This window comes from Mytilus edulis, chromosome 1 (genome assembly GCF_963676685.1).
Source record: "Mytilus edulis chromosome 1, xbMytEdul2.2, whole genome shotgun sequence".
Classification (NCBI taxonomy): Eukaryota; Metazoa; Mollusca; class Bivalvia; order Mytilida; family Mytilidae; genus Mytilus; species Mytilus edulis.
Window position 1 is genome coordinate 100,180,895 of NC_092344.1, and position 144,179 is coordinate 100,325,073.

General features: G+C 32.8%; 6 protein-coding genes and 1 long non-coding RNA gene across 8 annotated transcripts in view; 1 reads left to right on the forward strand and 6 right to left on the reverse strand.

The window, feature by feature from the left end:
• The window catches only part of LOC139498086 (uncharacterized), a 21,214-nt gene extending 17,913 nt beyond the window's left edge, over positions 1-3,301 (reverse strand). Inside the window, exons 1-4 of the mRNA XM_071286427.1 lie at positions 3,024-3,301; positions 1,694-1,913; positions 1,114-1,193; positions 487-591 (exon numbers count right to left, since the gene is read on the reverse strand). Of these exons, the coding sequence (XP_071142528.1) occupies positions 487-591; positions 1,114-1,193; positions 1,694-1,913; positions 3,024-3,090 (472 nt within the window). The 5' untranslated portion in view covers positions 3,091-3,301. The remainder of the gene's footprint in view (positions 1-486; positions 592-1,113; positions 1,194-1,693; positions 1,914-3,023) is intronic.
• A 13,263-nt stretch (positions 3,302-16,564) lies between these two features.
• On the reverse strand, positions 16,565-27,981 carry LOC139497835 (uncharacterized). Its single transcript, XM_071286075.1, has 2 exons — positions 26,969-27,981; positions 16,565-21,849 (listed from the first exon to the last, which is right to left on the reverse strand). Exons 1-2 carry the CDS (start codon positions 27,894-27,896, stop codon positions 16,736-16,738), a joined length of 6,042 nt encoding a protein of 2,013 aa, XP_071142176.1. The 5' UTR covers positions 27,897-27,981; the 3' UTR covers positions 16,565-16,735.
• A 4,101-nt stretch (positions 27,982-32,082) lies between these two features.
• LOC139498110 (protein SREK1IP1-like) lies at positions 32,083-43,087 on the reverse strand. The gene is made up of 5 exons (XM_071286449.1): positions 42,998-43,087; positions 41,522-41,587; positions 38,935-39,069; positions 36,269-36,332; positions 32,083-35,077 (listed from the first exon to the last, which is right to left on the reverse strand). Exons 1-5 carry the CDS (start codon positions 43,002-43,004, stop codon positions 34,663-34,665), a joined length of 687 nt encoding a protein of 228 aa, XP_071142550.1. The 5' UTR covers positions 43,005-43,087; the 3' UTR covers positions 32,083-34,662.
• A 147-nt stretch (positions 43,088-43,234) lies between these two features.
• LOC139498094 (spliceosome-associated protein CWC27 homolog) lies at positions 43,235-98,426 on the forward strand. Of its 2 annotated transcripts, XR_011657814.1 has the most exons (12): positions 43,235-43,363; positions 46,239-46,448; positions 47,132-47,275; positions 48,161-48,259; positions 49,160-49,257; positions 50,632-50,701; positions 52,439-52,537; positions 54,746-54,867; positions 55,388-55,476; positions 56,167-56,440; positions 57,521-57,994; positions 98,207-98,426. XR_011657814.1 is itself a non-coding variant. In XM_071286438.1 (11 exons), the coding sequence occupies exons 1-11, from the start codon at positions 43,322-43,324 to the stop codon at positions 57,678-57,680; spliced, it is 1,407 nt and encodes a 468-aa protein (XP_071142539.1). In that variant the 5' UTR covers positions 43,235-43,321; the 3' UTR covers positions 57,681-58,077. The 2 variants fall into 2 exon arrangements, 1 of the variants encoding a protein (XP_071142539.1); XM_071286438.1 differs by lacking the exon at positions 98,207-98,426 and having other exon boundaries at positions 57,521-58,077.
• Positions 70,329-72,193, reverse strand: LOC139493819 (mucin-2-like). The gene is made up of 2 exons (XM_071282050.1): positions 72,025-72,193; positions 70,329-71,671 (listed from the first exon to the last, which is right to left on the reverse strand). Exons 1-2 carry the CDS (start codon positions 72,191-72,193, stop codon positions 70,329-70,331), a joined length of 1,512 nt encoding a protein of 503 aa, XP_071138151.1.
• Positions 88,403-89,697, reverse strand: LOC139493942 (uncharacterized; the record flags this gene model as incomplete). Its single annotated transcript, XM_071282139.1, has 1 exon — positions 88,403-89,697. A coding segment is annotated over one exon (1,068 nt), but the record flags the coding sequence as incomplete, so codon positions are not given.
• A 5,612-nt stretch (positions 98,427-104,038) lies between the features above and the next one.
• On the reverse strand, positions 104,039-107,484 carry LOC139498120 (uncharacterized). Its single transcript, XR_011657820.1, has 2 exons — positions 107,308-107,484; positions 104,039-104,841 (listed from the first exon to the last, which is right to left on the reverse strand). It is a non-coding gene; the product is annotated as an uncharacterized lncRNA (long non-coding RNA).
• Between the last annotated feature and the right edge of the window lie 36,695 nt (positions 107,485-144,179).

Here is a 144,179-nt window from a genome sequence, read left to right on the forward strand (position 1 = left end):
TTGTGTAAAAAATGATAAATTCGTGCACAGAGGACTAAGTTTATGATATATACATGCATTGGTTCAAGAATTGGATAAACATTATTTTTCACCACTCACTCATTTCATATGACATTAATATTAACTTCTAAAAAAATAAATGGGGAATGTGTCCAAAGGGACACAGATGATGCCTCCGCTAGCATATAACATAATAAAGAGACATAACTCAAGAACTGTACAGGTGAAGCTGCCAAAAATTGAACTTAAACTGAGTTTAGAGGTAATAAGCATTATATACACATTTCATTAAATTTAGTTGAGACAAACTTAAGTTAAGCGAACAGATACTAAAAAATTCTTCAATTTTCCATTTGTAAAAAACAGCATTCTTTCCTCAAAATTTGACAAAACTCCCATATTTCATGTATTTACTTAAAAGGTGGTGTGAACAACATAAATGAAATAAATCAATCTGAAGTTTGTCTAAGATGAACAAGTACTTACGAAACATAGTGATAGCATTGTCCATAGTAGGTAAGCCCTCTGTTATACCCCTGCATGATTTATCAATAGTTATAGGTTTTCCTGAATTTAATCTAATACAATCCTCTGAAAATTGAAAAATTAAATAACAAATTCAATAATATGTTTAAAATGAAAACAAATGCAGAGCTTTGATTTCCTTGGCTCTATTAATGTGAAAAAAATAAAGATACCTATCTTAAATGATAAAGACAACATATTTGACTCTAGATATCTTTTTTAATATTTTTAATAAAATAATATCACATGCACAAAGTTAATACAATAAATAAAAGTTAAATGATATTTTGTTCCAGTTATGACTACAGCTAACCCCCACTATCTACTTGACTGAATTTGATCCATTTAAATATTTCTCCAATCAGATCTGCACCAAAAAGAGGTGTTTTGTGTACAACAAAACTATCTCAACAAGTATCTTTAATGAATCTCCAAGTTTAAACCTTAACTCAAGGGCTTATCTTCACCCCAAAGAAAATGCATGCTGCTACGTATTCCATCCTCTTCCTGAATATTTTAAAATATGTCTAGTCTGTGGCTGTTTTATTTGTCATTATGGGTGGTTAAATGACTCTTTAGTTAACTTACGTCTTTTGTACTGTATAATGTTTGGGGTCCTGTACAGTACATCTATACAGTAATAACATTTGTTTACATCAGTTTCTCCACTGAAATGAAAAATTATTGTCAGCTTTCTATTATTAGTATCTCAAAGTTTTTTGTGTGCACATTGATTGCATGTAAATAATTACACTGGAGAAGTGTTTCTATAAGTGGCTGAACACTTTACAAGTAACATGTATGACTGGTACACAAATTACATTTTTTGTACTTTATTAGTTAAAATAAATAAACATAAAAAATATTATTGTGTTGTTGTTTTTTGGAATAGAGTACAATAAACATTCAATTATGAATTAATTTTGAGAATGCACAACTTAACATAAACAGTTTTGCAAAGCATTTATATTTTCATATGTTAAAAAGTTTCATTTATGTTGTGCTTGTCTTGAAAATATCATGGGTTTTGCTCATCATTGCAGGCAGCATACCATGACCTGTATACATTTGTATGTTCACATCCTAGTTTTATAGGTGAATATTTTTCTCATTGGCAATGCAACCATATCTTATTTTCCTATATACAATGATGAATGTAGATACATACAATATACCCATGAGCATTGTAGTGTTAACCATGGAACTATTCATCCCACCAATGATCGAGCTTTGTTGTGGGTGGGTATATATTGATATGCATTCTAATTGTTCCTGTGGCACAGAATCACGTCTCCATTTGTCGAAGGCAACATTTGTCTTTACATCAACCCCAGCTTCTTGTGAATACCAATCTCCATGATATATGCTTGGTATGTTACAGACGGCCACTAGAAATAAAGTTTAAGAAATATGAAATACATGGCATATATCCCTTTTAAAGAGTTAGAAAGTTACCCAGTTCATTGAACAATCTATAAACAAAGATATTGAATAGGCCTACCTTCTAACAGGTTGGGAACAAACCCCCTATATGGTGATTATACCTGTATAGAGGAATAATCCTTCTTTAGAGGGTAAAAATTATCCCTCTATAGAGGGGTATTTTTGTTTGCACTGGATTTAAAGCAAATTAGGGCAGAATGGCATTCTCTTCTTATTATGGCAGTAACCTGGAACAGTTGATGCACCAATTGATGTACTTAATTCAATATGCACATGCCCAGTTTGATGCTCATCTAACTAAATATAAAATCTATTGTTAACCATGATTGAAAGATGTGATGATCAGGTAAAATCTACTCACTTATGCCTCACTGAACAGAATTTCTATTGTTAGATTTAACAAGAAAATTAAAGGTCAACTATTCCTTTTGTTGTTGATCAGGTGTTCAGATAGGTATACAATAGATTGCAAGTTTTGTCACTTTAGCAGAAAACTGGTTATCCCAATTTTTAGTAAAGTGCATATGTTGATGCATATAATGCTAGAGATTATAGCCAATATAACTAGAAAATGCCATTCTGCCCTAATTTGCTTTAAATCCAGTGCAAACAAATATATACCCCTCTATAGAGGAATAATTTTTACCCTCTAAAGAAGGATTATCCCTCTATACAGGTATAATCACCATCCAGGGGGTTTGTTCCCAACCTGTCTAAAACATCACATACATGTATTAATGTCTTCTATACAAATCCTTGTTTATAGTTATACAACACTTTTATGAAAACAAACTATATATATTATGATTTTGTAATATTACCTATAATTAATCTACACTTAACCCTACAAGAATGTCGTTTCATTAAATATCTAAAAGAAGGGAATATCATTCTCTGTGATTGTTTTTTGTGTAAGATATTTAAAGGTAAACAAATTATTATACCAGTCCGGAAATGAATCAGGTGTTGAATCAACACTATGATGTCATAAACATAATGTTTCCATTTACATATAATATAAGTCTTATCTTTGTTTGTCAATATTTTGTTCATACCTGCAAGTCTAAAATTCAACGATAAGCACAAGATACAAACAGAAAATGGGATCATTTTGATCGCCATTCTGTTTTGATTCCAACTATGGCGGCACAGGTAAATCAGAAAACTGGTTCCTATCCAATAAAAGGTAGATGCTAGGCCGACGATAAGAAAATAGTAAACCAGTCGTCATCCAGGTGCGAATGATGACAGTGGCCGCTTTCGGAGCCTCGCTTTCGAGCCTTTTCGGACATATACCTTGGCAGACTACGTGAAATAAATATACCTTTGATTTCGTGATCCTCATTATATGGCAAAGGAGCGCACGAGTAGCGATAGATCTAAGTTTTTTTAATCAGATTGCCTTATTTATATCTTGATATCTGTCATATTTGGTTTTCGTTTATTGCTTTAATAAACGAAAAAAAATTAATATGAGATATCAACCAACGACAAAGTTGACTTGTGTGCTGCATGGTAATGAATCAGAAGGCAACCGGTACAGAAAGTCACAGACAGGCCTGATAGTCAGGATGTCACAGTAAAGTCACAATTCATTTTTGGATTATTTTTCTGTGAATGAGAAAACTTTTTATTTTTAAAAACATATCTATATTTTCTTGAATTATTATACATGTTTATATATTATTTTAATATGTGTTAAAACAATACCAATCTTTCCACTACATAAAAACAATTGACCCCCCTATTTTCTGATTATAATTGAAAGGTTTCAAATGTTTCAATCTGCATGATTTGCTGCGAATATTCCTTTTAACCACAGGCACTTGTCACTCAGAAAAAAACCAATATACCTTTATATAACACAGGCACTTGTCTCAGAAAAATTTCTTTCCTTTATATACCTTAATATGATCTAATATATAACAATCGTATGTGGAAACAGAATGTCTCCTATCACTATAGCTCGTTCATCTCGCAAAATTCCAGTTTTTCATTCTTTTTGATTTTTCCAAGACCATGTTTTCCTATTGTTCGCTGCCTGTCCTTGTTTTCTTTTCCAATTTTCACATTTATATCACATAAAGTGACCTATTACTGTTTTGGTGTCTCCGTTTGGAAGATAATGTCGTTGGTTGGAAGAAGATTTATTCCAAATGGACTAATACCAAGACATAACATTTTTACATTCAACAAACTGTTTAATTCAAAAAAACCAAAGACACTAAGAAACCTCTGCAATTTTATAAGATGTATTAATAGTAAGCTCACTCCTTCTTAACAACCATAATTTATTTAACATACTTATAGAAAGTATTTCTTTATACAATTTTAGCTTTTACATTTGACTATACAAGTCTATATATATATTCTTTTATATGTTATCTCATCCGAAATTTTGAATTTTATGCATTTTTAATGCATTTTTTATTTTTATGTATACTATTTTTTTTTTTAACTTCTCTGTAACCTTTGTACTTGCATGGTTTTATGAGAATAAACTATCTATCTAACCTTCACATTATTCTGTCATTTGTTGGTTCCCATTCAAGCAGGTTTTTCTTTGATATTTTAGAAAACATTACTACCACTCCTTTTGGTGTGATAAACATTTCATTGGCATTTCCCTGAGTGTAGAATTTTCTCACCTGTTTAAAAGTGTTAAAACACCACTTTGGTTCCATCTTGCTTCCTTTAGGCCAAGTGTGTTGACGTCATAGTTACTCATCTTCTTTGCTATCTAAGCATATTTTTTTCGCATTCATACATGGTGCGTACATTGTATTGTGACTTTTGAGTCTTTTTTGGGGGAAAACAGAGGTATCGGTTTGCTACACCTCATTGTCTGCCTCGCTTAGTGGTCATTAGTTAGATTTGAACAATTTCTGATTCACTGTTGCCTTATTATTCATCCATAGAAGGGATAACATTTTAAACTATTGTATTAGCTTTGGAAATCAGCTATTTTATACAGGGCAATGTGATTAGTCTGGCGCTGAACTCCGTATCAGGAGCACGGGGAATTTGCTTATAAAGGTTTCCTTCCTCTAGCTGAGCTGCTATCCAAAGCTTACCACTCCTTTTTAGTCATTAATTCTCTATAAAGTTGTCTTATTTTTAGATGAACTGCTTAATGAGAGTTGTGATCTTACTGATCAACCATTACCAACAGCTGGGGCAAGGTTGATGAGTGCATGGGAATGTCCACATGACAATGGGCCTGCACACTGCATCTCTGGGGCCCTTACTGCTCCGAGATCTTCTACAAATATGCCTAAGATGCCGGACCCTAGTTACCATGTGTAATCGCCAGGAGGCATTGCAGAAGACTCATATAGTTCAGAGACTTTATACTGGAAAAAAGAATTACACAGTCGGTTTTCTTTTTACCTGCAAAATAGACTAGTGAGCGGCGGTAAAAAGCATATGGCGCTTACAAGCTTTAATTGATCAAATCACAAAACTTTGCATTGGTACAGTACTGTAGATGAGGTCTTTTCACATAAAATTGAATACTGGTTAACCGATTAATCGATCCAATTAACCAATTAGTCAAAACTATTCAATTTGACGACACTATTATAAATTACAACACTACGAACATTTTTTAAGATTTTAAGACACACTATGATAGAAGAAGGAGAAAGATACGAGAAGGACAACCAAACTCAAACAAGCTCAAATACCTAAAGGAACACTATTATGAAATAGGAAGAACACACATTTACCATAGAAATCAGAGGCCAATGACTAACTAAATTGAAATCAACTCTGGAAATTAAATATTTGAATTGAGTTTGTGAATAGAATATATAACTATGCTATCCGACCACAGCGACATGTGCCCATTATTGAGAGGGAGTTCATAGGCGTAGCATATAACAATCCATGCTAGAAAATCCGTGACAAGTCTTTGCTGTGCCATTATTCACCAATCGTAAGGTACAAATCATCAAACACCATGGCATACCTCGCTACATTTCTATCTGCCTCTGAAAAATACGAGACAGCAGCAGTATCGTGCTCAAATTGACTTTATGTATACAGTACATATTATTCCATTCAGTTGAACGACAAAATTATTAATTAAAATTGCACCGAGTACCCAAATTGCACCTATTTAGAAAAAATAGCAACGGAAATCTTACAAGATTTCCTAGAGACTAAACAATTGTAGTTTTATGATTTGATACTATGCACGTCTTTCAACATAGGTTAACATATTTAGATATACACAAAACGTGCACAGTATTTATCAACAGATGGACTGTTTACTGAAAAAGCAAAATGTACGAAAAGGTCACCATGCGACGTCATCAAAACGTCATCTTTTTAAAATTAGCAAATACAATATATTATAAGTATCCATTTCGTAAAATATGAAGAGTAAGCATGGACTAATATCCAATTGTTCAAAATATTTGAAGAAATTAAACAAAAGCTCGGTTATTAGACTTTTGACGATGTGAATTTAAGCATGGATGCAATTTGGGTACTCCTCATTACAGAATCATGGATAGTTTGGAGGTTGATTTAAACCCATTTTTGTATGACTCAATATGGATTCAAAATTAAATCGGTGTACCTATACAATAAAGAAGGGTAGGGCTACAAAGTAAACACAGTATGGACATTTTTTTCTTGATCATAAAAAAACGTAGGTGAAAAAACTGTCAAAATAGGTGCAATTTGGGTACCGTCACGTTACCTGTGTGACGTTTACATTCTGACGTCAAACACGCGATCCTACACATCCTACACCAGAGTTGACATTAATGTAGCCATTTGGTCACAGAACTTAAAATATTTCAATCCTTTATGGGTTGATTTAACATAATAAATAAATTAAAAAATAAGTAAGAAATGAACGTTGTTGTTTAATTTGATATATATATGCTTTTTGTGCTTCTTTGTTAAATATTTGTTTGTCTTTGTTCTGATTGAGATTGTGACACGGTGATGACGGCTGTACCCCTATTTTGACAATTTTATTATGTCTGTTTTGTTCAAGCATCGTTGTCAATATAATGGAACTTGAAGCAACTGTCATACAAGTGAGAGCTTTAGCGCTATAAAACCAGGTTTAATCCACCATTTTCTACATAAGAAAATGCCTGTTCCAAGTCAGGAATAATATGCCAGTTGTTGTCTATTCGTTTGATGTGTTTTATCTTTTGATTTTTGCCATAAGAGACTTTCTGTTTTGAATTTTCCTCGGAGTTCAGTATTTTTGTGATTTAAAATTTTACATCTATATACAAACAAGAGTGCACACGCTAAAATGTCTTGCCAACATGATCCAATAAAATGAGACCAATGTCAGATAATCCAAACGGGAAATACATGTACACTTTACAATCATTATCCTCACAACAAATATGCTTTAATAAAGTTGACCTATTGCACATCGAAGGAACAAACTTAACCAGGAAAACACTGAAAATGAGGCATAGGTCAGATAAACGCTGCCAGACAGAGATGTACACCTTAAAATAGAACTGTTTTGATATGGAACACAATGTTGAAGTTATTGCTGAGAACGTAGTAAGATCGCGCTATGAGCGTAGTATAATCGTGGTAAGAACGTGATATAATCGCAGTAGTAGCGTGGTAAGATCGTGTTAGAATCGGATAACTCATGGTATGGTCGTAGTGAGAACGTGATGAGCGTAGAAAGATCTTGATAAGCGTAGTGAGGTCGCAGAATAAGCGCGGTGAGAACGTGGTTAATCGTAACGGGATCGTTGTAGAAGCGTAATGAGGACGTAGTAGCATCGTGAAAGCAACGGAAATTTACATTTTCATGCCGCTCATACCGCGACTTCACCACGATCTGAATTTATTTTAGATCGCGGTGAGCGTGGTGCGATCGTGGTCTAGTGGGACTGGGGCTTAAGAAATAAACTTAGCTGACTATGCGGTATGGCCTTTGCTCATTGTTGAAGGCCGTACAGTGACCTATATTTGTTAATGTCTGTGTCATTTTGGTCCTTTGTTGATAGTTGTCTCATTGGCAATCATACCACATCTTCTTTTTTATATTAACTAGGAAACATAAGTTTAACCAATAAACCCTGAAAATGAGGTCATGGTCAGATAATACTTGCCAGACAGACATATACACCTTAGACAGACATATACACCTTACATTCATTCAAAGCATGGTATGACGTCTTTACACTAAACATTGCTAAATCCATTGGATGTTGGATGTGTACGGATTGATAGTTTAGTCTTAGATGCATGATTTTTTTATTAGTTGTTAGTGGCTTTGAACTAGCTGTCAGATAACTGCGAGTACTCTCAGATCTGTTCATTGTGACTTTTAGTGTCGGGATGTATAAGTACCCGGCCACGTCTACTTGTATTTTTGTCCATCTGATGAGTTAAGCCTTTTTCAACTGATTTTTATAGTTTGTTCTTATGTTGTTCTGTTATACCACTGTCCCAGGTTAGGGGAGGGTTGTGATCCCGCTAACATGTTTAACCCCGCCACATTATTTATGTATGTGCCTGTCCCAAGTCAGGAGCCTGTAATTCAGTGGTTGTCGTTTGTTTTTTGTTCATTTTTTTACATAAATAAGGCCGTTAGTTTTCTCGTTTGAATTGTTTTACATTGTCTTATCGGGGCCTATTATAGCTGACTATGCGGTATCGGCTTTGCTCATTGTTGAAGGCCGTACGATGACCTATAGTTGTTAATGTCTGTGTCATTTTGGTCTTTTGTGGATAGTTGTCTCATTGGCAATCATACCACATCTTCTTTTTTATATTGTAAGTTTTCTTTAGTGATTAGGATTATAGCACAATGTTGACTGCTGTATTATTGACAATTGTACATTTTATGTATGTTTGTTTTGTTGCATCGTTGTCAATATAATGTAATTTGATGCGACTGTCACACAAGTGAGAGGTTTAGCTAGCTATAAAACCAGGTTCAATCCACCGTTTTCTACATACGAAAATGTCTGTACCAAGTCAGTGATATGACAGTTGTTATTCATTCGTTTAATGTCTTTGAGCTTTTGTTTTCGCCATTTGATTCGGGACTTTCCGTTTTGAATTAACCTCGGTGTTCAGTATTTTTGTGATTTTACTTTTTCCATACACCAAATATAGGAGACCTATTGCTTATATATAGTATCTGAGATTTAACCACAAAAATTTAACCTTGTTCACTGATCCATGAAATGAGGTCGAGTTCAAGTGAAAACTATTTTTGGTAATACATTGTATACTTTATGGCTCGGTGTTCATACATCCCGCCCTTTTGTGCTATGGTTATTTTTTGTATTGTTGTCATTTTTACTTATATGTGCTTTGTCTATACATAATGTTTCTGTATGCCGTTTTTTTTCCTTTGTTGTAATTGTTTAATTTGTTTTTATGATGATAGAGATTATAATGTAATGTTGACTGTGGTACCTCAATTTTTGACAATTCTACCTACTTGTTTTATGTCTGTTTGTTTTGCTCACACATTGTTGTCAATGTAATGAAAATTATATGCGTCTGTCAAACAAGTGAGAAGTTTTGCTGGCTGTTAGACGGGTATTAACCCACAATTTTCTACACAAGGTGCATGTATCGGATCATGAATGAGGCAGTTGTTTTCTATGAGTTCCATGTGTTTGAGCTTTTGATTTGCCATATGATAAAGGACTTCCCGTTTTGAATGTTCTTTGAAGTTCGATGTTTTTTGCTATTTTACTTTTCACACATTTGTCCTGGTTTCTTTTTGCAATATATCATTTTGCGTTTAATTTGGCCAAAGCACAACCATACCGGTCTTGTTGAAACCCAGACTATGATACATTCGTCTCTGTCAATACGGTTCCTGATAAAACACTAAACGAACGAAAACATGGAATTTTGAAATCAAAACTCACTTGAATATCTTCTTTTTCGTTCCAAAAATATTTTAATAAATCAGGATGATTAGGTAAACTTAATACGTCTGATCAGAGCATTGACAAGGCTGAATCAGGTCTGTTTATGCATTTATAGCAGGTTATACTTACCCAGTCGACACACCTGGCCTTGCAGTCATAAAACTTTCGAGTCAATTTTTTTGTACTCGTACTCCAAAATCAAGCAATAAAAATTTATGGATTTCATGTTTCGAGCATGATTTTTTGTGCTCCAAGCACTGAGTAAAGTTTTATGACTACAATCCCTGGTCTTGTTTCCTATTGAGTTAATGCGTTGCCCTTTAGTGTTTTTTACCTTGACGTGTCTATTCATGATAAGGTTTCAAGATTTAAAAATAGGAAAACTACTGTTACCTTAATTCGTCAGATTGTAAAGACCCAAACATTCGGATTTCCCTAGAAGCAAAGAAGAACAACAGTCCTAGCTTTATAACATAAACAAACATTAAATGGTTTGATGAAACCCATTCTTTAAAGAGGCATCTGTTTCAAGAATTGCTTGACCTTAACGTAGATGACCTATTTGAGAGGCAACATTTCGACCCCTGTCCAACTACCTTCATTGCATACAGCAGTCGAAATTCTTGTCTTTTATCCGGGTATACAGAACTTATAATCGTACATATTTAAGCCATTATTCTTGTTCTTAATATATGCAAAAATCGAAAGCTAAAACACACTAAACGAATGGATAACAACTGTGATATTCCTGACTTGGAAAGCGTCTCCTGTCAGTCAAAATGTCACTTTCTGGAATATGATATAATTTATAATAATAAGTTTGAAGAATATTCTGGTACCATAAGAACCAAGACTATTAAAACATGTAGACAAGTGAGTTGAGACACAGATAGATATCGTTTCGGTATTTGAAAATGCCTGCACCAAGTCATGAATATGACAGTTCTTGTTCATTCGTGTTTGATGTGTTTTGTCATTTGATTTTGCCATGTGATTAGGGACTTTCCGACTTGATTTTCCTCCCGAGTCCAGCATTTTTGTGATTTTTGCTTTTTGATACGTGACGACGACAGTTAACCTTTTTTTGTAGTTTTGATTTTAGTAGTTCTGTCTAATAACTCTATTGGAGCACTTTTTATGTTTGAAATATACCACTGCTAATGAAACCGTATATCAAAAACATGCATAAGCGTGATGTATGAAATGAGATATGTCTATGTTGTAAGATGGAGCAAAGGGTATGTTACAACTGAAAAACTAGAATTTGACAACTGGAAATTTATCATTGATTCTAGTTAGAAGTCGTCAATTTGTGTCGATATTGAGGAAAATGCAACATAATTGAATTGAGAATTGAGAATAGAAATGAATGCAACCACTGAAATGTGGGTTATTGATTGACAGGATATTGTCATGTATGAAAGTGAAATTGAAGAGCTTTACAATATGTTTTTTCCTTCTGTCTTTGAAAAGGTGTTGTATGAATACTGCTTCATATGAATTTAACGGGGTTTTATTCTGTGTCTTTTGTGTAACTATTCATTTTTCAAATCTGTTTATCCGGGTTTGGTTACTCCATGTGTTGCCCATTGGTATCGGGAATCGGTAATGTTTCTCCGTAAGCTCACTAAGGTCTATAACTTAGTACATTTACTGTTCACATGTTTAATGTTTATAGATTTTCATATAACAGTACATGTATAATAAATATATAAAGTTTCACAATTATAATTTCCAATTAACATTCGTGCATACAACATGTTACTTGTAGCTCTTACTGACAACATAAAGTTTCTCACGTGCTCGCTTCTCACATTTATATGTTCTTAATTTAGACTTAACATTGCTTAATAGTCTGACAATATTTTCATAAACTTATCAATGTTATTGTAACACTTCCGAACAACCCATGTACCGGATAAACTATCGTTTTAATCAAGATTAAAGATTATTAAACTGATTAATTATTGACCATAAACTCTTTGATGTAATTGACATAAAACATACAAACATGTAACAAAGAAGCACAAAAATGGCATACAGACCAAGCATATTAGTAAAAATTAAAGACAAGAATATACAAATTTACCACAGTTCAATAACACAATGACGGAATGTATAAGTACAGAGCCACGTGATATATGTAACAAAGAATTATAAAAAAGCCATATATAGACAAAGCTCATAGCAAAAATAAAAGACGTGCAACAAACAAGTTTTCGAAGTAACACCAAAAGCTAGGCATATAGACAATGCACATTAGCATAATGAAAGACAAGAATATGAGAATATCATAAACAATAATGGCAAAATCTGCAAGTACAAGTATCTTAATACCAATAAATAATTAACAAAGAAGCATAAAAAGGCAAATATCAAATGTAACAACCACATTCATAAAAGCGTCAATTATAATCAACTTATCATTATCTCTGTGCAATCAAATTAATACTCAATTTACCAAGTAAATCAGAATCGCATTGCTTGAAATTATTACTTCGTTGTGACCTTATCACCATAGAATAACCAACACTGTCAATTATCTTAAAGGTCTCTCCCATGTAAATTCATAATAGTATAAGAAATCCTTGTTCTTAACTACACACAACACACTCACTCTCTTAATGACGAGATTTAAACTAGCTTTATAAAATATGTGAAAACTGTAATACAAAAAAAACCAAACAAAATAAAATGCAACAAAAAAATTATTATATATAATATAAAACTAAACCTGTGCATAATAATTACTAAATGAATAAAAATGATAACTTAGAAATTATTTACAAAAATCAAAATTATTGAATCAGTTGCACTATGAAAAAGATATTTAAAAAGGATTTTGTTATGCGTTTCTTTAACATTTTCCTGGCATTCTGGGGACAAGTCCTTAAAATCAACTCGAAAATTTTGAGCTGCATCAAATCATAACCATTTGATTCCGTGAGTCCAATTATTTCTAACTTTCTTCTTTCTAATAATTTTCTATTGAGAAAAATGTCATCATCTTTGGGATTTTTGATATTATTGTCAACAGGTTCATTTTTTGGGAACTTGATCGGGGTCAAGGTCCGGTTCCACTTGTTCAGTTCATTCAATTCAAAAACGGCTCTAGTTGATTGGTTGGCGGTTTCGGTTCGCGAGGTTTGGCAGTTAAAACCGGTATAAACATATATACAATGTCACCAACACAAAAGATAAATATTCATGTTTACTGCAATTTTTTAATAAAATGAGGTCGAATTTTCAGAAAATACTCAAAATTAGGATTTGTGGTCGTAATTTTCCTTTAGACAGAAATACATAACTTTTTTGTTTTAAAAGATAAACAGAAGCTGTTTTTTTCTAAATTATTTGTAATTTCTGTTTCATATTTATATATAAATGGCCTATAAATTTATGCATTTTATTATTATCATGGACCCCTCTTTGGTCGGGTTGTTGTCTCCTTGACACATTCGTCATTTCCATTCTAAATTTGATTTGCCCGTTAACATAGGTAGCAATACAGAGGGGGAGGACAGGGGTAAGGGAGACAGGGAGAAAGGGGGTGGGAGAAAGGAGAAATGGGGTAGGAGAAAGGAGAGGAAGGCTGGGAGAAAGGAGAAAAAGTTAAAGAAAAAAATAAAATATGAAAAAATAAAATATCTCTTTTTTTCCGGTAAATTAAAAAAAATAAAATAAGGAGAAGAAGAAAGGAGAAGGGTACCCCCTGTCCTCCCTCTCAATACACAGTTGGGAGTTTATAGTTTCGCATTTTGGCCACGTTGGATTTTTCAAATATGAAAGTTATTGTGTAATAAAACTCATTTTAGACAGCTGAGTACTAATTTAGCCTTCAAAGATGGCTTATAAGATCATCAAGATTATATGTCACATGTTTTATTGGCTATTTTCTGTTTGACTCTCCGTGTTTTCATAGCTAGACCAGCCATCGTTCCAGAAATTAATGTAATGTTTACAAACACTTTTTTTCTACATGAAGTTTTGGACGCAATTTTACAAAAAAATGAGACGAAAGACATATGATTTTCATTGGATTAACTGAAAGATATATGTAAACAGCTTCAGAAAAGGTATTACTTCAAGCGATTGAAATTCTACTTTTAGCCAAATTTTGGGGAAATATGTGACATTCCCCCCCTTTTGCAATATTTTATAGCAAATAAATGCAGATTGTTGCCATGGATACACCCAAAAGAAACTTTATTTTACCATTTTATATAATACAGTCTGGATATAAAATCTATGGAAGATTCTGATTACATACATACGCACATATATTACACAAATAGTAAGCTTAATAATGCAAGAAAGCAATGAAAAGGGGATGGTAAAATTTATGAGAGCAAATTTTGATATTTTTTCCTAACTGTTTATTTCCACCATAGGGAACCAGCTATATTGTAATTTTCTCTCCGTACGGTCAATACGATCTTTTACTAAGTATATATAATGTTAGTTAACATGTTTCATGTTTATAGATCTCCATATAACAGTACATGCATTATATACATAATGTTTCACCATAATAATTTCCAATAAACATTCGTGCATACAACTTTTACTTCTAGCTACTACTGATAATATAAATTTTCTCACAAGGTTTTGCTGTTATTATGTACGCTTAATTATGACTAAACATTGCTTTAATAATATAATCTTATAGTGAATATGTTCAAACTTATCAATGTTATTACCACCCCTTCTTTGCATCCCATGTACCGTATACACTGTCGCATTAAACAAGATGAAAGATCAGTTGCATCCCATGTACCGTATAAACTCGCATTAATCAAGATGAAAGATCATTAAACTGATTAAGTATAGACCATCAACTCTTTGATATTATTGACCACGACACATTAGTACAAAAAATTGTAGGTGTTCCGCGGAACCCAGTGTCTCGCCTACATTTGCTGTGAATCGCAGGCTCAACAAAAATGAGGAAACAAATCAATAAAAATATTCCTCTTAATATCATCTTTTGATTGTCCAAGTTTGGTAATAATGCAGGATAGTTTATGAATCTATTAAATGTTTTAAAAACTTTAACTGCACGCTGTATGTAATGTTAAAACTCCATTATAAGTAAAATACAGATACACAGGTACAAAATTTTAACAAGATTTTCTTCTAGATACTAGCTTTTGATCATAAACAAGCTTCTTTTCAAGTTAAGTACAAATTAAAAATAGCATAATAAAGTTATTAAAATGTTTAAACCTTTAACCACAGAGTAAAGGTGTTGTTGCCTGGCAGAAAATCTAAGTCCATTTAAAAGTAAAATACGGAAAAAATGGATTTATTTTTTTACAAAATTTACTTCTGGATACTATTTTATGATCATAAACAAGCTGCTGTCAAAGTTTGGTACACACCTAGGATAGTTGAAGAAAGTGATTAAAACTTTAAAAACTTTAACCACAGAGTGAATGTAATGTTTCCCCGTAGAAAAACTCGCTCCATTCATAAGTAAAAATACGGAAAAAAATGGAATTTTATTTTTACAAAATTTACTTCTGGATACTATCTTATGATGATGAACAAGCTTCTGTCCAAGTTTAGTAGAAATGCAGTATAGTTTAAGAAAGTAAATAAAATTTCAAAAACTTTAACCACAGAGTGAATATTTGTTGACGCCGCCGACGATGACACCGACACCGACGGAATGTAGGATTGCTATGTCTCGCTTTTTCGATAAAGTCGAAGGCTCGACATAAAATCAAGTCGGCCAGTAGGCATACATTAAGCATCCGGGAGAATACCGACTGTCTGCTGAAATATCAACTCACTTAACTTATATATATTGTCGATCAAGAAGTTTAACTTGAGGGTACCCAAATTGTACCTGATTTGACATTTTTTTCGCCTACGTTATTTTTCTGTTTCTGACAAAAGCTTCCATTATGTGTTGATTTTGAAGATGTGTCCTTATTTACTATATAGTCACACCAATTCAATTTTGAATCCATATTGAATCATAAAAAAATGGGTTTGAACCGACCTCCAAACGATCTTGGATTCCGTAATGAGGAGTACCAAAATTGCATCCATGCTAAAATTCACATCCTTTAGAAATGAATAACAGATATTTTGTTCCGTTTCTTCAAATGTGTAGAACAACTTGACACAAGTCCATATTATTATTTTTTTAAGAAATGGATTCTTGCAGCATATTTCATTTGCTCATTTTCAAAAGATGACTTTTAGATTTATCGTTTAAAGTGAAGTCTGCATCGGTTGATATTTACTGCGAACGCGTTGTGCATATTTAAATATATTCAGCTATGTTGAAAGACGTGTATTGTGTAAAATCATGAAAATACAAATTGGTTAGTCTCAAAGAAAACTTTTCCGAAGCTATTTCTGTTGAATAGGTGCAATTTAGGTACTGTGACGTTAGCAATCGATGATATCATGGTGAATTTGTTTTTTGGAATCAATGCGGTTCTTCAATTTATAGTAAGGATTTATATGACATAAAAAAGAAAGCTATCATCAGTTTTCAAAAAAAATATTAATAAAGGTAGTATACCGCTGTTCAAAACGCATAAATCGATTGAGAGAATAAAACACCCGGGTAAAAAACTAAAACCGAGGGAAACACATAAACTATAACAGGAAAACAACAAAACAACAAAAACACTGAAAAGCAACAAAAACCAAACGAAAATGCAACAAACATAGAAACGAACTATTAGATAACAACTATTAATTAAATAAAACAGATAGCACATTTTCCGTTTAACATGAAGATATTTATACTAAATTAGCGTTAGTACTAGTTAAATAAAGCTATGATATGATAACTAAATATTTCGGTATCTTATAATTTTGAAAGGATGAAGTATTTTATCCTACTATTTCATTGATTACAAATCCATTTTCTCAGCATATTCAGCTTGTAATACAATAAATCTCATGCACAGAGAAGATTTTCTGTAAGTTGGTATAAACTGCATGAAATACAATAACATGGACATATTTTTTTGGAAAAATTTTACCTTTGCCTTAAAATACGGATTTTTATTGGCTTCCTTTTCTAAATAGACAATTAAATTATATATGTTCATTTGAATCTCTGCAGTAGACATTTGCATAATGTTATTGTAATTCGTATATATCATTTCTTCGAAACAATCCATTTCTAACAAAAAAACATCCATAACACTACATATCTCAGGGAAATTTTCGATCATTGCACTTCTCATATTTTCACACTGGAGGCAATCCTCGTTCATGTTTTTTTCGTAGACTTCTAACATCGATTCATAATGTTTACGTTTTTCATCAAATTGAGGTTGAATTCCATGCAAAGATATATTTGAATTCATCCAAGAAACTAGATTATACTCAAACTTTGAGTATTCATTTGAACTTATTTTATGTTTGTCTTCCAGGTCTTTCGAGAAATATGCTAACCATTGAACATGAAGGAACTGTTTTTGTTTAAGTTGCTGTAAATATCGGAAACGAGGACTGACAATGGAGTTAAATGATAACCCTTTCAAATATTTCCGTTCCGTTTCATTGAATAAATGACGTAATGCACTTTGATACAAAAACATATGATCATGATCATCAAATTTCATCAATTTTCTTAAATGAGTATAAGCTTGTTTTTGTAGTGATTTTAAGTGACGAACAATTAAATTGTTCATGCCAACTACAGCGGAACAAATATGAATCATGTCATCATATTTACAAAAACCTATAACCGGTTCAATCTTAAAGTTCGTCATGAAATTTAAAATTAACTGAAATCCTTGTATATATGCGTTTCTATAGAAGTTTTTGTATATTATAAAGTTGTCTTGGTCTTTACCTCCATGTCTACATTTCGAGACTTGTGTTTGTATGAGACCATAATGTTTATAACTATAATGAAGGCGGCATGTCCAATCAAATAAATAGTGTCTGTTGTAATTGAAAAACCTATTATACATCAACAAACTTTCAACTTCTAATTTTGGTTTAGTTCCGGGAACACGAATGCTGGTCATCCATTTTATTACACTTTCCTGTTGGTAAATCTTTGCCAAATAAAAAGGTGTTATTTTGTTAAAATCACAGCAGTTCAAAATATCTGCCCCAAACAACAGAGTGCATTTTTTCAGAAAACCAATAAAACCTTTGGCTGCTGCCAAGTGAACCAGACTTAGATGACTTTTATTAGGTTTACACAAAAGTTTTGCGATTTTTTGTCGTCTCGATGGCCTAGATGTATATACATTTTCTAGTAAAAATATCGCTGTTTGGTCATATTGCAAAGTTATATCAAAATCGATTATCGTTTTGTCAGTTCTGTTTTCAGATATGTATTGCAGTACTTGAAATGGAAAGCTTTTACTATATCGAAAAGGTACGACATCATTCTCTAGAAAGGGAGCTTTGATTATTGAAATCTCTAAAGCCGATTTTTCATGACGAGACACATGTATAACATTCATTCCCTTTTTCACCAAGAATTGTGTTCCCAGCAAGTTTCCCCCCATGACGGCTCTATGGAGCAAATTATATCCATCCTTATCAAAACACTTGTCCAGTATTTTGCAAGAATAATCTTTCAAGTATTGGGTTAGAAACTTATGATTATAATGCATTGAATGGGTATTTCTTTCGTTCATAACAATCTCATGAAGAGGGCTGAAGCTGCCGTTACATTTCAGGGAATTATCCCTCGTTAAAAAGAATTCTGCAATATCTGGCCCATCATATTCTGTAATGAAGTGTAGTAAAGGCGGGTTGTTCTGAACAATATGTTGAAATTGTTCTTCAGCGTAGACCTTTAGCATCAAAATCGGATAAATCCTAGATTTCCGGATTGCTATTGATAGTAACTTAGTTGCATTGAATTTTGAAAATCCGTCCTTTTGATGAAGATACCACAGTGTTTTCAGTAAACACATCTCATGATTCGTTAATATATATTCAAATTTTGTTTGGCATTTTGTGTAGAAAACATCTTTGATCTCACATCCTGAAGGAATGAGTATAGGATCAAAGAACGAACGTTTTTCCAATGCCTGAAATATTTCGTCAACAGGTGTATTTTCACTTGTGTCCTTTTGGGTCAAAAGACTCATAACATCATGGTCAGACAAACTACGAAATACATTAATAAATCCAAAGTAATTTCCGTTTTTAGCAGCGTAGTGCAGAAAATTCTTTCCTTTATTATCAATATGGAGAAAGTTATGCTTAGCATTGAGACAAACCGCAAACATTGCCAATATGAGTCCACTCTCTTTATCCCCGGTATACAGATCATCACGAGTTTGCCTCATTGGAAGTAACATGCTATAATGTAAAATACTTCTATTTTTATAATCCAAACAATCAGGAATATTAAATTGATATCGGTCGTGTCTATAAAAGAGATACAATATAAATGACCGGCATGTTGCTGCAGAGTGATAAATACTGGAACCGTTTACAGTGATAGCAGAAAAATTTAAATTCAACTTCTTCAAATAATTGAAAACTATGAAAATATAGTTATAATTGCAAAACGCAAAGTGCAACGGAGTAGCTTCATCGGCGTCCCGTTGTTCCCAATCTACAAATCCATTTTTATACATGAATATCATCATCTCAAGATTACCATACATTGCTATAAAATGAACAACAGATGCTCCAGCGGGACATTGTTCAGTAGTCAGCAACGTTAATTCTAATAAATCTAATTTGGATCTAAGTGAATTAATATCAAAGGCATGAACACATTTTGTTGTTAAATTGGCACCCCTAAGATACAAATAATAAAAAATCTCTGTGCGGTTATATCTCACAGCTGTCATAAGTGGCGTTTTTCCATCATAAGTTTTACAGTTAATGGAACTGAATGTTTCGTTTAAAAGTAACTTAACAATTTCAAGATGTCCATGCCGTATAGCAATATTCAGAGCCGTTTCACACGCAATTAATCGCCAATCGTCATAAAAGAATGTTTTCAAATAAACATAATGATTGAATGAAAATTCTGCTCTAATCTTATAAAATTTTATTGTTTGTTGTTGTCTGTTGGATAGCAGTGGTAGCCAGTAAAGCGTACCATTACATGGTAAACATTCATCTTTTAATCCATTATCAATCAATAGCTTCACAATCTGTCTATGACCTTTCTCGCTCGCCTTATATAAAGAATGAGTGTCTGCAAAACTCTTGTCGTATTTTAGTAAAATATTTACTATATCCAAATGGCCGTGTTCTACCGCAAGATGGAAAGCATTTAAGTGCATATCATTTTCTGAATAGACAAGATTTTTGAATTGCCTTAGCAACATTTCAGTAACGTGTTTGTGTCCGTTTTGGACAGCAATATGAAAGACATTATAGCCGCAAAAATAAATATATTTGCATAACTTGATTATATCATGATTAGTGCTAAAATTTGAGTAGAACTGCATATTTTTCTCGTAACTTACATAAAATGTACTTTGTATCGACGAATATGCGTAATCGACGGATATTGAAGCGTTTGCCCCATTGTTAAATAAACATTTTAAAGTCTTCTCGTTGCCTTGGCTAGCTGCTATAAACGCTGGAGACTGATTCATTGCGTTTGGTATATTGATTGCAGCAACACCCATGTATTTAAGTACCAGTTCCGTTGTATGGTAATGATTATATTTCCAAACTACCTGATAAAGTAGCTCTAGCTTAAACTTTTTATCCTTTTTCATCAAATCTTTGACATAACCAGATAGCATATTTTCGTATTTGACATTTTTGTTCATTGCAACATGATGAATTAGCTCTATCAAATTGTGTTTTGAAATCGAGTTCATTTTTAATTTTCCAAGCAAATATTCTGCAAACAACTTGTGACCATTTTCTTTATGAACAAAAAACTGCAATTTGTTTCTCCTTTCATCAGTTAAAAAGTCAATAATTGATTTGTGTAAAAACGACATTTTCCCATCCTCAAATTTAAGAAAATGTCCCAATTCATTCCCAAGTAACGTTTCAAATTTTCTCTTTTTGCTGTTACCATGAATTTGTGATACCTCTAAAAGCTGATCTATACCTATAGGATTTTGAATAGTGCTTAATACTTCAAATACAGGCAAGAAATCGTTGAATAAGTTCTCCGAATCTTTGAAAACTCTGTCGAAATTTAATTGGTATAACTTAGCTAGAGAATTTGGTACATTCCTAAAATCAAATGTATCTGTTTTCTTACAGTAATGTAAATATAGTTTAACATGCAGAAAATTCCCATTAGCAGCTCTTGTCAAAGTTGAAATCTGAGGTTCGGTAAGCTGATTGGTTTGGCGGACGTAATTTTCTACATCATTTAAATTCAGTGAATCAGATGTATTCAAGAAAACATGCGTTATCTTTTCATCTAGGAACTGCATTTTTTTATGTATATTTTCAATGTTTCTTGAAGTGAAAATAAATTTGAAATTAGAGGGAAATCTTTGGATCCGAGTCAAAAGAAAATGAAATAAATTATTTCTATCGCCATTGTCACATTCATCTAAAGCATCGATAAGGATTATAAACTTCTGATTGGTCCAATGATCTCGCAATGGATTTAAAATAGACATTTCAAAACAAGATATTGGATCTTTATTGCATTTAGTCCCGTAGAAAAAGTCAGAAGCGACGACATCTGCTAGGATTGCATTTCCCATTTCAGGAACACGTTTTACGATTGCACTTGCAAGATTTCGAATGAATGTACCTGCACTGACGGACATGGCCATATCATATCTACAAAAATGGTAAGCTAAGATTTGTTTCCGCAAGACATACCATGCAGATGAACTATTAGCACACACTATATTTGATATAATGGACGATTTCCCATAGCCCATATTTGCTGTCAATAAGATTCCGTTTGCCTCGAGTAACTGTTCATGGACTATATCCTTAAGCCAGTATCTTTCTATGGAGCTTTCATTATTCAGGTTTTCGACATAGATGTCAAAATCCAAATCACTTTTCCAGTGCTCTAAGAATCGCATACTGAAACAACCTACATTTAAGAAAATGTTCGTTATTACTGTTTAGGTAAAAAATAATGTGTAGACACAAATTTACATAAAATGCAATGAGTTGTCGTATTTATACTATAAGTGTGTTTAACTTCAATTGAGAATTTCTTTCAAATCCACATTTTCTTCAATTTATAAACTTTATATGTAAATTAATATATAATATATTAGAACTGACTATTTATTTAATTGTTGTAGTCAATTAAAAAGATTACCCGTTAGATCTTTTATTTTTATTTTTTGAAGTTTCAATGTACAAAAAAAAAGAATACTTTATTTAACAAATAAACGCCTCATAGATACCAGGATTTGATTTTGTATTTACGCCACACGCGAGTTTCGTCTACAAAAGACACATCAGTGACGCTCGAATCCAAAATAGTTAAAAATTCCAAATAAAGTTTAAGAGCATTGAGGACCAAAATTCCTAAAGAAAAATTCCAAATACAGCTAAGGTTATACATTTCTGAAAGAAAAGCCTTCGACCTATAAAGGGCATGGTACATAGAATGATTATACGTAGACATAATTAAAAATATAGTTATGATTATGCTTATGATTATATGAATTTAATCATATATATATATATATATATATATATATATATATATATATATAGCTGTTTTTTCTAATTGTAAAAACACTTGTTTTTTTTTTTTAAATATTACAAATTTTTAAATCAGAATTTAACATAACTTGTCATTGTCGTTCGATTGCTGAATTTTCAATAAAAAAAAAAGAATTCATCTTCAATTGAATTCATAGAACAAAATTCATAAATTGTTTTATCTTATGACATTTTGTAATGCGACAAGATTATATGAGAGAATTCCATGTTTGCAATTCCAAGATCCAGCAAAATCGTTAGTAAGTTTGACCAAGAAGGTTATCTCATATCTCATATAACCTCCTTGGTTTGACCAAGGTTATTAAGGCATCTTACAATTTGCTGGAGAAAAGCTTAATCTTGTGACTCGCAGCTGATATTTTACGATATCAGTATTTCGATAACCTGATAATCCTGACATATGCGCTTATGGGAGATCGGAAAGCATATAATTCTAGCAAAAACGTTTGGTTGTTATTGTTGGTGGTCATTTCAAGAAATCGTAAAATCTTATATGTTCCTCCTACCCAATTTACCTCCTCACACATTTTGGTTATATGGACTTACAACAATGATACAACGTTGATGTTCCAAAAAGCAAAATAGTAATTTATTCTAATGGTAGACCACTACAAAATGGTATTCTTAAATATATAGATATTCAGTTCGATATAGTTGAAGAATTTACATATATTGGTGTGTAAGTTTAAAAAAACAGGAAGTTTTTTTTTTTAAAAGGCACAATTAAGCTGAGAAAGTAACAAGGGCTATGTACGATTACATAATTTAAACATTAAATATCAACTAGAATAATTTGACAAAGTAGTTTAGCCAATAATATTGTAGATGGGAAGTCTAGGGAATGGGGAACACTTCTTTTATAGTAAGTGTTTATCTTTAATTTTGTAAACTACTGTATAAACCGCTTAATCTTAATAAAATCCACTCCTGATTACATGATTAAGGGGAACGTGGCCGATTCCCACTGGATATTTTTTTATTGAATTACGTAATATTAATCATTGAGCAAAACTTGTAACTGTGGAAGACAAGAAAATTCCTGCTATTCTATACAAGCTTTTTTACTGATGGTAATAATGGAAATATAGCTTGATGTAAGAATGTAAAATGTGTGCTTGATAATTGGGTACTGTTAAATATATGGAACACTAAATATTTTAAAAACTGGTTGTATGATACTGTTAAATTCAGGTTAACTACCAGTTCAGACAGACATTGTATGCTACTATACAGAATTCTCCAAAAGCTCTAAATTGCAAATTATTCAAATATAGTATAAAACCTAAACCTCAGATACTTCACGAAATTATTGTTTCTTTTGTTGAGTTAGAACTTTTGAACACAAAACTTCCTATCGAAATTGGTAGGTGGTAAAATATTCAGAGACAAAACCCACCGTGTAGAACGCCACATGCGAGGTGTCGGCTATGTTTGACACGGGTGGCAATTTCGAAGAGAAGAAAAACTATAAACTATCAAAGTAAGTTCAAGTATCAAAAGTTCTTTTTTGTAGAATTCTTAGTACCATATAATATATTGCACGGAAGAAACTGAAACATCATCTATTTCCTGCAAGCAGAAGACTGTAAAGAGCTCGCCATACGCCAGAAATTAGGTCTTCAAAAGTATGAAGGAATAGCAGGTGACAATTTGCGTTAATCGAAATTTGTGAATGTAATCAGTGGATCACATGCCTCATTGTGTTAGCTACCGGAACTTCTGGGAAATGGTATTTCTTGTATCAACTCGGTTCTTTCTCGTGCAAGTGACATATTTGGAACACAATCACATTATGTTAATGAAAGCACAGTAGCTATCTCGTATCAAGGAAACCATGTCAGCCTCATGGAACATGATGAAATGTTTTAACGTTATAACCAAGATATCTAAAGCAGAGGTCAGACTTTAGAATATCAAGGGTCCATGGCGATGACGTCTGATAGTGTCTTTTGGCTTGGAACTGCAAAATTAATTCCTTGTCTTGGGGATCGGCTATACCGTGCTCACGCAAGTTTTCTGTTATATGTCCAATACCATTTGGTCCACCCATAAAATATAACAATTTAACCTGAAAAAGTCTGTATCAAGTTTTCTGATATCAGTCTCCAGGAAAAGAAGAAGAGAAAAATTGTCTAAAGGAAATTTCTTTTCTTTTCCCATTTGGAAAATCAGCAGCCAAATGAAGTTTTTTTTTAAGATTTTGAATCGCTGTTTTGAAATCATTACAAATAGCAGTGTCAGTGTCTTCATGCCTCCTTGAATCTGTATTGTCATTTGATGATAAAGATGCCGGTGAGTGTTTTATTGGAGAGAGTAATCGGATTCGTTTTAAAGGGAGTCCTCTTTGCGGCGTGAACCTGGTGAAGAACTTTGATGCCAATGATGGAGTTTGACTGTTGGTGGCTTTGGCCAAATCATATATGAGATCTGCTCTATGATTTTCCTCCATGTTTTTAGTGCATTGAGCCACATCCGTGACTTTTGTTTAACATGATAGTGACTGAAAAGGAAAATAAATCATTTTCCAGCTTTAAAACAAAATATTGTGAGTAATTTTTTACTATTTATGAAATCAAAAGCACATGTACTTTCAGTTTGTAATGTGTTATCATAATATTGTAGATGTGTTTGAATTAAAAAGTATCAGATAAAGACCGATTTACATGCAATCTATTCTTTTTTTTAATTTTTTATCAAAAGCCTCTACCCCTCGAGACACAAAATCTGACACCCCGAGCGACAATTTATATTTGGATGAACAACTAGTTTTAAAACCAACTAATTCTAAGTATGAAGCTGATATTTGATTAAATTCCATGATTGGAATTCAATTGTATATAAATGATACAGTTGGCAGTCGTCTAAAGTAGTTTTTATCCCGGAAAACTAGAGAGAGGTGTTTGAGAAAACGGAGCACTGAAAACGATTGCTTCTGCTTGCAGGAAATAGATTATGTTTCAGTTTCTTCCGTGCAATATAATATATGGTACTAAGAATTCTAAAAAAAGAAATTTTGATACTTGAACTTACTTTGATTATTTTTCTTCTCTTCGAAATTGCCAACCCGTGTCAAACATAACCGAAACCCCGCATGTGGCGTTCTACACGGTCTCAATAATATTGTACTTTGTGTTATTCCGATGATATTGGCAACGAGTTTCATTTTGTTTTAGAATGTTCGACAATAAACAAAGAAGACAAACGTACGCTACTGAAGCATAACTTTGTAAACAGACCAAATATTTTAAATTTCAAGTTCGAATGAATAGTAACAATTAACCCGTCTAAACTAAAAAATCTATGCAAGTTTATAATAATAATTATTAAATGCATAGTTTCTCCTGTGTAACCATTCAATGTCTCATACAAATGAGTAGGTCCGGTAAGACCCCTTTTTGGCCCAAAAATATAGGAGTTTTACCAAATTATTAAAATTTAATCTTTAGTAATTTATTGGAAAGTAGAATGCTTCTGCTACATGCATTTTAGTTAAATTTTAGACGGTTTCTGTCTTAAATGAAAGTGGCCGCATTTGTGTTCATTCTTAATATTGAATTGTAAGTTGTATTTGATGATAATACATAACATTATAAAGATTGAGGATGAACACGGATGCGGACACTTTCATTTTTGACAAAAACCATCTGAAAAGTGACATTTTTTTTAATATTTGAAAGATTTCTCATATTTAAGCTTGAATCGGAGCGTTTTTAATTAGTAACTCAGTTAAAATATTTCACTTAAATGAATCAACTGAAATAGACACTAAAGTGTTTAAAAAGTGTCCAAAATCTTTCGTCAGATGAACCTGAAATTTGAGGCCAAAATCGGTCCTTTTAGAAACTAATCCTTTACATTTGTATTTGAAATGTATACTATGTATGTTAATTATTTGTATATGACTGTATATCCTTTGTACTTAACTTTAGTTTACGATAATAAAGTTATGAATACAAATAAAAAATCGACGACATCCGCTTATTTTGTGTACATGTCTATGTCACGTTAACTCAGTAATCTTGATTTTAAATAACGAACAATGCCGCTGATAAATAGTTATATATGGATTATTCGGTGATCTCTTTATTAAATCACATTGTAACTTTTAAGATTGATATACATGTAAAACAAGAATTCTAAAGTTTAAAAAATATAGACATTTTAGAATCAGGTTATGTACTATTGTATTAAAAGGAATTTTAGTTTCACTATAAATTCCTTTCAAATGAACATAGATATGTTTCATACGCGATTTTTCACGTATATATTTGGTTTTGCCAATATAACATAATGACATATAATGTAATGTCGATATTCAGATAACCCAGGGTCTTTCAATTGGTATTATTGACAACATTTCTAATCATTGATTCGGTTGTGTTATATTATTTTTCGTCAAGCTTACTTCTGTTTATAGTTGTATTTATAGGAAAATAATATAATTATATGCTGACCCTGTTTAATATATATACCTTCATTCGATGGATCCAACTGCATTTGGAAGTTTGATAAAATATAAAGCATGCCAAACAAAGCTATAAGAATACATATACTTTTTAGGATAAACCTCACTGTTTGACCTTTTGGTAATCTCTGTTGCTTAATTGTGGATCCCAGTATTAAATTATCAATTCTTTCTTTGAAGGCATTTCTTGCCGACGCAAACGCCACAGTCTGTAATTCAGTACAATGTGCAAGTTGCTCAAAATTTTCTCTTACTAATGCGAGCGTTTCCCGTGCGGCTTGATGCTGTAAGAGACTGGTTGGAATTCCCTTTGTTGATAGAAGTTCTTCTATCAGTATAACAGCAACTTTTGCACTTTCTTTACAAAATATATCTGGGACTTTTAACATTCTAATTAAGCTCTGTAAGCATAGTTTTTTCTCCGTTTCGTCTACACTAACTAAATAATTATGGGCAAAACTATTGTTTCGGTGTCGTTGAACATCTGCCATTATTTGGTTATCTATTGAAAAGGTTTTCATATTCATAAATAAAGATATAACAGCACCAAGATCTTGATAAATTCCTTGTCTCAACTGATGAACATCTCGAACAAAAACTTTCGATATTGCTTCATATGAATCTGGTGTCGAGTGTGGAAAATCTATGGTATCTATCTCCTTCCAGTTGATTCTGTCCCGTTGTTTCTTATATCGACATAGTTTGCCAAGTTCGTCTTTCCATTGTCTGCAAATATTGCACCACTGACTGAGGAAATTTCCGTATTTTCTACTACAATTTTTATTACAAAAGCCTTTAGGTATTCGTTGTAAAATAGTTTGATGTGTTGTTTCCATAGTGTCTAGTATAAAGTCTTGTAATCCAGATACACAAAACCTTAAACCAAGGGCAAATGATATGAAATTATCTAATTTATTCAGATCAATGGGTGCCATTATGTTTGTTCTTAACTGTAATATCTTACAAACTCACGAAACTTCACCTGACGTTCGTGTAATATATTACTTCCTTGTTGTACATATTCAATAAGAGTGGATAGTGGAGATCAATAAGTATATTAGCTTTTGCAAAAAGCACGTCTGACTTCAGCATAGTACTCGATCCACAGAGATCATAGATAGATGACTGTCTATCGTCCAGTGGCTATTCAGGAAGAAAACTTGATAATGTTATGTTAGTATAAACCATATGTTATACTTGACCGACACGTTGGGTCAGGGTTTTAACGTGTTAATTCACAAGGTGACAGTCCGCAGGAGGACATGTCACCCTAAACGGACACAATATTCTCCAAGCCGACCATTTTTTGCACTTTTCCTAGAAGCCACGTGCTAGGCGGGGAAATAGCAGATACTAGTGTGGTAGAGTGTTTAACATTAATATTCATTTCTTTCAAAATAAATCATACTAATAAGTAGTTTATTATATGTATTTTAAGAGTTAATCAATTCTTCTACTATAGATAATTCTTGATTATTTAACAAAACAATATCATCATATGGTAACGCTAAGTGTTACGTTGAATTTTGGTGAAATTCTTTCAGGAAACAAACCACAACAAATTGAAATCCCTTTCTATTCAAAATCAAATTGTTCTATCCATTATTACAGGTCATAACATTTTCAATGTTTTTTTTTATCGTTAAGTACTATATGATCTGCAAAAGCATTATTGTTGTGAGAGAGGTCCAGGGACTTGGTATCAAATTATTTTGCAATTCAATTTGACTAAGATTTTTGAAACTATTTTTTTTAGTAGGTTCTTTCTCCATATACATGTATTGTTGTTATAACAAACTTTCGGGAAGTTTTTTTTAAAATTGGAATTGCATTTATGGACACTAATTTGTTCAGTAAATGATATTGGAACAATATTTTTATACAAATATATTGGATACATTCATTTCTAAAAACATTGTTGCCTTTTTTGTTGGTCAAACTTTTTCAAGAAGATTACCGATATAAGAATCATATCTTTTGAAATTCAATAGTACCATGTATAAGTGCAGGCTATGGTCACTTTTAATTGATTTTGAACATCTCATTAAAGGGTATTACCTTTAAGAGGCAATACGTTTTCTTTTAACCAGAATCACTAATAAAGATATTTTGCTTCTTTTCGATGTGGAAAAAGAGGCAGAAGAATCCAAGAGAGTACACAATGGACAAAAAGAAGCAAAGTGATGAAATTCACTCATGGGATGATTTAATGAGTAGTTTGATAAATTTCAAATCAAATTTAGGTAAGGTGTAGACAAAAAAAGCATCATTATAATTTTTTATAACTATTGCTGAAAATTACATTAACTGCATGTATTTAGAAGAATAAGTGCTTTTCACCAATCATGACTGGCAATAATTGCAGGTCCCTTAAATTGTACAACAATTTCATGTCTTAAATAAAGGCAACAGTAGTATACCGATGTTCAAAACTCATAAACTAGAAAAAAACAAATCCGGGTCACAAACCAAAATCGAGGGAAACGCATGAAATATAAGAGAATGATGACACAACATTAAAATGTAACACACACAGAAACGAACTAAGCATTGGACAAAATCCGATGAGAATAACAAATATAACATCAAAACTAAATACATGAATTTGGGATAGAAAAGTACCGTGACACGTCTTATAATAATGTGAATTCACACTCAAATATAATAGGAAACAAACGACACAAAAGAAACACAACGTTAAAATGTAACACACACAGAAACGAACTATAATATAACAATGACCATATTCCTGACTTGGTACAGGACATTTTTTAAAAGAAAAAAATGGTGGGTTGAACCTGGTTTTGTGGCATGCCAAACCTCCCTCTTTTAGCTTTACGCACACCAAAACCGGTCCTAAAAAACCTGCAAAAAGATATTAAACCACAAAATTACTTTATCTATACATAGCAATTATTCGGACGTTCTGGACCGCGCATAAAAAATATCATTTCGACAGCAAAATAGACCTTAATTTTAATTTCTATATGAATAAGTATCAATGTCTTGTATACAAAATTTAGTCCTGGTATCTATGATGAGTTTATTTACCTGAGTGTTGCAATAAAAAGCCTTTGGATACCCATGTCCTGGATAGAAAATTATAATAACAAACTGATATGTTTTACCAACTCTTGACTCAGCACAAGCGTGTGTTTTACTCAATGGCCATGTGTCGATCTGAAACCCACATGTTATATTTCAATAGGTTCCCAATCACGTGATACACATGAAAGGTCAGCTTGACTATATAGTCCGGTGTTCCCTGTTACATTTTACATATTTCTCCTTTTACGCGTTATCTTAAGAAACAGCAGCCATTGTGAAGAAAAAAGTTAAATCACAAAAATACTGAACTCAGAGGAAAATCAAATCGGAAAGTCCATAATCACATGGCAAAATCAAATGACAAAACACATAAAAAACGAATGGACAAGAACTGTCATATTCCTGACTTGGTACAGGCATTTTCAAATGTAGAAAATGGTGGATTAAACCTGGTTTTATAGCGCTCAACCTCTCACTTTGATGACAGACATAACATCAAAATAGTCAACAAAATAAAAACCAAAACAACTCACAAGACCAAGATGGCAGCCTACCAAAATGGTGTCCTTCACCTGTTCCTGACCGATGGCACAAAATTATTTAAACGCTCACCAAACGCCTTCGGGCACCGAGCCGACCGTGCGAGGGATGTATATCAAGTCAAGGTCGTTAAACACTTCCATCATCATCTTAAGAACAGAAGAAATGACCAAATACATATTCTTCAAATAAAGTTCATCAAATATCTTGTAGGACATGAGACCAACAAATAGACTTTCTGATAAATGATTAGGTCACACACAAATAACATAAAAGTTTTAAACGTTAACTAAATTCTTCCATAGATATAAAGATTTTGAAGTTTGGTTGTACCTGTAGAAAACTTATTTCAAACAGGATAACACATCCTCATTTATCCATCTGATTAGTTATACTATAATACTAGTAGTTCGTTCTCATGTTGTATTGCTGCACCACTGTCCAAGGTTATGGCGAGGGTTGGGATCCCCAGCACATTCTGTATTTCTGTGCCTGTCCCAATAAAAGCAACAGTAGTATACCACTGTTCAAAACTCGTAAATCCATGGACAAAAAACAAAATCGGGGTAACAAACTAAAACTGAAGTCAGTGTCGTTTGTTGCTGTCTTACATTTGTAGGTTCAGATTTGTTTTTTATAGCTGACTGAGCGGTATGGGCTTTGGTCATTGTTGAAGATGAAGGTGTAGGTGACATAAAGTTGTTAATTTCTGCGTCATTTTGGTATCTTGTAAAGAGTTTGTCTCATTGGCAATCACACCATGTCTTCTATTTTATATATAGTGAAACTTTAATCCTTTTTGTTTTGTGTTCATGCGTATCTACAATGAATGCATACAAGTATCATTGAGACCAGTTTAATATCATATATAAATTATTAAAGCTTATACAATATCCAATATTGAGAATTCATTTTTTGAATAAGAATAACAGATTCAGAGTGTACATCAACATGATCAATGAGACAACAACCAAACCACACAAAATTTCATAAAATGTTTAGCAACACCCTGTGTCTTGCCTGCACTTCTGTCAATATATACAGTCTTTTGGTAAACAAAAAGACATCTCAGTGTTTAAATTCAGTTTCCGAAAGTTACATCAAGCTTTGACATATCTTTTTATGTTTAACCATAGTTTGATTCCTGACCATTAATGATCCTGGCAATGTCAAGAAGAATCACTATATCTTGGTCCTGAACATAATATCACAAGCTAGACCAAAAACCAACATATAACAGCTCAAGAGAAAATACATACAAAAGACATTTACAGTTGATTATACTATCAAAGTTGTTGTTTTTATTGTATATCTAGGTCTAATTTGCTCAGATTCTAAAGAAGTTGTGAGAAAAAAATTAACATATACACATACCACAAAAGAATTGACATCAACACATCTTCCTTAAAAACATATTTTTAAGATGCAACTTAAGACAACCACTGATATGGTTATGACTTCAGTTTGACTAGGCTACAGACATGGAACAAATAAAACAAGAGACCGAGATAATATATTAATGAAATGCAAGGATCATGGTAAATGAATTTATTTATACAAAAATATCCATACATACTATTGATAAAACTAGAGGCTCTCTAGAGCCTGTGTCCCTCACCTGATTCTACTTGGGTTTTGGAATAATATTGAAAAATGGAAAAATTGTAACAGATACTTATAATGATGTTTGAGGCCAAATTTGGTTTAATATTGCTTTGTTTGCATTCATTCCATTCAGTAATTCTTCAAAAGAAGACATTTGCATGTATTTTCCATAGGGTTCTATGTTAAATTAAGTCCCCCGCTGGTGGCCATCTGGGATAATGGATCGGCTACAAAGTAACAACACTTGGTCAGCATCTCATAAAGAACATTTATGCCATGTTTGGTTTCATTCCATTCAGTAGTTCTCTAAAAGAAGACATTTGTATGTATTTTCCATAGGGTCCCATGTTAAACTCAGTCCCCGCTGGCAGTCATCTTGGATAATGGATCAGCTACAAAGTAACAACACTTGGTCAGCATCTCATAAGGAACATTAATGCTATGCTTGGTTTCATTCCATTTAGTGGTTCTCTAAAAGAAGACATATGTATGTATTTCCCATAGGTCCTATGTTAAACTAAGTCCCCCAATGGCGGCCATCTTGGATAATGGATCTGCTAAATAGTAACAACACTTGGATCAGCTACAAAGTAACAACACTTGATCAGCATCTCATAAGGAACATTCATGCTATGTTTGGTTTCATTCCATTCAGTGGTTCTCTAAAAGAAGACATTTGTATATACATGTATTTCCCATAGGGTCCTATGTTAAATTAAGTCCCCTGCTGGCGGCCATCTTGGATAATGGATCGGTTACAAAGTAACAATACTTGGTCAGCAATTCATAAGGAACATTCATGCTATTTTTGGTTTCATTCCATTTAGTGGTTCTTTAAAAGAAGACGTTTGTATGTATTTCCCATAGGGTCCTATGTTAAACTAAGTCCCCCGCTGGCGGCCATCTTGGATGATGGACCAGCTACAAAGTAACAACACTTGGTCAGCACCTCATAAGGAACATTCATGTCATATTTGGTTCCATTCCATTTAGTGGTTCTCTAGAAGAAGTTCAAAATGTGAAAAGTTAATGACGACGACAGACGATGACGATGGACGACGACGGACGTGATAAGAAAAGCTCACCTGGCCAGAAAAAATGAAATACTAATTTAATTGCTGTTCTTCATGAAACATACACCAGTTTATTGACCACACAACCCACCAATTTCAAGGTAGATAACTGTATACCGCCATCTTGGATTGTAAAATAGCAGTACACAATTGATCTAGTTCTTTGCTAAATTTGCAAAATTTGAGACAGATTGGTTATTGAGTGTAAGACTGTTATTTGATTAAAAAATTGTGACAAACAGAATTATTCAGAGGTTTTAACATAAACTGTTGACACAGATTCATGTCTCATCTGTCTAAAGAAAATTATAAAAAAAAGACAATTAGACAGACACCAAGAATGTAAAACAATTAAAAGCACTATGACCTAGGGGCAGGGCCTTTAAATAGTTGCTAAACTGATTTGTATTTATAGTGATGTAACTTTAAAGAAAAATTCATTGATCTATCAGAAGTACTCTCTATTAAACTGATTAAAGCAGAAAAGTTTAATTAAAAAATGCTTCAGTCACTGGACAATAAACTAGGGGGCAGGTCCCTTGAAAAAGTCTTCATACTGCTATGTACATGTAAATAGTTAAACAAATTTATATAGAAATGTTACAGAAATTTTCATTTTTTACTTGTAACAAGAACACAAATTCACAGATACCATTTTCCCTATTATTTTCTTAAAACCTATCCTCTCATATTTTACTTCAAAATTCTATTTCAAAGATTTCTATTTATTCACCAAAGTATTTTTTTCATACATAATGATTAACTCTTTGCAAAATTGGGTAATTTTGCTTGACTTGTAGATTGAAATATAGCAAGGTGACCCATAATTTTTAAGAATTTTTGAACAAAGAATGGTAAGATCTACATTTTGGCTTTGTATAAGAAAACTATCATCCATCTTAAATCTTCATCAAAGTAATAATAAAATTTAATTATAAAAATTTACCAAGAAAACAAATTCAGAGACACCATTTTTCTTATTATTTTCTTAAAACCCATCCTATATACAACATGTACAAAATGCTATCTGAAGGATTTCTATTTATTCACAATTGTATTTTTTTTCATGGATAATCTATGTAGAATTAGGTAATTTTGCTTGACTTTGTAGCTTGAAATTTAGCAAGGTGACCCATACTGTTTATGAATGTTTTGATAAAAGAATGGTAAAATCTACATTTTCACTTTGTAAAAGAAAATTCTTTCTGAGGAAAATATATACACATGATCGATCTTAAATCCTCATCAAAGAAATAATAAAATTCAATTATAAAAATGTACATTAAATATAATTTCTGATGGAAATAATGATCTCAATAAGCTCTGTATGGCAAATACATAGATACAAGTAAAACTGCACTACATAATACAGTTTTAAATAATGCTTGCTTATACCTTATTTGTCAATACAGATATGTTCCTACACTTCAAAACTTCAAGAATAAGTACCACTGTGGTGACGGTGATGATGCTTTCTCTTTTTACTCTTATGATGCTTTTTGTATTCTATCTCACTACTGTCACTATCAGATGAACCAGAGTCACTATCAGGGTCACTTTGATGCTTGTACTTCTTTTGCTTTTTATGTCTTCTCTTTCTTTTACTATAATCATCATCACTTGAACCAGTTAAGTCACTGTATTTATGTGAATGTTTCTTTTGACGGGAATATTCATCCTCGCTGTCAGATGATGAATCACTATAATGTTTATGCCTTTTGTGTTTTTTATGAGATGTTTTATGTTCATCACTATCTGATTCTTCAGAGTGTTCAAGGTGCTTTTTGTGTTTTTTTCTCTTCTTTACTTTATCCTTTGCCTTTTTCATGACAGGAGATCTTGATCTTGATCTGAAAATGGATATAACTGACAGCTACAGTTCACAAAAAACAAATATTAAAATTTGAAATATATAATATTTTGAGTGTGTTCCTGTGCAATCAAGGCCAACAATTGGTTTAAAATAGGTCAAATGATTCAGAGGCAAGGATCTTTGAAATAAAACTAAAACTTGTTAATGAACAGCCAATTGCCACTCACATAAAAGTATGTTATGCTTATTTAGGGGCCTTAATGGCAGAATGATTAAAGCAGTTTATCTACTGTCTTACTAGCTTTCCAACACTGAGGTTGTGAATTTAAGCTCAGCACTATGTATGGGGGTTTGACTCTAATCGTAAATTAATAACCAGGATGCTAGTTTTCATGCCAAAGGTAAGTGGAGCTTTCCAGAACTTGAGCTTTCCTCAACCATGAAATTTAGCTGCCAGTACATAGCAAATAGTGAAACAATCTACCTTTAGATTGATCTATTGAACAAAGCAACATATATAACATGTTTATCAGCAAATTAAAATGTATGTAGCAATTAGATTGAAAAATGTTGTCCTGCATTTTTTTAAGTTATAATCTCTGTCCTGCCTTTACTCTACCTGGTACTGCATTTTTCTTATTAGTTTATCTAGACTTTTTTTAACATAAAATGTCATTCTGCCTTTTTTTGCAAAGTGGCTCAATCTCCCTTTTTTTGCTCTAAACTCCTGTCCTGCCTTTTATCAAATTGTAGCTCCATAAAGCTTTATAATAAACCATGAAATTAAGCAAGAAACTCACTGATTTATACATTAACAGCTCCCAGAGGCATCACAAACCTCTTTATATCAACCTTCCATCAGTTGCAATTCTTTAAAGTATGCCAAACCAGAAAACAATTCGATATCAAAACACAATTTGGTCTCAGTAAAGCTTGAGAGAAAGAAGAGGAAAGAAAATATACAGCAGCAAAGCAGGCAACTTTCATGCATAATGCAACAGCATACAAAATATCAATAAGACTATTGAAAAATATGAAATACTACTTTAAAAAGAAACATCATCAGAACAATATTCATAATCGTATGATTTAAAAATTTCAAAGACACAGGAGAATAATTTGTGAACGGGACAATGTATGTGAGTTGCTTGGATACTAATGCAACAGTTTACTAAATATAAAATGTGAATCGTAAATTATGATTATGAAATAAATGTTTTATTCAAACCTTTTGTGTTTTTTCTTTTTCTTTTTCTCTATTTTCTTTTTCTTTTCTTCTACCTTATACTTTTCTAAAAAATACAATATGAAAATTTATTTCTGTATAATAATAAACTTTTAAACCAGGTGCTCCGCAGGGCGCAGCTTTATACGACCGCAGAGGTCGAACCCTGAACAGTTGGGGCAAGTATGGACAAAACATTCAAGCGTGATACAGCTCTGAATTTGGATTGTGATCAAATTTTTGACATTACATGGTTTTTTTTACACAAAACAAATGTCAAGATTTTACAAATCAATTAAAGATTTCTCCTTCAAACTTATTTAAATCTAAAATTAAATAGTTGACACAGCATAGGTTTCTGACACCGAATGAATGTGGTCTAATGAACTTAAAAATTTTTTTTTGCCTTTGAGCAATTCACTATGCTGTTGAATATTAATCCTCTAAAAAAAATGTTTGAAGAAATTTTCTTTTTATTTATGAAATCTGAAATGAGAAAATTTTAACCCCCCCCCCCCCCACCCCATTTTTTTCACATCCACGTTTCCCTTTTTCCAAAACTGATATCAATTCAAATTTCTAATGGAGTTTGCAACAATAACTACTCTTTTAAATACATCATAAAATATTAAAATGTAAAATAAAGTGCTTGTTATCACTGAATGGTAAAGATTGGTTGGTAGTAAAAGTGAATATACATTGTTTATTGTATAAAACAATAAAAAAAACTTCATCAGCAACATTTAATATTGGCAAATTTCCAATGAAGTTATTTACATAAAGTTATTGGCAAATAAAAATAGAAAATGACATCATAGTCATGTCTGGCAAATGTCCAACATACATTATCTAAAAACATTTTAGATAAGATAAGGAAAAAAAGCTTCATCAGCAACATTTTATATTGGCAAATTTCCAATGAAGTTATTTACATAAAGTTATTGGCAAATAAAAATAGAAAATGACATCATAGTCATGTCTGGCAAATTTCCAACATATATTATCAACTACTATTCTATACAAAAAAAGATAACTCCAATTGAAAATTAATTGCTATTGCACAATATTGTGCAATTAGATATTTCTTGCTATTGTGCAATACTGTGCAATTGAAAATTTCTTGCTATTGCACAATACTTGATATGGAATCCTGATTTGGACCAACTTGAAAACTGGGCCCATAATCAAAAATCAAAGTACATGTTTAGATAAAGCATATCAAATAAGCCCAAGAATTTAATTTTTGTTAAAATCAAACTTAGTTTAATTTTGGACCCTTTGGACCTTAATGTAGAACAATTTGAAAACTGGACCAAAAATTAAGAATCTACATACACAGTTAGATTTGGCATATCAAAGAACCCATTTATTCAATTTTTGATGAAATCAAACAAAGTTTAATTTTGGACCAACTTGAAAACTAGGCCAATAATTAAAAATCTAAGTACATTTTTAAATTCAGCATATCAAAGAAACCCAAAGATTCAATTTTTGGTTAAAATCAAACTAAGTTTAATTTTGGACCCTTTGGACCTTAATGTAGACCAATTTGAAAACGGGACCAAAAATTAAGAATATACATACATAGTTAGATTCAGCATATCAAAGAACCCCAATTATTCAATTTTTGATGAAATCACACAAAGTTCAATTTTGGACCCTTTGGGCCCCTTATTCCTAAACTGTTGGGACCAAAACTCCCAAAATCAATCCCAACCTTCCTTTTGTGGTCATAAACCTTGTGTTTAAATTTCATTGATTTCTATTTACTTATACTAAAGTTATTGTGCGAAAACCAAGAATAATGCTTATTTGGGCCCTTTTTTGGCCCTTAATTCCTAAACTGTTGAAACCAAAACTCCCAAAATCAATCCCAACCGTCCTTTTGTGGTCATAAACCTTGTGTCAAAATTTCATAGATTTCTATTCACTTAAACTAAAGTTATAGTGCGAAAACCAAGAAAATGCTTATTTGGGCCCTTTTTGGCCCCTAATTCCTAAAATATTGGGACAAAAACTCCCAAAATCAATCCAAACCTTCCTTTTGTGGTCATAAACCTTGTTATAAAATTTCATTGATTTCTATTCACTTTTACTTAAGTTAGAGTGCGAAAACTAAAGGTATTCGGACGACGACGACGACGACGCCAACGTGATAGCAATATACGACCAAAAAATTAAAATTTTTGCGGTCGTATAAAAACCACATGGATCTATCTTTCATATAATTGTAAGTCAGTTAACTTCCCATAAATGATAACTAAATAATATAATAACATGGTTACCTGGGAAAGCTTGAACTGATACAGCATTTCAGAGTTAATCAAAGCTGATTCATTATATCCAATTAAATACATTTTGTAACAGACATCAAATAATTGAAAATAAGAACACAATTTAAACTGAGATAATGTATATGTAACTGTAAATCTAGATCTGAGTGACAAATTTTGTCTGGTAAAAAACTTTAAACACCTCATACATGTACATGTCATACACTCCTTATTGTTCACTAACTCAATAGATTTGTTATTAAACTTTTATAATTGAATGCCATTAAGTTATAAATAAATGAGTTATAGCTGATCATATACATGTATTACAATGCATTAGCGACAAGATCTCCTCAAAATATAACTCAGTGACAAAAAATAAACAGATGAACAAACCTTGTTGAAACTGACTGAGTGGTGAAATAAAATCATCTTCTGAGGAATCTGAGCTAGTACTACTGACATCTAAAACAATATCTTTACCAGGATCTGCCTTCACAAAGTTACGACACTGAAATGTTAGATGTCCAGCTAAAAAACATAATGAAAATAAAATAAGAAATTTTGTCTAAGCATTCTAAGGACATGAATGCCCTTGCTCAAGCTTTGCAATTTTCAATTATCAAAACGTTTAATGACTCACTGCCCAAATTAGAACTTAGTCTGCATGTTAAATAAAAACTTACCTAGAGTGAGTAAATTAAAATATTTACAATTTTCCAAAGTATAAAGGGGTATAACTCTAGAAAGGTTAATGAAATATTGCCAGAATTTAAACTCTGCGTGTTGTGGTTTTCAGCAATGATCAGCAATACCTTTAGTCCAGTCAAACTAAGTTTGAACCTCAAACTAATTGCAACAGAAAATGCTTTAATTCTAATCTATAGCATTTAGCCCCAAATATATACAGAAAGAAGTCCCATAAAATCTAATTTGAGGAAAACTCAAATTTTGCATTTTTAATTTCTTATAGAAATTAACATTGGAAAGGGAGATAACTCAGCAAAAATGAGACTTTTATGTCAGTTTTTGTTTGATTTTCTTAAAATTCATGTAATATATGATACTTTGATGGAGTTATAACTTCGTATTTGACTATATTATATAATCTTCTGCTCATGAAATGTACAAAACCGAAGTGCTATGCATATTTTTTTAATTCTTTTTGCACATTTTCATTAAAAAAATTGCAAATTTATGGCCTAGTGACCATTTTGAAAAAATGAATATTTGGTATTATTTCTATCTGTAAATTATATTTGTTCAGCATCTACCTTGTTCATAGAAACTTTAAACCACAAAAAGAGGAATATATGCTTAATTAGTTTTATTATTCAATTTGAGATTCTTTACCTTAACATGCTGAAAAATCTAATAAATGGTCAACTATTTAATTATGAAGTCTAGGTTCTAGCTTGATAAAAGATATGATAATACCTTAAGAGTTCTTTGTTATACTCTAAAGATGACTCAAATATCAAGAATCAATACATTCTGTTGAATAGAAGCGGTAAAGTTATAACTTTTTATCAATCTTTATTGATATTTCTGCATTTTTGCAGAGTTATCTCCCATATGAACGCAAATCTCCATAGGAATTTTAAAATCATGATTTTTTAGTTTTCCACAAGTTATATTTTATAGGACTTTTTTCTGTGTATATTTGGGGTATAATGCTAAAGATTAAAACTTATGTATGCTAGATTGACTGGACTACCAATGATTTTCTTAAAATTTGGATGAGGCAAACTTAAGTTAGAGTGCGAACATGAACAGACTTGCATTTCCAAGTTATACTTATAAAAGGGCATAACTAACTGTAAATGACTCTGTGATCAAATTTGATCTCTGTCTGCCACTTTTGGTTTTTAGCACCATGTATGACTTTCAGAAAGTTTGGATGAGGAAAACATAACCAAGAGTGGTAAAACAAAAATGGGTCAGACAAAAGGACTGACAGATGGACAGAGGGATAGTCAAGGGTAACAATTAATGCCCATGTTGCCTACGGTTGAGGCATAAAAAGAAAACATAATTATACTTAAAGGAATAGGAATGAAATAGTCATGGCTGGTAAAAGATTTCCATTACACTGCACGTCTTATGATACGGAAATAAGAATGCTATAATGTCTCAACTGCTCAATTAACTATTTTTTCTATATAATAGCTCAATAGAAGTAAGTAGACAGTTATTTAGATAAAAAAAAAATCATTCAATTTTAATAAAAATTAAATAATGCCTGAATATTTTAAAACAAGAATGTGTCCTCAGTCCACGAAAGCCCCACTCGCACTATCATTTTCCATGTTCAGTGGACCGTGAAATTGGGGTAAAAACTCTAATTTGGCATTAAAATTAGAAAGATCATATCATAGGGGACATGTGTACTAAGTTTGAAGTCGATTGGACTTAAACTTCATCAAAAACTACCTTGACCAAAAACTTTAACCTGAAGCGGGACAGACGGACGGACACACAGACCAGAAAACATAATGCCCCTCTACTATCGTAGGTGGGGCATAAAAAATAAACCAGAACAATCCACATTGTCAATTAAAGACTTGTGAATTGAGATGTCGCAAGTGGGAGCAGTGTGACAAATTAAAAACAAAGATCATGCAAGTGAGGAATGTATATAGCAATAAACAAACTACATTATTTCATGATTATCATGAAGTTTTAAAAGATATAGTAACTTGCCTATGCTGTTAAATGGTACACAGCTGAATACTGTGAATTTATTTATTTTTGTTGATACTATAGTAAAAATAATATATAGTGGTATTTGATTTCAAGGTTTTTGCAATGTCTTATTACAAGCCTTTAGAATATTTGTACTTTGTTAAACATGAAAAAGTTTGTTTTACCAATACCAAGGATTAGTTTACAAATCCTTGCATTTACCCACAAATTCCATAAAATTTGGTATCCCATATAAAGACTCTTCAGTATTAAATACAATACAATCTGCTATACATACCATATCCACATTTTTTACAGGCTGGTTTAAGTCCATCATTTTTATTGGTGTATTTGCTGCCTATGCCTAAAAGTTTTAAAAAAAATAATGTTGATAAGGCATCAGTCATGTCAGTCAAAGATTAAAATCAAATAATAAGACCTAAAAGATTGGAATATCTTGCCTGCTATTTATTATTGAAAACCCGAAGGGACTTCTTTCAACATGTTAATAGAGATTTTATTTGTCGATAGATTATATCATTATTTTATAATAAAAAAAAAATATCTTGCTTCACTTTTGATGATTTTTCAAATACCCGCAAAGTTGTTATAATGTATGTGACCTCATGGATTAGAAAATACTTTTAAATAAAATTCATCTGTTAGACAATAATGATAGGACATTAACTTAAGCATAATAAATTAAATACATGTAACACATAGTGAGAGGATGATAGAGCAGATTGGTAACCCTCAAAAAAGCATTGTCAATCTTGGCTTGGTAGTGATTGACACTGTATTCTTTGGTAACAATCTGTCATTGGATGCCAAATTGACTTTAAATGGGTGCCTATTTTTAACCAGATGTCGATTTAACAAGGTGCCAATTTGACTTTTTCTGTGGGTGCTGATTTAACTTTTAGTTGTATCCCAATCTGCTCTATCGTCCAATGTTTTATTTATATATGGCAGTGTCTGCGCCTGTCTGCGAGTACCTGCATACGGATACACTTAGCCAAATTGGCCTTTTTAGGCTATGTGTACCCGCAACCGATTTTATAAGAAAGTGTCATATGATTGGGAAAGCAACGTGAAAGATACACAAAAATTATTGGTTATTTTTCTGATTTTGTGAATTCTGTGAAGATAATAGCAAATAATATTTTTTAAATTGTTTTTAATGTATTAGTTAGAAAAATAGAAATCAAATATAAATGCATATTTTTACGAAAGTGTATCACGGTACGTCGTAAAATAATAATAGGCGTAGAACTTTTTTTTTCATATATATTGACATTTCAAATCTTAAAATCTCTGTGAGTAATCAATTTATTCTCTCACTTATTGCGATGTTTTCTGAGTTAATTTTACAATTTATTCCTGATCCGATGACATTAAATTATAAAACTGGAGGCGGGTGTGCGTAGCCGTAGCCTACAAAGGCCAATTTGGCTACGCATACCTCACATGCAGGTACGTACATACACTACCTATTCATATACTCATTATTACTGTCATCTGCGAAGAGTCGGATTTTACTATGTTGGATGTATTTTGGGAGGTCGTTTATGTAAATTAGAATAGTATTGGTCCTAGCACTGTACCCAGTGTGACACCTGATCATGTGACTGGTATAATTTTTAAAGATGACTCTTTCTAAAAGTACTGACTACTGTTTTTGTTTGTGTTCTGTTTGACAAAAATGATTCAATCCAGTTTATTATTTGATTCCTGTCATGAACAAGTTGTATCAAATTTGTCTTTCTTTGTTTACCTTGCATTGTGTCATAAATCGTAAAACTGCGGAATGGTCTAAATTTTTTGGTTAGGTACCTAAGGGAGATAATCTGGTATCATTCAAGTCAAAACTAAAAGAAAATCAACATTAACTTTCCATGATTATTACGAAATTACATTCTGTTTAAAAAATCCCATAAATAATCAAATATAATGAATATTATGAATTTGAATATGAAATTCTTAGTTTATTATACAAATACATCATTTACTATTTTATCTTTTAGTTAGACCTAAACAAAATGGCTGCGCCCATTGACATTTCAAATTAATGGTCTAGTTTGTTTTTGTTTGACAGGCTATGAGCAATATTTATATACAAGAACCGCCTACGAGCGGAAAGGTAGAAAATTAGTGTTTTACTTTGCTGTTTAAAAAAAAAGTAAACAGTCTTGCTATATTATAACTCCAGCAGACAGTTGACAATATCAATAACAACAGCTGTTTTACTATCTTTCTATCTGTATATTTTAAGCCAATGAATTTTACTGACACCTCATCTTGGAATGTCTTCTTCTTCTTCTCCTTCTTCTTTAGTTACAGAAAACCATCAACATTTTGAAGATTACATTCTGGTGCATGCTTGATTGAGGTTCTTCTTCTTCTTCCAGGTAAGGAACCAGATTCATTGCTGAATGTTAATGGTTCCGCACGAAAACTTTACGCAGTGTCGGGCAACACAGAAAGATTTCTCTTGGCTATTTACAAATTACATTTAAAACGTTCGCAGAAAAATATACAATTAAAATTATTTACAACTGGTTTTCCTACTTCCTTTCAGAGCATGCCTTCAGGGCAGCTCTGAATCCCTCAACGGTGTTGGTCGCTGTAACTGTCGTTGGTAGGTTGTTCCAGTCCCTGATTGTCCTCGGGAAGAAAGATTGGCCGTAGGTGTCTGTACTTGTTCTTTCTTGGAAGAAGCGGTTTTTACCTCTGGTCCGGTTATCATTCGGTGTCAAATATTTGTGACGGTCTATATCTATAAGTTCATGCTGGATCTTGAATAGCATGCACAATCTATTTGTTTTCCTCCGTTCTTCGAGGCTTTCCCACTTTAGATTTTTAACCATATTTGTGACACAGCCAGGTGTTCGGTCTGTGTAGTTGTTATTCACAAATTCGTGCAGCTCTTTTCTGAACCTGTTCAATTGCCTTGATTTTATTTTGAGCGGTTGGGTCCCATACTGTGCTTGCATATTCCACTGCAGGTCTTACCATGGACACATATGCAGCTGCCTTTACAGGTTTTGTACAGCCTTTGAGGTTTCTACGTATAAACCCCAAAGTTCTGTTTCCTTTGCCTACTGTATTGTCTATGTGTTTATCCCATGTTAGGTTGTTACTGATGGTTACTCCAAGATATTTACTTGCTTCCTCTGGTTGCCTTTTAAAGTTTTTAAAAATTTTGTCATCATGGTCATAATGCAATTTCTCATTGTATAATAATTGCATAATGACAAGGAGAAAAATTAGAATAGTTTTACAGTTCTGCCAACTTTTCGTGAAGCAAATGTGTAAGATTTTGTCAAAATTGAAAAGATCAAAGAGAAAAAACAATACATGTAGATCAAAAGAAAATGCCAAAAAAAAAAGCACACACATGCGTGAGACTTGGCAGGTTTTATATATACATGTATTATAAAAAAAATAAAATTTATTTAGGTGTCCATGTTTTAATTTATGCAAGCTTCTCCTCATTGTTGTATCTTTTTCAAATAAAAGATCAAATATTTGACAAGGTTATATTTGTCTTCAAATTTCAATGGGACCTGAATGTAACGGTCATCTTGTCGTGATGTCATATACATTTTGTATCAGATGACGTCGTGTTTGGACATCTGAGGTCACAAACATCCAGCGGTCGTATTTTCTGGCACATGAAATGCAACCTTGAAAAACAACTGGCAGTAAGAGGGTTAACAATTGACAGGAACATATAAATTGATACAGGTTCCAATTTTTGCCATTTAACTGACTTAAAATTATTCAAGGTCTTTGCCGTCACTGTTAAATCAGACCGGTTATTCCACTGATCCACTACTCTAATTGAAAAAGTATTTAGTCTATGTCAGTATGTGTTGTCTTACAATGTTTCTTAAAAAGTTTTTTAAGGAGTGACCTTTCGTATACATTTTGTAACATTATAATAAGATGGTGATTAAGTAAATAAGCTCAATGAACGTAACCTATCTTCAAAACTTAAATGATTTATGTTCTTGACGAGTTAAGTGGTCTTTCTTTGGACAGATTCAAATTTACAAATATTTTTTTAAGAGTGGCGACACCTGTAGCATATTCCAACTTTTGTTTTTAAATCGGTTCTCATTAATTCAAAATTTTAGAATGTACCAATACATGATCTTCAAAATGGAGATATTCTATTTGTTAATATTTATTTCTAATTATCCTACCTGATAGCATAATAAGAGGTTCTTTTTCCTGGAAAAATTTGATTTCTAACAGCAAATACCTTTGACTTGTTTCATTTGAACAACAACAAGATAAAAATGTCTCTAGTGTAAAAAGAATTGAAAATACTTTTTCATTATTGAATAAACAACTTGGTACACTTGAACAATCATTAATGACATTATAATGATATCATGCAATAAACGATTTCTGTCAGTGCAGGTTTTTCCATCACACTTGTGCTCATTGGTTGTAGAAGTTAATATAAACGGCTCATGGTTAAGGTCACTCCATACAGAAAAGCTGTAATCAAATTTGAGTATTGGAACACGACAATAAATAAATAGCAGTTAGCTATGACATGTACATGTATGAAGATTAGGATGTTCATTTACAAGAAAGTTTATGCACATATCATATGTTTTATAATAAAACTTTTCCATTCCATTCAAGTATTGAAAATATATTTTCATCTGTTACTTAGCGCATAACTACTTGAGCTAGTGAATATAATGTAGCTGAGAAAAAGAAAACATTAGTTAATGAAATTAGGTTTAATCAGAAGTATATCTCATCTAAGAATTGTGATAAAAGAAGGAGCACAAACCTTGTTCTTTGAGATAAGTAGATATAAAAAAGAAGGTTATTAGACTATATTACATGTACATGTACTTGTATGTGAAGCCTCATATAATTTTATGTTCAAACAATGTAGAAAAGCTTGCCTAGTTGAGAGTCTCAATGTTTAATCTGTTTCAACTTGATTCACATGAACATGACCATCTGTATTATGTTAAATCTATTTGTAGGTTCTATTAGATACAAGTGTAGGAGACATTGACATAGAATTATGGTCGAAGGAAGCCCCTAAAGCATGTCGAAACTTTGTTCAGTTGTGTATGGAGGGATATTATGAGGATACAATTTTCCATCGCATTATCAAGGATTTCATTGCACAAGGAGGGGACCCATCAGGCACTGGAGATGGTGGTGAATCTATTTATGGTCATCCATTTAAGGTAAAGTGTTTTACATCTTCAGTCAGTTTTACATATATATATTGAATAAAAACTGATTATTTCGTTTGTTTATTGTCAAATAGAGAATGTGTTTGGTATATAGATGCTTTAAAATTAAAAAAAACAACACATAATAGATAATGTTTTTCGTATAAATCAGTGGCAGATCCAGAACTTTTTGTAAGGGAGGGCCTGTTGACTGACCTAAAAAGGGGGGGGGGGGCTGGTCCAGTCATGCTTCAGTGATTCCCTATAAAACTGATTATTTCATTTGTTTATTGTCAAATAGAGAATGTGTTTGATATAGATGCTTTAAAATTTAAAAAAAACAAAAAAACACATAATTATAGATTAGGTTTTTAATATAAATTATAATGGTGTACAAATACTGATGAATTTACAAACATCATCAACTTTAAGTTTTATTTGCAAGATTTTGTGTATTAAAAGAATATAATCATGATAATCAAAAGGCGTTTTCAACATGTTACATACATGTATGTTGACTTTGTTTCCTTAAGATTGTTTCAGTAATCAACTAAATTAAAAACTTACATCGTACATGTTTCATGATATTAATATGTTTCATGTCACAATAAACATCATAAGGAAACAATATAAAACATATAATCTAACACTTGCCAACTGTTTTGTAATCAATAATGACTTTTGATTTGTTTCAGGATGAAATTCATTCAAGACTTCGTTTTGTTAGAAGAGGACTGGTTGCCATGGCAAATGCAGGGCCGAATGACAATGGTAGTCAGTTCTTTTTCACTTTGGACAAAACACCAGAGCTGCAAAGTAAACACACCATTTTTGGAAAAGTAAGATTTATTATACATGTAGTTTCTGTTTTGGGTTGTCAATAAAAGTTCTTAAAATACACAATTATGAATTATATGTGTACGCAAGCCTTAGTTTATTGGGGTTATATTTCCAGTTGATGTGTTAAAACAGATCATTGTCAGAAGAAGAGAAAATGCTTCTAAAGTCTAAAGATATTATAAATAATTTTCAATTTTCTTATTCTAACTCATTGAATGCATCTAATTTTGACATATTATTTCTTTTTAATGAAGAGAACAAAAAAAGCATGCAGATATAAACAAATAGCTTTACAGCAAAGATATTGCCACTGACAAAACTACAAATAGTTTATCTTAAAATTAAAAACATTAAAGAGTCATGATTATTAATTAACACTTCAATGGTCTATAGTAACATGTTATTCTCTAGTACAGGAAATTGTAGGAATTATCTAAGTTGGTTCAAATCAAGGACTATAGCAATATTATTTGCCTTCTTCACTAAACACATATCATTTCATATTAAAATTGACTTAGATTCAGAATAAAATGTCTAGATTAGTTACATGCCATTCTTTGGACTTACAACAAGGAGCTAGACCAATACAAATTTAAAATTAGTTTGTTTGATACAATGCAGAACATAATATGGCATGGAATAAAACATCATCTAAACATCTAGATCTATAGTTTTTTGTAATTAATATCTGTAGTAGTAACCAAGATGCTTGATATACAAAAATATGATCACTATGGCTTGTTCTTTTTTAGTTTAGTATTTACATCCTAGAGATTTAGCTTTTTACAATAGTCCTTTAATGGTATAGTATCTGTGTATTGCAGATAAGTCATCTTAAATTTTTATAGATAGCATTTAAATTTATTTATTTCTGTCATTTATAGGTTACTGGTAATACTGTATATAACATGATTAAACTAAATGATTGTGAAACAGACGGTACTGACAGACCATTATATCCACCAAAAATTAATAAAGCACAGGTAAATAATTTAAAATACTGAAACCAATGCTTTAAATAGACAAAACATAGATAGAAGGAATAAGAGAATAAGGAACCAGTTTCCCTAACTTACCTTTTATCAATGTCATATAAGAATGGCAACTGCACAACTAAATTAAGTATATGTACTCATGTCTCCTTCAGATGTTTGCAAAAAGTTCATTTTTCAAAGTACAGACTTTGTTTCCAACTTGATATTTTTTCCAATAGACAAAAAATCTTTCATTAGACATACTAACAATTGTCCCTGCCAACACAAAGCTAGAATGGTGGAGGAGCTGACATTATTTTTATCTTATTAGAGCATCTGATATTAAGGGCAAAACAATGTTTGTAAAGAAGGCAGACTTAGGAAAGTATAAAAATAAAAAATACTCAACTCTGAGTAAAATTCTATGGTAAACAGAAAGTCCCTAAAGCAAATGACAAAATCAAAAGCTAAAACACACCAAACAAATGGAAAACAACTGTCATATTCCTGTGAAGGTTTTCAGTATTAAGAATGTTAAAATTCTATTAATTAATATTATGGAAGAGTTCAAATTTTAATCTTGCAGATATTTAACATCTAGCTCATTTCTGAATTCAGCTAGATGCTTGGCCTTTATAATGTCTTTCAACTTCTTTTATTGGTTCTTTTTATACTATTGATGTGTTGGAGTCACAGAAATAAATATAGATTTGAAATGCAGTTAAACAGCAATTTTTTCTAAAAACCTGAAAATCTGAGATACTTTTTATGCTTTCAATGCTATCTTAAACAATTAAAACAGAATCAATGTTCGATTAAAGATTGTAAATGCAATGTATTGGTTTTGGATGGTTTATAAAAAGTTTAATATTTATGGCTAAATGGTCACACTGCTATTGATTGTTTTAGATTTTATCTAATCCATTTGATGACATAGAACCACGGACTACAGGCAAAGACAAGAAAAATGAGGACAAGAAGATCAAAAGTAAATCAAAAGCTACAAAGTAAGTCTGCATCTAGGCTTTCAGTCCAGTAGGTTTTTTTTTATTTGTTTGTACTATAAACAAGCAATTTTCTAAATGAGTTTGAATGTTTTTATTTTATCTTAGAACTTGGCCAATCAAGTTTGAAGAAAATATCTACTGTAAATTCAGAAATTATTGCAATGTTTTTATTATTGCAAAAAATGCGAAATGGTTATAAAAGCAAATATTAAAGTCTCATTTTGAAATATTTTATAATCATGATAATAATTAATCAGGATTTTTTTCGATATTGCAAAAACTAAAATTACATTTGATTCTACAATGACAAAAAATTGTGATAATAAATGCACGCAAAAAATTCTGAATTTACAGTAATGCCTGTTGTAAATTACTTTTGTAAGAAACAAGACATATGAGGTATATTTTCTTATATAACAATCAGTTTAAATTTCTGTGCACTGTATTAAAGATACACACAGTCATTTATAATTTATTTACCCATCAATATTATACATGAAGTTAAAACGGAGAATGGAAATGGAAATAGGGAACATGACAAAGAGACAACAACCTGACCAAACAGCAGAATGTGTGGTGTTTGTTGTACATTTGATGAACATTCACAGCTTAATACACATACATGTACTTTTTTTGTTACTTGCTCATCATCAGCAGCAGTGATAATAGGTCTATTAAAGGTTGACATCAGACAATAGAACACTTATGGTCAAAGGAACTCAATAAGATATCAGATAATTTTTTGTTAGTGACCATCACCTTAGTGAGCTACATATTTGGAATTACATGTATTACCATATCCATAGATTGACCGTTACTGTGTTATGTATTCTCATAATACATATTGTATAAAGCTGTTTCTTTTATATGGCATTGAGCTCCATTAAGATATATTTACCATGTATGAACCTGACACTGATCTTCTTCCTGTTTTCTTAATGCTTTAAAAGTTTAATGTCTACTAGTATTTGAGTTTACATTGGTTTTAATAATAAGTTCAACTTCGTGTCATCAGATGACTTATATGAAAATAAGGAGATGTGGTTTGATTGACAAAATAATCTGCCAGAGATAACAGAACAAGGATGCAAACAACTATAGGTTACAATATGGCCTTCAATAATGAGCTAAACCCACACATTGTAGTTTGCTTTAAATGGACCTGGCATGACAAAATTTGAAATAATTCAAAAAACAAATTGATGGCCTGATTAAAGCAAAATCAATAAGATAAAATCATCTATTGCAGACAACAACTAAATAACAGGCTCCTGACTTGGTCACATATAGAATACTCAACCATCTTCAAAACCTGCTTGTTCATTAAAACCAATGCATAAATATCAATTAAAAAAAGATTTATTTCTTTTATAGAAATTTCAAGTTGTTATCATTTGGTGAAGAAGCAGAAGAAAATGAAGAAAATGACACCATAGCAACAAAGGTTATAACTGAGAAATAAGCGGAAATATTCTTATCTATTAGCTTATCATATATATATATATATACAAGTCTAAAGATTTGTGCTAGGATACTGATACTTATAGATTATCGTTGATCATCTCAACGAGATTGATTTTCTCGCTTGAGCTGGTACAGCGAAAGTGAGAAAAGCAATCGAGATGAGATGACCAATGATAATCTGTTTATCGCTATTTTACCTATGACAACGTTGTCAATTTCATGTCAATTTCGTTAGAAACGCCACGTGGCCTCCTTAGTTTCTAGCGATAATTTTTCCATCTCAAGCGAGAAGCGTGATATGAAAATTATCACAAAAAAAGATCAAAGGAAAAATGCACAAAATAGCGATAATTTTTGTTATCATTGCACAAATCCTAAGACTTGTAAAGGTTTATTTCTGTCTATGTGGTATCATCAATTTTATAATATCTGTTAAGGTATCATATCATCTTAAATTGACAATACATTTTGTACCATGAAAACAGAAAGATTATACAACACTTCAGATTTGCTTTACATTACTGAAAACAGATGTACGAATAAGATTTTATCAATATTGTTGCACACATCTTAAGACTTGCATAATATTCATATATAAATCATTTGAAATTAAATCCAAGAATTGCAGTTCCCAACTTGTTATCTTTCCTCAGCAGCATTTGAACCTGGTTTTTTTTTGTGATCTAACACCAACTGCAATGTGGCCAGGGTCGTTTACCACTCTGCCAACTATGCTATGTATAGACATAGTGGTCTAAAGCACTGGATAGTCTAGGGCAATGGACATACAAGCAGTGTGACAAAGATAACACAGAAGCATGGGTTTCATACATTGATAATCAGATATTGAAGGGAATTTATGAATAGATTGGATTATTGTGTTAGAAGTTTTTGTTGTATCATCATACCAAGTGTTCTATAGAACGAGGCAGATAAATGTTTTAAATGACTAGTGACTAAATAAATTTCATCATTATTGGTATAACTTACAAATGGTCTGAAGTGCATACATACTTCACAACATTCAAAGAATTTTCAAAAACATACATTTATCATTGTACTTCAGTTATTTATCTGTTTGCATTCTGTGCATAATGGGTTATTCCCCTTTATAAACAGTTTAATTTTGGTAAGAGTTCTTCTTTTTTGGGAAGATGATGTTATGTTATTTGTTTAATTCCAATGCCTCCATTTGAGAACCAAAATGAATGAGAAACTAAAACCTTAACATTTATTAGTAGATATAAGAAGATGTGGTATGAATGCCAATGAGACAACTCTCCATCCAAGTCACAATTTGTAAAAGTAAACCATTATAGGTCAAAGTATGGTCTTCAACACAGAACCTTGACTCACACCAACCAGCAAGCTATAAAGGGCACCAAAAATTACTAGTGTAAAACCTTTCAAACAGAAAAACCAACGATATAATCTATTTTAAAAACGGGAAACATGTTGCTTATAGTTAATAACCAATTATATATCAAACTAATTCTTTTGTCAAAGTTGAATAGAAATAAGTTTCAAAGTGCTTTTAAAATATGCCTGTATAACTGAAAAAAACAACACAAAAAGGAATTTTGGATAACCCACATTTTTGAGCTGTGATGAAATACATATTTATAGCACTAAGCATTGATCAAAATTAGAAATAACCAAATAGATACAAAAATGAGTTGAGTAAACAAGTAGTGATTATGTAATAATTTATTTATAGGAAATGAAAGGAAAGGGTAAAAGTAGTCATGATTTGACTGATGATCCTACGCTTAGTACAGATGTAGAAAATCTAGAGGAAAGAATCAAGAGTCATGAGGTATTACAGATGATAATTATGTTATCTATTTAAATAAAGGAGTAGGTCCGGTAAGGACCGATTTTGGCCTCAAATTTCAGGTTCATCTGACGAAAGATTTTGACCTCTTTTTAAACACTTAAGTGTCTATTTCATTTGATTCAGTTAGTTTTTGTGAAAGATTTTAACTGATTTGGTCATTAAAAACGATTCGATTCAAGCTCAAAAAGAAAAATCTACCAAATTTGTTAAAAAATGTCACTTTTCAGATGGTTTTTGTCAAAAATGAAAGTGGCCGCATCCGTGTTCATCCTAAACCTTTATATATGTTATGTATTATCATAAAATACAACTCTCATTCCAATATTAAGGATGAACACGAATGCGGCCACTTTCGTTTTAAGCGAAAACCGTCTAAAATTTAACTAAAATGATAGAATTGTGAAGATTTCAGTAATTTAGCATGACTTAGTGGTGCTAGTACTCGATTTATGTACATTGTATTGTCAAAAACAGTCCATATTTATGTAGCAGAAGCATTCTACTGTCCAATAAATAACTAAAAGTTTACATTTTAACAATTTAGTAAAACTGCTATATTTTGGGGCCAAAAAGGGGTCTTACCGGACCTTCTCCTTTATGACACGCTAGAATATAATTAGATAAAGAATAATGAGATGTGGTACGTATGACTGCAAATGAGAGAACTCACCACAAGAGTCTGTTAATAACTAAATGTCATAAATTGAGAATGGAAATGGAGACTTTGTCTAAGAGACAAGACACTAGACCTAACAGCAGAAAACAGCTGAGAGTCACCAATTGGTCTACAACACAGTGAGAAAATCATGCACCTGGGGTTGGCTTCAGCTGGCCCCTAAATAAAAATGTATATGGTATAGATCTTTATTTCTTATGGAGCAAAAATACTGCAATATGATTGGTTAATCACCCAGGAATAAATAAAATTTTGCCAAAATTAAAAAAAAAAAAAAAATTGCCAAAATTAAGAAAAAAAAAAATAATAATTAATTGTCAAAAAAAAAAAAAAAAAAAAATGAAAATTAAATAAATTTGAGGACAAAAGTTGAAAAAAAATGAAAAAAAATGAAAATTTTGTTTCCCCCAAAAATTCCAAAGAACACATTTTTTTCTGAATTTTCCCCAAAATAAAGAAAAAAAGTATTTGACAATGCGAGGCAATATTGACTTTGAAAAAATGATACACTGGAAAATTTTCATTACCATTTTTCAATTTTACATCCTGTTTTAAAAATGAGTAAAGGCATTGTTCATAAGAAATAAATTTGTTATCTTAGTGAAATCAGGGGTGTACGGAATTTTACACCGTTGTTGAAAATTCAGTACACCCCTGATTACACCAAGATAACTAATATTATTCCTTATAGGCATTTCAATTGCAAACTGCACAATTTTGTAAGCTATATGCACCTATATATCTAAGGCACCAATAAACAAAGTGAAAACACAAGCCTAAATTGATATTCATTTACATGGATATTAAACATAGTTTCCACAATTTAGTGACTTCAAAATGAAAAAGGCAATCTTGTTAGCTCAGAAATCTATGTTTAAAAAAAAATAAGGAGATGTGGTGTGATTGGCAATGATACAACTATCTACCAGGGTTTAAATGAAGTAGATGTAAGCAATAATAGACCACTGTACGGCCTGCAACAATGAAAAAAACCCACCATGTATAGTTGACTATATAAGGCTTGATATGAAAAATATGAAACAATTCAATCGAGAAAGTTAAATGCCAAAATTTATAACAAAAGTTAATGAAAAACAAATATGATAGACTGGAACCAACAACAACCACTGAACTACTGACTTGGGACTGACACATAAAGAATGTGACATATATCTAATCATGTATATGAATGCTCAATTAAAAATATTAATTTTCAACATGACCTTCATGTGTCCTTGTCCTCTGAAGTAAAAATTTAAGTAGTTGACCTTTTGGGACATTTTCTGGTCCAGATCACACATTTTTGATCGTAAGACATTGGGTTTTGAAGTTAAGGTGTACCACCGTAATATGATGTATCTAGTACCATTCAAAGTTACTTTGCATTCCTTTAAGTTCTTGACAAACATGTGTTGAAGTAAGTTTGAGTCTTCCTACCTTTTTTCAGTACAACTTTTGCAAATTTTCTGTCTGAAGAATTGTTCTCTGGCATATGAATTGTTTATTTGAAGGAAGATGAAGCTAATAGACAAGACATAGCAAAAACAGTGGCAGAAAAACTGAGAGAAGGAAAGAATAAAAGAAAACATGAAGAAAATAGTGATGGCGAGGATGATCATGAATCAAGTACATTGTAAGTATGGATGGAGGAAGAACAAGTGCCCTGTATTAACAATAATTAAAGTCATTTAAATTTATATTTCCTTTGAGAACAAACATTCTCCTTTCCACTGTTGAATAATTTCTCTGATGTTTTTGGATTTCCTATAGGGAAGCCAAAAGGTTGATGTCCTAGGTCCTAAAAAATTAGAAAATATTAAATGGCATAAATTAAAATAGGTAAAGACAACTGGGTGTGGGAGACCATAGCAATAGTCTAGTAAGTTAAAGTGCTCTTTAGTCTGTTACCTAATAGATAAAATCATTGTTCTACTGGTTTCAAAAATTCAGGGTACATCTCAATTATACGAACTAAAGAAAACAATATTACACTGAAATCTATTTAATAAAAGTTGCTGCTTTAGCTACTTTCGACATGATGTAATAAGAAAAAATTAACATATCATGCTAAATTATGCATACGAAAATACATAACAATGTGAAACAAGTTTATACTGAAATGCGAGTGTGTAATATTGTTAAATGTTTTACAGAGATGAGCTTAAAAGAGAAGCAAGAAAACTGAAAAGAGAATTGTTAGGAAAAACAAAGACAACGGAAGATTTAACACAGTCAAAAACAGGTAAATTGTTTACATGATATAGATGAGTTTAAATGTAAGGTATGTGCCAATTAGACAGCAACAAAACAACACAAATAATACAAAGACATTTAAAAAATTAAAAATAACACTGTTAATATTTTTGCTGTGGAAGGCCTTTTCTGGATTTACCTTTATCAGGAACACTCAATCTTAGACATTTGAAAGCAAGGGATTCTGAAATTTTAGGAGCTCTCAGACAAAAAAGGACTAAAAAGAAAAGATTAACTCATTAAAATTAAATATGCATTAGGTATATGGAAAGTTAGTTTCTTAATAATATCTTAATTTATCAATAGGGATTTAAGATTATTTTTATTAAATCATGTCAGTGCAGGAACATGTATTTTAAAATGCCACTGTGAGATTCCAAATAGCACCGTTTCCCCTATATTCAAGAATCAAATTAATATAATCATCTCCTCAGTAGCACTATGGTAAAAATACATATAACATTATGGCATAAGGCCCTGGAGAGAATACTGACTAAAGAGTTAACATATGGGTTCTACAATAATTACAATACCCAGCCATCACAACCTAAGATTCAATTTTTAATCTCAAAAATCATATTAATCTTTTTTTAATTTTTTGTTTTGTCAAAAACATGATTAGTTATGTTAAAACTTTAAAATTGAAAACACTTTCATCTTTAATTCTTTGATTTTGTAGAAAAGCCAAAAATAAGTGAAGTTGTTGAAAGTTATATGAAAGAAAGACAAAAGTACCAGGATTTGAAAAAAGTGCAAGGAAAGAAAGGAAAAGATAGAGAAGCCATGACACTTGAAATGTTATCAAAATTCAAAACAAAACTAAGCTCTGCTAAACTTTTGGGTGGTGATTATGATGATGATGAAGAAGAAAAAGCAAAGGAAAAGATGGAAGAAAAGAAGGAAGAAGAAGGAGAAAAGATGGAAGAAGACGAAGATCCAACAGATTTGTCTTGGTAAAAAAAATAATAGGAAAATATGATAATTTGATTATGTCATCAAAAAAAAAAAAATTAATTTGTGTAAAAAAAAACCACCCACATAATGTACTAAAATTTTAGAACTTTTTCATTCATGAAAATAAGAATAAACAAGCTTTACCTTTTCACAGTATCACAAAATAAAAATAAGTTTTTATTTTTAGTATTTTTAAAGAAAACAACATTTTGAACATCTTTTGTTAGAAGTATTCATTATTTCTTTTAAACCATGTTCCTTGGGATCCACCTACAATATCGTCAATATATTCTTGTTTGTTGGTTGTTTGTTGTACTATTTTTAAAAGTATTGTTTTAGAACCATAATTTCTAAATTGTATAATGTGATAGTTTTACAAATTATGTTTAACAAGCAAATGTTAAATAATTGCATACGCGCGTCTGGCGTACTAAATTATAATCCTGGTACCTTTGATAACTATCAGCATTAAGCATCAATGAACACAGGTATCATTTTCTTATAGTAAATGTAATGACTGATGACATGATATTTATAGATTATTGTTTATCATCTCAATGAGATTGGTTTTCTCGTTTGAGCCGGTATGGGGAAAGCGAGAAAAGCAATCAAGTTGAGATGACCAATGATAATCTGTTTATTGCTATTTTACATATGAAGACGTTGTTAATTTCAATGACAACGGAACGTGCACACTTAGTTTCTAGTGATAATTTTCATATCACTCTACTGTGCTGAGAAAGAAAATTATCAGTCAGTAAGATCAAAGGAAAATTTCATTAAATAGCGATAACAATGCCTTATTCATCATACGTAGGAAAAAGTATGAATAAAACTAATCCTATTATACAGACTTAAGCAGAGAAAATGTGTGATATTTATCAATTTAAACTGTCAGCACTTATCCAATAACATGTAATCCTAAAGCTACCTAGTCACTGTATATATATATACTAAGCACAGAATTAAATATTTTGAATCAGTATATTAAATCATTTACTGTACAAATGAACATGATTTATCTGTACAAATGAACATGATTTATCGTTAGTGCAATGTATACATTTGTAAACTTACAGGATGAGACACAAGCTCAGATTCATGGATGATGACCGGAAGAGAAAAGTCATTGATGCAAACATTGAAGAACTGGACAGATATGAAATTCATGATCCAAGAAACCCACTGACTAAACGAAGACGTGAAGCAAGTAAACAAGCAATGAAAGAGCGGAGATAACACATGTTAATTGTTTTGAGTCTGGTGTTCTCTTCATGAACAATTGGATGTCTTTGATAAGGCATTTGTAAAGATCTCTTTATGTGAACTGAGTGTGAAAAGAAGAAAAAGTTCTTCAGTTTTATAAAACTAATAACACTTTAAAGTTTGTTTCATATTCAAGGTTATGGCAATTGAAATAGGCTTAAAATTGACATATTTTGCATGACTTTTGAAAGGAGTTTATTTATTTTTTTGTCATTTGTTAACAAAGTGTTATTAATATTTAAGATAAAAACAATTTTAGCTGGTTTAGAATAAGACTGCTAGATATTGTTATTAAACTAAATTAAATTGCACTAAGATTTAATTTCATTTGTTGATACATGTAGTTATATTAAATGATGTTATGTTGACAGATTATTGATTCTTTATTTTTAGTAAAATATTATAAAACAAGAGATAAACTGAAGCTGGCACTAGTCAAGAACTGTGTGTGTTGACGAAAAGAATATTTCATTTTGTATGAACTGTCAAACAATTTGAAAGTAAAGCATACCTGTCTTAAAAAAATATCAAGGTAAATCATGAACTGACAGATATAGTTTAGTAAGCATCTATTTGTTTACTTCATCAGAATATGGATAGAATATACATATGGAAATTTTCATCATTATCTGAGCAATGTCCTTATACATTGCCCTTAAATGAGTCATTATACTTATATCAGCAGCTGATATTTATGCCCAATCTAACGGCATTATGTTTTTCAATCTGTGCCTCCGTTAGGCAGTCTGACCCGCTTCAGGTTAAAAGTTTTTGGTTAAAGCTTTTGTTCAAGGTAGAGTTTGATAAAGTTTTAGTCCAGTTCAATCAATTTGAAACTTTGTACACATGTTCCCTGTGATATGATCCTCCTAATTTGAATGCCAAAATTGACCCCAGTTTCACAGTCCACTGAACATAGATAATGATGGTGTGAGTTGGGCATTTGTGTACTATGGACACACTATTGGTATGTTGTTTTGACAGTGAAAAAAAACAGAAACTTGGTTATATAATTTAACATTTACTTAAACGTTGCAAATTTTTCACTAATTAAGGTTTTATCTCATTGTTACATACTGTAAATTCAGAAATTATTGCGATGTTTTTATTATTGCGAAAATTGTGACAGGGTAAAAATCGCAATAATTTAAACTTCGCATTTTGAGATTTAGTATATGACTTTAATAGGATTTTTCTCAATATTACAAAAATTAAAATCGCATATTAGTCTATAATGACAAAATCGCAATAATAAATGCACGCAATCATTTCTGAATTTATAGTACTGCATAGTTTAAACATTTGAGCTTTCTTCAGTGTAGATATATTTTTTCAATATCTTTTAGTTTTTCTATCATTTTCTTTATCATTTCAATTTCAGATATTTTTTTTGAATTCTTACGCCCATCCAGAAGACTACCACATTTTTATTATTTTGCAGGACTCTTTATTTAGGATATTGTGCAATATTATACATATCCAGAGGTGTTAAAGTATAAATATTCCAGATTATGTCTGCTGCTACATGGTTACATTTTTTTGATTAATTTGTCCAGATATATTAATACTTTATGCTTTCAAACATGACAGCTACTACATATAGAGCAGGATCTGCTTACCCTTCTAGAGCACTCTAGATCACCCCAGGTAAATGTAAGTTTTGTGTTGCTCAGTGCAAGGATTTGTATAGTTAGCTACACAGATCCTTGCTCTGTCTCAGTCTTCTGTTTTCTATGTTGTGTTTTGTAGACTGTTGTTTGTCATTTGCTCTTTTCAAACTTCAAATGTTGTTGTTCTGTATAATGAATAATTGAGGGCAGGCTGTATTATAAAATTCCAACTCATGATGCATACTTTCTCAATAAAGCTTTCATGATGTTTTACTGACTATGCTATTTATATATTTGTTGAAACTTGTTCAGTTTAGAAACATAAGTGCTGTTTCTAAACTCTATTTTCTTAGCCTGTGTAATTTTAACTTTTTTGTGAAAATTTTGGTTTGTGGGATTCTATCATTCATGGTTTTAAGATTAACACATTGGTACTTAATATAGACTATATTTCATTCTCATTTCATGGTAAAAAGGGACCACACTGTCAACAACAACTGTACCATAATAACATAGTACTTTCACAGTACTGGATTTAATGGCAATGGTTTTAGACCCCTTTAGTTACATCACCTATCTGATGTCATGTGTTTACCATTGCCTTCAATTTGCTATAATAAAATGTTTTTCTCTGAAACCAGTTTCAAACTTTTTAGTTGACCAATCTATATAGTCATTTGTGTTAATATTACTATTAATGTCTATCAAAGGTGACTATATAAAATTGATAGGCAAATCGCCTTATTCACCATATATTAAATGAAATTGGTATTGTATTGATGTATTTTTGTTTGCCTTTTTTATGAAAAAGTATGTTACCTTCAGTTTGTTCCCCAACATGAATGTATGCTTTATCAGCCAGTACCAACAATTCATTTTTCGTGAAAATGCTGAGTACAGTGATGCCTATCAACTTTTTATTGTTGTTTATAAACAGCAATATTGTTATATCTTCAAAGCATCCTGTTGCCTAAATAATGCAAAACAGATTTTTGAAATACAACCTCTTTTGTGAAGTCATCAAATGAAGCAGATATTCATATTTTTTTTTAAAAGCAGTAGAAGCCAGCAGTGCCTTGATTCAGGCTTTAAAGTTCAAAAGGAGCAAAACATATATTGGATTTGTATTTACTTATTGCACATGTTATACAAAATATAAAACTCATTCTCAGGAAATTGGCCTCCAAGTTGTGTGCTGTTTAAATGTCTCTTTTTAACAAATCTATAAAGGACTTAGTAGGCCAGCCTTACACAGAGTGAAAATATATGATGAACTAACCAGGGTCTTATTTCGTTTTAAAAACACTAATTATTTTTTCCATGTATTTGCCATCTCTTATCTAGCAAAAACCATACCTTTTTGCTAGCATATATGATGGTGAAGGATACACACATTTTCATGATGTGAAATATGATATTAGAATATCGTATGGACGTTGTATTATAGCAAGCCAACCTGCTGTGCTGTATTTTTTCCTACTTGTTCTAAAGGAATCCATTTCATACCAGGACACATTTTCCTGATTTCAAAGCATTCAGTCTTTGATCTTGACAATTCCTGAATGCTACATGCTTAGTAAGATATAAGAAGATGTGGTATGAGTGCCAATGAGACAACTCTCCATCCAATTCATAATTTGTAAAAGTAAACCATTGTAGGTCAAAGTATAGGTTTAAACCTACTTACATATATTTCTATGTAAATTGAAAACATCGACTTCCCCTCGGATACCAATTAATCATTGATGACGATTGGAGTTTAATGTCTAGTTGCATATACTAAATGCATATCGGGGACAATAACAAGCTTATGTGATATAAATAAAAACCCTGCTTTGACCTATATCTTGACCAACACGCTTAGCCAGATTTGTCAACATACCTATTCACATGGTAACTGTCCGCAGGAAGACATCTAGATCGCGCTACCCAGACACACATATGACTCTAAGCCAACCAGTTGCATCTCTTACTTTAAATCAAAGATCAACAAAGACAAGATAATCAATCAAACACTGTATACAACAGGATAGACATCAAAGAATTTAAACAAGCATGATTCAATAGTACACGGATGCAGGGTCACCACACTGAACTTATCATTTTCTAAGTTTTCTAAGTTTGTTGGACCGTGAAATTGTGGTACAAACTCTAATTTGACATTAGAATTAGAAAGATCATACCATAGGGAATATGTATACTAAGTTTTCAGTTGATTGGACTCCAACTTCACCAAAAACTTCCTTGACAAAAAAACTTTAACCTGAGCGGCGGGGCAAACGGATGGACGAACAAACCGAAAAACATAATGGCCCTAAGTTGGGTATAAAATACACCTTTATTCCTCTTGTATTGTTTATATTTTGTTTGAAACAAATGAAACAGTTCTACTGCTTTATATTTTATTATTATTGTATATATACATGGCTTAATACCAAACACAAATACTGTTGATTGTAATTCAGTAAAAGGTCAATATTTCCAGATCTTAGGACGAATTGGTCCTCGCTTCTTTTTATTGAACTGTTGGTCTTCGTAATCAGAAATGTATGGTTGTTGTTTTATTTTCAATGGAATAACTTTGTTGTCATCTAAGTTCCTATTACATCTGAAATATATGAAATGTATAAATTATAAATGGGCAAACGAAGATTTCATCAAAAAGTAATGTATAAAAAATACCGAACTTTGAGGAAAGTTCAAAACGTTAAGTACCTAATCAGATGGCAAAATCAAAAGCTGAAACACATTACTCGAATGGAAAACAACTGTCATATTCCTGGAATTGTTTCAGACATTGTCGCATGTAGAAAATGGTGGATTGAACATGGTTGTATAGCTAGCTTAACCTATGACTTGTATGACAGTCGTATGAAATTTCTTTATATTGACAAAAATGTGCGAACAAAACAAACAGACACAACAGGCATAAATGTCAAATATAGGGGTACAGCAGTTAATGAGGGGGGGGGGGGGGGGGGCAGGGGTTTAGCTGTTATGGGGCATTTTAATTTTTTGTTATCTGTTATTCTGAAAATATATTTGCTGTTTGCTGTTATTGTCTTATTCTTTGTTAGCTGTTATTGGGCTTTTAGTTTTTTTGTTATCTGTTATTGTGATAATGTATTTGCTGTTAACTGTTATTGAAAATTGGAATGTTAGCATTTTTATGACAGCCAAAATTTTGGTCGAAATTGAAGATCATTGGACATTGGGGTCTACCACTGCTAATATTTTGGTCCCGTATTTCGGACAATTCCAGTATATCTTATGATTATCCTTTGTAATACATTCCATTTTTTTGGAACATTTATTTATAATTATCTTATTTTTTTGTATGATGATAATGTTCCTTGTTTCCCGTACTAACATATTAATTTAGAACAATTCTTAATATGACAAAAAGGAAAACATATGGCCAGGAATATCTGACAAGAATCTCAATTAAGGACTAGGTCCTTACAACCAGTTAACCTTTTATATTATATGGTACATAGACTCAGCTCTTTTCATAGAATAACCAAATACATTGTACAATGAAAGTTCCCACCATGTACTGGGTTCCGAATCTGCACATAACTCATTACAAACAAAGATTTATTTCGTCTTAAAGCCATTGTTCCCCTACTAAACTATGTATTCTACTTACTACTTAGACTTGGTATAATCAAAAACCTGACAAAAAATTGTTAAAATAAGGTCTTTGAAAATAGTGGAATAAATTACTTTTGGAGTGTCAGAATTGGTCAGTTGTACTTGATAAATTGCATGCTTATAATTGGTGCTTTTGATTTTTCTACCCTATATACAACTTTGCCTCATAGTCTTTTTCAGAAAAATTCACATACCTCATTAAATGGGCATTCAAAAAAGTCAGAATGCAAATATATATATATTCAACTCTTTTAGGTCATTTTTTAGTAGCAACAAACATAAGAACTATATGTCAATTGGACCTACTTTGATACCATAACTGCCCTTGAATTTTTACTAGATATCATTTTTGTCTCTTTGACATATTCCTCATTTCCATTCTCAATTTTATTACACACTATTTAAATTACAAGCATGTGTGAGTTTCTATAACTGTACAAAAATAAATGCTGAAAAACAGTATTCTATAACAAATAAACAGCTACGCCATGAGCGCATGATACGACCGTTGCCTTTTTGAAATATCAGATATTTATAAAAATCGAAAGGGAGCTTCAGTCAATATATATCATGTATATAAACAATACATCAAAGTTTCATGAGAACTGCTGAAAACATTTTTGAGTTATTGTCTGAAAACTGGAAAATACCGCCTTTTTTAATGAATAAACCCCTTAACTGAATAACATAAAATCGAAAATTAATAAAAATCGAAAGGGCGCTTACAACAATAGATATAAACAATTCAGCAAAGTTTCATGAGAACTGCTGAAAACGTTTTTGTGTTAATGTCCGAAAACTAGAAAATCCCCCCTTTTTAATTAATAAAACCCCTTAACTCGGAAACGTAAAATCTAAAATTTATAAAAATTGAAAGGGAGCTCATGGCAATAGATATAAACAATTCACCAAAATTCCTTTCAAATTTGTGAAAGGATTTTTGAGATAAAATCAGAAAACTGAAAAAAAACACCATTTTTATTGAATAAAACCCCATTACTCAGAAAATCTAAATTTTATAAAAAAAAAACAATAGGGAGCTCACGTCAATAGATATACACAATTTCCCAAAGTTTTATGTAAATTGGCAAAAGAGGGTTTGAGTTAATGTCCGACATGTTGATGACGGACGGACAAGAATATACCAAATATATTCTCTAAAATGTTCATAGAAAATGGAATTCATTTGAAACGTCGCACGCTACTGGTGTTACTTTGGTAAAATCACGGACAAGACACATTTGTCTTATAATTTTCAAACATAAAAATTGATATTATAAAGTGTTGTATATCATTTTAAAGCTTTTAAACTCTTCTTTCAGATTATTGCAATTTTGTATATGTAACAGACCATTTTCATTAATTAAAACTCAATAAAACCTGTATTTTGCAATGTGATTTCCTTGTCCCGCGTTACACTTTTAGTTTTGTGAAATTCTGAATAGCGTAAAAACATATAAATTTTATTACCAAACGATATAAAAGTTTGTCTAGAACAAACAATTCATAATTGGGCGATGACGTAATGTCGATTTTTTCTCTCGAAACCACGGAAATATATAAAAAAAAAAGGGATCAAGATGATACAAATTATGTGTCCCATGCACGAAAGGTTGCCGTAATTTTTGTTAAATTGTCCCAAAAAAGGGAATTCCAGAGCAATCCCCATGTCGAAAGTAAATAATTCTTATACTAGTATTTTGTACAAAGATCACACTTTCGCCTCATGCAATAATTAGGATTTTTTTTAATAAATTCTTATTATTCGAGTTGAATAGCAATGTCCGACATTTTGTCCCCTTCAAACCAAATTAAACGTATAGTTACGTTTTCTATTTTTTCATGATGTTTATTTAATACAGTGCCATTCGCTACATAATTTTTTTTATAATGGATAAAAGTACAAAAAATTACCTCTATTTTGATATCAAATTTCCATAAATTAAATCTAAGATACGAGATATCAGATAAAACTAAAATGTCCGATATAATGTCCCCACATACGAATTTGACGTTATTTAATAAAATATACTTGTAACGTTCCGTCTAATTGTCATTATTGCGGTTTTCACAGACGATTTGGAATACGGCTGTTTTATTTTGTTGCTTAATAATAAAACTTTAAAATTAATGTTTTATGTTGAAGCTCTACCGATTCATAGAGAAGGGGTTGGGAGAGATTTTCTCGCGGAACTGAAGTGTTTTCCGGACTACATGTAGTCGGATCCGCTATAATACAAATTAATAGAAAAAAACAGCAATAATAATTGTTCCCTCTAATTCCCTTGCATATATTTGTGCAGAACTGACATGCTAGAAATGCCGTAGTCCTTTCGCCTTGACATTCTGGAGTGCAAAAATGAGTGCATTTGCAGTGCATAGTTTATCCATAAAAAAAGTAATCGATTGCCTTTATAATTAAAATGTATATAAAACAAATGGTTTCAATTCAAGTTACTTTTTTATTTTTAATTTGTTAATAAAACTAAAGCTTAACATCTTTTATCTAAATAAAAAAAATCAATCCTTTAAAATTTATTATAAAAAAGCCATCTGAACAACATGCATTCCAACGTTTTTATTTTGGCTTACGTCTTTGAGTGTGTAACGTTATACCCAAGTGCCACTAGGCCACGATCGCACTACGATCTGTGAAAAAAATGCAAATTTTGATGATCGTAGTGCGATCGTGTAGATCGCAGTAAGGTCGTATCACGGTCGTGGTGAGGTCTTCAAGATCGTGAAGAGCGTGGCCAACTTTGAACATGTTCAAAACAATCGTGGTGCGGTCGTGGCGAAATCAGGTCGTAGTAGAAACGTAGTGAGAGCGCACTAAGATCGTAGTAAGATCGCAAAGGTCGCTGTACAATCGTAGCGAGAGCGTAGCGAAAGCATGATTATATTCGGAGAGACTACGCTACGATCGTACAGCGACGTTATCACGACCTCACTACGACCATCACGTTCTCACTGCGACCCAATTACGCTTCCACTACGACTACACCACGCTGTTCACGACCATAGTACAATTTTAGCACGACCTTGCCGTCCTCATCACGCTCTTCTTACGACCTGACTACGTTCACACTACGACCATCATTCTTAATCTCATTGTCATTTTCACATAAAACATATAAAAAATTCCCTAGATTTTGTTTGTTTGAATGTAATTATCCATTTGCTCTAACGGCTCAACCATGCTTCTCGTTTTTATATAGATTAGACCGTTGGTTATCCTGTTTAAATGGTTTAACACTAGTAATATTTTGGGTCCTTTATAGCGTGCTGATTGATGTGAGCCAAGGCTCCGTGTGGAAGGCCGTACCTTGGCCTATAATTGGTTTACTTTTATAAATTGTTACTTGGATGGAGAGTTGTCTCATTGGCACTCATACTACATCTTCCTATATATATTGATACATCTATGTCATATCTGCTATCGTTCACTAAAATATCGTCATTGAGCTTTATGGACCAGCAATAGGTTGGATTAGTCGGTCCGACATCTCTGCTTCTGTTTCTGTCGGGTAATAGCCTCCTTCAACAAACTGAAGATTCTGCTATATATGTTTCTGACGAGTTCCGTTTGCAGGAGAAGACATCCAAGTAAATAAATTGTTGAAGTAAAACCGTGGAACTAACTATATACAGTGAATTTGAATTAAACTTTAAAAACTGGCTAAAAACAGTAGGAGCCTCCAAGGCTCTAGAGGTTTGACACTAGGGCCTTGAAGGCACCTAGTGTCTCTGCCTGTGGGATGTCTGGTGGTAAGGCGTTCCAGTCCCTTATAGTCTGTGGTAAGTATGATGTCTTGTGTGCATCAATACGTAAGTGCGGTACTTGGTATGCCTTAGGATGTATATTTCTCCCTTTTCTTACTGATGGTGTGAGTCGTCCTTCTTTCTCTATTGCTACCATATTATTCTCTATTTTATAGAACATCACTAGTCTGGTTTCCTTTCTTCGTTGTTGCAGTGGTTTCCATTTTAGGTGGTCTATCATTTCTGTGACACTTGCAGTTGGTTTGTACTTATTTGTCACGTATCTTGCAGCTCTTCTTTGTATCTGTTCTATTTTGTAGATTGATTCTTTTGTTGCTGGGTCCCAGACAGATGCTGCATATTCTAATTGTGGTCTTACTAGTCCAATATAAGCTTGGCTCTTTACTTTTGTTGATGATATTCTGATGTTTCTCCTCAGGAATCCCAGTGTTTTATTTGCGTTATCAGTTATCTGTTGTATATGTTGGTCCCATTTTAGGTTGTTTTGAATGGTGAGACCTAAATATTTGGCTGCCTGCACTTCTTCCAGATTGTGACCATGGAGATTGTATGAAGTTTGAATTGGTGTTTTCTTGTTTGTTACCCTCAGTATGTTGCATTTGTCGGGGTGGAATTTCATGCACCATAATTGTTCCCATTCAGCTAACTTATCAAGGTCTTCTTGTAGTATTTTTCCACTGTCTTTTGATGTTATTGTCAGGTAGGCGATGGTATCATCTGCAATCAGGCTTGCTTATCTGCTTGATCAGGATTCGTTACTTTGCTCCCTCTGCCTCTACATCAACTCCTACCACCATGCCCACATGTTCTGGTAGATTTTGGTGGCATGACTGTATTGTTTCCGAGAAACAGAAATAGAAGGAATTGAACTGTATTGATATGGAACACGATGTTGGCGTTATTGCTGAGAACGTAGTAAGATCGCGCTATGAACGTAGTATAATCGTGGTAAGAACGTGTTATAATCGCAGTAAGATCGTGTTGCAATCGGATAACTCGTGGTATGGTCGTAGTGAGAACGTGAGGAGCGTTGAAAGATCTTGATAAGCGGAGTGAGGTCGCAGAATAAACGCGGTGAGAACGTGGTATAATCGTAGCGGGATCTTTGTAGAAGCGTAGAGAGGACGTAGTAGCATCGTGAAAGCAACGAAAATTTACATTTTCATGCCATTCATACCGCGACCTCACCACGATCTAAATTTATTTTAGATCGCGATGAACGTGGTGCGATCGTGGTCTAGTGGGACTGGGGCATTAGGTGACACCAGTATCGTGCGACGTTTCATTACAAAGGATTATACCCGCGTAATAAAAAATACTGGATTTGTCAAGGACCCGACTTATCTTAATATTTCATTTACTGTTATCTGTTTTTGTCCATTTTAATTCCTTGTTATCTGTTATAAGCCAAATCAATTTGCTGTTTTGCTGTTATTGGGACCCCCTTGACCCCCACCCCCCTCGTTAATATTGTGTTTGAATCTCAATCACTACAAAAACAAACAAACCTGCCAACAAAGAAAAGCAAAAAAGGCATATAGACAAAGTAGTTGGAGGTCATTAGTTAGTAATGCAACTATATCCTAGGCAAAACAGACTTTGTTTCAACCTGCGAGAGTTCTGCGTAAAAATATCGCGAAAATGAAAACTCAAATTTCAGAGTTATTTGATAAGTCTATTGATATTTTTTAATACAGAAACATCCCGTTGGTTATTAAACAGATGTTTTTCTACCAAAGTACTGATTACATCTATGTGTGGTTCTACTGACGTGTTTATGTTTGACTTTTTATTGTTCTTTATCAGAATTTAATTTGATAACTACTTACGACAGACAGAAAAAACAGCAAGTTACTATTACTGCCAAGGCCGCTATTGATATGCATACTATTGCCCAAATTTTCACTTAAATACAAGAACATACATATTATTATAATAATACCACTATACCTTATATTTTTATATAATGTAAGAAACTCTGTGATTGTGTATCAACAGGAGTGGTACAGCATTTGAATTTATCAATAAAGCAATAGGGTTGACTGGGGTATTGGAAATGGTCATCCATAGATTCACGCCATCCCTCGTTAAAAAATTGACTGTAGGAAAGGTTTTATTTGATGCCTCTAGTTTATATTTTTCCTTATTTCAGACAAAGTAAGTATGACATCGACTCTGCAACGTGCAGTTAAAGTTAAACCCTTTTTATCAACATAAAACATTAAAGATTGATACCAAAGAGGTGTCAAAATTGACATAGTCAATTCGTGGACATACAGAGAAAATAAGTCTATAATTTACGATGACCACATATATATGTGAAAATAGAGACAAGTCGTTAGGAACCAAACAACTTACAAAGCCAGAATAACAACAAATTTGGACAACAACAAAAATACAAAAACTTAAAACAAACACAACCATGGTTTTCAGTGCAACATATCAGTGTTTAGTTCTTTCATTGTGGTTCTATGCTGACCAATTTCTGATGAATATGTTTATTACTAAACACAAACTGTGTTTTAAAATTATAATGAAAAGTTTCTTTCTTTTTTAAATACCTGTATTTTCTTGTAATATTGGCGCACACGAAAGATTTATTTTGGCGCAAATGAAATGCCTGTGTGCGCAAAAGCAAATCACCGGTTTTTTATTATTAGTTTTATTGGCTTTGAAATGGCTGCCATGCAGTAACTGCGAGTGCTCTCGGATCTGTACTTAGTGTCTTTTTGTTGTAGGAATGTATAAGTTCCCGTCCACGCCCACTCTGTGTTTTTGTAAGATGTATTTCTATTTGTATCCATCTGATGAGCTAAGACCTTTTTCAACTGATTTTTTATAGTTTGTTCTTATGTTATACTCATAAATAGAAATAATTTCAGTTTTTAAAAGAAAATTTAAAAGAATAATCCTCGAAGCTTCTGCTTTTTCATTTGCGTATAATCCCGTATACTTACTTTTAGTGCAATGTTTGCCTTTGAATAATATATTACACACGCAAATATAACCATTAACTTTATCAATGCATTCTCCATACAGACAGGGGTCATCCTTGCAGATATCTATAATTTTAAAATCATTTCAATTAATGATGATGGCATACATCTGAATAGTTATATGTTAATACGTAGATTTATTTCTAATACCATTTCACCATGTATTTCCAAGAAATCATGGTCAAAATGTTTAAGTAATAATTTGTCTAAGGAAATTAGTTTGAGTTTTATATCCCCTTTGTTTTGTGTTTATAGTACATCATGTGCCAAATGTAAGGAGGAACAAAATTGAAAAAAAAAATATAATTATACAGCGTTTTGCATTTGCCCCGATTTTTCTTTCACTTAATCCGATTTTTTCTTTCATTTTCGCCGATTGTGTACTGGTTGCCATTTACCAGTGTCACTTGATTTGTCTTTATACTCTGTACTCTGACCATGGGCCAGCAGAATGGATTAACAGCCATATAGACCTTGTTATCTTAACGATGGCTGTTCAGTTAATTCGTTAATAAATATTCCATGTTTAGAATATGTCAAAACGGGTTAATACGTTAATCTTTACTATAGGTATAAAGCTACAAACCACTATCATTTTTCTGAGCAGTGTGTGAAATTCTTATGGATCTTATAGGAGGGTTCCTGTTGATAGTAGGACTGGTGGTTGAGATCGTGGCTGAATGTGAATTAACGCTGGTTGCAGTTGAAGTTGTGAGTGAAGTTGGTATGGTTATTGAAGAACCAGTCGTTTTTGTGTTAGGCATATTTTTTGTTGTTGAATAAGAAGTTTTGGATCTAGTAAATATAATTGTCGAAGCAGGAGTAGTTGATGAAATTTGAATATTAGTCGTTGTAGGTTTAGTAATTGTAATAGGCAGTCCAATACTGAGAGTAGATTTAATTGAGGTCATAGGTATTGTTTTAACCGTTGTTCTTGTGGGTCGCGTCGTTGAAGTCGTTGCATGTGTTGTAATAGGCGTGGCTGTTGAAGTAGGTTTTTTCATATGCGTGGTTGTTGTGATAGGTGTTGTCGTAGGTGTTGTTGTACTAGGTGTAGTAGGTGTGGTTGTAGTAGTCGCGGTTGTACTGTGTGGTGGTGTTGTCGGCGTGGTTGTACTAGGTGTTGTAGACTTTGTTGTACTAGGTATTGTTGTTGTAGGCGTTGTTGTACTAGGTGTTGTAGGTGTGGTTCTAGTAGTCACGGTTGTACTGTGTGGTGGTGTTGTCGGCGTGGTTGTACTAGGTGTTGTAGACTTTGTTGTACTAGGTATTGTTGTTGTAGGCGTTGTTGTACTAGGTGTTGTAGGTGTGGTTCTAGTAGTCACGGTTGTAGCAGGCGTTGTTGTTGTAGGAGTTGATGTTGTAGGCGAGGTTGTACAAGGTTTTGTACTAGGTGATGTTGTTGTAGGCGAGGTTGTACTTGGTTTTGTACTAGGTGGTGTTGTTGTAGGCGTTGTTGCACTAGGTGTTGTAGTAGGTGTTGTTGTTGTAAGTGTGGTTGTAACAGGTGTTGTTGTGGTAGGCGTGGTGGTACTAGGTGTTGTAGGCGTGGTTGTAACAGGTGTTGTTGTGGTAGGCGTGGTGGTACTAGGTGTTGTAGGCGTGGTTGTAGTAGGCGTGGTTGTAACAGGTGTTGTTGTGGTATGCGTGGTGGTACTAGGTGTTGTAGGCGTGGTTGTAACAGGTATTGTTGTGGTAGGCGTGGTGGTACTAGGTGTTGTAGACGTAGTTGTACTAAATGTTGTTGTAGGCTTGGTTGTAATGGGCGTTGTTGTAGGCAGGGTTGTACTAGATGTTGTAGTAGGCTTGGTTGTAGTAGATGTTGTTATAGTGAGTGTGGTTGTTGGTGAGGTTGTTTTAACAGGAGTTGTTGTTGTGGTAGTTGTGGTTTTGGTTGTAGTGGGAATTGTTGTTGGATATTCTGAAATCAATGCATCTTGTTCATATAAAAAATGCTAAATAATAAATTCGTATGATATCGATTATATTTTGATAAATACAATCATACGATCAGATAGGCATAGCATGTTCTTGATCATTAACACCAATGGACATTTACATTTCAGACCAAAAACTGACAAAAATAAAATTTGCCTGATGGAAGATGCATCGTTAGTTTTATTAAAATTACATAACTGATATCTGCAATTGATAGTAATAATAGCCCAAAAAAAGCTCGCCGATACTGACCTGAATAACAAAGTATGCTTCTGACTTCAGTGTGCAAGACTCATGATAAGTGTAGAAAATGATTTCAAGATAATAAAAAAATACCATCATCTGGATTTTTCTCAGTGTTATTTAGACTAGGATTGTCAGCTTTCCTGTCGAAGGTCGCTGGTATTCTCCGGGCACCCCGACTTCCTCCACCAATAAAAGAAATTTTGAAGACACGAAATAATGGGACGTTCATCACTGTCTTAAGTAAACATGTCCAATCCATATTAAGTTTAGTGTTTCAATTCCTTAATTTAAAGAACAATTGCTCAAAATTTGGAGGTTTGTATTACAGTAATTTAAATTAGTTAATTGTCTTGTGTCTCAAAATATTTACCAAATTCTAACAAATATACAAAAAAAGTAAAATCACAAAAATACTGAACTCCGGGGAAAATTCAAAACAAAAAGTCCATAATCAAATGGCAGAACCAAAAGCTAAAACACATCAAACAAATGGACAACAACTGTCATATTCCTGACTTAGAACGGGCATTTTCTAAAGTAGAAAATGGTGAATTAAACCTGGTTGAATAGCTAGCTTAACCTCTCACTTGTATACAAAAGCGATTATGACATATATACTTATCAACTTTTTTTTTAAATTTCTGCTCAGAATTTACCCGTTATTTATATTATTGAAATTGGTGACAATGAATTTTCGGTTCCAAAATGTCGGACAGAAATGTGTTTAAATGTTTATATTTTTTGTTATTATAATGGAACAGGTCGTAGAACTTAAATAAAGAAATTTTGTTGGATGTTTAAGAAGATATTTTGTGCAATGTGTCCAAATGATATGGCTGGTATGCATATTTTAATGTTATTGTATAATATGTATGTCAATCAATATGTGACACAATAATAAAATAGATTATTGTTTATTATTTATAATTTTTTATATAAATTTGTAATTATTTTTTCCGATACAAAGAATAACTTGTCATGTCAGTGCAATTACGATGATATTTATTTGAATTACAAAGTCCTATCAAGCTTAAATACGATGTTTTTGTTAACTGTTTTAGTGATAATATCAGATTATTACATCGCATTTTTCATATGGCATGTATTATCAGCCCTAGGTTCAATATCAGCCCAAGATCCGTATGGCTCGAGGGCTGATATTGAACGAGGGCTGATAATACATGCGATATGAAAAATGACATGTTATGATCTTTTTATCATAATTATGCTTCAACAGTAGAGAAAAATAACACATTCATATATTGATTCTTTACGTGGTTCCCGAAAAGAAGTTCAAAGAGTGAAAAGTTCACGGACGTTCGACCCCAAATTTAATACATTCGATATGAAATCTTTCTATCATATGCCTCAACAGGGGAAAAAAAAACCATATTAATATGGACAAATCTACAAAAAAAATATTCAACTTTTAAAAAATGCATTTATTTAATAATTTGTTTGGGTCTTTTTTTTTCTTTACTATTATTTAACACAATTGACTTAACAGTATCCATATAATTGTTTTGTACACTATTTCGTAATGTTTTTCACTGAAAACGTAGCATTGAGGTGTATTTTCCGGAATTTGCCGAGTATCATCGGAATGCCATGTGATAACGTTACGGAAAGGCATGTGATAACAATCGAAGCATGTGATAAACTTTTCATATCAGCCCGCTAAGCACCAATTCGAAAAATATGGAATTTACGTTAATTTAATGCTATTATCATACAGTAAAAATCATATGTTATTTAGTCTAAGTATATGATAATTTCCGATACAGATGGGTTTTCTAAAATATCGAAATGTTTTATCAGTTTGATTATTTTATTTATAAATTCTAGTGATAAATTTATGAAGTGTTGCGGGTACGGAAGCCGATAAGGGCCATTAAAAAAAAATTATGTCGAAATAACGACATCGCTATGTCGTAATTTCGACATAACATGTCGTTATAACGACATCACTATGTCGTAATTTCGACATAACATGTCGTAATAACGACATCACTATGTCATAACGAAAAAGCTATGTCGTAATAACGACATCGCTATATAAATAAAAGAATATGTATTATGATTGCCAAGAGACTAAATGACACATAAATTAACAACTATAGATTATCATAATGCCCTCAATAATTAGAAAAGCCCCCGCATAGTCAGCTATTAAAAAGAGGGGATAAAGATACCAGAGGGAGAGTCCCCGAAATGCTATGTGGCAGACAGTGTCATAAATTAATTATTAGCTCCCTTGGTTAAACTCCAAATTTCATATTTAATGTATTTCATAGTTAAATAATTTACACGAAAATTAATAAGTATATATTTGTTAATTGCATACCTTTTGCTATTTGAATTTATTGGTTAAAGATATTTATTTGTATTGTAAAGTTAAATATTTGTAATCGTCGCAAAATCTTTGGTTACCTTCTGTGATAAACATTTATATTCTATAGATTCCAATTTACATTCATTAAATTACATTCAGGCCAACCAACGCAAGCCTAACACAAGCCACAATAGAAATAAAAAAAAAACTTTCCACCACCTTTCAAGTTAGCGCATACTTATTGCCTTTTTGTATTACGGCAAATTTTGTAAAAAGGGTCATATTTAAAAGTATTAATTACTATACGTTGAAATATTGGGCACGATTTTCCTACAACACAACGTTACACTTTAAAATGCGGCGTCGAATAGGGTTTTTGATTTCGATTAATTTTTGCAAGTTTTATTCGTTTTTTTTATGTTTGTTGATTGTGATTCTGTTCGTTTTGTGATGTCATTTTATCATAAATTACCTCAAATTGCGGGAATCGATTTAATAACGTTTATACTTTATAAGTTATTTCAACTAAAAATGCAGTACATGTATACGGTTTTCCATCAATATTTTTATTTTAGATGTACAAAACTTTTATCATAGGATGTTTAACTTTCAAGGTGCATATCATCTGTCATTGTAAAATTTCTATATCTTAATTCAACCCCAAAACAAATATATCTGACACTTCAAGTAAATCCAAACATTTTCACCCTTGGTTAAATTTGAATAGAATTGTATGTTCCCGGACACATAATTTGTCGAAATACACCCCTTCAATTACTTGAACCTTGGCTTGAGAATTATTTCCCAAGGTCATCAATAGTTGCTTGCTTAAATTGTTTAACTTCTGATATACATTTTAAAATATAGTAAAAAAATTATAATTTTACTCCTGGATCTTCCGCGAAAACGGCTAATATAATCCCGGGTTTTTATTAATTCGATGAAAAGGTTTTCGTCGCTGTTTTGGATTTGTCTTTCAATTACCTCCATTTCATGCATAAGTTTATAGTAACGAAAATTACTTTCATCGCGACAGTTATAACATGAATAAAAGTTAGATACACGAAGAGTAAAAAATGCCAAGATTCTTTTCTTAATAACTACATATTTATGTCTTAATGGAATAAAATGCTTCCACACATTACAAAACGATATCCAATTTGTCCAAACGTCTGAAAACGTCTAAAATCCGAAATACGCTAATTTCCGACGTTACATGTGCTAAAGTTTCAATTAAATGTTCATGATAATTAAAACAAATCGTATTATGAAATTTGGAAGAAGAGGTTGATGATTGCTGTCGAAAAAAAGGTGTATTTTGCTATAGACTCCACCCGGGGACATAGCATCATAGGTTCGACACAGGTTAAATTTTGCAATTTTTATTAATCGTTTATATCTTTTAACGATTTATTTAAAAGAATGGTGAAATGGGAAAAAAATATCTCATTACATGAACTTCGTCCAACCTTTGCAAAGACAAATTGGAGACACCAAGACAGTCCTCTAAATGTAAAATGCGAATTGAAATTTATGTTGCAGAAGTACTCCGAAATAGATCATTATAAGTCGTCACTTCAGTAAGGTGCAATCACCAATATTAAAAGACTTAATGTACCAGTTCACGGAATGTTTTACTTCGCGATTTGTCCTGATATTCATGTTATAACTAGCGAAGCCGGAACTTTTCGTCAATATAAAGTTGTGCATTAAAATGGAGGTAATTGAAAGACGAATCCAAAACAGAGACGAAAACCTTTTCATCGAATTAATAAAAACCTGGGATTATATTAGGTGTCAGACCACCAATTACTCCCTCCAATTTAGAACGTATGTAAAAGTAGCCCTTCTCTGACACAAAATAGTTCTTTTGATGTCCTTGTTTACTTAAACTAACCAACAAATTTGCAGAAATGAAACTTTTGGTGAAAGAGAAATATATCTAGATCATTTTGAGCCAAAATTTACTTGTCTATAATTACATTAGATGTATGTTTCATTATAATATTTTATTCTGATTGGCTAACTTCACATCACGTGTTATTCCGTAAGCAGTTGCATTGCTCAATACAACTTTTCACTCATGATAACACGTGCTCCAAAAATAAAGTGCACAGGTGAATTAAATAATAAAATATATAAAATTCGTGTTTTCATGATCATAGCTAAAAAATGTAATTATAAGTATTGAATGCTTCTTTTTACATAACTTTATAGGGTTGTAAAAGCGTTGACCGTGCGTACATTTTTAGAATGAAGCGCTTTTACATCCCAATAAATTTACAAAAAGAAGCATTCAATTCTTAAAATGAGTTTGCATTAAAAATTGAGGATTAATGCGCTCCATAGTATACTAATTTTAGATTTCCAGAAAACCGTTTTTTTTTTGGAAGTACCTCTATTTGAAGGTCAGTTATTTTGTTAGAAGGCTTTAAAGATATGGTGAAAATTGGCATGTAGAAAGCTGATACATGTACAATTAAGGATATACCTGGTTTCTATGAAGTTAAACTTAAGGTAGAATATTTAGAAAGCTGTGAAAATTGCAAATATTGGTTGAACAGATAGGGATTTTTAATTGATGGTCTGACACCTTTAAAATAGCCGTTTTCACGGACGATCCAGGAGTAGATTACTATACTTTAAAATGTATATCAGAAGTATCAGAAACAATTTAAGCAAGAAACTATTGATGACCTTGAAAAATATAGCTGACTATGCGGGGGCTTTTCTAATTATTGAGGGCATTATGATAACCTATAGTTTTTAATTTATGGGTCATTTAGTCTCTTGGCAATCATAATACATATTCTTTTATATATATAGCGATGTCATTATTACGACATAATTTATATAGCTCGTTATTTATTACGACATGTTATGTCGAAATTACGACATAGGGTGCAATCAACAGTTTTTTTCTATGACGTCACATTTTGAGGACCATGCATTTAAGTGACCCTTAGTGGTGGACTAAATAATAAAGATACTTGTATAAAACTAGATATCACTGGAATCAGAATGTTCTCTAGTTTATAATGAAATAAAAATAATGTGTACTTTTAATATATTAAAAATATTCCATCCAATGAACATAGGGGGAAAAAGGTCTAATTTGAACATAAAAAACTTGAAACCTGGTCATGTGCACACCCATGAAGACATGATCCATGCACATTTTACATAATCAAAACTGTATGAAATTTGTAGGTTTTTACCTGGCCTTTCAAAAAAATCTTGTTTCAGGGTACGGTTTCCTGCTCCGAAAAGAGCTACAGCGGCTGCAAATAAGTTTTCAATTTTCACTGCCAAAAAAACAGGTTGTTTACAGTGTTGTCTCCCCTCAAAACATGTAAAGTTAATATAATTTTTAAAATTATTTCAATCATTCAACCTGTTTTAATTCAAAGCTAATTAAATAATTTTTACAATCAAATACAAAAAACATGATACTTTTTCACCAATTGAGTAAATAAACAGGGGTTTCCCTCCATGGTTATTTTTAGTCGGGGAATCCCTAGTTTTTTATACGAAACTGTTTATAGCACCCATAGCGATGTTGCTAGAACGACATGTTATGTCGAAATTACGACATAGCGATGTCGTTATAACGACATGTTATGTCGTAATTACGACATAATTTTCTTTTTTAAATGGCCCTTATCGGCTTCCGTATGCGGGTACTATAATATAAAATTAAGAGATTTGGTATGATGGATAATGAGACAACAGTTATCCCATAATTTTGTTTTATATCTGAAAGCAATCAACGACGACCACATAACTAAGTTAATCATATAGGACTGAACTATAAAGAATGCTGCGTTGTTAAACTATTTGAGAGAACACAAAGGTGATAATAGTGCTCTGACTATTGTGTTAAGTTGATAACATTAAAGAATAAGTTTAAATAATTTTTGTTTTGTCAAGCAAGGACGTATAACTAACATCTAATATACGTCCTTGTGTCATGCTTTAAATAGAAATCTAAAGGTTTTTTTCAAATCAAAACTATCCTTTGTGACTGTCCACTTACTGTATTGACACCCGTCTCCATGATAACCTGTCTGACAGTAACATGTTTTGTTGGATCCAACCATGCTGCATATGCCATGGTTTTCACAGTAGTTTGTTAGAGGACATGCATCTTAAATTAGAAACAACACAATTGTCACAAAAAAAAATCACAGTTTCAGAATGTTTTGTTTTCTAACATTGTTTTATGTGTAGATCTATTTAAAAAAATATTCGTAAGTGTCGGTGCATAGATTTATGACGTTTTCCAATAGGAACGGGATCATGGGATGTCTTTGAATTGTTTTCATTTATTAGTAATGTATAGCTAAATTTGAGATTGAACGATGTTCGACAGTAAAAATATTGCAAATGAATATATCTAGGATTCGGCAATAAAATTAGATTTTGGAATAGAATGAAATTCAAAACAGTGTGGCTGTGGCCATAGATTGACACATTAAATTCATCCATTGACTGGGACAATTTAGGTTAACGTTTGTATGTAACGACCACTGCTCACTGTGTACTTTTTAAAGACGCTTAAACTATGGGGTCACCAAAGGTTCTCAACACCTTAATAAAGTAATTCGAAAAGTTAATCAGAAATAAAACGATGTTTTGATTTATATGAATTATATAAATCAAAACATAAAGGTTATTCCTGATTATTTTTTCGAATTATTTTATAATTAAAGGCGTTAAGAAACCTTTGGTAACCCCACCGTTTAAATGTCTATCGTAGGTACGTCGTGAACAGTGGTCGTTACAGACTTGAACGTTCACGTAAATTGTCCCAGTCAATGGATGAATTTAATGTGTCAATCAATGGCCACAGCCACACTGTTTTGAATTTCATTCTATATCATAAGGTCATTAGCACACTTTGAAACGAATTCAAAGTTTGTCTTACCGACTATCTTAACACGAGTGTCCTACCAAAGGGACCAAGAATGCAATAGAGAGAACCTAACAAATGGCAATAATAACAACTTGTTAGCTTGTAATGTATTTTCTTCATTTATCGATCAATTTCTTTGTTGTATGGGTAAAACGTTTCAGATTTTCATCAACGCCACGTGATCTTTTTATATATATAAAAAGACATAACATCGCTAATAAACCACTCTTATTAACCTCGTATTCTTAAATATACAAGGCTCCATATGGTTGCTTTCAAAACAACTTATAGTCCAAGAAATGTATTGGACTATACACGTCTAAACATTAGTGTATTACAAATAGCGTGTATTCTTAGTTCCTGGTTTACTATCCACTGCGGTCACTGAAATATTACATTGAGATCACCAGTGACCGCGCTGTGGATGGTAAACTTGGATAGTTAATAGCAAATAAGAAAAAAAAAGTTATTTGTAGCATATTTATGTTCGCATAATACAGAAAAACTAAAAACCCATTATCTTCGATTTTTACAATTATTAAACGGTTCTTTCTAAAATGTTTTCGAAATATGTTCTTGTATGACCGTATAAGGTAGTAAAAATCAAATAAATATGTTGAATGTTATTAAGATTTTTGTTATGAAAGTCTTATATAACTTCAATTATATCAAAACATCGATGTTATTAATTAAAAGTATTTAACTTTTTTTTTTTTTTTTTTTTTATATATATCTTTTATTCTGTCAAACCTTTGCAATTACAATGGTATACAGACACTACATGACATCAATAATACAGACATAAATACATGAATACACAGAGCAAAATATGTACACTATTTACAATTATACTGATAGTATTTAGCCAGGAGGGCACACATGGGAATTTATAAATCTAATGAAAGTACACAGCTTTCTCAATTTAGATTTTATATTTAAATTCATAATTTTCTTAAACATAATTATATTTGGACGATTTACATATTTTTTATCAATACATTCGTTTCTTTTTTCTGACATCTCTGTGCACATCATAATATAATGATACTCATCTCCAAGATCTTTAGAGTTACAGAATTTACAAATTCGTCTATCTCTCTGAATATTTGTCCATCTCCCTTTCTCGATGGGTAATTTATGGTTGATGGTTCTAAATTTGCATAACGTATAAATATCACGAAATTCTAAAATATCAAAATAGTTCTCAAACCCAAAAGTATCCTTAAAAATTCGATAATTTAATGTCTTCGAACATGCTTGCACATTTGATAACCATGTTTGTTGAAACTGATCTAGGAGTGATGTTCTGATTGTATTCTTTAGCCAAATGTCACTAATACATGTTTGAGACAACCACACAAAAGATAATCCCGTTTCATTAAAAATAGATTCAACATTGTTTAACCATCTAAATTTTACATCATTTTCATTTGACAGCTTATACAGTAGTTTATAAATGGTCGCTGATAATTTAGTCGGTTTACCACATACTAATTTCAACCAAAATGATACCATACGGACTTTAATATCTAAATTGATGGGATATCGTCCAAGTTCACCATATATTACGCAATTTGGGGTAGAAGACTTTAGGTGCAGAAGAAGCTTACAGAATTTTAATTGAACTTTCTCCAAAATGTCGTTATTCCCAAACCCTCAAATTTCACAACCGTACAATAAGACCGGTTTCACTAACTTGTCAAATAAATCTAATTGACAACTAATAGATAACCCATGTTTTCTCCCCTTTTTGATTACCTCATACATTGCCTTTGTAGCTTTTTCTGCTAAGTGTTTTCTACAGTGTTTAAATGTCCCATTTCGTCAAAAATAGATCCCAAGATAGTTGAATTCTTGAACGATATCTATAACAGAGTTATCATATGTAAAACTGAGATTTTTGGGTTGTCTTCCATTACTAAAAATTACAATTTTTGTTTTTTCTACATTAACTTTCATTTTCCAGACATCACAATATATATGAGTGGAATTTATCTAGCAATAGTTAAAGATTTTTGGCCGATTCCGCCATTAGCACAGTATCATCTGCATAGAAGATTGCGAACAATTTAACATAAATATCTAATTTTTCCTCGAGTGCATCTTCAATAGTGTTCAAACCAATCAAGTTCTCGTTGATAAAAAAGTTTTCCAAATCATTTAAGAAAAGTGAGAACAGAAAAGGAGATAAGTTTTCCCCTTGTCGTAGGCCAATATTGCATGAAAAATAATCTGATATATTGCCATTATAAGATAAACATGACTTAATATTATCATACATCTTATGAATTATGTTATACATATGACCATTTATGTTATTCAATAACATCTTATACCATAATGCGTCTCTTCTGACTGTGTCAAACGCTTTTTCAAAATCTACAAATGCACAAAACATTTTTTTCTTTTTTAATTTCAAAATTTCAAAGAAAGAGTGCAGTATAAATATGCAATCGACTGTTGAATAGCCACTTCTAAATCCAAACTGATTTTCATTTATTAATAAAAATTCATTGGAAAAATTTGATAATCTATTACATAAAATCGAAGTGAATAATTTCCCAACACAACTGACAATTGTGATTGGTCTATAGTTTTTTGGATCAAATTTGTTTCCCTTATTCTTATAAAATGGTTTGATCGTGCCAATTACCCACGATTCTGGTATAATACCAGTTCTAAAAACTAAGTTAAACAATTCAACATAAACATATTAGACCAGCGGTAGAATCAAAAATATTTTTTTTAATGCACCCACCGAACACACGGCTAAATTATATATCATTGAAAAGATAAAATTGTTAACTTTAATATTAATGATGCCGTAAGCATGAGAAGTGGTCGGAATTTTGCATAATTGAGGTCAAAGGTCAACAATTGAATATTACAACATTTTGTCTTTACTGTCTATTTTGGGCTAAACATAGGAACATAAAACATATTAAACAATCAGGGGACAATATTTCATTCAACATATATGGAGCCTGTTGGTCATACCATTTTTTTTTTCTAAATACGCCATTTTTAACGTTAAAATTGACGTTTGTCGTCATATGATACATTTTGTTTATTTATGACTTCATTTAGTTTCCATACAAGGATGACCTTGAACTTTGGTAATATTTTTTTCCCATAAAAATGAAGTCTTAAGACGACTTGCTACTATACAAAAGTTTAAAGTCACGTAAAGGTGGATAAAAGTTAATTTCATTGATTTCAGTTTCAATGGTCATGATGGTTATTTCAGTAAATTTTTTACATTTTTTTTGCAGACAAAAGCTGTCATTAATATTTTTGTTGTACAATCAAAATGTATTCATATAAGGTTTATAAAATATGTTAGCATCATATCAACGTTTTTTTTAACGTTTTTTAACATTAGGAATGCCCGATCGTCCTATCATAATAAACGGAAATAGCTTCATTGTCAAAGTAAACTAAACGTATATTAAATCAACAGAAAAAGTGGACAAAAACTAAAAGCAAAACAAGTTTATATATGAATTAGCTTTATCAAGACGTAGATAGGTCAGGTAATCAAGCATCATCATCATCATCTATATCTGCCAGGTGTGTATTGATGTTTTACAAAGGTCTGATGCTTGACATTGACACAGTTCAGTACAGGACAAATTCTGTTCAAAACACACACAACTTTTACTGCAAACTGATTTGCCTTTGCATGTGCACACCAAATCTTGAAGGAAGTCAGATGACATTTGACCATCAAACAAGACAGGTTCAAGACCACACTTCCCTTCTTTCCAACCAAACTGTAGAGGCGATCCAATAGCAGACTTGGCGATATGTGCAGTTATCCAGATTTTGGTTTGGAAAGAAGACCTAAGGACGTGCTGTTTGAAAGATGCTTCACAAGGAGGGAGTCGGACCAAGCTAGAATCTTTACATGTGGCTAATTTCACCTGGAAACTGTTCAGATTATTATGGCAGCGTTTGGACTTTCCTTTAGGATTATAAAGCCTAGTTACGAGTTTTCGACTGACGGCTACCGAATCGTCTATATCTAATAAAGATATCTGGGACAAGTCATTGAAATGAACAGGCGTTTCTTTTAGTGCCTTTAGCATGGATTTCTTGCCTATGCCAAATAAAGACGATGTAGTATCACACCCTGTCATAGCGTGTGCAGCTGGTAGGATTTTACACAAAACTGAATTTAACGACCCACACAGCTCATGAACAGGAATGTAACGCCGACAATCCTTAATGCCAGTGATCATTCCTGTTTGAAACCACAATTCAGATATATGAGTCATCTGTGGGAAATAATGTATTAAAAGTACTAGCACGTCCGTATCCGGAGACTTTACAATAATGCGACCGTTTACATCGTTTTCCCTGTACAGTTTGTCAGCATTCAATGCATGCAGAATAATACGTGTATCTGCCTCTGCTTGTGTACTTGACAATTCACTGCAATCTGATATACCTTTGGGACCTATTATTTTCACTATTTCTGGATTGGGAAATGATCCAGCAAGGTACAGTTTTTGTCCATCCATTAGACAACTATTTTCTTTCATATATTGCAAAGTGAATTCACCAAGAAACTTTATAAGTGACTGCTTGTTTTCACCTGAACTAAGAAATTTTTTCAAGTCTGGAATGATTCTTCCTTCGATTACTTGAAACACTTTTCTAGCTGCCTCAAGTATATTCTTAGTTCTGTCTTCTGATTCCACTTTGTGCAATTTAGCATCTTTTTTGTAAGTTTTGTTCTTACAAAAAATACAGGAATACCACTCTGATCGAGTTGTGATTCTAGATGTGCTTGCAGCAGGTGAAAAAATGCAAGCACCACCTATATTCTCCTCCGTTTCCATAAAATCTTGTTTATAACAAGATAGATTCTGCTTACTGGTGTAAGATTTACAACAAGATCTATGGTATTTAACATCAATATTTTCCGAAAAAAATGATTAATAGAAGACAACTCTTCTACAATCTTCAAATAGATCTCATCTTTCTGTAGTTTAGAAGCTTCAATAAAACTAACTTTGCCATTGTCAGTGAAAATATATAATTTTTCCGGGCTTTTAATCTGACAAATTATACATTCCTGCCAATCTAAGGAAGACTTCCCTCTCTTTGCACTTTTTGGAGTAAGTTTTAAAGGACTACCGAACTGTGACATTATCCGGAAAATTTTCACAACAGATCCGGAATAATTTTTAAGCGATTACTTAACAAAATGTAAACAATGATAAAAAACCAATATTTTACCACTCTGGGTATTAAAAATAACCAAAAAAAACAATGAAATCAACAACAAAGCAAATATAAAACTAGTGTAAAGACAAATATAAACCCTAAAACTGATATTAATCAAACAATTTCAATGTGAAATGCTAATCGACATTTGGCTTGTACAGTGATAGAACTGAACGGAGTGAGGATTAAACAAAAATAAACGTCCCGGACCGTAATTCCGGAATTAAATAAATGTGTAACAGATTGAGGTGTTCTATTCAAATTAAAAATTTCTTGTTAATCGAATAAGAAATGTTACAAACGAAAGTTGTTTTGTATAAAGTAAATATCGAAGTGTATATTTATGCCAAATAAACACAAATGAAGTGTTTTATAAGTATCCTGTTATTAACGGAAACCGGTGAAAATCGTGTTAATCACAACTACTGAAGTAAAACGGTTTTTAAAATGTTAATGGTAAATATTTTTAAAACAATTATTGACTATTTTTATCGTCAGTGATATATTCTTACATTATCAATTTAAAAAATAGCCGTAATATTGTGATTCGTAATAATAATTAACATTTTAGTGTATCAGTGAATTTTTTTTATACACTACATAACGCTCTAAAAAGCCATTTTTACGGAAATTCGACCATACGATTTTCTTACGGCATGTTTAAAATATAAGTTTAACATGTATTCTTTCATTTAAAAAAAAATTCAGGTGTGTGTTCTTTGGGTGCATTAAACTCCTTAACTAAGCGTCTTTTCAGATTTCGCCGCTGCACTATATATATATGTTACAGAATGTTTCGTTCTATCATTAAATTTTTTAAATGAAACCAAACGCGATCCCCTCTTCCAATCAGACTATTTATGTGTTCATATACCTATCATTATAAACATGATAAAACTAAACAGATGTGGTACTATTGCATAAGCGACAACTCTTCACTAGAAACCATAAACGACATAGAAGTTTTGCACAACTATAGGCCACGTTAAGGCCTTCACCACCGAGAAAAGCACATACCGTAATAAGCTATAAAAGACCCAAAAAAGGTCCCTATCCTTGTTAACTTCAGTAATTGTCTTAAATATATTTACCGCAGCAATTGCCAAAAAATCCTTTATAACACTTGCATTTGCCTGAATCCCAAAATCCATTAACACATCTTGGGGGAGATCTAGAACAAGGTTCTTTTATTATTAAATCTGCATCGGTTATGTTGCAAACTTTATAGCATTCTTTTTTCTTCTTAATACCACAGCATCTTAATATGTACTTCATTCTGAAACTATCACAGTCGTGCTCAAAACATTTTGTCGGTGGCATTGTCATTGTTATTTCACACAAATTAATACCATTTCCACATTCATTAAGACAGCAATAAAATGGAAACCAAAGCACAATCAAAAACAGGTACTCGATATTCATTGTTTTATCCCTACACCAGAATGATTGCGTTTACCTTTGCACTATTTATGGAATGAGATTTAATGGAACATATATGAAAATATAAGAAAAAATCAGGTATATTGTCAACAATTATTATTCAATCATTCATGGCAGTAAGAGCCAAGATTGATACGTGAAATAAGTACTTGCCAGTATACTGGAGGAATTAGTTAAATTACAAAAGTTATTCAAACCTTAACCAATTTTACCAAGTAAAACAGGAATACAAACATCTATACAATATAAGAAGACATAATTACAAATGATTCAAAATTTTGCATGTTCTTCCTTTTTTCTCCAAACTCCTTTCACTGACGATCTACAAATATTTAAACCAAGTTCTTAATACATCTTACTAGAAGAACTATATACATAGGTGTACGAACTATTATTAAATTACATGCAATTACAAGCAAGAAAAAAAAAAGAAATAAAAAGAAATTGCTGCTTCTTTTTCTTTTATTCTTTTATGTTTTCTTTTAATTTCCACGGCGTTGTCAATTTGCTTTAGTTGTTATACCCCTTTAGTGTGTTCCGCTTTTTTACTGACCATTCCATTTAATCTTTCCGTTTTTTTGAAAAATATCAACTTTTTTGTATGAGGCTGAGAAACTGGGGAAGGGCGAGGTTCTACCGAGCACTTCTCCAGATTTGCGCCGAATACAAACAAGTTGATATTTTTTCTGACATTGACCTAATATTGTTTTTATACTAAAACTTATATACATAAATTCATAGCTATTTGAATTTTAACACAAATTTCAAACTTATTTTCATCCCTTAATGAACCCCTGACTGTGGAAAAAGTGTTCCATGATCAAATTGACATTGCACAAAATATAGCTGTGTTACTATATTTAGGAAATAAACACAACTAGTTGCAGTATAAAAGATGTTTCTAGAAAATATATTTGAAAAAGGCTAAGCCGTTATATAAACAAAAAAACCAACAAAAAAAAAACCAACAAAAAAAACCCACGTTTGATTTGATAAATAACAAGTATGAGACATCGAGCTAACTATAACATTTAAAAATGAAACATAAAATATGCAAAACATGACCCAATATCTAAGCAAAAACGCAGAAAAAAATCGATTATTTGTTATTAATAATATATAAATGCACTGCCGGTAAAAAACCCAACTCTATGTATAGTTTGCTATATCGTATTAGCAATCAGTACTGAAATCAAGCTTTAATTGAATATTTTGGTAATTACTTTCTTGAAAAAACTTGTATGCTTCTTCTCTCAATCATAATATTTTGAATGTAAACATATTGCCAAGAATTTTAATCATTAAAACTGGTTGGTCGTGTTCTAAAAAGTGTTTTATACTTTCTTGTGTTCAGTGTATATAATTTGTAATTTATACTCAACGTCATAATTAAAGATAGACCTACTTTAAGAAATAACAAGTTAAGCCAAATGTCAATAACTTAATCTTATCTTAATGTCAAATTGGGTTCCATAAATAAAAATAGTTCAGGTTTTAGTGGATTTTTTGTTTTATAACAAAACATTACCTACTCATTGTTAACATAGTATTAACAAATTAGTGTGAAAGTCTAACTGTAGACGTTAAAATGATATATGGATACGATAAGGTCATTAAGGGTCATTTTAGGGTAAAATTTATATATTTCAGGTCAATCAGGAAGTAACAAGAGGTAATTTATTGAGATTAGCAGATGTATGTTCCAAGACATTTCAAAATTCTCATTTTATAGAAATACATGCCACCTTACTATGATGAAATCTGCGTTTTAAACATGCATTAATTTTTTTCGATGATTTGTATTCTGAATTACAAATTATTGAATTACTTGCGTTTGTCGGTGCCAATATTAAACGATATACTGGTGTTTATTCCTGTCAATCATCCCGGAATCGTAGAGGTGAAAGACCTTAAATGACCCAAGATTCTATGTGCCTTTGAAACTGTATAATTAGATGGAGAGCAGCTTAATGTCCGTAAAATCTCTTTCATACTATGCACGTGCTTATCTAAATACTAATTAAATAGTGATACATCAAAGTTTTGACTGACCGCAGAAGTAAAGACATCTGACAGTAGAGAACATAATATGTGTGGGTGTTAAACTGTAAAACAAATAAACATCAAGATCATTGATGAAGACCGTGAAAGTAATAAATATGTCTCATTGGCGATTTGTGGTCAACATCACCCAGTGGAAAATCAAGTACTCCTAAACATAAAATTGAGAATACAGACTACCAATTTTATTCAATAGATTTACATAAGTTTATGATTATACAATTATTTTTTTGGCCTTTGGGAATCATCTCAGCTTTGTATAAATTTTGACCGGTCCCTGCCTAAAAAGTTTATTAGCATTAATGAGAAGCAAACTTCAAAGGCAGTGACACACCCGTCAGTTCGAAGGAACCCATCATGGTTCCGAGGGAGCACAGCATGGCTCCCTACTGCTTTAGACAGCGCAGCATGGCTGCCAAACGAGTTGAACTGACGGTGGTGATGAGACAACTGAATTCTTAGGGGAATAAAAAATGAAATTTGGTTTATAGATCCAGACAATAAAATTTCATTAATGTCCCAAAACTCAGATGAGAATCAGCTGAGTGCCCCCAAGGATGGTGTGAGGTGGTTTAGCCTTCAATATATCAACGATAATAAACTTGTTTCAAAGACAAGAGAAATTAACCGCGTAAACTAAAAATAAAGTGTATTAATATACATAAGCAAACAATCCTATATAACACAATGAGTATATACAAATGTAAAAACAAATTTACGACTCAGTTAAACTTTGTTGAGCATATTTGATAGAAGTTGGGGAAATCTTGATATATGTACAGTAACTATCTGATTTCCATCGACCAAGTACTTTGATCATATGATCTTCTACGTGTGCTTTCCACGCACTAGTTGCGGCACCAGATCTGAAAGAATGACCATTATACAAGTTTGGGTCATAACCGCAAAGTTCTAAAATATTCTTCAATTTCACTAGAAAAAATTGTCTTGTTAAAGCTTCCCTATTAACTGTTATAAAAAGCAGATCAGATGGAAATCCAATTCCAAATTCAGAATGCCTAATACTTAAATATCTTTTTAAAGCCAAAAAAGGGCAAATAGAGTTATCGTTTTTAAAAAGTTTAATATCTATTCCCTTTCGGAATGGATCAGTTTTAGATTCTTTAAGTCTCAGAATAGCATAATCAGTCTTTAAAATAATATCAGATATGCATAAGGTAGTTAGAGGGTCAAACTTATCGACATTCATGACGGTAAATTCTCCACATCTCAAAAAGGCGAAAAACGCAACTATGCAAGTTGTTTCTATCAAACAATCAATATATTTACCAAACACGCCTTTTCTCATTCTAAAGCAGATTTCCTGTAAAATTGGAAAAGTAATCGGCAACCTAGTTCTAGTTTGTGAGCCTTGTATGCGTTTAACAGATTTTAAAATGAGAGTGAGTCTTGGTAAAAATTCGCCATGAGGCGTTTCTAGAGGATTATGATATCCTGACTTCAAATATAAATAAATGTTTATAGTAGTGTGTTTGAGTTTCAAAACTTTAAAACAATGTGCTATAAAGTAGATGAGAACGTCCTCTGATATAAGAGGTAGATAGTGTGAATTAAATGTAATACCATTTAGCAACAAAAATCTAACAAAGTGAGAAAAACCTATATTATACAAAGATCTTGTTGTATTAGCAACAGCATGTGTCCATAATTGTTTGACTGTTTCATTCAACACCACATTACTTCGTAGACACTCGGGCAGTTGTGTGGCAGCTCCTCTGCATGTGGAGCGAGGCGGTGGAATTTTTCCATCTGCAAACGAGATAAAGCGTCACTAATGTTATTTTTACGACCCTCAATATGTTTAGCAGTTACTAGTACCTGGAAGTTGTTTAGACCACGTTAACTGTCGCATAAGCTTCATAATTTCGATACATTTTGATCTTCCCTTTTTAACAATTGCTACAGTCGCCTCATTGTCACAAAGAAAGAGGATTTTCTTGCATTTCCATTCTTTACCCCACAAAAGAGCAGCTACTTCTATCGGATATAGTTCTAAAAATGCCATTGATAGCGATTTATCGTTTAAAGAAGGTAACTCTTTTGGCCACGTCGAACAAAACCATTTCCCTTGATAATAACCTCCGTACCCAATTGTAGATGAAGCATCAGTGTATAGTTGCATATCGAAATTAGAAGTTTAATTACAGTCGTAAAACATGTTTATTCCGTTCCAATTATGTAGAAATCGGAGCCAAAATTCTAGGTCAACTCGAGCTTCCTTGCGCAAATTGACATAGAAATGAAGTTCTTTAACCTTCGTGGATAATTTTATAAGATAGGAAACAAAAGATCTACCTGGCACAATAACACGTGATGTAAAGTTTTAAAAATTGCCTAAAAGTTGAAGTAATTCTCTTTTTGTACATGTATGTTGACTTTTGAATTATGGAAATTATAAATTTACAAATTCTTTCTACTTTGTTTGCAGGTAATCTAGCCTTCAATTTATCTGTATCTAACACAATACCAAGATATTCAATGCACGTTAGTGGGCCCATAGTTTTGTTTGCCGCAAGTGGAACATTTAATCGATTAAATATCATGGTCATTAACCCCATTGTTCTTTCGGCATCGAACTCTGGAGGGTCAGCAGTAAGGAAGTCATCCAGTAAATGTAGAATATGTTTAACTTTGTAATTATGTTTTGCTATAAAACAAATCGCTGTAGAGATATTATCAAATATTTTGGGCTACTACGGCATCCGAATGACAATCGCACATACAAGTAGTAAAGAGATTCCCATTTAAAACAAAATAATGGCCATTGATTCGGTAGCACTGGGCATATTTTAAATGCGTTTTGAATGTCGAACTTACAGAGTGTTGTCCCTTTCCCGTAATTAGTAATGAGACGAATTGCGTCATCTATCTTGACATACGTCATAGAGCACAAATCTTTGTCTATAAGATCGTTGATGCTAACGTTTGTATCGTTGTGCGGTGCGGACAAGTCTAAAATAAGACGCTTTTTGAAAGAATATTTACCTTTTGCAACTCCTAACGGACTTACTCGATAATCATCAAAAGCTAATTTTTCAAACGGACCATAAACATGATAAACGAAACCGTTAAGTAGTTCTTTGTTAATAAGATCTGCAGCTGTATCTTTATGTGACCTAGCGCATAAATTATTTCTACATTCCAATGTTTTAATGTTATCATATTTAATATTTAACCATATTATCAAAGCCATATTGCAACCCATTACATAAATAATCAACGAAATGTTTGTCGGGATGATTCATTAATTCACTTTTAAGCTGTTTGACATTGACCGGGGTTGTAGCGTGCATATCCAATTTAGTTAGTAACATTTTACTAGATGTCTTTGGAGTTTTTTTTATCATTTGGGGGTGTCTGATTGGATGAAGACGTTGCTGATGGGCGTTTCCCACATAGAACCTGTGAATGTCCTGGCGAACGGCATTTGGTGCAAACATGTGAAGAAGAACAGGTGCGTTTTGTACACCCTCTAATGCTATTAAAGTTATTACAAATATCTTTACCGTCCTGAAAATATTTTGGTCGGCCGTACTTATCGCCACGATCATCATTTCTCGAACTATTAATCTCTTGATGATTTACTGAGTTTCTCAGCTGCAGCGGACAAAATTCTGTAGTGTGATCGCACATGTGTACGCTGATTTGAATCCCTGCAGCTACTAGTGTGAATAAATCACGGTCACGTTTACTCCAGTCTACCTTAACGTGATGTTCTCTTAATAGTGTGGACGCTTTGGCTGAAAACATTTTATGGTAATCGTAATACTTAGACCCGTAAAAATTACTAATATCAATTATGTCTTCTTCGTACGCATCTAATTCGACGCGTCTTTCTGGATAAGCTTTTGACATTATTCTTTTATATTTGCCGAATGCCTTAATAAATTCCTGAATGGTCAGTGTGCGGTTTAATCGTATGTCGGGTTTCCCTGGGAGATTAACCTCAATGCTGTCATCAATTACGGTATGTGATTGTCTGCATTCATAATTAGGAACTAGCAAGGCAGCAATATTAACATCCTTACCATCGATAATCTGTCGCTACTGTGATGAAGATACAATATCTATACCGGTAAAATCATCTGATCTGGCTCCCTTGTTGGTGTCTACGGATACACAATTCTCCTGTATTCCGGAATGAGAAGCAGTATAGTTATCAACGGTAGTAGACTGGTTGTACCAATGCTGAAAGGTAAATCCGTCTTTGATTGTATTCTGCTGCTTTTCTCCGGGATCCCTCAAAAGAAGTTGGGTAACGGTACTTTGTAAACCCGTAAAGCATTGGGACATAGAGACGAACGCATTACACATATATTGCTCATTGGAATACCCGCCTCCGGTTCTGGGTTAATGAATGGGCGTTGCTCCGGTGGGGATTGTAGAGTTCCGATATCCGGAATTAATTCTGCTTCAATAATGGTTGCCTCCTTTCGTTCGATATTACTGTTGAATAATTGTAAGATGATTGGCTTACTAAGATCGACAGGAACTTCTATATCCATCCCCTTTAATTCTTGGATAAGTTTTGTCTTACTCCACGTGGATGGGTCCTCGCTAGAGTCTACAGGCGGACGTTCGTAAGGCATTTTCCTTTTCGGTTGTCTCTTCGACTTTCTGGTAGCCATAATGTTAATAATGGAACTGATTATAATGTTACAATAAAAGTTACCACTCACGTGTGAAAAAGGAATACAAATATCCAAGATTACTTAAATCCAAGTTTACTTAAATCCAAGGAAGGAAACTAAATCAAAGCTTAAAGTTCCAATCTAGATGACAACTAATATAAAAGTCTAAATCGTATAATGAAAGAAAAGTACTGTTATGATATAGCACAATAAAGAAAAAATTTGCTTCACAATATGAAATAGCGTCCTTCTATCCAAACAGAATAACAAAGATGAGTTCTGCCACGTGTATCTCTTCTAAATAAGGAACAACCAATAAGAGTAGCACATGCAGACACGAGCTTCTTTACACGAATAAATCACGCCTAAATAATATGTAAGCTAACACAAAAATGGAATAAAACATTTTCGGTAATAGACTATTAAAGTTCTTTGGTTATTGTAGCGTTCTATATTTAGGTACGAAAATAACTTTCTTCAATTGTCAACTATAATATATATTTGACTCTTATAGAGACTATTTATTTTTTCTTGAGCCTTATATTTTTTTTTAATGTAATATTGTATGTTAATGTCATATTATTTTTTAACTCAAATTACATAAAAATAAAAATGTCATGATTTGTTTTCTTAAATGTCATGATTTTTTCTTTATATCATTTAAGAATTGGATGTTTTTATACGCCCGTCAAAATTTTGACGGGACGTATAATGGTATACAAATGTCCGGGGTCCGTCCGTCTGTCTGTCCGTCTGTCTGTCCGTCCGTCTGTCCGTCCGTCTGTCCGTCCGTCCGGCGTAAACATGTCGCACCGTTACTTGAGAACGACTTATCCAAATTTCATGAAACTTAATATAGTTGTTTCTTATGATGGTCAAATGATCTGTATACTTTTTGGTGAAAATAAGATATAAACTTTTTGAGTTACGGCACTTTGTAACTAAAACAGGGGTGTGTTTTTTTTTCACATGTCGCACCGTATCTCAAAAACGTTTCTTGATTATTGCATAAAACTTTACACACTTCTTAGTTATATTAATCTTAATATCTGTATACTTTTTGGTGATGATTCAAAATTTCATTTTTGAGTTTTTGAGTATTTTGTAAAAAAAGGGGAGTTTTTTTTTCATGTCGCACTGTATCTCAAAAACGATTTATGATTATTGCTTAAAACTTTACACACTTTTTTGTTATATTAATCTAAAGATCTGTATACTTTTTGGTGATGATTCAAAATTTCATTTTTGAGTTAATGAGTATTTTGTAAAAAAGGGGGAGGGTTTTTTTACATGTCGTGCCGTATCTCAAAAACGATTTATGATTATTGCTTAAAACTTTACACACTTCTTTGTTATATTAATCTAAAGATCTGTATACTTTTTGGTGATGACTCAAAATTTTATTTTTGAGTTATTGAGTATTTTGTAAAAAAGGGGAGGTTTTTTTTTTACATGTCGCGCCGTATCTCAAAAACAATTTATGATTATTGATTGAAACTACACACTTCTTTGTTATACTAATTTAAAGATCTGTATACTTTTTGGTTTGATTCAAAATTTTATTTTAGTGATATTTGTAAAAAAAAAAAAGACAGGGTGGGGGAGGTTTCACATGTCCCGCCGTGTCTCAAAAACAGTAAATGGTTATTGCTTAAAACTTTCTCAGAAACTATTTATGATTATTGCATAAAACTTCCACACAAGACGTCGGGCGTATCATGCGCTCATGGCGCAGCTGTTTATTTTTGTAAATTTATTGGGGTGTAAAAGCGTTGACCGAAGTACATTTTGTATGAAGCGCGGAAGCGCTTCATTCTAAAAATGTGAGCACGGTCAACGCTTTTACAACCCTATAAAGTTACAAAAAGAAGCATTCAATACTTATAATTACATTTGTTAGCTAGGATCATGAAAGCACGATTTTTATCAAGTTTTTATTTAATTCACCTGTGCACTTTATTTTGGGACCTCGTGTCATCATGAATGATATATTTTATTGTGTGATGCAATTGAGTAAGGAATAACACGTGATGTGCAGTTAGTCAATCAGAATAACGTATTATAATGAAACATACATCTAATGTAATTATTATTAAAAATATAATCACATTATGGGAAATAAGAAAACACTAATACACACTAACTTGTTACAAAAATAAATTAAATTCTAACCGTGACTTATTATTTCAGAACAAGGTATTATCCTTGTAAAATTGAGGACATTGACATTTATAACTAGGAAAATAAATCTGTAAACCGTTTTTACTGTCGGCCTCAAACTAATAAACAAGACAAATACCCGGTCTGGCCATGCGTTGCTGAACATGTAATTGATTGAGGCAACATATGTAAAGCGGAACATAACTGATTATTCCAATATGACCAAAGACAAATTTTCCTTGTACAATGAGTTAAGTGACATTTCAAACTATCGGCAAAAAAGGAAATGGCGATAAGTTTAAGGCAGATGTAAAACTGATTGCTTACTGGCCACAACTCGACATTATCAATCTGCAGACTAAATATGAACACACTCCCTTTAACAGAAGCGAAGAAAACATAGATTGAGTTTTCCCTTATACAATGGATGCTGTAAAATTGGTAGCTCGCTACAACTCTGCATTATCAAACTGCAGACAAAAAACTAACTCTTTCCCTTTCAAAGAAGACCAGAAAATTTGACAAAAGTTTATTTCTCAAAGACGGATATTTTAGCGTTTACTAGACCAGCTCCAGCCTTAAGCGACGCAGGTAACATGCAATAGACTTATTACACTATATCAATTTGCATCTACTCCAGACACATTTGTTCTGGCATTAAATGCTCTCTTATCCATACGTTAAGAAAAAGAGTCAAATACTAGTAAATCTAAATAAGACTTTCGTACTTCAGAATATATATTTACTCTAAGACGAAATGAAATAGCTGCCGACTCCGCTTCATCTTTACAATAATTTACTAGAATCGGTCGATATTTCAAAAAAGACAATCACCCTTAAAACGAAATGCTCAACCTCTCGGTCTTTGAAGTAAGTGTTAAATAGCATTGAACTCTAAAATGTCAGTTTTACATACAAAAGAAACCCCCAACATAAACTCACACCAATTTGATATTAGACATACCACAAATTGATATTGAACATATTTACAAATTGATATTGAATATTACCATCCTGACAAGTTTTAGACAGTTATGCCGATATGTCGTAAAACAAGTCTCGGTTTGTTGAACAACAAGTCAGAAAGAAGAAAAACGTACAAAAAAAAATAGTGATAAAAAGCATAAAACAATAAAATGTCAGTACTAGATACAAAAAAAAAACATTAGCAAAGAGTCAAACAATTCTGCCTCATGATTCAACATTTTTAAAACACCACAAATTGTTATTATATCAGACGATATTCCCCTTAAAACGAAATGCTCAACCTCTCGGTCTTTGGCATTCTTAAGATATGCATGCCCTACGGATCATATCTAAATCTAAAATTTTCAACCGATGTTATGATTGAGGTACGAAATAAAAAAAAATGCATTTCTGTTAGGTATTCATAGTTAACTCGAGATAGAAAAAATAGTAATTCAGTACTGGAGATTATTCACTTCAATGAGGTAACAGTTTTGGACATTAATATATTAGTGACTTGCTAAAAGTTCGTTCTATTTGATCTACGAAATGAACATTGCATCATGACGCAGAATTTTTTGACTCTTTGCTTGTATGTAATATCGACATTTTATAGTTTAATGCTTTTTGACACTAATGTTGTTGTACGTTTTTCTTCTCTCTGTCTTGTTGTAACAAACCGAGATTTGTTTTATGTCATATCAGGATGACTATCTAAAACATGTCATGATGGCCATTTTCAATTTCAATTGGTTGTATATTCAATATTCATTTGTGGTATGTTAAATATCAATTTGTTTTATGTTTAATATCAATTTGTTTCATGTTTAATGTCAATTTGTGGTGTGTTAAACATCAATTTGTTGCATGTTCAATATTAAATTGGTGTTAGTTTAATATCAATTTGTTGTATGTTCAATATCAATTCGTTGTGTGTTCAATATCAATTTGTGGTGTGTTCAATTTCAATTTACCCCCATAGGGAAAATGTTAAATGTTAAATCATGACGCAGAATTGTTTGACTCTTTGCTAATGCTGATTTTGCATGTAATACCGACATTTTATAGTGATTCAGATTCAATAGTTTATTAAAGTCTTACCACATACAACATGATTAAAACAAGATACAATTATAAAATTAATTATACAGTAAACATAGTTATCGTTTTATAAAATACTACAAATACAGTAGTTAATGATATAAAATACTGTTTCTCCTTGTTAAAATGTTATTGCAGGTTTTGGCAACAATATTACAAATATTGGTATTTTTAAACATATATATAAATTTTTCTTCATCAGACAAGTTTAAAAACATATCATTATGACACAATATATCAATAAAAAGTGCATGTCTTAGATCTTCATACAAGGGACAATTTAAAAGTACATGTTTTTCATCCTCTAAAATATTACAGTTAAAACAGACTCTTAGTGATTGAAACACTCAGGCAAAGTTGACCATTGACATTTCAGCAATTCTTTAGAATTGGATATATAGCTCGTTAAGTATTTATACGTTCCAGAATTTTAACTCTTGGAATATGAGCTTTTCTGGTAAAGGCAAGGCAAGAAAAGCGCCCGGACGTACCGTTTATGGAGCCTTACAGAATGTTTTTTTTTTTTTAATTTTCTGGGTCGATACCATAGCTACTGGACTGTCAGTTCTAAACCAATAAGTGGTCAATGTTTCGCAACCGACATGATTTAGAACATTGATTTTTTTTCCATTAATAAATAATTAGAAACAAAGGTTCCAACTTCTTATGCACAAAACGAGAAGTTTACTCTTAAGTATTAGCGACACAATTATGGTTATGTACATTTGCCGATGGTAAATATTAGTTTGCCTAAAATTTCTCTTCCTTCCTATGAAATCGGCACTTAATCAAAAAGCCCATATTTGTGTCGTGTTCCATATGACGATGAGTCAACAAGTTGACATGTCATAGAGTCAGCAATTCGACAGGTAAACGAGTTGACAGGCAAACAAGTGAACGAGTCCATATTTCAATTGTACAAGTGATGAGTAAGCAAATTAGTTGGTAAAATGACGAACCAGGAAGACAATGAGTTCACGTAACTTGTATCGAGTTCTGAAGATAGACGAGTCTGTCACTTGACATATCAGTTCCTTTCATGATCTACTACTCAGCAGGTCCACAAATCATTGGTTCGACAAGTCAACTATGGTATCTAGCATTTGTGTGTTGTGTTGAAATGGTGTTATAGGGACAAATAACGGTTGGTAGGGTCTACGTTATGTCCAAGGCAAACATAGAAATATTGTTACAATAACAGACACTGAAGTATTAAATAAAAAAGAGAAACTTAAATGTTTATATTATTTATATTGGCTTAAATCTTCAATAATTAAACGATGTTCTAACATCTATCAAACTAATTACAAGAAAGATTCTGCCAGATGTTTTAATCAATGTACAAGTAAATAAAAATCGAATAAATATTATCATATTGTATAAACATGTGTTAAACCGGTTGCTCAGTTATAGGTGGATTAAGGGGGCTCCTGGGTATAAATGATTTTTTTTTTCTAATATAGGATTTCGCTATATTTTTTCATAAATGAACTTTATCATATACTTAAAAGAAAAATGAAATAAAAAAATTTGGTCACCGTTCATTTAAGCTAAAATCTGCCTCTAGAAGAAGCATACATTTTTGTTAATGTCCTTTTTTTCTGTTGAACTAATAGGAGAAAAAGAGGAAATATCGAAATAAAAAAATAACCTAATATAAGAAATCGCTTAAATTTTACAATTATTTAGTTTATGTACAGCTTATTTGAAAACAATAATAAAAAATATAGGTCACCGATGAGTTAAAAAAGATATTTCAAATTTAAGGCCAAAAAATGGCATTTTTGCACCAAAGGGAGATAATTTGGAGCTTTTTCAATTTTTAAAGTCATCTGGGGCCAAACCAAATAATTTTTTTGGGTTGTTTTTTGTACCATATCATAAAGTAACAACTAATAGTGTAATAAATAAAATTTGTAATGAAAAAATAAAGGTTTAATTTTTTGCTAAAATTTTTGTACCCATGAGCCACCTTAATAGACACTGCCTCGTCATATGATGGGGGCTGTTTTGTTACGGTGCCATTTTGTTTGCTTTCTTGCTTTCTTCCATTCTGATTGGTTTTATTCTGTGTTGTTACGGCGCCATTTTGTTTTCTTTCTTGCTTTCTTCCATTCTGATTGTTTTCAATCTGACTTGTACTAGCGTATCGACATTGCTGGGATGTTGTTGCATTGCCTGAACGAGAGTTATTACAACAGTCCCAATCGGAAGTTATGCAGCAAAAATAAGCCGGTAGGCAACCTCCGCATCCGTCACCGTCTCCACCACAACAATCACATGTGCAACCATTACACGTTAAGATTTTGCAGCAATCATCACAACAGTCACATTTACAGTCATCACAACCGCAATTACAATCACCACCATCGCAATCACAACCACCACAGTCGCAATCACCACAATCGCAACCACCACAATCTATATCTCCCATTCTCTGAAATATATTACATTTTCTATTAAGCCAAAAAGAGAGGTTTGTGATTCCTATAAGTATCAAAATGACTTACCTAGCATTCGAAAAATGCATCTTAATCATGCATTTTCCAATTTCAACCCACCATTTTTTTCTTTAAATGTCCCGTACAAACACAGGATTATGGCCAATGTTATATTATAGTTCGTTTCTGTGTGTGTTACATTTTAGTGTTGTGTTTATGTTGTGTCGCAGTTCTCTTATATTTGATGCGCTTCCCTCAGTTTAAGTTTGTAAGCCGGATTTTTTTTTTCTCAATCGATTTATGAATTTTGAACAGTGGTATACTACTGTTGCCTTTCTTTATCTATATCATAAGTATCTACCCTTTTTATAACCGTTCTTAGACTTTAAAATAATCTATGATCTAGACTATTTGGATTTTGCTTTTTTATTTATATAATAGTTAGAAGTTTTGAGTGGTTATAGTATCGCCTTCTAAATCAAATCACTAATAGCCAACATCGAATTCTATGCCAGACGTTGTAAATTTTTCGATGCTAAATCATTTTTTTCAGATACTCATGACAGATATATTTATGTATTTATTCCTGTACCAAGTCTGGAATATGACAGTTCTTGTCCATTCGGTTTTGATGCGTTTTGTTATTTGATTTTGCCATGTGTTTATAGACTTTCCGAATTGATTTTCCTCTGAGTTCAGTATTTACCCTCAAGTGACAATGAATCCCCCCGAATTAGTACAACAGCGTATAGTAGTATCAACGTAAAAGCCAATCATGGAAGACTGAAATGAAATGTAAGGAAGACTTGTCCTGCACAGTGCACACAAACTCACACTACATGTCCAATTTAAATTCATCAGATACAAAACCGATTATTTGTTCTTACTCATTAATGCCGCGTGCTGAGTTGAAAATCAGCATTGACCAAAGTCATTGGTTTGAACCGATAATCTCCCACACTCGATGCGAACACGCTACCACGACACCACCAAGTCGTTCAAGAGTGAATATGTTAGTGGAATGGAAGGACAGATTGACGAACAGACAGACATCAACATTATTATATACCATCTGCTTAAGAAAACAGAAGTAAACATACACGTTGTGTTAAGATGTCGACTAACCGACTGTGTCCTCCCGAGGAATACATATATATTATTTTAGTCTCCATTAATATAAGTGTGTGACTTGTTTGATATGTGTTTGGCAAATACGACCGGCCTTCTAGAACTGAAATAGAAGATACTTATTTTAAAAGAAGCTAAAAGAGTTGCGAAATATACCAGAGGGACAGTAAATCTAATAAATCTAATACCATGGCTAAAAAAGGAAAAATAAAACGGCAAACAATTGTACAGAAAATACAACATCTGTGAAACGGTCAACCAACTCGTGATGGCGTCCGTAAAATTTACGACGGGATGATTTCAACTTCACCATTTTGAAAGTTTTGTTTTAATAGCTTCCTTGTGAGTAGAAACCTTCTATCAAGGAAATCATGATAGGGAAATACAAATACGGGAATATCGTATCAATTGGGAGATATATACTCCGTATTCAGGCGCTACTGGAATGTTGCTACATAGAAATCGAAAGTTCACAATTGGGAAGTTGAAATCATCTCTTTTGTAGTAAAGTTTTGTTTTCGACCGACCTTCGTTGTCAATTTCTAGATGTAAGTTAAGATATGATTCAGACTTAACTTCATCTACCATATCCTTCATCTCAAGTTCGATGGTATAGATGCGTTCAACATATTCATCAAATGTTAAATTATTTAGTGATAGAACATAATCTATATAACGGAAAGTAAAGTTAATGGATACTGCTGACTTCTTTTCTTCCTTCTTCAGATGTTCCTGTATGAAGTCAAACTAATGTTCGCCCGAAAAAAGAAATCCCAGCGTGGTATATATATTTTTGTTTAACACTTACCTTACAAAAATATTCTAACCAAATATTCCAATCTAGTTCACTTGATAGATGTGTATTTATATTAATTTGTTATGACGGATTTCCCGATAATTCACATGTTCGTGACGCAACTGATATATGTTGAGAATATACCCGCTTATCATACGGTTTTCCCAACTTCAGTGATAAGTTACGCATTTATTTCAAATTATCATAGGCCTAATGATAATGTTATCGCAAAAAAAAAAATCAGTACATTGTAGACGTACAGTCTGTTTGTTCATTGCAATTGCACATTTTAATTTATATGAATATTTTTATAAAAATAATATATTGACCCAAGAGGATATTTAAACAATCCAACCAAAAGAGTTAACTGGGATAAAAATATAATGATTCGTCGACCTATCCGGTCTAGTTGTAAAACTGGAGTTCGCCTGACTATGTATGATGTAAATATATAAAGCCTCATCTGTTTGGCTGTGTTGGATGTTAAAATACAAATCCTCAACCGTTTGGTTGTGTGGGATGTTAAAATACAAATCCTCAACCGTTTGGCTGTGTAAGATGTTAACAAAAAATACATGACATCATCCGATTGGCTGTGTGGGATGTTAAAATACAAAACCTCACCCGTTTGGCTGTTTAGGATGTTAAAACACATACAGTCGTTTGGCAGTTTAGTAGTTTAGAACGTGAAGTATTGTTTCTAAAAAAAAACATACAAATTACAAATCAAGAAGTTTACAAATCGAGAATAATATATTTCCACAGTATTTCACAAGAAGTCGCTGTCAATATCAGTTTTAGATGTGTTCAATATCATTTTCCCTTCACAGGGTAAATGTTGAAATGTTTCTCACTAAAAAATGGATAAATCATCCCAGTGTCTGTCAATCGTAAGGTGCGTTTGTTTTACTGTATTCCAGTCACTTAGTGTTGTCATTGTTGTCATTTGGTGGTGTTTTCAACATTATCACATTAGCGGGAGGTTTGGCTAGCAATATAAGTAGATTCAACCATCTATTTATTCTGAAAATTTATTTTCAAAGTTTGATTTTGTTGTAGTTCATCGTTTCTGTTGTTCCGTTGTTTTCTTCAACAAAGTTGATGTGTTTCCCTCGGTTTTTAGTTTGTTATCAGAATTTGTTTGTCATGATTAATCGAATTGTGAGTAATGAACAGCGGTAGTAAACTGTTATCTTTGTTCAAGCCGTCAGCAAGACGAACAATGCAAAACTTTTTGTAGTTGAAAGATAAAACAAATAAGCCATAAGATTCAATGACAAATATTATTAATCTCTAACGTTTATTCTATTGTTTGAAACCATCCCGCAGAGTTGATCATTGATATATTGGCAACTCTTTTATGTCCTTTTTGGTTATATAACTTGTTTGAAACCATCCCGCAGAGTTGATCATTGATATACTGGCAACTCTTTTATGTCCTTTTTGGTTATATAGCTTGTTTGAAACCATCCCGCAGAGTTGATCATTGATATATTGGCAACTCTTTTATGTCCTTTTTGGTTTTATAGCTCGTCCAAGAATTTATTTTTTCGGAATTGCGAGTTTTTGTTAAAGGTGCAACCAGATTAGGGACCCGAAACGCACAAAATTTATAAAACCTTATTTTAACTTTATTGGTCAATAGCGTGCAGCTATTGATCTGTTTGTTCCTTAGGTTATTGACCGCTCAGTAGTCAAAGCTTTGCAATTCGACGGGTAAACCCTGTTTGACAAATTGTACAGGTGATGAGCTTGCGAGTTGTAAGGTAAATTAATAGTTAGTAAATTGAAATATTTACAAGCTAATGGGTTCAGGTAACGTGTGTCAAGTTTTGAAGGTAATTGAGTCTTCAAGTTGACATAACAGTCCTTTTTATGATGTACTTGTCAGCGGGTCAACAAATCATTGGTTTGACAGTTCAACTATGCTATCTAGTAGTTTGATGTTTAGTAAAAAAGTAATTATATGGAATAAATAACGATAGGTAAGCCATAATTTATGTCCAAGGCAGAATGGGAAATGTTTTTCATATACCGTTACAACAAGAGATAATGAAATTTGTTTCTAAATGTTGTGGAGTAGAGATGACATTATCATTCTCCTAAAATTCCATAACACCTACCTGTTTCTACTGGAATTTTAAAGGTGCAGCACCTGAGTTTAGCTAGGAGGAGTTAAGATATATATTCACGAAATGCACACAAAACCTAGGTGGCCATGTGGTCTAAGCAGTTCGTCTAAAGTTAGCACTAGTGTTAACTCTAAGTCTGTAAAATAGGGACGAAAGATTCCAAAGGGACAGTCAAACTCACAAATTGAAAATAAACTGACTAAAAAAATAAACAGACAACAATAGCACACACAACACAAAAAACTAAAGAATAAGCAACACGAACCCCATCAAAAAACTATGGGGTGATCTCAGGTGCTCCAGAAGGGTAAGCAGATCCTGCACCCGTCGTGTTGCTTATGTAAGTTCGAATTCGACTTTGATCTTAATTGACAAGAATTGCCAGTGTACCTGTCAACAGTCGGTGGTTCTCCGATGGTACCCGGATGCTCCTACCATGAAATTTGGCAACCAAAATAACACCAAGGGCGCTTAAAGTGGTATTTAACACCAATGAACAAATAACTGCAACCGAGATTCTAGAAATGAATTTCTCTGAGCCAACACATGTTTTTAAAGATATCATAATCCAGCCTTCATTGAGTTATGAGTTTAGATGTGAAAATGTCGAATGAATTCATTAGTATTGTTTGCTACATAAACATTTTAGGCATTCCAGCAGTCATTACCTTAGCACTTTGTAATTGTTATTTCACCCACTATCCCTGAAGAAAGGTTAACAGTTATAAGGATAATAATAAAACTAGAAATCATTAAAAATATTTTTTTTATGAAAATATAATTTGCGATAACAATGATAATATAAAATTAATAATATAAGTGATACAGTCATTTTTTTTTTACAGAATTCAGCAAACATATTTGTCTACATGTAAAATATTATAAAAATAAGAAAACGAGATTTTGTGTCCTGTTTTGTCGTGAGGTAGATAGAAAGAAGCACTTAGTTCACTTAAAGGATAACATTATTTTTTTATTTCCCTTTTCTTCAATATTTTAACGATGCTTTTAAAACTATCAAACAATATTAGTATACAAATTGTTTTAGGTATAAATATCAATGTATAAATAATGAAATAGAATAAATATTATTCTATTGTATTAAACTTGTGAAACCGGTTGCTCGGTTATAGGTGGATCCATAGACACTGCCTCTTCATATGATGGGGGCTGCGTCGTTACGACACCATTTTGTTCGCCTTCTTCATTTCTTTCATTGTGATTGGTTTCATTGTGACTAGTATTAATGTAACGGCCTTGCTGGTTCGTTCTTGCATTGCCTGAACGAGAATTATTGCAGCAGTCCCCGTCGGAAGTTATGCAGCAAAAATAAGCCGGGTAGAAACCTCCGCATCCGTTACTGTCTCCATCACAACAATCACAACAATCACATGTACAGCCATTACACGTCAAAATTTTGCAGCAATCATCACAACAGTCAAATTTACATTCACCACAATCACAACAATCACATTTACAATCACCACAATCGCAATCACCACAATCACAATCGCCGCAGTCGCAATCGCCACAATCTATATCTCCCATTCCCTGAAATGTACATACATCATTTGGTCATTACATATATTCTGCTAAGCAAAAATAGATGATTGTGAATCTGCATGTAATTTACTCATTAAGTACCATTTTTTTTATTATACGTGTAATGCAATTCCCTCTGAAATAATTTCACACGTGTGCGTTGAAGACCCATTTATTATTTTTTTTTTTGAGGGGGGGGGGGCTGTTTTCTGTTCTTTTGTCAGGTCGTTGTCTCTTTGACACATTCCCCATTTCAATTTTCAATTTCAATCTAGATGATTTGTTCCGGTGCTTTGCAAGGAGTATACAATCAGCATACTTGTGAGAATATTTCATCATATTCCCTTTATATAACGTTGTTTTACTCCATGATCATCCGTCATAAAATTTCGCTTTTTTATTTATTTAATAAATTCTGAAATCGAAAGTTTGAAATACTGAAGTTACCAGACGCTCTTAATTTTTCGATGCTGAATCATTTTTACCAGACACTGATGCCTTATAAATCTATTTATTGTACCCAGTCTTTTCGGACAACTGACCCCCTCCAGATTTTATACAACAGTATAATAGTATCACATGAAAGGGCCACCACAAGTAAGATGGGCATGTCCTACAGGTATAACATTTGGGTAATTCGAATATAGTTTAAATGTTATTAGTTTACGCTTTTATAAATCTTAATTATTCATAATCGGTCATAATGTACACAAACTGACGTTACATGTCCAAATTATAAAATATAACCGTAAACGCGAGGGTAACATTAGTATTGGTGCGATATTATTTAAAAAAAGATACCCAATCTGAACTTGCACTTGTCTCTGGAAATAATTTCTTATATATAGCGACCCTTAATTCATTCATGTCATCTTATTTTTTTGCAGTCATTGGTTTGACCCAATGACCTCCCTAAATCGAGACGAACATGAGACCTCGAGACACCCGATGCTGTTCAAGCGTTGCATTGCGTAACCAATCTTTAGCTATTAGGTTAAAGTGATTAAAGTAACTTGAAAGGGAATAGTTCATCAGCAATGAATCTTTGCTTTTTATTTTACCAAATTGAACCAAATTGGTTGCTAAAAACGAATTGTTATTTCATCATTTCACTTATATTAATGATTGAACCAAACAAAATCATATTCTATTTTTTCATATCTCGTAGATCCTTTAAGTGTTCTCTTAAGCAAACAATTTATAACAAAAAACATGATGTATAAAACGCTATGGTGCATGAAAAGCCATGAACTTAAGTGAATTTGTTGATAAGTCTAACCCAAATATATAATACTACATATAGCTGGCTAGGTTAATACTAGTAGTTCAACTGAAAAGGGTCGTGTGTGTGTGGGGGGGGGGGGGGGAGGGGGAGGGGGGCTGTGAACTATCAATGTTTGTACAACATCAGATGTATATACATGGATAACCTGTATTCCAGAGCTGACATTTCCTTGGTAGAATATTTATGCTTACTATGATGTAGTTCAGGTTTATGATCGGGTTCGTGTTGCTCAATTCAAAATCTTACTTTCTGTGTATTTTAGTTTGTCTTTTCCATGTTTTTTGGTTTTTTTGACCGGTTGTTTTTGTCATGTTTTTTTTCCTGATTCAGCTTTGTTGTCCCTTTGAACGTACTACCTTCTCCCCTTATTGAAGAGTTTAGGTGAATGTGATAACCAAATCAAAAGTGACACAGATTTATGTCAACACAAAAGTGCTGACTTCTTTGCTGGCGGTGCCCTAGGAGATGAATGCATAATGTTGTAGATTCTGTAATTCATCTTTAAAGTGTTTAACTTTATTCATGACATCGAATTTCGCATGTTTAAAGTTTACACAGTACTGTATGTATGCATGATGTACATGTTCGCAATATTAAAGAGTTAAAATAGATCGATTCAAACACTGGAAGGGGTATGCGGAAACCGCATTAAATCGAGTTTTCATAGTACATACCACAGGCACTTGTTTCTATCCATAGGAAGGTCGACTATCCATATAAATAGAATATGGATAGTCGACCTTCCTATGGATAGAAACAAGTGCCTGTGGTACATACCTTGTAATGGAAACACAAACCATAAAGGCATCTAACCGTATGCGTAGTCGTCAACCTACTAGACCACGAGTCATTTTTACGAGCATTTCTATGGAAAATACTCCTAAATTATATCATGCGAAACCCCCTTGGCCATTTATTTATTAAAAACACAACACATAAGTTTAACAGGGGGTTCAAATGGAAGTATTGTTATTTGTATTTCCGATTTGATTTTATAATACGCACGCATAGTTTTACTTATAAATTGTTTTGAAATGTCAATCCGAGTGATGACAATCCTTGATCATCCTTTAAAAAGCACCCGGTTACTTACTGGACAGGTTTTTCATCCGATTTAATTGGTTCGGATACAATTTTATCTGTATTTAATAGTAAAACAATTATTTCCCTGCTAACATAACAACACTTACCTCACCAAAATATGTAAACCAGGTAATTCCACAGTGTAGGTCACTTATGTGTATTTATATTTATTTATTGTGACGGATTTTCCGATATTTCACCTCACATTTTCATGACGCAAGTTATTTATTTTTAGAACACACAGATAGCCACAATATTAGACCTATGATCATGGTGTTACTTAATCGCAGTCATATCAATACATTGTATATAAAAGATGAAGAAGAATATTATAATAATAATAAGAATATATATATATATAATATATAAAATGACTGAATAAATAGTCAACGATTAATCTTACAGGGCGATGGATCATATAATATGGTCTAATATGATACAGTACACTATAAAATTTAATATAAATCTTTATTGCAAAATTACACCCATGAGGGTCAAGCAATACAGTCAAACAATAATTTTATACTATACAATGCAATACAATGAAATACAATGTAATACAATGAAATACAATGTAATACAATGAAATACAATGTAATACAATGAAATACAAAATAATACAATACAATATATAGAATAATAGAACATTAGAGTTCAATTATAAATGTATGTAAAAAACACCATCATAACCTTGCCTGACACGGATCTGACTCCCTCAGTTCTAAAGACTGTTTTATGAAGACTCCAATATGACAAACAAGTTCAGGGATGGGGTTTAGAATGTGTTTAAGTTTATTGAATGCATCAAGATGTTGAAATAATGGTACATAGTCTTTATTATTATGAAGCTGACTTCATGCAGGAACTTCTTAGGAAGAAAGATAAGAAGTTAGCAATATCCTTTAACTCTACTTTCCGCTATATAGATGATGTTCTTTCACTAAACAATTCAAAATTTGGTGACTATGTGGAACGCATCTATCCAATCGAACTAGAGATAAAGGATACTACAGATACAGTTAAGTCGGCTTCATATCTTGACTTACATCTAGAAATTGACAATAGGGGTCGGTTGAAAACAAAACTTTACGACAAAAGAGATGATTTCAGCTTTCCAATTGTGAACTTTCCATTTCTAAGTAGCAACATTCCAGCAGCACCTGCATACGGGGTATATATCTCCCAATTGATACGATATTCCCGTGCTTGCATTTCCTATCATGATTTTCTTGATAGAGGTTTGCTGCTCACAAGGAAGCTATTAAACCAAGAATTCCAAATGGTGAAGTTGAAATCATCCCTTCGTAAATTTTACGGACGCCATCACTAGTTGGTTGACCGTTATGGAATAACCGTTTCACAAATGATATCGGATATGTTCCTTACGTCGTAACTACAATCCCCTTCCCTTTCATGAATATGACCTACCGAATTAGACTATTTACCGGATTTGTAATCACATAAGCAACACGACGGGTGCCACATGTGGAGCAGGATCTGCTTACCCTTCCGGAGCACCTGAGATCACCCCTAGTTTTTGGTGGGGTTCGTGTTGTTTATTCTTTAGTTTTCTATGTTGTGTCGTGTGTACTATTGTTTTTCTGTTTGTCTTTTTTATTTTTAGCCATGGCGTTGTCAGTTTGTTTTAGATTTATGAGTTTGACTGTCCCTTTGGTATCTTTCGTCCCTCTTTTAGATAAGCAAAAAGATTAGAACGCAAAGATAAGTTAATGTCACAATACAAAAAGAAATGAAATTCATCATCTAGGACTTCACATTTTTTACATAATCTTTGTGCTCTTGGAATGTTTCTGTACCTTCCTAATTCAATGCCTAGGGAATGATCACTTAGTCTAAATTTTGAGTAACTGCCTATGTATAAAATTATTGCAATTTAAATATTCCTCAGACTGACAATTATTTTTTAATTTACCATAAAGACAAAGTTTGGATGAGGAATCCATTTTTGAAAGTTTAATTAAAGTATTTTTTTCATATTCCTCTAAAACACACTTTTTTATATTACATTTTAACATGTTTTTTGATTGTTTAAAAGGTACATTATTATTAGAGTAATTTTCTGGGTTTATTTTCATTTCTTTAAATTTTTTATCTGCAAATGAGTACCAAGAATAAATTCCTTCTGAATGTAAATTTATGTTTGTTTGTAGAGATTCTTTAATCAGTGGATTAATATCATTACAATTTATTCTATAAAAATACATGAGTGTTTGAGTTTTTATATAGGAGTCCAAAGTAAATCTACCTAATTCTGATCTAGCACCTATGTTAGTGGCTGTCTTTTTCAGTCCTAATACTGCTTTACAAAATTTAGAATGAACCTTCTCAAAGGGATATTTTTCTGCTAATGCAAGAGTATCACAAAATGTATTATTTACTGCAGCTCTATTAGATGCCCTAAAAGCTGACTGAAAATTATCCATAAACCAAATTTCAGAGTTGTATGTCAAAATAGGTCTTATAAGAGTATGAAATAATTTACATGACAAATTAGTGGGAACAAAATTAAAATTGGACATATATTTTCTCAATAAAAATAAATGCCTTTTTTAGACAGCTCTTCAGTAGTTTTTGTAAAATTTCCCCTATAGTTAATAATATTCCTAGTCCTTCACTTCAGTCAAAAAATTATTATTGAACAAGAGGGGTGGGGATTTTTTTATAAATATTCTGAAAAACTAGAATTTTAGTCTTGTTTGTATTAACACTCAACTGCCATTTAGTGCAATAATTAATTATTAGTTTTTTTAATGTGTTTTGAAGCCCCTGGTGTGTCTCAGACAGTAACACTAAATCATCTGCATAGCTGAGAGTTTGTATATTTGAAGTATCAAGAACTGGAGGGTTACAATTTACATCAACAATTGAATGTTTTTTATATAACAATTAAACAAAGTAGGACTTAAACTGTCCCCTTGTCTTACACCTCTAATTATTGGAAAAAACAAAGAGTGTTCATTGCCAATCTTCAGTGCAGACTGGGATAAACTATACATATTTTTCAAAATTAACCGCCCAACGTGGGGCACGAACCCACGACCCCGAGATTAAGAGTCTCGTGCTCTGCCGACTGAGCTATAATATACACGATACAGTACACTATAAAATATAATATACACGATATAGTACACTACAAAATATTTATAACAAGCAAAAAAGGGTACAACATCACCATAAAATAACTATAATTAAAAAGAACAAATATTAGATATTTCGGATAACAGATATCCTTCTTCGGTAATAGCACGATGTAAAATGAATCACGTCAATCTATTCAAATTAAAACACTATCAAAATCTTGAAATTTATACAATTAAAGCAAACATCACAGACGATGGAACAATTTTTAAATTTCCAAACACGGCGCAAAGACTACAAAGATATGCCAGAATAAAAATAGCTATTTGCGATGTGAACTGGCACAACTCTAAATTTCCAAAGGTGGTAATTAACAGTTTAGATGTTACAACAACTGCATGGATAGTAGTCCCCAATTAAAAAAAAAATGCACTAACCGATCCAGGTTGGTATAACATTTCAAATTTGAATATATATATCTTTATTCTGACAAACCTTCGTCAATACAATGGTATACATAAGTTACATGTAATAAATAGCACAGTAATAAAATAGAGAAAACATAATATGTACACTATTTACAAATATAAGTTAATTTAGCCAGGAGAACACACACATGAATTAATATGTCTTATAAATGTACATAGCTTTTTTAAAGATGATTGCTTGTTCATATTCATTACTTCCTTAAATTTATTATGTTTGGATAATCAATATACTTTTTAGCAATATACTTTTGTCTTTCTATAGCCATAGATTTACACTTCATTATATAGTGGAATTCATCTCCAAGATCTTTCAAGTCACATAGTTCGCATATTCTTTTATCTCTCTGAATTTGTTTCCATCTTCCACTTTCTATAGGTACATGTAATCTGTGGTTAATGAGTCTAAACTGACATAAAGTATAAATACCACGAGGTTCCAAAGTGTCTTAATACTTTTCGAATTCTTTAAAAAGGCGATAATTTAATGTTTTCGAGTTCGTTTGAATATCTGAGTACCATGTTTATTTAAATTAATCTTTGAGAGATGTTCTTACAACAGTCTTTAACCAAATTTCATTTATACAATTTTGAGTTAACCGTACATTAGATAAACCAGTTTCATTAAGGATAGATTCTATACATTTTATCCAATAAAGTTTAACATTATTTCCATGAGATAAACTATATATTAATTTGTATGGAATTGCTGATAATTTACTGGGTTTGCTAAAAATCAATTTCGCCCAGTATGAAATCATGCGAACCTTGATATATAAGCTAATAGGATAACGTCCTAATTCACCATATATAACACGATTCGGGGTAGAAGATTTAAGATGGAGAAGAAGTTTACAAAATTTCAGATGAACCCTTTCTAAAATATCATTATTTCTAAATCCCCAAATTTCACAGCCGTAAAGTAAAACAGGTTTAACCAATTTATCAAAAAAATCTAATTGACAGCTTATGGATAAGCCATGCTTTCTCCCCTTTTTAGCTCACCTGGCCCGAAGGGCCAAGTGAGCTTTTCTCATCACTTGGCGTCCGTCGTCCGTCGTCGTTAACTTTTACAAAAATCTTCTCCTCTGAAACTACTGGGCCAAATCAAACCAAACTTGGCCACAATCATCATTGAGGTATCTAGTTTAAAAAATGTGTGGCGTGACCCGGTCAACCAACCAAGATGGCCGCCACGGCTAAAAATAGAACATAGGGGTAAAATGCAGTTTTTGGCTTATAACTCAAAAACCAAAGCATTTAGAGCAAATCTGACATGGGGTAAAAATGTTTATCAGGTCAAGATCTATCTGCCCTGAAATTTTCAGATGAATCGGTCAATCGGTTGTTGGGTTGCTGCCCCTGAATTGGTAATTTTGAAGAAATTTTGCTGTTTTTGGTTATTATCTTGAATATTATTATAGTTAGAGATAAACTGTAAACAGCAATAATGTTCAGCAAAGTAAGATCTACAAATAAGTCAACATGACCAAAATGGTCAGTTGACCCGTTTAGGAGTTATTGCCCTTTATAGTCAATTTTTAACCATTTTTCGTTAATTAAAGTAATCTTTTACAAAAATCTTCTCCTCTGAAACTACTTGGCCAAATTAATCCAAACTTGGCCACAATCATCTTTGGGGTATCTAGTTTAAAAAATGTGTGGCGTGACCTGGTCAACCAACCAAGATGGCCGCCACGGCTAAAAATAGAACAAAGGGGTAAAATGCAGTTTTTGGCTTATAACTCAAAAACCAAAGCATTTTGAGGAAATCTGACATGGGATAAAAATGTTTATCAGGTCAAGATCTATCTGCCCTAAAATTTTCAGATGAATCGGTCAATCGGTTGTTGGGTTGCTGCCCCTGAATTGGTAATTTTGAGGAAATTTTGCTGTTTTTGGTTATTATCTTGAATATTATTATAGATAGAGATAAACTGTAAACAGCAATAATGTTCAGCAAAGTAAGATCTACAAATAAGTCAACATGACCAAAATGGTCAGTTGACCCGTTTAGGAGTTATTGCCCTTTATAGTCAATTTTTAACCATTTTTCGTAAATTAAAGTAATCTTTTACAAAAATCTTCTCCTCTGAAACTACTTGGCCAAATTAATCCAAACTTGGCCACAATCATCTTTGGGGTATCTAGTTTAAAAAATGTGTGGCGTGACCTGGTCAACCAACCAAGATGGCCGCCACCGCTAAAAATAGAACATAGGGGTAAAATGCAGTTTTTGGCTTATAACTCAAAAACCAAAGCATTTTGAGGAAATCTGACATGGGATAAAAATGTTTATCAGGTCAAGAACTATCTGCCCTGAAATTTTCAGATGAATCGGTCAATCGGTTGTTGGGTTGCTGCCCCTGAATTGGTAATTTTGAAGAAATTTTGCTGTTTTTGGTTATTATCTTGAATATTATTATAGTTAGAGATAAACTGTAAACAGCAATAATGTTCAGCAAAGTAAGATCTACAAATAAGTCAACATGACCTAAATGGTCAATTGACCCCTTAAGGAGTTATTGCCCTTTATAGTCAATTTTTAACAATTTTCATTAATTTGGTAAATTTATGTAAATTTTTACCAAATATAGTTCTCTGTTACTAATGGGCAAAGTTCATGATAGATATAATTGTAAGAAGCAAAATTGTTCAGTAAAGTAAGAACTTCAAACACATCACCATCACCAAAATACAATTTTGTCATGAATCCATTTGTGTCCTTTGTTTAATATGCACATAGACCAAGGTGAGCGACACAGGCTCTTTAGAGCCTCTAGTTAATAACTTTTTTCTAATAACAACTTAAGTTCTGTGGCTGATTCAGCCATTAATACAGTATCGTCTGCGTAAAGAATTACAAACAGTTTAACATATATATCTAGTTCGTCTTCGAGGGCATCTGATATAGTTTTTAAGCCTATCAAATTCCCTTTACAATAGAAATCTTCCAAATCGTTCAAAAAAAGTGAAAAAAGGGGATAAATTTTCCCCTTGGCGTAGACCAATGTTACTTGGAAAATAATCAGATTTTTCACCATTGTATGACAAGCATGATTTTATATCAGCATACATGTTATGACTAATTTTATACATATAACCATTAATGTTATTTACTAGCATCTTATACCATAAAGCATCTCTAGTCACTGTGTCAAATGCTTTCTCAAAATCGACAAAGGCACAGAACATTTTTTTCTTTTTTAATTTCAAAATTTCAAAAAAGGAGTGTAATGTAAAGATACAATCACAAGTTGAGTAACCATTTCGAAATCCACACTGATTTTCATTGAGTAGTAAAACTTCATCAGAGAACTTTGCAAGTCTGTTACTTAAAATAGCTGTAAATTATTTACCCATATACAACTTACAATAGTAATGGGTCTATAGTTTTTAGGATCAAACTTATTGCCTTTGTTTTTATAAAATGGCTTGATCGTTCCAATCACCCAAGATACTGTTACTATTCCAGTTCTAAAAAATCAAGTTAAACAATGCAGCATAAACATCAATTAAAAAATCGCCAGAAGTCTTTATATATTCGTTAATAATCATATCATCACCACAAGCTTTGTTATTTTTTCAATTCTTAATACATTTTAATATTTCTTCTTTCGTAATTGGACTATTCAAATTATCATTCCGAGGCAATTCACTCATCAAATTTGTATCATTAGTTGGCAAGTCAATTAGATCTGAATTACCTGAGTTTAGCTCTTTGAAAAAATTGAGTAAATCCTCAAAATTAATATTCGGTTGTTTTGAATGTTCGCGTTGGTTCAAAATTTTCCAATACTCATTGGTGTTTTGAGATCTTAGATTTTTTAATTTTCGAGTCATATCTTTTTAGCTCACCTGGCCCGAAGGGCCAAGTGAGCTTTTCTCATCACTTGGCGTCCGTCGTCCGTCGTCGTCCGTCGTCCGTCGTCCGTCGTCGTCGTCGTCGTCCGTCGTCGTTAACTTTTACAAAAATCTTCTCCTCTGAAACTACTGGGCCAAATCAAACCAAACTTGGCCACAATCATCATTGGGGTATCTAGTTTAAAAAATGTGTGGCGTGACCCGGTCAACCAACCAAGATGGCCGCCACGGCTAAAAATAGAACAAAGGGGTAAAATGCAGTTTTTGGCTTATAACTCAAAAACCAAAGCATTTAGAGCAAATCTGACATGGGGTAAAAATGTTTATCAGGTCAAGATCTATCTGCCCTGAAATTTTCAGATGAATCGGTCAATCGGTTGTTGGGTTGCTGCCCCTGAATTGGTAATTTTGAAGAAATTTTGCTGTTTTTGGTTATTATCTTGAATATTATTATAGTTAGAGATAAACTGTAAACAGCAATAATGTTCAGCAAAGTAAGATCTACAAATAAGTCAACATGACCAAAATGGTCAGTTGACCCGTTTAGGAGTTATTGCCCTTTATAGTCAATTTTTAACCATTTTTCGTTAATTAAAGTAATCTTTTACAAAAATCTTCTCCTCTGAAACTACTGGGCCAAATCAAACCAAACTTGGCCACAATCATCATTGGGGTATCTAGTTTAAAAATTGTGTGGCGAGACCCGGTCAACCAACCAAGATGGCCGCCACGGCTAAAAATAGAACATAGGGGTAAAATGCAGTTTTTGGCTTATAACTCAAAAACCAAAGCATTTAGAGCAAATCTGACATGGGGTAAAAATGTTTATCAGGTCAAGATCTATCTGCCCTGAAATTTTCAGATGAATCGGTCAATCGGTTGTTGGGTTGCTGCCCCTGAATTGGTAATTTTGAAGAAATTTTGCTGTTTTTGGTTATTATCTTGAATATTATTATAGTTAGAGATAAACTGTAAACAGCAATAATGTTCAGCAAAGTAAGATCTACAAATAAGTCAACATGACCAAAATGGTCAGTTGACCCGTTTAGGAGTTATTGCCCTTTATAGTCAATTTTTAACCATTTTTCGTTAATTAAAGTAATCTTTTACAAAAATCTTCTCCTCTGAAACTACTTGGCCAAATTAATCCAAACTTGGCCACAATCATCTTTGGGGTATCTAGTTTAAAAAATGTGTGGTGTGACCTGGTCAACCAACCAAGATGGCCGCCACGGCTAAAAATAGAACAAAGGGGTAAAATGCAGTTTTTGGCTTATAACTCAAAAACCAAAGCATTTTGAGGAAATCTGACATGGGATAAAAATGTTTATCAGGTCAAGAACTATCTGCCCTGAAATTTTCGGTTGTTGGGTTGCTGCCCCTGAATTGGTAATTTTGAGGAAATTTTGCTGTTTTTGGTTATTATCTTGAATATTATTATAGATAGAGATAAATTGTAAACAGCAATAATGTTCAGCAAAGTAAGATCTACAAATAAGTCAACATGACCAAAATGGTCAGTTGACCCCTTTAGGAGTTATTGCCCTTTATAGTCAATCTTTAACCATTTTTCATAAATCTAAGTAATCTTTTACAAAATCTCCACTGAAACTACTAGGCCACAATCATCTTTGGGGTATCTAGTTTGAAAAATGTGTCCGATGACCTGGCCATTCAACCAAGATGGCCGCCACGGCTAAAAATAGAACATAGGGGTAAAATGCAGTTTTTTGCTTATAACTATGAAACCAAAGCATCTAGAGCAAATCTGACAAGAAGTTAAATTGTTAATCAAGTCAATATCTATCTGCCCTGAATTTTTCAGATGAATTGGACAACTGGTTGTTGGGTTGCTGCCCTCCAATTGGTAATTTTTAAAGAAATTTTGCCGTTTTTGGTTATCTTGAATACTATTATAGATAGCGATAAACTGTAAACAGCAATAATGTTCAGCAAAGTAAGATCTACAAATAAGTCAACATGACCTAAATGGTCAATTGACCCCTTAAGGAGTTATTGCCCTTTATAGTCAATTTTTAACAATTTTCATTAATTTGGTAAATTTATGTAAATTTTTACCAAATATAGTTCTCTGTTACTAATGGGCAAAGTTCATGATAGATATAATTGTAAGAAGCAAAATCGTTCAGTAAAGTAAGAACTTCAAACACATCACCATCACCAAAATACAATTTTGTCATGAATCCATTTGTGTCCTTTGTTTAATATGCACATAGACCAAGGTGAGCGACACAGGCTCTTTAGAGCCTCTAGTTTATGTTTTTTAATAGCCTTGTCCATGACCTTTTTATATCTTTTCTCAGCTTCTTTGACTTTATTAGATAATTAAGGCGAAGGTCTCGCCTTCAGTTTGCGCTTAAATTTTCTATAATTCTGAATTATAGAAAATTTAAGCGCAAACTGAAGGCGTTATTATTCTGTCTCTCAAATTTACACTCAAGGTTAAACCAAGGTTTATCTCCCTTGTTTTTGTATGCTCGTTTTTTTGGTTTGTCTGGTCTTGTTCCTAAAGTTTCTCTTGCGGATTTTATTAGGATTAATCCGATCTCATTCACAAAAGAGTTTATCATGTCATCATTAATACTTTCCAAATTTACATTTACTAAATCATGTAATAAACTTTCTAGTTTTTCAAAATTCTAATTCTCTCTAAATTCAGGTTTCTTTTCGTGATCCCATTTGTTAACCTTTTTGTTTGATTGACTAGTAAAAAACTTCTGTTCATTCTCTTCATTTACAGATTGAATACAATTCAAACATATATACAATGGGCAATGTACATCTGAATACAAATGCGAAAATTCTAAAACGTTCAAACTAATAATGTTTTTGATAAAATTAACATTACATAAACAGTAGTCTACTACACTTGCGTTTCTACAGGTAAATTTTCCAGCTCTATCAGTAGCTAGTCTTCCATTCATAATAAATAAACTGTTACATTTTCATAACTCAAGTAATTTATCAGCATAACGGTTGTTCCCTTTGTCCATACTATTGCGATCTATGGGTATATTAAAAAGGTTTAGGTTACATACATCATTAACAGATACACCTTCTAACTCATTATTTTTATCATTTTCGTCAGTAAAAATATAATCTTTCTCACTGGCCGTGCGGGCGTTAAAATCCCCGACCATAAATATATTTTCATATTTGGATGAGAGTTCTAGGTACTCGCTTTCAATTTCAGCGAAAGCATCAGGTGACGAATAAGCAGTGTATTCTGGTGGTATGTACACAACACCAAGAATAACAACCCCGTCTTTGAAGTCTTGAAATCTTACACCATAGAACAATTTACTATTTGTCTCAATTACTTGAATACGGTCAGAAATATTTTCCATAAACCCGAGTACAATACCACCGGACGTCACTCTAGATATCTTACGTCTATTTTTGGCTTTTATCTTATATTCCGGTATAAAAATTTCATCCAAATCGTCAGTTTTGGACTCAACAAAGCATAAAATTTCATGTTTTTGTAATAAGAATTCTGGGTATTGTAACTTATGTTTTAAGCCACAACAATTTATGTAAATGAGATTTATGTTTTGAATATTTGTAGCGTTTACCTGAGACAGGTCTAAAGATTCTCTGCTTAGAGCATTTGGATTCTCATCATCTAAAATATTTTCATTTTCAATCTCAACATTAACATCAAATATCATATTAATCTGATCATATATTTCATCAGTACATGTATTACTCCCTACAGGTATATTACTGGGTGTTATATCTATTGTATTATAATCATTAGTACATAAGTCTATAACATTATATCGTTGCCCACTAAATATATTACAATCAGACAAATCATTTAGAAAATTACTGTTTTCAATATGAACATCATTGGCACTCATTTGACAACAGTAGGGCAATTGCAACAGAAACTACATATTTAAGCCTCCCAAACGGATAGCAGTTCAATAATGATTACAAAAATAAGTATTTATTAAGGTAAATTAATTGAACGTAGCTGTGTACTTGTACATCCATCCCAAATGAATGGAGCCCTGTAATTTAAACTGGTATGATTTTTTTTTTTAAATCTTCAAACTGTTAATCCAGTACGGAAGCCGGAGTTACTGGAAACAAGTGATAGTAGGAAAAAAAAGTGACTCATTCTATGTTTTTTTCATTTATGTCCTCTGGGGAAACTGTCTTTAACTTTCTTATCCAAAATCTTTCCCGAGCGACTCTGTCAACCTTCGACTAACCCTCGTTGTGGTCTATGATTGTGATGGTAAGGTTTTTGAGATCAGCTTGTGCGTGTCCAGGTTATCTCAAATGACGACTTACAGGTAGGTCGGGCTTGCAAGTGTAGTCACTTCGATGACCATTCATGCGTATGTTGAATTGATGCTCTGTCTCGCCAACATACTGCATGACACATCGACACTGAAGGAGGTATACAAAATTCTGGGTTTTGCAAGTTACATTACAAAATATAGTGTACATAGACTCGGTCGAGTGGCAAGTAATGTTTGAGTATTCAGTATTTGTTGGCAAGTCAGACATCGGTTGTTACCACATGACTTGTACCATTCTGCAGTTGAACAGCTTTCATTTGAGGAGACGTCAGCTCTTACAAATAAGTCTTTCAGATTTGCTGGTCTCCGAAGAGCTAAGACAGGAGGATTGGGAAAGATCTTGGATAATTACGATGTCTGACTTTGGGGGGGGTATGGTTTTTGTCTTAATCAGAATGTTTTTTGGTTTGTCAACGCCATCAATCAAATGTTTTTCTTCAATATTTAACACTACAAGGTATAGGGGAAACCTGGATTCAGAATACAACTTTTTATCATCTGCTTTGCCAGATTATTTTGTTTCATCAACTTGGAGATCAGAATTTTTTTTTTAATAAAAAGCCATAACCAACCCTGCCCCACCCGGCCTTTTCACGTTAAATGGTTGTTCCCTAAGAATTGTTATTAATTTAGTTGATCTTCAAACAGTGGGACCAATAAGGTTTACTTGGATAAAAAATATGTTTATTCAGATATATATCTGGTCCAGTTGTAAAACCCGAGGTAAACCCGAGTACGTTTGGCTATGCTATAGGTTGTAAAATACTTAGCCTCGCCCGTTGGATGCGTATGATGTTAAAATAGATAGCCTCGTTCTTCATGACAATTTTAAAGCTCGATTTTTTTTTTTTTGAAATTAATTCTATCAAAAGTTTTGATTTTTCAACCCTGTATACCACAATTCCCCATGTGAAATAGAATCAAAGTACTGAAGTACTGAAAATCGGATGACCGTAAGTTATTGTGGATTGGCTGGGTCTTCCAAGTGCTCCACGAGACCTCTAAATCTAAATTATTAACATCTATTTTATTAGCAATCAAATCCGAGCTTCGAAATTATTGTGAAACTGCCTATTCTAAAGATGGCGTGAATCAGATGTGGATAATGAAAAATTCCAAAGATCTTTTGAGACTACCTACAATCTAAGACTCAATATATGCGTTTGACTGTCCCTCTGGTATCTTTCGCCCCTCTTTTAAAAGATACTTTTCAAAGTTAGGTTGTCGTTACTGAAGTCAAAATGGAGGGCAAGTTCGATATTGACGCGTTTCATTCCTTCTGTTCAGGATTTATGGACAAGGAACTATGTAGATGCAACACTCCTAGATAATATTGCATATATTTTTTTTCTTTGCAAAAATACTGAACTCCAAGTAAAATTCAAAACGGAAAGTCCCGAATCAAGTGGCAAAAATCAAAAGCTCAAACACACCAAACGAATGGTAAACAACTGTCATATTCCTGACTTGGTACAGACATTTTCTTATGTAGAAAATAGTGGACTAAACCTGGTTTCATAGCTAGCTAAACTTCTCACGTGTATGACAGTCGCATCAAATTCTATTATATTGACAACAAAACAAACAGACATAATAGGTAAAAATGTAAAAAATAGGGGTACAACAGTCAACATTGTGCTTTTTAAATCTTAATCACTATAAAAATAAATAAATATGTAACAAAGAAGCACAAAAAGGCATATAGACAAAGGACATTAGCTAAAAATAGAAGACAAGAATTCGTAAATTTTCAATTGCACAATAACGGGCGATATCTTTTTGCGCCACAACTTATTTGCGCCAATGCTACTTCTGCGCCACTTCATTTTAAAAAAAACTATAGGTGTCATTTGCGCCAGTTGAAAAATAATCTTATTGCGCCAATTTTGTCATTTTATTTTAACACAGAACAAAGTCATCATCTTCGATTGTTACAACACCAATATCATCAAGAGTTCTGTGACATTCAGCTTCATTTTATGGTTTAGATGGGTGCAGTGTCCTTCTTTCTCCGTACATGAATTGTGATATTCCAAATCTCAAAATAACCGTACATCATTCATCTGTTTAAAATAGCCTAGCACACTACGACTTAACGGTATATTTACATTTAATATCCCTATTTAACTAAACAAATGCCTTACGAAATTTGTGTTCTTTGACAAAGATGACATGTTTCCCTCTATCAAACTTTATTTTCTTTAACGATAAATCAGACAAATTTACATGTGAAAGTCTATTCTGTTGCTGAACAATTTATCCCTTGGTGAGTTTTCTCAACTTTGATGAGTGTTGAGTTTAATCTAAAGTTGATATATTATTCACAGCACATGTTACATGTATGCTATAGGTAACAACTGTACAGGTTAAGGTGGCGCAATTGATACCACCAGAAAAATAAAGAGTGGCACCAATTGACTTTTAGGATTTCTTCATCTTCGTACTTTATTTGGTCTTTTCAAATTCGAGCGTCACTGATGAGTCTTTTGTAAACGAAACGCGCGTCTGGCGTATATACAAAATTTAGTCCTGGTATCTTTGATGAGTTTATTGATACCTTTTCAAAACTGTAATTGGCACAAATTGATTCTGCGCATAATAAAATAATGACGGGAGTAGAAGTACAGAGCCACGTCCTATGTATAAAAAAAAACCACAAAAAAAGGCATATAGACAAAGTACATGAGCAAAAATGATCATAGAACAATAACACAATGACGAGATGTATAAGTACAGAGCCACGTCATATTTATTAAAGAAACAATATCTATTAAAGATACACAAAAGACATAAAGACAAAGCACATTCGCAAAAATGAAAGACAAGAATACAAAAACCATCATAGAACACTAACACAATAACAGGATAAATAATTACAGAAGTTACGTCTAATGGATATCACCAAAAAACAGACTAGACCGTAACAGTAGTATCTATAAAGACAAATAAAAGAATAATGTAAATGTTATAAGAATGCTAAACAATGTCAGTACCTATAATCTATCACGTCAAAAGAAGGTTATAAATATTCTCTGAAACTCACTTCATTAATTAAGATGCTTGTTTATTGCTGACACTGCTTTTTACGTTTTCGCTTCCTATATCATGATGTCAATGACAGAAAATTGCTACCCCAAATGCAGCTTTTGAACCGAACACTCTCGATGGTAGAGCTGAACTTGTTCTTGGTAATTTTTTTTCTGATTCTTGAATAATTTTGGATGGTCTTATTAAAAAGATTACGGATGCGTTTTTAATGAATGAAACTATAATCTCCTTTAATTTCCAGAGAAACTGTTTTCACTCACAGTTTAAGATTGCGTGTATGGTGCTCAACTTTAGTTTTCTGTATTGTGTTTTGAGAAATGTTTCTAGTCTTTTCGCCTCTTTGTCTAAGGTACTGTCTGTCTTTCTTCAAATTCGGGTTTCGATTGTCCCTTTTGTATCTTCTTTTTCATGTACATTAATGAGCGTTTGAAGATAAGTATGAAAATAATTCATCAAAGGAATTATATGACAACACGAAGAAATCTATTTTGCCCTTGATTCGATAATTTATATGGAAAATACTACTGAAATAAATATTGGTCTAGACCTAGTATCAGTTTATTAAAAAGCTTTTAGCTTTAATAAACCGAGGAAAGGTTTAAAAAAATATCCAGGAACAAACGACGATAGATGTTAACAAATTTTTAATAATATACCTGTATAAAAGTGATTTTTTTTATGTTCTAAAAGAGAGCAAAGTTCAACTTTTAATAATATATCTTTTTTTTTATTGTGATTGCCAATGAGACAACTATCCACCAACGTTCAAATGAAGTGGATGTAAACAATTATAGACAGCCGTATCATAAGATTTTACGGATATTATAATTTTATTATTGTCAATGAGACAACCATCCACCAACGTTCAAATGATGTGGATGTAAACAATTAAAAAGGGGTATGTCAAAGAACGTCTCGTCCTTTTTCTAAAAAAGTTCATCGGAAGATACCCAGAACTTGTTGATAAATATTCCGTATCAACTTCACAAATAATACAAGATGGTCTTGAAGTATAGATTTTGTGTACTGACGTTTGTTATCGTCTTAATTACGTATTATAGTATTCTTTTATATGTCTTTTTTAGATATTCATTTGAAGTGACTCTGTGGTTACGTAAAACCACATACTTTGAACGGCAAAATTATTTCATTTATTGATATTACTTTTACTTAAGGATCTTGACATACTATGAATGACTAAACTATTTTATTCAATAAGACTACTTTTTCTGTTTAGTCTGTTTTTTATGATATACATTTGACGTGAAACTGTACTTATGTATCCCGTCATACTTTGAACCACACCATTATTTTATTTATTATTATTACTTTTACTGTTAAATCTGGTTTTTGTTATATCTACTTTACGTGAGTCTGCATTTATGTATGCCGTCATACGACAAAATTATTTTTATGTCTACCTGTGCGAATTTCAAACGCGCAATTTTACACCAGTAATGAAAACCTTCTATCATTTATGGGTAGACTTTACATAGATAAATTCAGCCGTATTTGACGTGAAACTGTACTTATGTGTCCCGTCATACTTTGAACCACACCATTATTTTATTTATTTTTTTACTGTAAGTCTGTTTTTTGTTATATCTACTTTACGTGAGTCTGCATTTATGTATGCCGTCATACGACAAAATTATTTTTATGTCTACCTGTGCGAATTTCAAACGCGCAATTTTACACCAGTAATGAAAACCTTCTTTCATTTATGGGTAGACTTTACATAGATACATTCAGCCGTATAAGAAAAGCAAAATGAGAATGTTAAATTTGATGTATGCCTTTTTGTGCTACTTTGTTACATTTGTTGTTTATGTAGTGATATTAAGATGATAACACAATATTGACTGTTGTACCCCTATTTTTGACATTTTTACTCTTTGAGTATGTTTGTTTTGTTCATGCATCGTTGACAATGTAATGGAATTTGATGCGACTGTCATACAAGTGAGAGGTTTAGCTAGCTATAAAACCAGGTTCAATCCACCATTTTCTACATTAGAAAATGCCTGTACCAAGTCAGGAATATGACAGTTGTTATCCATTCGTTTGATGTGTTTGGACTTTTGATTTTGCCTTTTGATTTTTGATTTTCCTTTTTGAATTTTCCTCGGAGTTCAGTATTTTTGTGTTTTTACTTTTTTATAGACAACCGTATCATAAGATTTTACGGATATTATAATTTTTTGATTGCCAATGAGACAACTACCCACCAACGTTCAAATGAAGTGGATGTAAACAATTATAGACAACCGTATCATAAGATTTTACGGATATTATAATTTTATGATTGCCAATGAGACAACTATCCACCAACGTTCAAATGAAGTGGATGCAAACAATTATAGACAGCCGTATCATAAGATTTTACGGATAGTATAATTTTATGATTGCCAATGAGACAACCATCCACAAAAGTTCAAATGAAGTGGATGTAAACAATTATAGACAACCGTATCAGAAGATTTTACGGATATTATAATTTTATGATTGCCAATGAGACAACTATCCACCAACGTTCAAATGAAGTGGATGCAAACAATTATAGACAGCCGTATCATAAGATTTTACGGATAGTATAATTTTATGATTGCCAATGAGACAACCATCCACAAAAGTTCAAATGAAGTGGATGTAAACAATTATAGACAACCGTATCATAAGATTTTACGGATATTATAATTTTATGATTGCCAATGAGACAACCATCCACAAAAGTTCAAATGAAGTGGATGCAAGCAATTATAGACAACCGTATCATAAGATTTTACGGATATTATAATTTTATGATTGCCAATGAGACAACCATCCACCAACGTTCAAATGAAGTGGATACAATTATAGACAACCGTATCATAAGATTTTACGGATATTATAATAGTTACCTCGACGCCATCACGAGTTGGTTGACCGTTATGGAATAACCGTTTCACAAATGATATCGGATATGTTCCTTACGTCGTAACTACAATCCTCTTCCCTTTCATGAATGTGACCTACCGAATTAGACTATTTACCGGATTTGTAATCACATAAGCAACACGACGGGTGCCACATGTGGAGCAGGATCTGCTTACCCTTCTGGAGCACCTGAGATCACCCCTAGTTTTTGGTGGGGTTCGTGTTGTTTATTCTTTATTTTTTTATGTTGTGTCATGTGTACTATTGTTTTTCTGTTTGTCTTTTTCATTTTTAGCCATGGCATTGTCAGTTTGTTTTAGATTTATGAGTTTGACTGTCCCTTTGGTATCTTTCGTCCCTCTTTTATTTTCGTTTTTTATTACTGTTTCATCATAGATTATTGCAATTTATAAAACGATCAAGACTTTTATTATTAAGTCTTTATGATAGATTCAAATTATATTTCAAACAAAATATATATATATAACTTGATCATTTTGTTTTTAATTTGTTATTGTACAGATAATTTCTGGACTCTTTGTGATAATTGTTTGAATATTGAAGAAAAAAAAAACACTTTTGAGTATTTACAGATAAAACGATCAAGACTTTTATTATTAAGTCTTTATCATAGATTCAAATTATATTTCAAACAAAATATATGCATAACTTGATCATTTTGTGTTCTTAATTTGTTATTGTACAGATAATTTCTGGACTCTATGTGCTAATTGTTTGAATATTGAAGAAAAAAAACACTATTTTGAGTATTTAAAGGTGTACATATAGAGCATACAGATTTTGAAACCCGAAGGTTAAACTTAGAATAGAAATATGATTGTCAACAACTTGAAGTATGATAAGCATGCACATTTGTTGTGATAACTACTTGCACCTATTCCTTGAACGCCAACATATTTTTACAGGTAAATTGTCGGTAGATCAAAGGATGTTGGCATTCAAGGAATAAACCATTATGATTTCTCCTATCCTGCAGTAAAAGTTATTATTAATAGATAAACGTTCTTGTTGCAGTATTGGATATATACAGTTACTACTGATATGTATGGGAAGTTAAATAGTATGCCTTGTGTAAAGATCGAATACCACGCTATCTGGATGTTGAAGAACCATCGCAAACAACTCTTTGAAATTTCCGTAGGTGACCTGTTATCAGACTCAATTTCTAACCGTATCTTTTAGTATGATCTTTTTACAGGGAACGTTCGAATATTCCGCCATTCGTCCGTGTAGATCAACATGGTAAAGCTCATATATCTCTGTAACATTCCAGACGAAAACAATTTATGCCCGCGTCACACTGTCCCGATTTTTACGCCGATGGCAACACGATAATGGAAATTTTCAAAATCGGGACTGATCGTATCCAGATCGGGCTATTCGTAGTGCCATCTTTAACCATCGTAGAACCATCGGCCACCTTTTCTAGCCTTCGGGGACAACTTCGGGAAGGGTTCTAAATTTTTTAACATGTTAAAAAATCCCCGAAGGTGCGTCCAATGTTAAGGGTTCGTATTGAGTTCGTATCACCATCCTCACTATCGTAATGTCACCGGGAATGCATCTTTGCACATCGTATTGCATTCGTGTTTCCATCGTTTCCATCGGGCAGTTTTAACATTACGATGTCTACACGAATGAATCACGAAGATACCCGAAGGTCTTACGATGGCAACACGACTTCGTGAAGACCTTGTAATCCCGTCGTGTTGCCATCGAATAAAAGTACGAACGCGACAAGATGGAACTACGACGGCAATAAATCCAGCTAAATGTAAGTTAATTTTCGCGTTAAAATACATTTAAAGTGCCATGCGCGATATTAAGAAAGACGTTCACAAAACATGGAGGTCATATCATATGATTCTATGAGAAAGGCGACAGCGTCGTTTCTATTAATTCAAATGGAACAAGAAGAGCAGCTATTACAGGCTCAGGATTTACTTTTACAAATAAAATATTTTTTTTATCAATTTTCCATATCAAGTAACATAATGAAAATCATAAACGCGCCTTGTACACCAACACTGCAGGTACACGTATATAGGGGAACCAACTTTTTCTTCATTATTCTGATTTTTTTATGTATCGTCTGAGTTGTTGTCACACGAATGTTTACTCCATAACCATTTTGTTTTCTATATGTCATATTTTGCCGCATTTGTTGCTTTCTCCACATCCTTCCTATTGTCTATATTATTATGATATTCTCCTGGAAAGAACTCTTTTTGAATAAAAAAAAGGGATCAACGAACCCATTACATGTACCTTACCTTTAAGATAGATCAGTAAACATGGGCATAATTATGGGTGATTATTCAGACTAGTGCACACATTTTACAGTTCAAACAAGGCAATGCCGAGCGTGGCATCCCCTCGTATGTAACATATTGGGGACAAATATGGACACAATATTTGTATATACACATGCAGAAAATGGTAAATTGAATATGCATATTTGATACATAAACTATTTTTTTAGAAATCAACCAAAACATTCAGTAACTGGAAATACCTTTAATATTGTCTTTAGAACCAGCAGGTAAAAAAATGATCAACCGATTCCTGTGTTTTATGCTATTTCAAGGAGAAAAAACAAGTCCATCTACATGACCTTGACCTTTGGCCTTGAACGTAAAAAATGTCAGATCATTACAAGGAGGAACAATATACCAAATGTGGTTAAAATCTTTTGAAGCATATTGGTTTTACAGTGTCCACAAGGGTGATACTTGTATTACAACTGCCACTGTGACCTCGACCTTTGAACTTTAAAGTCAATAGCGCTTAAGATATTCTTAACGAGTAACACCATACCAAGTTTGAGCATTTTGGGTCTAACGTATCAATAACAATTTTACATACACGAAACTTACATGTAGTAGGCGAGGGGATAATAAACTAAGTTTTATAAGAATTAGACAAAAAGGTCGATTTCCCGCCATGCATGGCAGACTTGTACAGAAACGATATGTTGTAGAAATTCTGTTCGTATCTTTTAGACATCGTATGGCCATCGCGCCATTATCGTAATCCATCGTGTAGCCTTCGTAATCCATCGTGTAGCCTTCGTAATCCATCGTGTAGCCTTCGTGATCCATCGTGTAGGCTTCGACTGAGATATGAAGCTTAAATACCCGTCGTCGGTTAACCTTCGTAAGTCCATCTTTTGCTATCGTATATAATTTCGGCACCATCGTATAGACTTCGTTATTCATCGTACTTTCTTCGGTCACTTTTTGGTATTTTAACGAGATCGGGACCAACTTCGTACGAACTTACAATTTTCGCATTCGGGTGTCCATCGTATATGAAAATCGGGACAGTGTGACGCGGGCATTAATGATGGCAAAATTGCACTATTGGGTGAAATAACTTTCTTTATTATCGGCATCCTGTCAAATAGTTCATGAAAAGTAATAATAATTCTGCATTAAAAGAAAAGAAAGTTGCCCTCGTGCTTTAACTTTTTTTTGCCGAAACAAATCTGTTTTTACAAAACATTCTACCTCTGAACTAGTGGACTTCGCTTAAATATGACTGGACAAAAGGTTTGTTTTTTGTATTCAAAGTATGGTGGGCAAGCAAATTATTTATTAGCTTAAAAAATGATTGATCCGTGCTATAAATTAACTTGTAATTTTGATCAAGTAGGCCCTAGATCTCTAGCTTACGTTCTCACCTAGAGCAGATAAAAGTATTGCCGCAGAATTTTTTTATTAACTGTCTGGTAAGGGTTTTTGTAGGGTATACGACCTCAACTTTAGACCTACTTTAGAAAAAAAAACTAAGCAGAACAACACCCTGGATTTTTCTACTGTAGACCCCAGCTACCCAGCTTCCCTTTGCACCTAGTGAGGACAATTTTTATTACATTTTCGGTAAGGATGGGGTTCGGTGTTCGACCACAACTTTGGACCTATCTTTGAAAAAAAATAAGCTAAACAGCAACCTTGATTTTTTTCTCCAGCAGACATCAGCTACCAAGCTCCCCTTTACACATTGTTCGGACAGAAGTATTTCCGTAGACATTTGTTTATTAACTTTTATGTAATGATGGAGTAGGGTGGGTAACTGAGGTCCACTTGAATTTTTTTTACAGGGACTCCAATGTGGTGTGGTCTATGCAGAACAATTACCGGAAATCTGTGGTAGTTTGCAAAATAATAGTCTTTTTTTTATAATGTGATATGTAAAATGTTGGTAAATAATGAAAGCATGCTTCTTAATTAATAGACATAGATATAAAGAGAAACCGTGTGATAACCAATAGCAATCTCCCAGAGACAAACTAACGTTCATTAAGGCAACTAGTACGATGGTCTGGATTCGGGGTTTTTAATTTATGTATTCTTTGATATTTTATGCCATATTTCTCTATTCTTAATACTTTTTGACAATTATTCTCTTATCATTACATTTTAACACCATTATTCTAGCTATTTTATTTATTTCTTGGTCCATTGTCTCTATTATTTAAATTTTTTGTCCACTATTCTAATTCCATAATCCCCCATCAACGACCTCTAGTTAATGTCACCTTATAGTCTTCACAAATAAGCAAAATTAATACCTTATAGGCTCCTAATGACAAACCAAATTAATATCCCAGTTTGAATTGTGAAATTGCGGAAATTTTGAAAATTTGATCAAGCAAAATACATTATCGTCCTCGTAGTTCGTAAAATACTGGCAGATGGATCTTGGTCATCAATTCTAATAATCTTGGATCGACCTTTCTAACCTTAAAAGTAATAAAGTTCACGCACCCATATTGTTCCGATTGCTAAAGACTTTTGCATCCGTCGACATTATCTTCGATTAAAGTAGTATTGATCTGACAACCGCTTTGCATGTATACGTTAACGACCTTTAAATGAATGACAAATGACAACATTGTCATTTTTGAATGACAATTAAACTGTGTTGGAAAGATAACATAAATACACTTTCGTTTTTCGTTTTTTGTTTTTGTGAAATCAAAAATGAAAAAATGAAAACACTTTCATTTTTCGATTTTAGTTTTTGAGAAATCAAAATTGAAAAATGAAAATACTTTTGTTTTTCGTTTTTTGTTTGTGAAATCAAAAACGAAAAACGAACACACTTTTGTTTTTCATTTTGGTTTTTAAGAAATCAAAAACGAAAAATGAAAACACTTTCGATGAAATTTGAAAAAAATAGGCAGGACAGGAGTTTTGAGTAAAAAAAAAAGGCAGGATGAGACACTTGCACAAAAAAAAGTCAGGATGACAATTTATGTAAAAAAAGTCAGGATAAAACTAAAAAAAAAAAAGCAGGACCGAATAGAGTGAAAAATAAAAAGGCAGGACAGAGATTACAACTAAAAAAAAATGCAGGACAAAATTTTTCATCCTAGCCCCCCCCCCCCCCCCCCCCCCCTAAAAATCAAATGGTAGCTCCCTAAAGTATGGCCAGTTCCTGTTGAACAGTTAGTACAATTCATCGCTTATTTATCATTGAAGCATTATTCTCCAGCTACAGTTCGATTATATACAAGTGGCATTTCTTTTTCTCACAAGGAACGTAATCTAGAGGATTCGACTAAGAATTTTGTGGTATCAAAAATGCTTGAAGGTTTACACAGAAATCACCCACAGAGAGACAATAGGGCCCCGGTAACATTACCATTATTACGACAAATTACAGACGCTCTCCCTAGTATTTGTTCATCTACTTATGAATATTTATTATTAAGGTCTTTCCTTTTACAAAAGGGAAAGACCTTCCTGTATTTCTTCTGTTTATTATTATTATTATTAAGGTCTTTCCTTTTACTAAAGGGAAAGACCTTACTGTATTTCTTCTGATTATTAAGGTCTTTCCTTTTACAAAAGGGAAAGACCTTACTGTATTTCTTCTGTTTATTATTATTATTATTATTATTATTATTAGGTCTTTCCACTTTTCCGTGGAAAGACCTATTGGTTTTCTTCTGATTATTATTATTTTTTTTCTTCCGCCAACTTTTTGTTCCTTCGCAATTTTTTTGTTTCGCAAGATGTCGCTTAGATATATGGTATATGATATCGAGCAATTAATACGCTTTTGAAACTGACACCGCGTAACCAAAATCTTTTCATTGTAAGAGTTATCTCCCCGAACACTGTTTTTCTTGTGATCGCTTAATATTCGCAACCGTATAAGAAACCAACAAATTTATTTTACCAAATTGCTCGTTATGTCCTCAGGATGATTTGATTTATTTTGACCGAAGCTTTCCGGAGACTCCATATGAGAGTTATTTCCCCATTTATATTTGATATAAGTGATATGCATTTTTAACTGGAAAACCATAAGTGTTAGAGGCCTAGGGTCTTTTGTTTTGAGGTCCTTGGTCCAAAAAATTGAAAATGAGGTCAAGGTCAAAGGTCAAGGTCATGATCAAAATTTTGATTTTGGCTTGTTATCTCTTATTTTCAGAAATCATATAAGATATTGACAAAATATTTTCATAAAATTGTTAGTTACGACATGTAGTAACACATAAATTTTAGTCGAAAGGGTACGTAGACATTTGACGTGAGTTTTCCCCCTTTTTATATCTAATATCATATGTATGGTAATATAACTCATAAACAATATAAAGTAGAGGACTAAAGTCTTTTGATTTGAGGTCCTTGGTTGATGACCTTGAAATTGAGCTCAAGGTCATTGGCAAAATTAACGTTCTAGATTTTGACCTTTGCTTTTACCTCATATGTATACATGATAAAGACATGGGACTTTTTGCAATAGGTTGCAAGCAATGTGACCTTGTAAAAGCCAACCGGAAGTGACCTTTTGTTTACCGGAAGTAGCTATTTTTTGTTCTAAATAAATGTAAAAGTATATAGAACCATATATTTTTGGAATCAGTGTCAATTAAACTATCAAACTATACCGGAAATTACGTCGTTTGAACCGGAAGTTAACAATTATCTCCCTTATCTATATCTTTTTCCATAGAAATCATACATTTTTGGAATCAACGTTCAATATGCTGTCATTTGACGGTTCAATTGACATTTAAAACCAATTTTTTAATATTTTCATATAAAAAAAGATCCTTACTGGTGGAAAGACCATCAATGGTTCTCTGAACAATTGGTTTTTAATTATTATTATTATTCTTTTTCCGCCAAACTTTGACAAATTTAGCCGCGTTAACCGTAAGACGTGTCGCTTTCATGTTCACACTTTGTATCGGTGTCATGAATACCTATCTGGAACTCACCCTGTTAGTCGAAATATTTTGTCGGTTCGGAGTAATCCCTCCGAAACCCAAAAACCTTGTTATCGTTCCAACACCGTAACCGTAATAGGTAGAAAAAAAACAAAGGGTGAAATTTGTTCAGGACCAGACCCCGGTTCTTTGTTACATTTGGATCGAAAAGATTCAACGACTCATTGGTAGGGTTATGCCCCTATGAAAATTAACCGGTGTCGGTTGACCACCAAAACTCAGAAACCGTAAGTTGTAGACACCTAGGATCTTCACCATTCATCATCAATTCATGTATCTTTGTAAAATACCTCAAGGTCAAATTTGTATGTTGACCTTGACCTTTGACCTAACACCTTGTTATGGAATAATCTCAGGAACCATTATACTTACAGAAGTTTTGAATAGTGGAAAATGTTTGGATAATTATGGCGCAACTTTGTTACATTTTGACCAAAGAGATTTGACCTTTCTATAAGGGGCATAACCCCTGTTTTAGGTTTCTGAAAACACAAAATCAGCTTTTACTATATAACCAAAGGTCCTAGACCCATGGGGTCTTCAGCAATGACATTGGGGACTAATGACCTTGACAAAGGTCAAAAGGTCAAAGGTCAAGGTCATGTCCCAGATAGCGAATTTAGTGTTTTTAACCTTATATAAAGGATTTTTAGTGTGTTTTCAAGCTTTTTAAGGTTGACCTTGACCTTTGACCTTTCACTTTTTATTGGATATCTCAAAAACTATTATACTTACAGAAATAGTAAATAGTGCAAAATGTTCAGGACATTGGGAACCATTGACCTTGATAAAGGTCAACAGGTCAAAGGTCAAGGTCATGTCCCAAATAGCGGATTATGTGTTTTTGACCTTATTGAAAGGGTTTTTAGTGTGTAATAATGCTTTTCAATACATTCTACGTCTATTGGAACATGTATTTTACATTACAAAAGGAAAGACCTCTCAATTGTTCAAGAACAATTGACAGTTTAATTATTATTATTATTATTATTATTATTATTATTATTATTATTATTATTAAGGTCTTTCCTTTTACAAAAGGGAAAGACCTTACTGTATTTCTTCTGTTTATTATTATTAGGTCTTTCAACCTTTCAGGTGAAAGACCTATTGTATTTGTTCTGATTATTATTATTATTATTATTATTATTATTATTAGGTCTTTCAACTTTTCAGTTGAAAGACCTATAGGGTTTGTTCTGATTATTAAGGTCTTTCCTTTTTCTAAAGGGAAAGACCTTACTGTATTTCTTCTGTTTATTAAGGTCTTTCCTTTTACAAAAGGGAAAGACCTTACTGTATTTCTTTTGTTTATTAAGGTCTTTCCTTTTACTAAAGGGAAAGACCTTACTGTATTTCTTCTGATTATTATTAAGGTCTTTCCTTTTTCTATAAGGAAAGACCTTACTGTATTTCTTCTGTTTATTATTATTCTTTTTCCGCCAAACTTTGACGAAGTTAGCAGCCTAAACCGTAAGACGTGTCGCTTTCATGTTCTCACTTTGTATCGGTGTCATGAATACCTATCCGGAACTCACCCTGTTAGTCGAAATATTTTGTCGGTTCGGAGTAATCCCTCCGAAACCAAAAAACCTTGTTATCGTTCCAACACCGTAACCGTAATAGATAGAAAAAAAACGAAGGGTGAAATTTGTTCAGGACCAGACCCCGGTTCTTCGTTACATTTGATTCGAAAAGATTCAACGACTCATTGGTAGGGTTATGCCCCTTTGAAAATTAACCGGTGTCGGTGGACCACCAAAACTCAGAAACCGTAAATCGTAGAGACCTAGGATCTTCACCATTCATCAACAATTCATGAGACTTTCAAAAATACCTCAAGGTCAAATGTGTATGTTGACCTTGACCTTTGACCTAACACCTTGTTATCAGAACAACTCAAAAACCATTATACTTACAGAAGTTTTAAATAGTGGAAAATGTTTGGGTCATTACAGCGCAACTTTGTTATATTTTGACAGGAGAGATTTGACCTTTTTTTAAGGGGCATAAATCCTGTTTTAGGTTTCTGAAAAGACAAAATCAGCTTTTACTATATAACCAAAGGTCCTAGACCCATGGGGTCTTCAGCAATGACATTGGGGACTAATGACCTTGACAAAGGTCAAAAGGTCAAAGGTCAAGGTCATGTCCCATATAGCGAATTATGTGTTTTTGACCTTATTTAAAGGATTTTCAGTGTGTTTTAAAGCTTTTCAATACATTCTACGTCTATTTGAACATATATTTTACATTATAAAAGGAAAGACCTCTCAATTGTTCAAGAACAATTGACATTATTATTAAGGTCTTTCCTTTTACAAAAGGGAAAGACCTTACTGTATTTCTTCTGTTTATTATTATTATTAAGGTCTTTCCTTTTACTAAAGGGAAAGACCTTACTGTATTTCTTCTGATTATTAAGGTCTTTCCTTTTACTAAAGGGAAAGACCTTACTGTATTTCTTCTGATTATTATTATTATTATTATTATTATTATTATTATTATTATTATTATTCTTTTTGTTCCGCCAAACTTTGACGAAGTTAGCCTCCGTAACCGTAAGACGTGTCGCTTTCATGTTCACACTTTGTATCGGTGTCATGAATACCTATCCGGAACTCACCCTGTGAGTCGAAATATTTTGTCGGTTCGGAGTAATCCCTCCGAAACCAAAAAACCTTGTTATCGTTCCAACACCGTAACCGTAATAGGTAGAAAAAAAACAAAGGGTGAAATTTGTTCAGGACCAGACCCCGGTTCTTCGTTACATTTGGATCGAAAAGATTCAACGACTCATTGGTAGGGTTATGCCCCTATGAAAATTAACCGGTGTCGGTTGACCACCAAAACTCAGAAACCGTAAGTCGTAGACACCTAGGATCTTCACCAATCATCATCAATTTATGTATCTTTGAAAAATACCTCAAGGTCAAATTTGTATGTTGACCTTGACCTTTGACCTAACACCTTGTTATGGGATAATCTCAGAAACCATTATACTTACAGAAGTTTTAAATAGTGGAAAATGTTTGGGTCATTACGGCACAACTTTGTTACATTTTGACCGAAGAGATTTGACCTTTTTTTAAGGGGCATAACACCTGTTTTAGGTTTCTGGAAAGACAAAATCATCTTTTACTATATAACCAAAGGTCCTAGACCCATGGGGTCTTCGGCATTGACATTGGGGACTAATGACCTTGACAAAGGTCAAAAGGTCAAAGGTCAAGGTCATGTCCCATATAGCGAATTTGGTGTTTTTAACCTTATTTAAAGGTTTTTCAGTGTGTTTTAAAGCTTTTCAATACATTCTACGTCTATTTGAACATGTATTTTACATTACAAAAGGAAATACCTCTCAATTGTTCAAGAACAATTGACAGTTTAATTATTATTATTATTATTATTATTATTATTATTATTATTATTATTATTATTCTTTTTGTTCCGCCAAACTTTGACGAAGTTAGCCTCCGTAACCGTAAGACGTGTCGCTTTCATGTTCACACTTTGTATCGGTGTCATGAATACCTATCCGGAACTCACCCTGTGAGTCGAAATATTTTGTCGGTTCGGAGTAATCCCTCCGAAACCCAAAAACCTTGTTATCGTTCCAACACCGTAACCGTAATAGGTAGAAAAAAAACAAAGGGTGAAATTTGTTCAGGACCAGACCCTGGTTCTTCGTTACATTTGGATCGAAAAGATTCAACGACTCATTGGTAGGGTTATGCCCCTATGAAAATTAACCGGTGTCGGTTGACCACCAAAACTCAGAAACCGTAAGTCGTAGACACCTAGGATCTTCACCAATCATCATCAATTTATGTATCTTTGAAAAATACCTCAAGGTCAAATTTGTATGTTGACCTTGACCTTTGACCTAACACCTTGTTATGGGATAATCTCAGAAACCATTATACTTACAGAAGTTTTAAATAGTGGAAAATGTTTGGGTCATTACGGCACAACTTTGTTATATTTTGACCGAAGAGATTTGACCTTTTTTTAAGGGGCATAACACCTGTTTTAAGTTTCTGGAAAGACAAAATCATCTTTTACTATATAACCAAAGGTCCTAGACCCATGGGGTCTTCGGCAATGACATTGGGGACTAATGACCTTGACAAAGGTCAAAAGGTCAAAGGTCAAGGTCATGTCCCATATAGCGAATTTGGTGTTTTTAACGTTATTTAAAGGTTTTTCAGTGTGTTTTAAAGCTTTTCAATACATTCTACGTCTATTTGAACATGTATTTCACATTACAAAAGGAAAGACCTCTCAATTGTTCAAGAACAATTGACAGTTTAATTATTATTATTATTATTATTAAGGTCTTTCCTTTTACAAAAGGGAAAGACCTTACTGTATTTCTTCTGTTTATTATTCTTTTTCCGCCAAACTTTGACGAAGTTAGCAGCCTAAACCGTAAGACGTGTCGCTTTCATGTTCTCACTTTGTATCGGTGTCATGAATACCTATCTGGAACTCACCCTGTTAGTCGAAATATTTTGTCGGTTCGGAGTAATCCCTCCGAAACCAAAAAACCTTGTTATCGTTCCAACACCGTAACCGTAAAAGATAGAAAAAAAATGAAGGGTGAAATTTGTTCAGGACCAGACCCCGGTTCTTCGTTACATTTGATTCGAAAAGATTCAACGACTCATTGGTAGGGTTATGCCCCTATGAAAATTAACCGGTGTCGGTGGACCACCAAAACTCAGAAACCGTAAGTCGTAGACACCTAGGATCTTCATCATTCATCATCAATTCATGTGACTTTGAAAAATATCTCAAGGTCAAATGTGTATGTTGACCTTGACCTTTGACCTAACACCTTGTTATGGGATAATCTCAGAAACCATTATACTTACAGAAGTTTTGAATAGTGGAAAAGGTTTGGGTCATTAAGGCGCAACTTTGTTACATTTTGACCGAAGAGATTTGACCTTTCTGTAAGGGGCATAACCCCTGATTTAGGTTTCTGAAAAGACAAAATCAGCTTTTACTATATAACCAAAGGTCCTAGACCCATGGGGTCTTCAGCAATGACATTGGGGACTAATGACCTTGACAAAGGTCAAAAGGTCAAAGGTCAAGGTCATGTCCCAGATAGCGAATTATGTGTTTTTGACCTTATTTAAAGGATTTTCAGTGTGTTTTAAAGCTTTTCAATACATTCTAGGTCTATTGGAACATGTATTTTACATTACAAAAGGAAAGACCTCTCAATTGTTCAAGAACAATTGACTTTTTAATTAAGGTCTTTCCTTTTACTAAAGGGAAAGACCTTACTGTATTTCTTCTGATTATTATTATTCTTCTTGTTCCGCCAAACTTTGACAAAATTTCCCTCCGTAACCGTAAGACGTGTCGCTTTCATGTTCACACTTTGTATCGGTGTCATGAATACCTATCCGGAACTCACCCTGTGAGTCGAAATATTTTGTCGGTTCGGAGTAATCCCTCCGAAACCCAAAAACCTTGTTATCGTTCCAACACCGTAACCGTAATAGGTAGAAAAAAAATGAAGGGTGAAATTTGTTCAGGACCAGACCCCGGTTCTTCGTTACATTTGGATCGAAAAGATTCAACGACTCATTGGTAGGGTTATGCCCCTATGAAAATTAACCGGTGTCGGTTGGCCACCAAAACTCAGAAACCGTAAGTCGTAGACACATAGGATCTTCACCAATCATCATCATTTCATGTATCTTTAAAAAATACCTCAAGGTCAAATTTGTATGTTGACCTTGACCTTTGACCTAACACCTTGTTATGGGATAATCTCAGAAACCATTATACTTACAGAAGTTTTAAATGGTGGAAAATGTTTGGGTCATTATGGCGCAACTTTGTTACATTTTGACCAAAGAGATTTGACCTTTCTATAAGGGGCATAACCCCTGTTTTAGGTTTTTGAAAAGACAAAATCAGCTTTTACTATATAACCAAAGGTCCTAGACCCTTGAGGTCTTCAGTAATGGCATTGGGGACCAATGACCTTGACAAAGGTCAAAAGGTCAAAGGTCAAGGTCATGTCCCAGATAGCGAATTTAGTGTTTTTAACCTTATTAAAAGGATTTTTAGTGTGTTTTCGAGCTTTTTAAGGTTGACCTTGACCTTTTCAATACATTCTACGTCTGTTGGAACATGTATTTTACATTAAAAAAGGAAAGACCTCTCAATTGTTCAAGAACAATTGACAGTTTAATTATTATTCTTTTTGTTCCGCCAAGTTAGCCTCCGTAACCGTAAGACGTGTCGCTTTCATATTCACACTTTGTATTCGTGTCATGAATACCTATCCGGAACTCACCCTGTTAGTCGAAAAATTTTGTCGGTTCGGAGTTATCCCTCCGAAACCAAAAAACCTTGTTATCGTTCCAACACCGTAACCGTAAAAGGTAGAGAAAAAACAAAGGGTGAAATTTGTTCAGGACCAGACCCCGGTTCTTCGTTACATTTGGATCGAAAAGATTCAACGACTCATTGGTAGAGTTATGCCCCTATGAAAATTTACCGGTGTTGGTGGAACACCAAAACTCAGAAACCGTAAGTCGTAGACACCTAGGATCTTCACCAATCATCATCAATTTATGTATCTTTGAAAAATACCTCAAGGTCAAATTTGTATGTTGACCTTGACCTTTGACCTAACACCTTGTTATGGGATAATCTCAGAAACCATTATACTTACAGAAGTTTTAAATAGTGGAAAATGTTTGGATCATTATGGCGCAACTTTGTTACATTTTGACCAAAGAGATTTGACCTTTCTATAAGGGGCATAACCCCTGTTTTAGGTTTCTGAAAACACAAAATCAGCTTTTACTATATAACCAAAGGTCCTAGACCCATGGGGTCTTCAGCAATGACATTGGGGACTAATGACCTTGACAAAGGTCAAAAGGTCAAAGGTCAAGGTCATGTCCCATATAGCGAATTTAGTGTTTTTAACCTTATTTAAAGGATTTTCAGTGTGTTTTAAAGCTTTTCAATACATTCTACGTCTATTGGGACATGTATTTTACATTAAAAAAGGAAAGACCTCTCAATTGTTCAAGAACAATTGACAGTTTAATTATTATTATTATTATTATTCTTCCGTTAAACACACTTTGTATCGGTGTCATGAATATCTATCCGGAACTCACCCTGTTAGTCGAAATATTATGTCGGTTCGGAGTAATCCCTCCGAAACCAAAAAACCTTGTTATCGTTCCAACACCGTAACCTTAATAGGTAGAAAAAAAACAAAGGGTGAAATTTGTTCAGGACCAGACCCTGGTTCTTCGTTACATTTGGATCGAAAAGATTCAACGACTCATTGGTAGGGTTATGCCCCTATTGAAATTAACCGGTGTCGGTTGGCCACAAAAACTCAGAAACCGTAAGTCGTAGACACCTAGGATCTTCACCAATCATCATGAATTCATGTGACTTTGAAAAATATCTGAAGGTCAAATGTGTATGTTGACCTTGACCTTTGACCTAACACCTTGTTATGGGATAATCTCAGAAACCATTATACTTACTGAAGTTTTAAATAGTGGAAAATGTTTGGGTCAGTACGGCGCAACTTTGTAACATTTTGACCGAAGAGATTTGACCTTTTTTTTAAGGGGCATAACCCCTGTTTTAGGTTTCTGGAAAGACAAAATCAGCTTTTACTATATAACCAAAGGTCCTAGACCCATGGGGTCTTCAGCAATGACATTGGGGAGTAATGACCTTGACAAAGGTCAAATGGTCAAAGGTCAAGGTCATGTCCCAAATTGCGAATTTAGTGTTTTTAACCTTATTTAAAGGATTTTAAGTGTGTTTTCAAGCTTTTTAAGGTTGACCTTGACCTTTTCAAATCATTCTACGTCTGTTGGAACATGTATTTTACATTACAAAAGGAAAGACCTCTCAATTGTTCAAGAACAATTGACAGTTTAATTAAGGTCTTTCCTTTTACAAAAGGGAAAGACCTTACTGTATTTCTTCTGTTTATTATTAAGGTCTTTCCTTTTACTAAAGGGAAAGACCTTACTGTATTTCTTCTGATTATTATTATTATTATTATTATTCTTTTTGTTCCGCCAAACTTTGACGAAGTTAGCCTCCGTAACCGTAAGACGTGTCGCTTTCATGTTCACACTTTGTATCGGTGTCATGAATACCTATCCGGAACTCACCCTGTGAGTCGAAATATTTTGTCGGTTCGGAGTAATCCCTCCGAAACCCAAAAACCTTGTTATCGTTCCAACACCGTAACCGTAATAGGTAGAAAAAAACCGAAGGGTGAAATTTGTTCATGACCAGACCCCGGTTCTTCGTTACATTTGGATCGAAAAGATTCAACGACTCATTGGTAGGGTTATGCCCCTATGAAAATTAACCGGTGTCGGTTGGCCACCAAAACTCAGAAACCGTAAGTCGTAGACACCTAGGATCTTCACCAATCATCATCAATTCATGTATCTTTGAAAAATACCTCAAGGTCAAATTTGTATGTTGACCTTGACCTTTGACCCAACACCTTGTTATGGGATAATCTCAGAAACCATTATACTTACAGAAGTTTTGAATAGTGGAAAATGTTTGGGTCATTAAGGCGCAACTTTGTTACATTTTGACCAAAGAGATTTGACCTTTTTATAAGGGGCATAACCCCTGTTTTAGGTTTCTGAAAAGACAAAATCAGCTTTTACTATATAACCAAAGGTCCTAGACCCATGGGGTCTTCAGCAATGACATTGGGGACTAATGACCTTGACAAAGGTCAAAAGGTCAAAGGTCAAGGTCATGTCCCATATAGCGAATTATGTGTTTTTGACCTTATTTAAAGGATTTTCAGTGTGTTTTAAAGCTTTTCAATACATTCTACGTCTATTTGAACATATATTTTACATTATAAAAGGAAAGACCTCTCAATTGTTCAAGAACAATTGACATTTTAATTATTATTATTATTATTCTTCCGCCAAACTTTGACGAAGTTAGCAGCCTAAACCGTAAGACGTGTCGCTTTCATGTTCACACTTTGTATCAGTGTCATGAATACCTATCTGGAACTCACCCTGTTAGTCGAAATATTTTGTCGGTTCGGAGTAATCCCTCCGAAACCAAAAAACCTTGTTATCGTTCCAACACCGTAACCATAATAGGTAGAAAAAAAACAAAAGGTGAAATTTGTTCAGGACCAGACCCCCGTTCTTCGTTACATTTGGATCGAAAAGATTCAACGACTCATTGGTAGGGTTATGCCCCTATGAAAATTAACCGGTGTCGGTTGACCACCAAAACTCAGAAACCGTAAGTCGTAGACACCTAGGATCTTCACCATTCATCATCAATTGATGTATCTTTGTAAAATACCTCAAGGTCAAATTTGTATATTGACCTTGACCTTTGACCTAACACCTTGTTATGGGATAATCTCAGAAACCATTATATATACAGAAGTTTTAAATAGTGGAAAATGTTTGGGTCATTACGGCGCAACTTTGTTACATTTTGACCGAAGAGATTTGACCTTTTTTTAAGGGGCATAACCCCTGTTTTAGGTTTCTGGTAAGACAAAATCAGGTTTTACTATATAACCAAAGGTCCTAGACACATGGGGTCTTCAGCAATAACATTGGGGACTAATGACCTTGACAAAGGTCAAAAGGTCAAAGGTCAAGGTCATGTCCCAGATAGCGAATTTAGTGTTTTAAACCTTATATGAAGGATTTTTAGTGTGTTTTAAAGCTTTTTAAGGTTGACCTTGACCTTTGACCTTTCACTTTTTATTGGATATCTCAAAACTATTATACTTACAGAAATAGTAAATAGTGCAAAATGTTCAGGACATTGGGGACTATTGACCTTGATAAAGGTAAACAGGTCAAAGGTCAAGGTCATGTCCCAAATAGCGGATTATGTGTTTTTGACCTTATTGAAAGGGTTTTTAGTGTGTAATAAAGCTTTTCAATACATTCTACGTCTATTTGAACATGTATTTTACATTACAAAAGGAAAGACCTCTCAATTGTTCAAGAACAATTGACAGTTTAATTATTATTATTATTAAGGTCTTTCCTTTTACAAAAGGGAAAGACCTTACTGTATTTCTTCTGTTTATTATTATTAAGGTCTTTCCTTTTACTAAAGGGAAAGACCTTACTGTATTTCTTCTGATTATTATTATTATTATTATTATTATTCTTTTTGTTCCGCCAAACTTTGACGAAGTTAGCCTCCGTAACCGTAAGACGTGTCGCTTTCATGTTCACACTTTGTATCGGTGTCATGAATACCTATCCGGAACTCACCCTGTGAGTCGAAATATTTTGTCGGTTCGGAGTAATCCCTCAGAAACCCAAAAACCTTGTTATCGTTCCAACACCGTAACCGTAATAGGTAGAAAAAAAACAAAGGGTGAAATTTGTTCAGGACCAGACCCTGGTTCTTCGTTACATTTGGATCGAAAAGATTCAACGACTCATTGGTAGGGTTATGCCCCTATGAAAATTAACCGGTGTCGGTTGACCACCAAAACTCAGAAACCGTAAGTCGTAGACACCTAGGATCTTCACCAATCATCATCAATTTATGTATCTTTGAAAAATATCTCAAGGTCAAATTTGTATGTTGACCTTGACCTTTGACCTAACACCTTGTTATGGGATAATCTCAGAAACCATTATACTTACAGAAGTTTTAAATAGTGGAAAATGTTTGGGTCATTACGGCACAACTTTGTTACATTTTGACCGAAGAGATTTGACCTTTTTTTAAGGGGCATAACACCTGTTTTAGGTTTCTGGAAAGACAAAATCATCTTTTACTATATAACCAAAGGTCCTAGACCCATGGGGTCTTCGGCAATGACATTGGGGACTAATGACCTTGACAAAGGTCAAAAGGTCAAAGGTCAATGTCATGTCCCATATAGCGAATTTGGTGTTTTTAACCTTATTTAAAGGTTTTTCAGTGTGTTTTAAAGCTTTTCAATACATTCTACGTCTATTTGAACATGTATTTTACATTACAAAAGGAAAGACCTCTCAATTGTTCAAGAACAATTGACAGTTTAATTATTATTATTTTTTTTTTCTTCCGCCAACTTTTTTTTCCTTCACTGTTTTTTTGTTTCGCAAGATGTTGCTTAGAAATATGGTATATGATATCGAACAGTTAATACGCTTCTGAAACTGACACCGCGTAACAAAAAACTTTACCTTGTAAGAGTTATCTCCCCGAACACTGTTTTTCTTGTTATCTCTAAGGCTTCGCAACTGTATAAGAAACCGACAAATTTATTTTTCCAAATTGCTCGTTATACCCTCAGGATGTTCTGTTTCATTTTGACCGAAACTATCCGCAGACTCCATATGAGAGTTTTCCCCCCTTTTATGTATGATATAAGTGATATGCATTTCTAACTGGTAAACCATAAGTGATAGAGACCTAGGGTCTTTTGATTTAAGATCCTTGGTTCAAAAAAATGAAAATTAGGTCAAGGTCAAAGGTCAAGGTCAAATTCTAAATTTTGATTTTGGCTTATTTTCACTTATTTTCATTAACTTTATAAGATTTCAACAAATTATTTTTACTAAATTGTTAGTTGCGACATGTCGTAACTTATAAATTTTGATTGGAAAGGTGCGTAAACAATAAATGGGAGTTTTTGACCCTCTTATATTTAGAATTATGCGTAAAGTGATATTACTCATGAACCATACATAATACAGATCTAGGGTCTTTTGATTTGAGATCCTTGGTTTATGACCTTGAAATTGAGGTCAAGGTCATAGGTTAATTGGACGTTCTAGATTTTGACCTTTGCTCGAAATTCATATTTTTATATCATAAAGACATAGCAACTGACTTTTTCAACTGAATCTTAATATTTTCATTTCAAAATATATCCTTATTGGTTGAAAGACCTTCAATTGTTCTTTGAACAATTGGTTTTTAATTAGGTCTTT

Bases quoted from the DNA above. Each gene is read 5' to 3' on its own strand.
- LOC139497835 (XM_071286075.1), bottom strand. From the start codon at position 27,896: ATGGCACCCATTGATCTGAATAAATTAGATAATTTCATATCATTTGCC. The intron at 21,850-26,968 runs GTATATATATTA...TCTTAAATGTAG, and splicing joins GTTGGATCCATCGAATGAAG to GTTGTTTCAGTATGCGATTC.
- LOC139498110 (XM_071286449.1), bottom strand. The intron at 39,070-41,521 runs GTATGTATAGCA...TATGTTTTTTAG, and splicing joins CTGTAAAAAATGTGGATATG to CTGGACATCTAACATTTCAG. The intron at 35,078-36,268 runs GTTTGAATAAAA...ATCCATTTTCAG, and splicing joins AAAAAGAAAAAACACAAAAG to ATCAAGATCAAGATCTCCTG.
- LOC139498094 (XM_071286438.1), top strand. From the start codon at position 43,322: ATGAGCAATATTTATATACAAGAACCGCCTACGAGCGGAAAG. The intron at 52,538-54,745 runs GTATTACAGATG...GTTTATTTGAAG, and splicing joins AAAGAATCAAGAGTCATGAG to GAAGATGAAGCTAATAGACA. The intron at 54,868-55,387 runs GTAAGTATGGAT...AATGTTTTACAG, and splicing joins GATCATGAATCAAGTACATT to AGATGAGCTTAAAAGAGAAG.
- LOC139493819 (XM_071282050.1), bottom strand. From the start codon at position 72,193: ATGGATTGGACATGTTTACTTAAGACAGTGATGAACGTCCCATTATTT. The intron at 71,672-72,024 runs GTATTTTTTTAT...CATTGATTTCAG, and splicing joins TGAGAAAAATCCAGATGATG to AATATCCAACAACAATTCCC.